This window comes from Bos indicus x Bos taurus, chromosome 21 (genome assembly GCF_003369695.1).
Source record: "Bos indicus x Bos taurus breed Angus x Brahman F1 hybrid chromosome 21, Bos_hybrid_MaternalHap_v2.0, whole genome shotgun sequence".
NCBI classification, from domain to species: domain Eukaryota; kingdom Metazoa; phylum Chordata; class Mammalia; order Artiodactyla; family Bovidae; genus Bos; species Bos indicus x Bos taurus.
The window spans coordinates 66,690,175-66,818,972 of NC_040096.1; the positions used below are offsets into that span (position 1 = coordinate 66,690,175).

Consider the following 128,798-nt stretch of genomic DNA (forward strand, 5'->3'; position numbering starts at 1 on the left):
GTGTTATTTTGAAGGCTCCTCTAAAGGGTCCCACTTTAGTGGAGGTCTGGTGAAGAGAAGGAGCGAGCCCTTTAGGATCCTGGAGGAATATTTTTTTATTTTTTAAAAAAGTTTAATTGAAATATAGTTGATTTACACTGCTGTTAGTTTCAGGTATACAGCAAAGTGATTCAGTTATCAGGGCATCAAGCCAGTCAACCCTACAGGAAATCAATCCCAATATCCATTGGAAGGGCTGATGCTGACGTTGAAGCTCCAATACTTTGGCCACCTGATGCGAAGAACTGACTCACTGGAAAAAAACCCTGATGCTATTAAAGATTGAAGGCAGGAGAAGAAGGGGACGACAGAGGATGAGATGGTTGGATGGCATCCCCAACTCGATGGACATGAGTTTGAACAAGCTCCAGGAGATGGTGATGGACAGGGAAGCTTGGTGCGCTGCAGTCCATGGGCTTGCAAAGAGTCAGACACGGCTGAGGGACTGAACTGAACCGAACTGAAAGGATGGAAAAGACCTCACACTGACGCTGATCCAGAGAAAGACGAGAGAACATGCTGACATCAAAGTACATTTCAGAGCAAATAATTCCACTAGGAATAGGAGAGGCATTTCATAGTGTTCAAGCAATCAGTTCATGAAAAGGTCACAACCATGTGAAATGTCTATGTGTCTAATAACAGAGCTGCAACCTACAGGAATCAAAACCAGACTGAGCTGTGTGGAGAGACCATCGCGCAGTTATACGCCGAAAGTTCAATACATCTCTCAATAGAACGAGCAGCACAGATACAAAGTCTTAACACTTCAGCCAAGCTGGCTGGATAGGCATTTTCTGGAACACTCCATGTGACAACAGAGGGTGTGGCTCCTAGGCTGGGGGGAGTCACCGTGCACAGATGTGCTGAGTGTCACAGGGCTCGGGGGTATTGGCAGGACACACAAGACCCGCTGTGTCCACAGCGCCCAAGGGTCAAGAAAGAGGAGGACCCAGAAGGGGTCAGTGGATTTGCCCATGTGCAGGCCACCTGGTGACCTTCACCACGGCACTTGCCAGGGAGTGGGGTGGGGAGCTGGCTGAGAGGCAGCCCCCAGCTACACTCTGCTGAAAAGCATGAGCCTGCTGGCAGGAGGTGTGGCAGGGGTTTCTCTTCTTTCTTTCCAAAGAAAGGGTGCGTTGGAGAAGGCTGGACATGGTTGAGAAGAGTCCAGGAGGGAAAGAGGGAATGTTTGAGAGGGCGGGGAGAATTTCAGAGGCATGTCCATGAGAAGGGGTGGGCTCCAGTGCCCCCAGGGAGCGGTGGCCCTGGCTGGGAACACAGACGTTCTCAGGTAAGAGAAGGGGCTGGATCCCTCCAGAGAGGGGCGGCCAGGGCGGCAGGAGGCGTCTCAGAGGGCCTGGGGCTCAGCAGAGAGACTGAATTGCCTGCTTTAGAGGCAAATTTCCCCAACTTTACCAAAGGGCGGTGGGATGCAGGCGGGACCACGGGCGGGGATTCCCCCCCGGTCACTGCCGTTGCTTGCTTGGCGGCCCGGGTGACCTTGGGAAGGTGAGCCTGGAGGCATTCCGGGGATGGACCCGGCCAGGAGGCAGGGAGGAGGTCTGGGGCGGGAGACGGCTCCGGAGTGCGGGTCCGCCGCGTCACCGCTAAAGGGCGCCACGACACCGCCCTGCTCCTTCGAGGCGCTCCCCCTGGGCGCCCCAACCTCGCCAGGAGCCCGGGGAGCTTCCAGCCTCGCCCCGAGGCTCGCTAGATAGACAAGGCACCGAGACAGAAAAGGGGGTGGAGGCTGGGACAAGCGTCATCAGAGAGAGACCTGCAGCCCGGGGGAGCGATCGGTGGGTGGAGTCCGGCGGCGGCGCCGGGATGCCGCCGCCTGATCTCATGCAGCTGGGGAGGTTCCACACCTAACGTGCGCCCTGTGGACCGGCCGCCGCTGCCACCCGGCCCCGTTCCCCGGGCGTGAGGCCTTCTTTTCACAGCCGTCAATCAACCACACGCCCATGTAGGCCCAGGCCCTGCCGGTGCTGGGAACGGGCCGTGAAATGAATGAATGAATGAATGTGCGAGCCCAGTGTGGAATTTCCCCGGGGGAGAGGGGGCCCCCAGGCGCAGAGCCTGAAAGTGCTGGGCCAGCCGGGCTTGGGCTGAGAGCTCAGTGTGGTCCAGGGTCGGGAGAAGGAGGGGAAAGGAGAGTGGGGCTGAGAGCAAGTCCCCAACTTAGATCTGAGGAGCCATCCGGTGCAGTCCAAGAAGGCGGGGGAATGGACATGCCAACGGTTCATCACCAATTTCAGATAAAATACAAGTGGCCCAGCAGCCACTCCCATCGCCCATCATCTTAGAAAGGATTCTCTCGCCAGCACCCACTGCCCACTGCCAACAGAAAGCAGATTCTACTATGGACAGGAGAAAGCAGAGATGGCAGACCAAGTGGCCAGGGGAGAAGGGGAGAGGCCACTTCTGGATGGACGGTGCACCTCCACGGAGAGTCAGCTTCCCAGGAAGTCCTGCCCTAGGATGCCAAGGCAGCATCTCACAAAAATATCCCCTCCCCTGTCAGTCTGGGGCAGTCTAGCCAGCCCTCAGAACAAGGAATTTACAGTGCCTGGCACTCAATCAACACTGACAATTCTTCTTACTATGTATTCATTAAACAGCAAAAAAAGTGGAAGTCGCGTCCGACTCTTTGCGACCCCATGGACTATACAGTCAGTCCATGGAATTCTCCAGGCCAGTATACTGGAGTGGGTAGCGGTTCCCTTCTCCAGGGGATCTTCCCAACCCGGATCGAACCCAGGTCTCCCGCATTGCAGGCAGATTCTTTACCAACTGAACTATCAGGGAAACATCCTTGGAAAATAGAAATGCAAGCACATTTGATCAGTGTATGGATCCTGATTACTCAGGTTCCTCTAATTTTCATCTGTTTAGAAGTAACACTTAATTTTGAAGCCATCAGACATATAGGGCTGCACATCTGGAGCCTGCTACTCTGTTGCCCTGGCTCAGAGCCAGGCTGCAGACGTTTGAGTCCTGTGGAGGCCCAAGTGGCTGCGTCTCTTGGGTGGTGCTGACTCACCCTGCAGGCTGCAAGCAGCCTCTCTCCATCTGCCAGGTCACTGCTGGGTTTCTGGGGCTCAAATGGTGTGTAGTCAATTCAGGGTTCACTAACCTGCACCTAATAGATCCTCTTGCATCCCAGTTCCAACCCCAAAGGACACGAGGCAGGGAGCAACCCTCGGCAGAGTGCCTGCTAATGACGCACTGTCGTTGTCAGTGGCATTACTGTTTCTCGTTACCATTATGATCATGGCACAAACTCACTATAGGTGCTTTATCTTTTCCCAGGAACGTTAGTTAGGTCTGTTCAGGCATATGACACAAGAGTGGACTGGTGTGAAATAAGACAGACAGAGGACCAATATTATGTGGTAGTACTTCTGTGGAATCTAAAAAAAATTATACAAATGAACTTATTTACAAAGCAGAAATAGACTCACAGACACAGGAAACAAATTTATGGTTACCAAAGGGAATAGCAGGGTGGGGTGAAAGGTTAGTCGTTCAGTTGTGTCTGACTTTTTGCGACCCCATGGACTGTAGCCCACCAGGCATCTCTGTCCATGGAATTTTCCAGGCAAGAATACTGGAGTGGGTAGCCATTCCCTTCTCCAGAGCACCTTCCAATTCTGGGATTGAACCCGGGTCTCCTACCTTTACCATCTGAGCCCACCAGGGAAGCCCTAGTGGGGTGGGGTGGGGGAGACAAATTAGGAGTTTAGAACTGACATATATACATTACTATATATAAATCAGGCAAACAAGGATCTACTGTATAGCACAGGGAACTACACTCAATATCTTGTAAAAACCTATAATGGAAAAGAATCGGAAACAAAAAATATATATGTATACGTATATATACACACATACACACATACATATGTGTGTATATATACCTTGCTATACACTTGAAGCTATTAATAACCCAACATTGTAAATCAACTATACTTCAATTAAAAAAATTCCACACACAAAAAATAATGGACTGATGGTGGTCAGGAGGAGGATGGGCTATTAATCTGTCCCCTCTTCCATAAGCTGCTTAAGAATCATCTGATAGTCTTCATGTTCCAGCAGCTCCTGGGACTTGGCACCTGGTAATTGAGCAAGAATAGGCATACTGTATGTTTCTCAGTTTTCCAAAGATGATTTGGGGAAATCGAATCAGCCCATCGTCATTCCACCAATCAGGACTTAGCTCTCTGACTGTGCATTTTGATACAAAAATAGGGCTTTTGACTTCCCTTCCTCCACCCAACTTAAAAAGTGAGTTATGAGTTTGAACTTTCAAAAGCCAATTAACACTCCTTATAACAACTGTCACTTCTAAAACAAGAACTGAGCAGCATGGATTCTGGCCCTTAAGTCATCTCGGTGTACCAGAGGAGATCCAGGTAGATGGGAGCCGGGGGCACACTCACTGAGCAGGCTCTGCAGCCCCTATCCTACCTTGTATGGCTCCCGAGGCTAAGACCCTCGGAAGGACAGTGCCGGCTTGGGATGCTAGGGGAGCATCACCGTTCTAAGCGGATGCTCTCATGTAGGTCTCTCTCTTGGTCCTCGGGGCCTCCTAGGGGTAATCATTTTGCCATTAGCAACCGGGACACACAACAGCTTGGCTTCACCCCACAGTTCAAGTGGGCTTTCCTGTAGATCTCTTCTGCAGTCAGGCCTCTGTCTTTGCAGAAGCTGGTACCTGCTCTGGGAATGTCCCCTCCCAACTTCCCTCCTTCCGGCCTAGCAATGTGACACTCCCCTCTTCTCCTCCCCCTGTGAAAAAGATACCCACTCTCCCTATGTGTGTTCTAAAACACAGAAAGCTATGTTTTAGCTCGACACATCGTAGTCATTCATTCGTTCAAAGAAAGAGCACAGGTTAAGGGCTTAGAACAACATCAAGCAAGAGATAAGTGCTCTAAATGCGTTAACTGGTTAACACCATTCATTTATGCACTCATTCATTGATTCATCCATTCAACATTGTTGTAGGGTCTCAGGCTCTACGCTGCTCGCTGAGGCCGCAGCAGTGAACAGGCGGAACGGAGTCCCTGACCACCCCGCCCCACGCCCCACCAAGTTCCCACCTTCAGGGCTTGAGGTGCGGGGACGGCGAGGCCTCCGCCCAGCGCTAGAACTACGAGTCCCAGAAGGCCGCGCGGTGGCGCCGCCCGGGTCTCCTGCGCGCGTGCGCGACGCCATGACGTAGGCGCCGCGCGAGGCGCCAGTGGCCGCGGCGGGCGGGCGCGCGACGTCGTGACGTAGGCGGCGTGCGAGGCGTGGCCGCGGCGGGCGGGGCGGGGACGGCGGGCGGTGGCCTTTAGGGCGGAGCCGGCTCCCGCTCTCCCTCAGTCGGCCGCGGGTAGCGGACGATCGGCCCGCGTCGCCCGTTTCTCTCGCGCGCCGGCTCGCTAGCTCGCTCTCTCTCGCCGAGTCGCGGGCGCCTCCTCAGCCCTGCGCGCGGGTCCCGAGCGCGGCGCCATGTCGGAGCCCGGGGGCGGCGGCGAGGACGGCTCGGCCGGCCTGGAGGTGTCGGCGGTGCAGAACGTGGCCGACGTGTCGGTGCTGCAGAAGCATCTGCGCAAGCTGGTGCCGCTGCTGCTGGAGGACGGCGGCGAGGCCCCGGCAGCGCTCGAGGCGGCGCTGGAGGAGAAGAGCGCCCTGGAGCAGATGCGCAAGTTCCTCTCGGACCCGCAGGTGCACACGGTCCTGGTGGAGCGCTCCACGCTCAAAGGTGCGGGGCCCGGAGCGGCGGAGGGGGTGCCCCGCCACGTCCGCAGCCGCCGGGGACGCCCCCCCGGGGACGGAGACCCGCGGGGACAATGGGCTCGCTTTGTCTGCTCGGCCTCTCAAGATGGCCGAGTTGGGTGGAGACGGCGTCTCCCGGGCTGAGCGCGGGCGGAGGCCGCATCCCGGCCTCCGCTGTCACATGAGCTCTTCGGTTTCGGTTTGTGTCCAGGCCGGGCCGGCCCTCGGGAGGGATCCCTGCCGGCCGGCCTGGATTGTGGGCCCTTCGGTAGCCAGGATGTAGGGGGAGGGCCCGGCGGCCCCCCGCTCCACGTCCGGGGGCCCGGGTAGGGACCGTGGCAGCTCCGCCTGCCCCGCGGGGCTTCCCGTGTGCTGGGTTGGACAGCGCATTCAGCGCGGCCTCTTGGGCCTCAAGCTGTCCCCTGCCGAGGCGAGGTGCCTCTCCCCCAACTTCATACTCGAGAAAACTCGAAGCCCCGCTGAAACGACTGGTCCAAGGTCACACCAGCGAATCCTCCCGAGACTGGACCCAGCATCTCAGTTTCCAGTCCGCTTGTTTTCATTCAGACATACCTTGTATTTGTGGAATGCTCCCTGGTGGCTTAGACAGCGTCTTCCTGCAATGCGGGAGACCCGCGTTCGATCCCTGGGTGGGGACGATCCTCTGGAGAAGGGAATGGCAACCCACTCCAGTATTCTTGCCTGGGAAAACCCATGGACAGAGGAGTCTGGCAGGTTACAGTCCATAGGGTCACAAAGAGTCGGATACGACTGAGTGACTTCACTTTCTTTTAAAATGATCCTAAACGATGACCTAGCGGTCTTTGAATCTATTAGGTTGGTCAGAAACTTCCTTTGGGTTTTTCCCTAACATCTTACGGATGTTGGGCACGTTTTACCATCTTCAAAGGAGAGGATTCGGGTTAGGCACCGTGCTTGCTTTGGCAGCGGGTATACTGAAACAGGTTAGGCACGCAGTGGAGGGAAGGGGCGAAAGGTTTGCATATTCCAGCGGTCTCCTCCAGTAGTGACCTTCCTAAGGCAGGGCTGGACTCCTCTTGAGAGGGAAGCTAGTCTTCCACGAGGGTTTCCCCTGGATGCTTTGAGACCTTTTGTAGCCAGTGGCCCGCGGGTCTTGACAGTTCAGTATGGGTGTGGCCGGGTGCATGCAGGGACCAAGAGGATGAGGACCAGGTAGATTCTAGCTTAGTACCGAGGATGGGGCATTGTCTGGAAGTGTTGGGGGACAAGCTTCTTGTAATCTCAAAAAGCTGTGCTGTCTGCCTCATGGTCCTGTTCCCTGCCCCCTCCCCCCAGACTTAGATTTGTTTCAGATAATTTGTTTCTTTCAAAGACTTTTCTTACTCAGGAGATGCTTCATTGTAGCATTGGTCTCTGCAGGAGGGTCAGCTAGGGGGAAAGAGAATTTTTCTTAGATCCACAGAGAACGTTCAAAGCCAATAAACCATCCAGGCATATTTTATGTTATATGAATATTAATGTTTAGGGTTTTCTTTTATGTTTCGGATTGTTTTCCCACATGGAAACCAACAGTGTTTGAAAAACTGTTTTTGAACTCATTTCCTTTTTTTTTTTCTTTTGAAGTATATGATCTCAATAGAAAATTAAAGTAAATAGATAATTAAAATCACCTGGAATCCTTCGACCTAGATATGATCACAGTCAGCTTTTTGGTGTCTGTCTTTGTGGTGGTTTTTCAGTGAACATACATTGTTTTATTAAAATACATTTTAATCTGTGTTGTTACTGTATTTTGAGTGGCTTGACCTTGGCTAATTCTTGATCATATTTTCATTGCACTGTTTGTGTTTTGAAATCAGTGATTTTTACATTAGATCTCAGTTTCTTTTTACGAAAAATAAACTGTAAGTTCTGTTCTTTGCTTCTAGGGTTCTCTTTAGTGGTTCACTTAACTCAACATCTTAGGATTGAACTTTGCTAAAATTATTGGAGAATAACCCTATTTCTGTCGAACGCTTTCTGGTGCAAATCACCTGTTTTCTTGATGGTACATTTTCTCCTTCAGGATCCAGGCATCCGAATCTTGGCTCCATAATGACTTGCACTTTTGAACGTTGACTAAGGAATGAGACTGTCTAAAATGGAAATCCTACCTCATTCATGTATTTATAAAAGTCCCATAAGTATTTCTAGTAATTCAATCAGTCTGTAACTTATTTTTCACTTACAGAAATCTGAGGGAAATTTACATGGTCCCATAAGTCTAATTAGCATCCTGCTGCACTAGCATAATTTAGACACAAGCGCAGGCCCGGGTCACTCAGTAGGAAGACTGTCTGTCTTCCAGGTGGTTTTTTGAGTTAGTGTTGCCATTTGCTCCTTTAAGCAAATATGAACATCCAGTAGTTACTACAGTGGAAAAGTAGGCTTCCAGTATAATATTGAGAACAAATCTGAGTGGTTTAAACTGAATAAAGACCACCACGTACATTGAAGTCATATCATTTATTCAATGAATTTATTTACTTTATCTTCCCCTCACATGCCCCCCTATTTTTATGGAAAGAATTTTCTAAACACATAATTGAATATAGAAGCATTTTTTATACTGAAGATCGGTCTGTTTTTTTTTTTTTTTTTTTTTTTTTGACTGCTGCCTTTAGCTTTAAACTTTCTTGGTGAAGTACAGCACTCCTTGCAGTGTAGAATAAAGGTTGTGAATTTAGCAGTTTGTTTGGGGGGCTGCCCGTGCAGTTTGCAGCATCTTAGTTTCCCAGTCAGGGTTGAGCCCCATGCCCCCTGCAGTTGGGGCGCTGAGTCCTTACCACTGCACCACCAGGCAAGTTCCTATCAATTTCATTTTGATAGCGAAGAGTTGGTAGGAAAGGGAAGGTTAACTTATGGCTCCTCGATGTAAAAAGAGAAGTCTCCCTCCTATAATTCCTGGCCTGTGGAAAAGTGTTTTCTTCATAGTGTACTTTTGAAAATATGACCAGGTAGGTGATCATTACATGATGGGCATTTTACGACGGCAGTGACATTTCTGTAGTGTTTTTTACCTGATGCATTTTTGTTTGAGTTCCATCTCCAGGAGAGTGGAGGTGGAGGCGGGGGAAGGTGAGGATGCTCTGGGTGCAGCTGCTGGAGCTGGTGATTCCAGGGCTTGTCTGTGGCCAGGCTGGGAGCAGGTGCTTGGGGCTCCGGTTTTGCTGTGTTCCACTCAGGTGTCTTAGCCTTGGATGGGACTGAAAATGGTGGCTGCCTTTTACCTAAACTTGGAATTTTAGTTTTTCCTGGCAGTTGTAGTTGAGGCGGTTTTACCTCCGCTTCGTTAATGCAAAGCTGGCTAGCAACTGGAGTACGAAAGAAAGCTCGTGGTTTTTACAGGACTCGCCCTCCTAGAGGTGTAGTGGTGTAGAAAGATTTACGGGGAATATTTTTGTGGAGTTTTAAACATTATTTTTCCGAAGACTCGGTTTCCCTAAAAGATGAAGAAATAGATTGATGATTATAAGAAGTATTCCTTTCTGGCCTTTGCTTAGACCCCAGAATGGTTAATAAGATGATTAAGAAATGAACAGGAGGCATTTCCTGTGACACCGACCTGTCTTGGAGCGCTGGGCAGGAGTCCCTCAGCCTGGGGCCTCACTGTCCTTTGCGGGCCCTCGGGAGGTCACAGTGGTCTGCCGAGGGGTGAGTTTGGATGGGCAGTGCTTCATAGCGAGTGGAATTCGTGTACAGGAGAGGAAAAACAGTCACTTCTTTTTGAAAAGCTAAAAACAAATGGAAATTTCGTCTGCAGAGTATCTGGCTGGAAGCAGTGGGAGAGAGAGAGGTAGCCCAGCCCACTCCGTCCTGAGTGAGGAAACCGAAACCGTAGGCTTTTAAGACCCAGTTAGGAGCAGGATGCTTTGAGGAGGATTCTGAAACCTAAAAACAAATTTCTCTGTTCAGTCCCTCAGTATCCATTAAAAAGGGGTGTTTGTCTTTATTTCCCTCATGGAGGTTCTTTTCACTTAGTATGAGCCTTAAAAAGTGTTCAGTCTCTTAGGCATGACTGACTTACTCGTTTTTCTAGAAGTGTCAAAATGAGCCCCAGACTTCCCTAAGGTACAAGGGGAACGTGGGGTTTAACCCTCCTTTCATATTCCCAATGGTGGTGAGTGAAGAGGCTCAGGGCTCTCCCCGAGAGCATCACAACCTCTGCAGGAGGACACAGTGTGGACCTGGGGATGACTGGAGACGGTTCCAGGGATGTGAAAGGGGAAGAGCCGGAGTGGCCACGGGAGAAAAAGCGGGGAGGATATGTGTGGTCGCGATTGGCCGAAATCCTATGCGATTAGCAGCATGCTAGGGTTTTGAAAGGAAAAGAAGATGAAACGGAAAGAGAACCTGGAGCGTGCAACAAGTACTCTGGCCGAAGAAGCTGAGCGGCCTTGTTTGCTTGGCTGCGAGGAGGCTTGCCCCGAGGCTGGACAAAGTTGGGAGGGGACGGCGAGCGCGGGAGTGACCACGGGCAGGCCAGCCTGGCCCGGCCTGTTCACCAGACTGCGCACACGCACCCCCCGTCACCTGGGAGAGGCGGCGTGAGCCCTAGAGTAGGTGAACGTGGATCTGCTTGCATTTCATTCAGCGAGGCGTATTGCTCACCTAAGTCACAGTGTAATGATACATCATTTGTGGTTTGAAATACAGTCGTCTTTCAAAAGAAGTATACACAGCGTAGTGCTTAAAGACATTTTGAACATGTTGAGAAGTTTTGATAGACTCTCCGAAGTTAACCAGAGAGATGACCACAGGCCATGGTAATGTGTATCAGGGTGGCTGGCAACAGAGGAATTCGAGAGGCGGGCACACGCTGTGGGCTGGTATTTCGGTTCCATGCGTGTATTAACAGACAGCACAGTATCAATCTGTTGTGTATTCACCAGTAACTGTAGCATCATTAGGAAACTGGCTCAGACTTTACGGAAAGAGGTATATTGCCTGGAAAACACGCAGCCTGTGTGTGTCTATGTCTCTAATACTGCAGGGTGGATAGTCTCTGTTAGGAGTCAACTAGTAAGTATCTTTCTCTCCTCCAAACAATTTTTTTTAATGTTTCTGCAGAAGTAAAATTACTGTTCTTTGGAATACGTAATAATTTATGAAGAGGCAGGAAAGTTTAAATTGTTTGGCTGCTTACAAAACAAGGTCCTAAGTTCTCCATAATGGGACTCGGACCCACTCAGGCTTCATAAGGCCCTTGTGTTTATGGGGAACAGGGTTAAAAAGCCTAATTCAAAATGTAGTCTTCAGCTGATTACTGACGACTTCCAGCAATTACTGTCATCAGAGGCAGTTTTGCAGAGCCGAGGAAGACACCTTGCACACCCTTGTCTGAGGGTGATGTCATGGGGCGTGCCTCCTGCTGCAGTGCAGTGTGATTCCAGGGTGGGCTGGGCGGGCCCTGCACAGCGTCCTGAGAAGGAGACAGAGGCCGAGGCGGCAGTGACTCATCGCCTGGCCGCCTGCCCACCTCCTTTAACCCCGTTCGCAACGTGCGGGCAACGTGGTTAGATGCTGAGTCCAGTCGGCATGCTTGAGTTCATTTATATAGAGGATGATGTTTTGTCCGGGAGGAAGAAATTATTCAAAGTTATTACTGTATTTTTTAATTATGTCAGTAATTTCCTTTGGTAATTATTTTCTGTTTATTGTTGGAGTGTTATTTTAAGGACATCTATTTTATGTAACTCATAGAAGAACATTACTGAAAGTTCCAAAAATTGAGGGAAAAAATACTTCATAGTCCCACCACCCTGACAGCTGCTTTAGTTTGGGAGTATTTCCTTATATTCTTTGTGCTCGCATTTTACAGACTGCAGTTACGTATTTGGTTGATTTCAGGCAGTATGATTTATCTGTTGGTATGTCCACATTTTAGTAGTTAGAAAACTTGATTGGTTTGGGTTTTTTGGTTTTTGTTTTTTTTGGGTAGTTGGTTGGTAATGTTTCAGAAACAGCTAGGAAGTCCCTGGCACACTAGAATGTTCTGCTGCTCACTTCTCTTCTCCTTCCTGAAGATATACCAAAAACAACATTTTGGAAGAGTTACTGTCTTCTTGATACCAATATTTTCTGTGCTTTTAGTGTGAATTTTGTATTTGTCTCATCTTAAAGCCAGAGATGCAAACAGCTTTTGCTCATAGTTGTCAGCATTTGTAGAAACCTTGCAGACCACCTGGTTCGGTGCCCAGCCCCTTTCTGGTGCTGCTTTTACACTTTACACATCCGAAGCTGAGGGGAGAAAAGTGACTTTCCCAAGATCAGTCAGTCAAGCCTGCTGCCTTTGCTATCACACCATGCCTTGGAAGTAACGGCAGATCCCATGTACCTAGTTAGAGTAATCCTTCCGTATTTATTCTTCCTAATGTAGTTATCCCGCGTAGTATGTCATCGCAGAGATGATTTAACGAGCGGGTGTCTGCATTTAGTCAGTCAGTGCTGGGTCTAGAGGTTTGGATTACGTCCCCTTTTTATAATTTTTTATATTTTTTTCAACTTTGACTTTTAACTCTCTAGAAATTGTATTCACATTCATCTTGAGTTATCGTAGTTTTACATTCCAGTAAGCTTTTTAAAATCCCTGCTGCATTCATAGGTTGACCGCAGAGCAGGCTCTCAAAGTGCTGTACGGGCCGAGGGGAGGCCAGGCGAACGCCCCCTTGTGACCCTGGGGGCGTTTCTTGGCAGCAGTTTTCTTGATGGAGGGAGGAGGGCAAGCTGTTGACCTGTGAGGACCCCAGGTTTGGAATCGCTTCTGCATCGTCCCTTGTTCCTTTCTAGTCACGTGTCTGAAGGCAGTTTACTTACGTACTTTGCTTGGAACATATGGATAACAGTCGTCATGCCACCCCCGCAGGGTTGTCGTGAGGGTTAAGTGTGTGATACACGACGTAATGCCTGTCACATAGAGGGTGCCGAGTAGACAGCCTAGCAGAATACCCTGGGGTGGGGAGGTGGGGGGTGGCCTGCGTGTCAGGAGCTCCCGGGATGGGGTGGGGGGAACCTGGCCTTGGTGCGCGGACACCGCTGGCACCGCCTGAGGCCAGGCCCGCTCCGGGCATCGGCGCAGTCAGCCCTTCAACTGCCCAGGCATGCCAGCGCACCCCGGTTTACAGACGAGGAGGCAGAGAGGCCGGGAATTTAAGCACCTTGCCCGGGATCACGCTGCAAATAAGCGCCTGGACCCGTCGGCACTCAGGAAAAAATGGTGGAAGGGAAAATCAGGGCGAGCCACGTCACACGGGGTGTAAGTGCCAGGTTGGGGATGGGGTGAGGCTCATCAGGCTCTGAGCAGTTGATAAATTCAATTAAAAATTGAAATATTGACTTGAATTTAATAGAATGTCTATTATGATTTGCAGAGGATGTCGGTGACGAAGGAGAAGAAGAAAAAGAATTTATTTCCTATAACATCAACATAGACATTCACTATGGAGTTAAGTCCAATAGGTGAGTAGTATAAATATACCATTATTTTGGACTATAAAACTTGTGAGAATTAAATGTAAATCCTAATCAAGTCAGAGTTACCAAGAAAACACTCGAAAGATTTCTGCTCTTAAATTCAGTTTCTTGTCTTCGATTTTATCTACTCAAATTAAGAGGATTTCCAAGTCAGTATTAAAGTATTTTAATTGCCATGTCAGGGCATTAGCCCTTGAGCCACAGTGTATTAATACTTAACATGTCTAATAATGCTCTGAGATTATATCTGAGTTTTCATTATTATAAATAAGTAGTGCACATTCCTAGGTACAGGTCTGATTCTTGGTAGGATAAATCCCTAAAGGTAGCACTACTAGTTCAGGTACAGTATTAGCGTCTTTAACACACGTTTCCAGATTTCCCACCTTTTAAAAAGATTGTGCCAATTTTTATTCTAGTAGACTTAATTGAAATTCAATTATGTAAATGTGTATTTTGCATTGGCTTTTTAAAACTTTTTAGTTTGAATAATTTCAAGCTTACTAGAGTTCCCTGGACAGCATACGGCACCTCCCAGATATCGGTTAGCCTTTCCCACGTCTGCATTGTCATTTTTCTCCAGAGCCATCTGAGAGTGAGTTATCGACAGGCTGCCCCTTTGTCCCTAAACATTCTGCAGCCATTTCCCAAGAACAGCCGCATCGTTGCTCACAGCCCCAGTACAGTTTTCAAATTGCCGAAGTTTTAGAACAGTTTACTCTAGGCACAGTGCGTGCTCGTATGTCCTCAAAACTGCCCCTTGCAGTATTTCTCCCATGATCCAGAATCCAGCTCCGTGTCTTTGATGACACTGGTGTCTTTGCTGAGCACAGACCAGTAGTTTGATGGGGTGCCCTTGCCCTGGACCTGTCTGTTGCTTCTCCATGGTTACATTCAAGTTGTACGTTTTTGGCAGGAATACTGTTGTGACTGTGTTCCTTCTCAGCGTGTCACAGCAGGAGCTTCATTGACTTTTTAGAATAATAGGAAGTATTGTGTCTAAAGGCCATATACATAATGTGAGAACTGGAAAACTCAGATATTGCTTCCCTTGAAGCTGTTGGTTTCACCTTTGAGCACCTGTAACACAGGTGCTCACACCTGTGCTTACACCTGTCGCACAAGATAACAGCGGTGGGTGTGCAAAGGAATAAAGCATAACTCCTGTTCCCAAGAGGTTCACGGTCTTTGGGGAGGAAGAGTGGCAGATACACAACTAGCTATATGACTTGGCAGAATCTTAGAGGTGCAGAATACCGTGAAACCTGGGAGACTGCCTCTGCTTAGGAAAGGTCCCATAGAAGAAGTGATGCTGGAGTTGGGTTTTGAAGGTTAACTTGGAACTTCAGCAGTTGAATAGATTGCTTAAGCGACTGCAGAAAAACACATGCTGTTAGAGAACGGGTCATGTGGTTCACAGGGTGCCTCAAGTCGGGTATGGGGTGCATGGCAGGAGAGGAGACCAGAGGAGTTGGTCTAGGCCTGGTGTAAGGGCCTGGAGTGCTCCCTCATCACTTTAACCTGCAGGTGACTTCTGTTGTGGTCAAGCTGACATGTGATTCAATATCATAAATGAATGGGACAGATTATAATGAGATCACATTTAAGGTCTTCACGGCTTGTAGCTTGCAGTTGCTAGGGAGGTTAGTTTTTGTGAGGACAAGATTATGAACTCAACCTCCATATGAGACAAGTTAACTTGGCCTGGTTTCATGGTCATGTGTTATAACCTTAACCTTGATTCCATTGTTGTCACATAGAGAATAAAGAAAACGAAGCAGCGTATTTCACTATTAGAAAAGCAACAATTTATTCTTAATATGATTTTAAAATTAAAACATTCAAATGGATTTTTAATTTGCGTGCCCCACAAAGAAGTCTGTCATCATTAAGACTGATGAGGATGAGACTATTTGTTCTAATGTTTTCTTTTCCTTTCTTTCAGCTTGGCGTTCATTAAACGAACTCCAGTGATTGATGCAGACAAGCCAGTGTCTTCCCAGCTCCGAGTCCTCACGCTCAGTGAAGACTCACCATATGAAACCTTGCACTCTTTCATCAGCAATGCAGTGGCTCCTTTCTTTAAGTCCTATATCAGGGAGTCTGGCAAGGCCGACAGGTAAAAATCAGTTTTCCTTCGTTAGTTTGAATGTCATGTTTTCCTTAATGTTCGTAACACGCCATGGAGAGAATGATGCAGTGTTCAGAAATTGGGAGGGTAAAGCCAGTAAACCTGGAGGATGTGAATCTGTTGCATTAACGTATAGCGTTGATATTTGACAGACCTGAAATAATGGAATCTCTTTGGAGACGATAGCACGCCAAAATTTGAGATGTGTTTTGTCTTTTAAGGGACGGTGATAAAATGGCTCCTTCGGTTGAGAAAAAGATTGCCGAGCTTGAAATGGGACTCCTGCACCTGCAGCAGAATATTGAAATTCCAGAGATCAGCCTGCCCATTCACCCGATTATTACAAACGTTGCAAAACAGTGTTACGAGCGTGGAGAAAAGCCGAAAGTTACAGACTTTGGAGATAAGGTCGAAGACCCGACCTTCCTCAATCAGTTACAATCTGGAGTTAACCGCTGGATCCGAGAAATCCAAAAGGTAAGAGCATGGTATTGAAAGTATCATGTAAAATGCTTTACTCTTTAATGTCTGTGAGAAAACCGGTACGAATTCTTGTCAAGGAGGTGAATTCTGTGATGCCCATTGGCTCTCCCTCCCGTTGGTCCTGGGAGTGCTTGGTGGAGGACTAATGTCGGCCCGCATGGAGCGGTCAGGGTACTGTGTGACATGGTTAAGTACTGCCCGTGAGACAGCCTTAATCTCAGCTGTCTCAGTCCTTTGGTTCCAAACTAAACCACCTTTTATACAAGGAAGGAAATCTACTTGAAATATTGGCCTTAAATTTTAATGCACATATTCAGTTAATGATATTTTTCTACCTTTGCTTAAATGCTGAGTACTCTTGAATGTTACTTTGTATTTAAGGTGACCAAACTTGATCGAGATCCAGCCTCAGGAACTGCCTTACAGGAAATCAGTTTTTGGCTAAACTTGGAACGTGCGTTATACCGCATCCAGGAGAAACGAGAGAGCCCGGAAGTTCTCCTGACTCTGGACATCTTGAAACACGGCAAGCGATTCCATGCCACCGTCAGCTTTGACACTGACACAGGTAAAGACTAGAGCTTGGAGCCGAGAGGCGGATGCCAGTGAGCTCTCAGCCTGGGTTTGTGCTGAAAAGGAACAGATGCACCGTCTCTCCTGACTGCTTATGCCTTTGCATCTTACCTCGTCTTTCCCCAGCTCCAGGTGATGGAAATGATCTTCCCACCTACCTCCCTTTCCCTTTAGGGCTTTCGAGAACAGGAGCCAGGTTCTAGACCTGAGTATAGGGAGCCCTTGGGGCCCCCCTCCTGTTTCTTAGTTGCTTGGTTCCCTGAACAGACTGTGCTTCTTTCAGTGTAAAGTTAAGCGTGCTTTTGACGGTCCAGGCAGGAGCGTGGTTTACGTTAAGCAGAAGTTCTTTGCCCACAGGGCTGCGGAAGGAGGGCTGGTCAGTACTTTCTCTTCTGCTATTTACCTGCCCCTCCTTGCATTCTCCGCCCTCTTCCCTGTTCTGAACCATTGTCAAGATGAAAGTGGTTTCTGAATGGGTAGCAGGGAGGGTGACGTTGGATGAGCAAGTGCCGGGCGCGCAGATGTGGAGTGCCGGCCGTGGCCAGACCGTGCTCTTCACCAGAGACACGTTAGAACCAGTTATCGGGACAGAAGTTGTCGTCATGTTCTTTTCCTTCCCCTCCAGAAAGGTTGTGGTGCCTGCATTTTAAGTGTTAGAGGAAACCTTTTCAGTTCCTGTGACCACATTTCGTATACTCACTAAGATACGGACATTCACTAGTGCCGAAATGTGTACCTTGAATTTTTTTTAATGCCTCTGAAACCTTTCTTTCTTTCCTAATAGATTTCTTTTTTTAAAATCTTATGCCAGAGAAAGTTTAAAATAAAAGATCAAGACCCAGGTTTTTCTGTGATCCATGTCTATAATACACTCGCCCTAACTTGAGCCCTGTGTATAAAATCTAAATTTCAGTGTTCTTAATGCTGATAAAATTCAAGTTTTACAAAACTAACGTAGTATTATTAGAATGCTTAGATAGTCTAGAAAGCAGACAAAGATGACATGTCTGGACTGCCGCTCACAGCCTATGGAGTACGCGTGAATACTGACTGACGCGTACGGTACAGTCAGTGTACAGTCGGTGTACAGTCAGTGTACAGCATACTGGCTGACACTCTTCAGAAGCAAAACTGAGAGCGCACCGGGATCACCTGTTAATAACATTGTTTTTTCAAACAGCACAATTTCTGTGTTTACTAAATCTTTTGCAGCATCAAAATCTTCCATTTTGAGGATGTATCCTAGTTTACCTGACTAGTATTGGGTTCACCAAAAAGTTCATTTGGCTTTTTCCATAAGATCTTATGGAACAAACTTTTTGGCCAATATTTAAACCTAGAAGGAATACTGTTTTACTTTTTTTAAAAAAATTGAGGTGTAATTGACATATAACAGTGTATACTATAGTTGTCTGGCTTCATGTGAAAGCTATGAGACTGTGGACGCTTGATGTGAACACTATGTAACTGTTTCTCTGTTAATCTAGGTCTGAAACAGGCTTTGGAAACGGTGAACGACTATAATCCTCTGATGAAAGACTTTCCTCTGAATGACCTGCTGTCTGCCACTGAGCTGGACAAAATACGGCAGGCACTTGTTGCAATTTTCACCCATTTGAGAAAGATCCGAAACACGAAATATCCCATTCAGAGGGCACTGCGCTTGGTGGAGGCGATTTCGAGAGACTTGAGTTCTCAGTTACTCAAAGTGCTGGGCACTAGAAAGCTGATGCATGTTGCCTACGAAGAATTTGAAAAAGTAAGTTGTAATATCTCAGGAAGCCAACTTTAGGGCATTTCAATGAAAACGTGCTTTAATAATAAGCTTCCCCTCTTAAATTATATCCCAGGTTATGGTCGCGTGCTTTGAAGTTTTTCAGACTTGGGATGATGAATACGAGAAACTCCAGGTATTGCTGAGAGACATTGTCAAAAGGAAAAGGGAAGAAAACCTCAAGATGGTGTGGCGGATCAACCCTGCTCACAGAAAGCTTCAGGCTCGCCTTGACCAGATGAGAAAGTTCAGACGCCAGCACGAGCAGCTGAGAGCAGTCATCGTCAGGGTCCTGAGGCCACAGGTGTGGCTCACGGTCTGAAAATTCATGCCTGCATTGCTTGAATGACTCTCTCTCTTTTTTTTTACAGTCAGCTACCTGTGTCTCTTTCACACTGTGAAGTGCTTCTCTAGCTCCTTTTTCATCTGTCACTGTCATCTTGAAGATCTAGTGATTCTGAATCATAGTGTTTGAGTTCAGATCTTTAACATTCTCCATCCATTCATTCCCATCCCCAAACTGCATGGACCCTAGAGCCAAACCTCATGGGTTTACATCCTAACTCAGCTGTTGAACTAGCCGTGTGACTGGGCTCACTGTTTTACTCTTTTCCTCAGACTCCTTATCTGTAAAATGTGGATAATAATTGCGTTTGGCTCAGATTTATTGGAACAATTAAATGACTCCTTTTCTTTCTTCATGCTTTTTTTTTTCTCTTCTCAGTTCACCACTTTTCTGAGCACTGCTTTTCTCGCTTTAAACAATCCAATCCAGAAGTAGCGGGTGGATTGATACGTGTGTAGGTAGACGAATTGGTAAACGGATAGATACACGCGATAAAGCCAGTAGCCAATGTTAATTGGTTGGTGTTAACCATAGGCTCTCGGTGGGGTCTTCCTTGTGTGTGTTTAGGGTTCTCTGAGAATTCTGCAGTGTTAGTTGGGATGGGCGGTCCGGTCTAGGAGCCTTGCCGTCTCGGTCGTTCTCTGAGGAGGAGCGCCTGCCGCCCAGGGTGGACCAGGGTGGAGCGGGTCCATAGTGAGTGCTTGGTGCCTTCTCAGCTAGTCAGTCCCGATCCACGTGGACACGTGTGCGTGTGTTGGTTTTACGTGTTAACCCTTTACTGTGTCCGTGAGAGCCTTGAAGCTGGGACTCAGCCCTCCGTTCCCTGTCCTTCTCAGCTATCACTGTGTTAAAGCATCATTGTCTGCTTTCCATTTGTAAACCATGTGGTGTCTGCACTGCCTTTTTGTTCATAAAGTGTGTAATGAACTCGTGTGCAGGCGTGCATTCTCAGGATGGTCTTATTGGAGGATTGTTCACATTTAATGTAGTTATTGATAAGTTTGGATTCAGAGCTGCTGTTTGCTAGACTTAACAGCTATATTTCTTTGCATTTTCTTTTTTAGTGTTTCCTCTAGGGATTACTATAGGTCTCTAATTTATCACGATATACACAATACTGACTGAACCTCATAATCAATATAAATCTGTTTCCTCCTGCTTGTCATGTTTACAGAAGAGAAATAACGCTATTCTTACAATGCGTCTGTATCCAATATGTTATTATTATGTGGTATTACTGTTACATATATTATAAACCCAGAACTACAGTGTTACAAGTTAAGCAGTCACATATATCTTAGAAAAATCAGCAGGTGAAAAGAAAAATAATGACATAATCTTTGCCATTTGTCCCCGATTTACATCTTCCAGTTCTCTTCATTTCTTTCTGCGGACTAAGTTACCTCTGCCGTCTTCTCTCTGTAGCCTGAAGAAATTCTTTGCCATTTCTTGTCCCATAGGTTTGCTGGCAGCACTCTCACATTTGAAGGATAGTTTCACTGGTTATAGAATTTTTGGTTGACAGCAAGTTGTAAATCTGTCCAGACTTTTCATTCTTGCAGGGCTCCCAAGGGCTCCTGTGTGTGTGTATAATTTACTACGTTGGCCCTTGTCAGACTGTCTTTTCCAGAACTCCCCCTTTATTTGTTTTCTGAATTGTAGGTGCTAGGTCTTCGTTGCTGCGTGGGCTTTTCTCTAGTTGTGGTGAGTGGGGGCAACTCCCTGTGGCCGCGTGTGGGCGTCTCGTCGCGGTGGCTTTCCTTGTTGCGGAGCACAGGCTCTGGGGTGCCCAGGCTTCAGCAGTTGCCGCTCCCGGGATCTAGAGTGCTGGCTCTGTGGTGCGATGCACAGGCTTGGTGGCTCCGCAGCATGTGGGGTCTTCCTGGAGCAGCGCAGGCAGATTCTTACCCCCTCAGACGCCAGGGAAGTCCCCAGAATCCCTGCTGTAAGCTGCTCTTGTGCTCCCACCTGCAGAGCTGCGAGTCTTCCTGCCTGGGGTGGGAGCGCCCCAGGCCGTCGGCTCCCCGCCCTCACCTGAGGTCAACACACCTCAAAGTGTCAGCTGCATTCCGTTGCTGTCCGTTGTCCTGAAATGGCTGTTTAATAATTCTGTCCAGTTTTTGCTCCTATAATGTCCTTGCCAGGAGTTCTCAGGATGTTTTTAAATATATAAAATAAAAGGCAGAGGTTTACAAGGAAACATTTGTCCACAGTTCTGAAGTTGTGATCTATGGACAGTCATCTGTGTGCTTCTCCGTGAACACGTAAAAGAGCAAGACAGGCCTGCTAGCAGGATTTTGAAGTAGTGAACATAAACAGGCTCTCAGGACTACAGTACAGCTGTCGTGTGACCTGGAAGAATTTATTGATGACAGAGGGCACTGGGGACAGCTGTAACTGTTGCCTACATCATGACTGAAGAAAATGCTAAATTTAATTAGGCTTAGTGAAAATGATTTTCTCCAAACAAATTCACAGACTGTCTGAACTTCATGGGCGGCGTCTGTGGACCCCAGATCACGCCCCCTGCCTGGCGGTGTAATTCTGTGAGAGCGGGCCTGCGCTGTGCCCGGGGTCTGCTGCGTCCCGAGGTGCTGGGCCTGTGTGCTCTGCTGTCTGTCCAGGAGCGTTCAGGGGACTGAGCGGACCCTCTCAGTTACTGTCATGCTTGACCTGTCCCTCTGCTGCAGTGTGGACCCTGGGCTGTAATCTAAAGTTTTAGAAATAAAAATGAGAAGTGTACTGGGTACTGGCTTTGTATGAACCACTCCTGTGAAGTCCTGAGCTTTCCAGTGCAGTTTGAGGGAAGAACCCCAAACCCAGGTCTCAACACATTTTTTTTTTTTAGCTTCTTTGGCCACAAAACTACATTGTCTGAAGGTCTTTACAGCAGAGTTAAAACGTACAGTATCGTGTCTTACACGGTCTTGACTTGTGGTTGTAAAATGTTTGACTAAACGTTAGGCTTACATGGTGGACTGGTCATCTTGTGTGGTGTGTGCTACTCAACGAGATAAAAGTTTTCCCCTTGGCAGACCTGTTTTCTTCCAAACCCTCTCCTCCCAGGTCACAGCAGTTGCACAGCAGAACCAAGGAGAGGTGCCTGAGCCCCAGGACATGAAAGTGGCTGAGGTTCTCTTCGACGCTGCCGACGCGAATGCCATAGAGGAGGTCAACCTGGCTTATGAGAACGTCAAGGAAGTGGACGGGCTGGATGTCTCCAAGGAGGGCACAGAGGCCTGGGAGGCCGCAATGAAGAGATACGATGAGAGGATCGACAGGGTGGAGACCCGGATCACCGCGCGCCTGCGAGACCAGCTTGGCACCGCCAAGAACGCCAACGAGATGTTCCGGATCTTCTCCAGGTTCAACGCGCTGTTCGTCCGGCCTCACATTCGCGGGGCCATCCGCGAGTACCAGACGCAGCTGATCCAGCGTGTGAAGGACGACATCGAGTCTCTTCACGACAAGTTCAAAGTCCAATACCCGCAGAGCCAGGCGTGTAAGATGAGCCACGTGCGCGACCTGCCGCCCGTGTCCGGCTCCATCATCTGGGCCAAGCAGATCGACCGGCAGCTGACGGCCTACATGAAGCGCGTGGAGGACGTGCTGGGCAAGGGCTGGGAGAACCACGTGGAGGGCCAGAAGCTGAAGCAGGACGGGGACAGCTTCCGCATGAAGCTCAACACGCAGGAGATATTCGACGACTGGGCCCGCAAGGTGCAGCAGCGCAACCTGGGCGTGTCGGGCCGCATCTTCACCATCGAGAGCACGCGCGTCCGGGGCCGCGCCGGCAGCGTCCTCAAGCTGAAGGTCAACTTCCTCCCCGAGATCATCACCCTCTCCAAAGAAGTACGAAACCTCAAGTGGCTCGGCTTCCGCGTCCCGCTGGCGATCGTGAACAAGGCTCACCAAGCGAACCAGCTGTACCCCTTTGCCATCTCGCTGATCGAGAGCGTGCGGACCTATGAGCGCACGTGTGAGAAGGTGGAGGAGCGGAGCACCATCTCCCTGCTGGTGGCGGGCCTGAAGAAGGAGGTGCAGGCGCTGATCGCCGAGGGCATCGCCTTGGTGTGGGAGTCCTACAAGCTCGACCCCTACGTGCAGCGGTTGGCGGAGACGGTCTTCAACTTCCAGGAAAAGGTGCATGCCGCTTCCATCTTCCCCATCCCAGAGGGTGGCCAGTCGGTTAGCAGTTAGCTCTCCACAGAGGTCGCCCATGGTCCCAACAGCTCAGGGCCACGTCTGCCGAGCGGGAGAAGGAGGCCTTCCCCTCACCGGGCTGTTGGATGGTGTGGGGCCTTTAGGGAGGCCGTTCAGTGACAGTCCCCGTTGCTAGGGAGCCAGGGAAGAGATGAAGGGCACGAGAGCGTTGTCACTGATAAAGCTGCGTGGACAGCGGGCTGGTGGTCGGCCCGCCCCAGACCTGGCCTTCCTCCCCAAAACCCCCACCTGGCTGTGCCGCGGTCAGCTCCTGGCCCTGCTCCTGCCTCTGCAGGCAGCGCGGAGTCCACTGGTCTGGTGTGTGGCTGGCTCCTGGAGAGGGAAGGTGCAGAGCAGCGTGCCTTGATGTCCTGTTCCCGCATGTGCGGGCAGAGGGCGCCTTCCCTGGAGTGGGAGGGGGGAGGCGCCGGTGTGCATACCTTTCCCCTCCCTCCTCGGAGACAGGTGGGGTGTGGCGTCAGGCTAGCACGCAGGGTTAGTGCTCTGAGGAAGAACTTCTCTGTCTCAGACGTTTATTAATTGAGAAGAATATACATGACATAAAGGCATGGAGTAAGCTGGTGATTTAACGCGAACTGTGCCTTCCTTTAGGTGGACGATCTGCTGATTATCGAGGAGAAGATAGACCTGGAAGTCCGCTCCCTGGAGACGTGCATGTACGACCACAAGACTTTCTCCGAGATCCTGAACAGAGTGCAGAAGGCCGTGGACGACCTCAACCTGCACTCCTACTCCAACCTGCCCATCTGGGTCAGCAAGCTGGACATGGAGGTGAGCTGGTGCCGGCTGCACCTAGCATTGTCTGCCATCTTTGGGGGTGGCTCCGGTCCACAAGTCTGTTAGGTCAGGCCTGAAAAGCTCGTTTCTGTGGCAGTTATCAGTGACCGTGACCACCAGTTCTTTCCAGAAACCCCCTGCAGCTGACAGTAGCTGAACTGCTGTGCTGGCTGCAGCCGCCCTCCTGCGCCGGAAGCAGGGAGCTCCGGGGGAGGGGAGGAGTGCTGTCTGCTTTCTGGGAGTGTGACAAGCTCCTGCAGCCCGTCTCTGCTCTGCTGATTGAGGTGGTTCTCCCTAGCCCTCCTCTCCTGGCAGCCTTCTCTGGCCACCCTGTCTCCCTCCACCACCCCCCCAGCATCCACGTACCTCTTGTTCCTGGTTTAGAGGATCTTGGCTTACCCTTGTGGGGTGGGTGTTGGGAGCATACTTAGCACCCCGTGTGGCTTTCTCGTCAGCGGGTGTCAGAGCAGCCGTGAAGTCTCCAGAAGCAGGGAGGGTGTTTTATGGCAGAGGTCACTCAGTGGACAGGTGGTCGTGGGTCAGTTCTGAAGTTGTGTGTGGGTCACAGGTTTTCCCCTCTGAAGTGGATGAGTAAAATGCAGCAGTTCCTCCAACGGGCCCTGAACAGAGCTAACGTTCAGAAGCCCCAGTCTTCTGAATCGAGTGCGAGTCCCAGGTTTTCTCAGGCCGCCCCCACAGTGTTCCCAGGATGGTTGAGTGGCTCACAACGAGGAGGGGGACTCTAAGCAAGATGCGCAGGCACCCTAGTCCTTGGAAATCTCACAGATCAGAGATTTCTGACTTCCTTCTTCACTTGTTGAAAGAAAATGGTCACCGTTTGGTGACTGATGTTGACTAGGTTTACTGTGATGATCATATTACAAGTAGGTATACATATTGAATCCTTATGTTGTACATCCAAAACTAATGTTATAGTCAGTTACTGAAGGCAGGAGAAGGGGTGGTAGAGAATGAGATGGTTAGGTAGCATCACTGACTCAATGGACACGAGTTTGAGCAAAGTCCAGGAGATAGTGAGGGACAGGGAAGCCTGGTGTGCTGCAGTCCATGGGGTCACAGAGTCAGACATGATTTAGCAACTGAACAGCAACAATAACAAAATCAATTGTGCCTCGATTTAAAAAAGAAAAATGGTTTCATCTCCAAACTCCAGTTTCCTGGTTTTGTACCTGAGGCTGGTGTTTGTGCATTTCCTGTCACACTGAACACATTTCAAGGCCTTCGCCACGCCTGCGCGGCAGTGGGGTCTGCTTGTCACTTGTGAGCGGGAGTCCGCAGGCGGAGAGCACAGCCAGCCTAGTCGTCCGTGAGCGGGGGCTGGAGGGTGAGGACGTGAGGTTGAGGAGCCGCGGGTGGAGGCTTGGGGTCAGGAACGATTCGTCCTGGGCCGGAAACAGCGGTGTTCTGTCAGTACGCTCTGCGAGCTAACTGGGAGAAACATTGTTCTCGGGACATGTTTCTCTGTAGATTGAAAGGATACTGGGCGTCCGGCTGCAAGCTGGCCTGAGAGCTTGGACGCAGGTGCTCCTTGGACAAGCGGAGGATAAAGCAGAGGTTGACATGGATACAGATGCCCCTCAAGTTAGTCACAAGCCTGGAGGAGAACCAAAGATCAAGGTGAGTATCTCCCAGGGCAGCCGGTTCCACAGTAAATAAAGCGCGAGTGAAAAAGCCACTGCGGTGGGCAGACCCGGGCCCGGTCAGCGTCCTGGGGTGACGTGAGATGAGGAAGAGGCTCTTCACCCCGAGCTCCTCCCCCCACCATCCACCACGGCAGCAGCAGGCAGACCCGGGGGGAGGGCCGTTCTGCAGAGAGCACCCCAAGTGCCAAGGCATAAGAGAAAAGTGGGAAAAGCCGAGTGTCGCAGAGTGGAAGGGATTGAGGGGCTGTGGCCGCCAACTGTGAAGTGGTGTCCTGTGAGACCCGGGGAAGTCTGACTGGAGTCCGTGGGGTCACGGAGCCCCCATGACTGAGCCACTGAACAATGGACCGGCACTCACGTCTTTGTTTTGGTAATGACACCATTCGAGAGGAGGCCGGAGAGGGTGCATACCTTTCCTCTTCATGCCTGCCTTAGAATTCTGCTCTATGTCAAAAACAGTTTCAGAAACACTTGGGGGTTAATTTTTTCATTTATTTGGCTGTGTCGGGGCTTGGTTGCGGGGCATGGGGTCTCCCTTTCGGTGCAGGCTCGGCAGTTGTGCTCATGGCTGAGTTATTTGTGGGGTCTTAGTTCCCCCACCACGGAGCGAACCCACATCCTCTGCATTGGAAGGTAGATCCCTAACCACTGGACCACCGGGGAAGTCCCAGCTTTTTTTTTTTTTCTTTAATGGAAAATAACATTTAGAAATCTACACTGGGGTAGATTTCTGTTCTCCTAGGATATACGTAGGAATTAATTTGAAGAACTGGATATAATGGTCTGCTGCAAGCAGAAGTTCAGACTGTGACCCTAAAATGTCAGTTTTAATAAAAATCTGAGTAGAATTCTCACGGAAGGATGCAGCAGTGCACTGCGGAGCACGCTGGACAGCAGCCCTCATCTCCACGCGACTGTTCCCCGCCGTGGGAAGGAGGGCTCTGCTGGGGCTGGCAGGCTCTCCAGAAAGTTCTCTTTAAACTCTGCCCGTAACACAGGTGCTGGTTATAAACGTGTCCACCTTACACTGATGGCATTGAGCCGTGCATTTGTTCTGTATGGTCTACAGTGTTTGTGTTCTCTTCACCAGTGAACGTCTCCAGATCAGAAGCCTGATAGAAGTGGGCGACTAGAAGCTTTGATCTGAGAGAAACAATTGGCTTTTTTTTTTTTTCTTACCAGACTTCACGTTTTCTTTTAATACTTGAAATGTTTTCACTTTTGAATACTACAGATATTCATCCCCAGAGCATACTTTTTAAAAGAAATTACCGAGATGCAGAAAAGCAAGTGAGGTGTCTGAGTTGATCAGACGTGTAGTAAAGACTGAGCTGGAGTTCTGAAAGTAGCCCACAGCACTGGCGGGCGGCGCAGGCTGCTCCCAGCCCGTGAACCTACACCAGCCAAGTCGGCCTGTGTCTCTGCTTTCTCAGGCCACAAGGTCCTCACGTCCCGAGATCATCACAGACATCAGATCCCATGGCGCTTCGCTGAGCGCCTGTTGTGTGTCTGACAGCCAGGCACTGGGTGCCCAGGAGGAGCCCATGCGGAGCTGCCCTCTGACCCCCTCCAGGCCCTTGGGGAGGGCTGCAGACCAAACATGAGCTCACAGAAGGCTGGATCTGTTAGTAACTTAATAGACTTTGTGGTTCACACGGAACTAATGTAATGATTCAGGGAGAGAAAATGGTATATTTCAAAGCCCTTGAACTGAAATAGACTGCTGAGTCAAAACGACACCTTTGCTTTCCAGAACGTCGTTCATGAGCTGAGGATCACCAACCAGGTCATCTATTTGAACCCGCCCATCGAGGAGTGCAGGTACAAGCTGTACCAGGAGATGTTCGCCTGGAAGATGGTGGTGCTGTCTCTCCCCCGGATCCAGAGCCAGCGGTACCAGGTGAGTGCCTGCGAGGAAGCCCCAGACCTCAGCTCAGCACTCTGTCAGCTCAGCGCTCTGGCGGAACGCTGGAGGGGCGCAGTGTGACCCGACACTTGCCCTGTAGTTACTGCTCCATACAGTCTGAGGTGTATCTCTTTTCTTAGCTGTGCACGTAGCTCCGTTCTCCCTCCTCCCTCCTCTGGGGCCTGGTCTTCGCTCCCGGCTCCCCCAGCTCTCCCTGCACCTTGCCGGCCCGTCCACATCACTGGTTCCTGTGTGTTCTGTGCCTGCCCCGCCGCCCGCCCCCCCTGTCCTCCGTGTCCCGTCTGGCCATAAGTACCAGCCGTGTGCTGTTTCCATCTTCAGAATTTACCCTGGTCTGTTTCTTGTGACGTCCAGTGCTGCAGTCGTGCATGGTACATCTCACCCCCCTCGGCCTAGTTAAGCCCCCTCCTCACTGGTCTCTGTCTGCTCTTGCCCCTCTAAAAGCTGCCATCAGCGCAGCAGCCCAGATTACCTCTTAGGTGTGTGTTGACCCTGACGCTGCTGTTTGGGGGGCCTGGTAACGGCTTCCCGTCTCGCCCACCACGGGGCCTGCGGGCCTCCGACACGTGCCGCTCTGCCGCCTGCCTCTCCACCCCGGCTCTGCTGCAGCGCGCTGGGCCTGCCCGTCCTCACACGGGCCGGATGGACACTGGCCCCCAGGGCCTCTGCCCTTGCTCATCCCCTGCCCCCAGCTCTGCCAGGGGTCACCTCCTCAGTGAGGCCTCCTGCGCCTCTCCGTGTGAAATACGTCCTGCCCCTGCATTCCTTCCCACCGCCGTTTCTCCAGAGCCCTGCTCGCCACCTGACGGCCTGTGTCGTTTGCTTTTCCCTTGGTTGTCTTCTCCTCCCCCACAGAACATAAGTCTGTGCCAGCAGAGGTCTTTGTCTGCTCATAATACCTGCAGCAGTGCCTGGCCTGTGACCGGCCCACAGGTTGTGGACCCCGAGTGACTGTGTGCACGCTGGTGTTCACACTTGGTGGTGGTGCCTCGCTCGCTGAGGTGACACCCTCAGTCCCGCCCCCTGGGATGAGAGGCTCGGGTCTCGTGGGGCCCACTCTGGACACCCTGCTCCCCGCTCGAGGCACGCCTGCTCAAACAGGGACGCCACACCTTCTGGCTTGTGGTTGACGCGCCTTTCCTTGGTTTGATGAGTTAGGTTACCTGTGACCGGGATGAGTGAGCGTTATCCCTTAGGTACCATTTCTTTCCATTTACTTCAATGCCGTGAAAGGCAGCTGAGGTTCACATTTCTGTACGCACTCCCTGCTTTCATTTCCGCTTTTGTTCGGTTAGGTGGGCGTCCACTATGAACTGACGGAAGAGGAGAAGTTCTACCGGAATGCTCTGACACGGATGCCGGATGGCCCCGTGGCCCTGGAGGAGTCCTACTCTGCAGTCATGGGCATCGTCACCGAGGTCGAGCAGTACGTCAAGGTGAGGCGCGCCTCTCGCTCTGGTGCGTATGTGATCTGTCCTAGACGCAAGTGTGAGCTTGAATGAATGTGGAGCTAAGTCTTGACTAAACGTAATGCGATTTATGAGGTGATCTTTGCCATTTTAAAGCAAGGAGTGAACAGTGGAATGGACCTTCTGGGATGTTAATCATTTTGGAGAGGAGAAAACTTTATTCTTTTTTGGTTGGGAAACTGAGCATTGGAAATGAGAGTTTATTCCTAACAGGGATGAAGGAACACAAACCTTTTTAGCAGAATATGACCGCACGTATTAACATTTCACAAAACGAGACGTCGAGCTGCCATGGGTGGCTGTGTTCTCGTTTGCAGGTCTGGCTTCAGTATCAGTGCTTGTGGGACATGCAAGCTGAGAACATCTATAACCGACTCGGGGAAGACCTCAGCAAGTGGCAGGCTCTGCTGGTCCAGATAAGGAAGGCCCGGGGGACCTTCGACAATGCAGAGACCAAGAAAGAGTTTGGGCCGGTGGTCATAGATTACGGCAAGGTGAGCCCAGCCGACTGCCTAGAAGGCGCGCTGTGAGGGCAGCGTCTGACCACAGGGAAGCTGCAGTGTGAACACTCCTCCCCCCACAGGTCCAGTCGAAGGTGAACCTGAAGTACGACTCCTGGCACAAGGAGGTGCTCAGCAAATTTGGGCAGATGCTCGGCTCCAACATGACGGAGTTCCACTCCCAGATCTCCAAGGTGAGAAGGCGGGATCCCGGCAGGGCGGCAAGCCCGCTGGCCGCCTCGGCTCCCCGATCGACGCCATGCTCTCTGCCCACAGTCCCGCCAGGAGCTGGAGCAGCACTCGGTGGACACGGCCAGCACCTCTGACGCAGTGACCTTCATCACCTACGTGCAGTCCCTGAAACGGAAGATCAAGCAGTTTGAGAAGCAAGTCGAGGTGAGCTCTGTCCCTCGCTGTGTCTTGGGGGTCCCCGGGGTGTCTCTGTCTTACCCCCTGGCATCCTCGTAAAGGTGGACGCCAGTGTTCCAGACGGCTGCATTTTAAAAAGCTCTGCAGGTGATCTTCAGGCACTTCAAGGTTTGAGAACGACAGGTTCTTATTTTTTGAAATCTTTTACTTTAGTTGTTGATCTTCAAGTCCTCAAAGTTGAATTTCCTTCTCATAGTTTGGACCTAGGGTGTGAAGCCCAGTTCCAGGGCGCTCAGGCCCTGCTCGGGGCCGCCTGAGTGTGGCCAGGGCAGTCCCGGGGCTGGCCCAGCGGGCCCCTCGGCGGCCTGCTGCCCTGGGGCGTAGCGCTGTGGGGAGGGGAGGTTCCTGGAGGAGAGCAGGTGTGTCCTGTACCCACGGGTGTCTTCTTGGAGTCTGACCGTAGCTCTTGTTACTCCTAGAAGAAAAAGCCCGTTTGTTTGTTCCCCCTCCAGCTGTACCGCAATGGCCAGCGGCTGCTGGAGAAGCAGAGGTTCCAGTTCCCGCCGTCCTGGCTCTACATCGACAACATCGAGGGGGAGTGGGGGGCCTTCAACGACATCATGAGGCGGAAGGACTCCGCCATCCAGCAGCAGGTGGCCAACCTACAGATGAAGATCGTGCAGGAGGACCGGGCTGTGGAGAGCCGCACCACCGACCTGCTGACCGACTGGGAGAAGACCAAGCCCGTCACGGTGAGCCCCAGTGCAGCCCCGTGCTCTCGCCGCACCAGCAGCGTCCTCTGTGTCCCCGCTTTCAGAGTGAGGCGCCCTGCCGCGGCTGAGCTTTCCAGGGTGAAGGCACTGCCCTCCTGTAATTAAGGGAGCCGTCCTTGCAGAGAGTGGCTGTGAAACCGTGAAAGCCCGCTTAGATAGACCTCTTTTCAGCCAGACCCCTCGAGACAGTCATTTAAGGCAGGGAATGCTTCTACAGCCTAGCGTTTCTCCGCTCGTAAGTTACCCTCTTAGCTGTACTCAGGAGTTAGACTTGTCCCTCTTGTGGACTCAGGCCAGGCGTCCCCCGGCGCCACTGCCTGGCCTGTGCCCTGGGGCCGTCCTGGGCTGTGCCACTGCCATTGCAGTGGTTAAGGCTCTCTGTGCCCAGAGACTGCTGCAGCCAGGCCGCCGCGTTCACTCGAGTTTGTACTGAGCACCAGCCGTGTTCTGGGTAGCAGGAACACAGCGGTGACCAAAAAGGAGCCTGACCCCAGCGGGACACGTTCCCGCAGGAGACAGGGTGAGAAGGGAACCGGAAGGACACGCACTTCAAGGCAGATGGAGACGCGTGCTGGGGGAGGGTGTTGGGGCCTCACTGCTCTGCGGGGAGTCTGGCGTGTGGAGACCGCTGGGGGCAGGCAGGCGTGCCGAGGGGCATGCAGACAGGCAGGACGGGGCTCAGCCATGTAGGTCCCGGCCCGCCTGGTTTGCGGGGTGGGACTCACTCGGAGGCACACGTGTGCACCCCGCAGGAGAAGGTGTGAGTGTATCCTAGATGCTGGTCTGGTTTTGTGGGCGGGGCTGCGGCTCTCCACGCGAGACCTGGGGACCCCCCCCACGCCCCCGCCCCCAGCCCCGGCACACACTCACGTCTGCTGGGTCGGCCTCCGTCCTGCCCTCAGCTGGTCTGTGCTGCTGCCCTGAGGTCCCGCTTTGTGTCTGGTTGGGCCACGGGGCCCCGGGGTGAAGCAGGCTGTGCCTCACTGATGGCAGAACTGCCAGGTCATGCGGGGGAGTGAGGGCTGATCAGTAAGTAGGCAAGGGTGCAGCTCCTCAGGGTGGGCGTCTCATCATCTCACCTCGCTGGTGACGTTTTAGTTAGAACTCTCTTTGAGGGAGTTCCCTGGGGGGCCAGTGGTTAGGACTCAGTGCTCTCACTTCTGAGGGCCCGGGTTCACCCCCTGGTCAGGGAATTGAGGCCCCACAGGACACAGCGTGGCAAAAAAGAAAACAAAACTCGAATCGGTACTCGGTGTAGTCGTTCTCAAAGATTATTAAGACACCTGTGAATCGTGTTAGTGCAGAAGTCGAGCCGCCTCCGATGAGAGCGGTGCTTTCCTCCTCACCTTCCCTCGTCACTCATACCATGGCCATGCCTCAGAGGGCATGCCTGGCAGGGCTGTCCTGCTCCGGGCCCAGGTCAGCGCCTCCCCGGCACTCCGCAAGGGGATGCCTGACTCGACGGGTGCTCCCCTTGCCCAGGTCAGGTCTGGAAGTAACGGGCACGCATCAGCAGCGTGCACTTGGGAACATTTACACGCAGACACTCAAGGAAGCGTAGAGTCCCCTCCAGCGCCTCAGAGCTGGGCCCCTCCGTCCTGAGACCTGGCTCTGACTCGCTGGCCTTGACCGCTTCAGGGCAACCTGCGTCCAGAGGAGGCACTTCAGGCTCTCACCATATACGAAGGGAAGTTCGGCAGGCTGAAGGACGACCGCGAGAAGTGCGCGAAGGCCAAGGAGGCCCTGGAGCTGACCGACACAGGGCTTCTCAGCGGCAGCGAAGAGCGAGTCCAGGTACGAGCCGCTCCCGCTGGTGGGCGGGTGCGGGCACCTCGTGCCGACCTCGCCCCCACCCCAGCTGTCCCAAAGGCCCTAGCAGAGTCCGAGGTGGCTCCTCTCCTGAAGTGTAACTGCTCTGTCGTCCTTGATCGCAGGTGGCCTTAGAAGAGTTACAGGACCTCAAAGGCGTTTGGTCAGAGCTTTCTAAGGTCTGGGAGCAGATTGACCAGATGAAGGAGCAGCCGTGGGTTTCTGTGCAGCCTCGAAAGGTATGCATCACTAAGACAGATACCGCATTGCCCTTCACATGATGAAAGTTGGAGACTGTACTTAGGAACTTGGCAAGCAGGGAGCTGTACTGTGAGTTCACAAGAAGTCCCTTCCCGGTTGTTTATCTAAAATTTCTTTTAAGGCTAGTTTTTAAATGTTTCATCCTTTAAAGGAACGTTGGCAAACTGAATACCACCTTGGGTTTCTCTTGACAGCTTCGACAGAATTTAGATGGCCTCCTGAACCAGCTGAAAAACTTCCCTGCCCGATTGCGGCAGTACGCGTCCTACGAGTTTGTGCAGAGGCTCCTGAAAGGCTACCTGAAGGTGGGTGACCCGGAGCTGCCGGCTGGGAGTCAGCCGGAAACACGCCACGCAGATGACTCGGCTCCCTCTCTCCACAGATAAACATGCTGGTGATTGAGCTCAAGTCCGAAGCACTTAAGGACCGCCACTGGAAACAGCTGATGAAGCGGCTTCACGTGAACTGGGTTGTATCTGAGCTGACCCTCGGCCAAATCTGGGACGTGGACTTGCAGAAGAATGAAGCTGTTGTCAAGGATGTGCTGCTTGTGGCACAGGGGGAGATGGCTCTGGAGGAGTTTCTGAAGCAGGTGCGTGTCGGGCTGTGACGCACACCTGAGCTGTGTGAAAACGGAGCCCCACCTGTGGTCCCTCTTGTCCCCATAACGTTAACTCACTCGGTCACTCATGTGGTTGGCGCACGCCCATACATTGATGACCTGCCTCTTTGGGTTGCAATTCAGATACGAGAAGTGTGGAACACTTATGAATTGGACTTGGTTAACTATCAGAACAAGTGTCGCCTGATCCGCGGCTGGGACGACCTCTTCAACAAGGTCAAAGAGCACATCAACAGCGTGTCCGCCATGAAGCTCTCTCCGTACTACAAGGTACGTGGGGGCTTCCCCCCCGCACATCCACCGTAATGCCCGCAGCCTCACGGGGACGTCCCTGGCGGTCCAGCGGTTAAAACTCCAGGCTTCAACTGCAGGGAGTACGGGTTCGATCCCTGGTCAGGGAACTAAGAGTTCCAAGTGCTATATGGCCAAAATAACTTAATAAACATTTAAAAATAAAAATGGCCAGGCTCACAGTTACCAGGGACCTGTTTTTAGAAAATGTGAGTCGCATAACTTGATAGGATGTTCGTCTGCATCTTGGGGTAGGTTCTGGCATATCTGAGAGGGGAGAGGGCAGCAGCTGACCTCTGCCCTGCTTCACCCGCTAGGTGTTTGAGGAGGACGCCCTGAGCTGGGAAGACAAGCTGAACCGCATCATGGCCCTCTTCGACGTGTGGATCGACGTGCAGAGGCGCTGGGTCTACCTGGAGGGCATCTTCACGGGCAGCGCGGACATCAAGCACCTGCTGCCGGTGGAGACCCAGCGGTTCCAGAGGTGTGGCCTCCAGCGGGCGGGGGCGGAAGGGCGGGCTTGGCTGGGAACACCGCGTGAAGGCCGGCAGTAACCTCGCTTCTGATTTGACCTGTAGCATCAGCACGGAGTTCTTGGCTCTAATGAAGAAAGTATCCAAGTCTCCCCTGGTGATGGACGTTCTGAACATCCAGGGGGTGCAGAGGTCTTTGGAGAGGTTGGCAGACCTGCTGGGAAAGATCCAGAAGGCCCTGGGAGAGTACCTGGAGAGAGAGCGCTCGTCTTTCCCCAGGTGGGGGGCGTCTCAGGCGCAGACTGAGGGGAGGCCCAGCTCTGTGCTTTCTTCCCTCCTGGCTTGTGAGTTGCTCACTCTGACATCAAGGGTTTTGTTGCCAGTAATCCATTTAATGAATACTGTTTCCCTTTCATCGATTGATTCCTCTTAATTTTCTACCGTGGATTTGTATACTAAGTTCCATTTAAACTATTATTCACCCTCCCAGGCAGCTTGCCTCTCTTAAAAAACTCACTCTGATGATTTTATTTTCTAAGTGGTATTTTTTTTTTTCTTTATGAATAGTTTGAGTGAGTGAAAGTCGCTCAGTCGTGTCTGACTCTTTGCGACCCCATGGACTGTAGCCCGCCAGGCTCCTCTGTCCATGGGGATTCTCCAGGCAAGAATACTGGAGTGGGTTGACAGTGCCCTCCTCCAGGGGATCTTCCCAACCCAGGGATCGAACCCAGGTCTCCCGCATTGCAGGCAGATTCTTTATGGTCTGAGCCACCAGGGAAGCTCTCTGAATAGTTTACTTATAAGTTGAGCAGGTTTTTTAAACATGGATGAAGTGAGGTGAATTATATGAAATGCATTGCATTTCTTTTCAGTGTCTTGTTAGGTGAGTGAGTCTCTCTTGCTGAGGGCTGGAGAAGACCTGGATGTGACCCGCGTTCAGGCTGGAGACGGTCCACACCACCCACGTCCTCTTTCCTTTCTTACTGTTTGATTCACCTTATTTGTGTATGTGTCATGTTTTAGCAACTTAAATGCTGTTTCAATTTTAGATTCTATTTTGTGGGTGATGAAGATTTGCTTGAAATCATTGGAAACAGTAAGAATGTAGCTAAGTTACAGAAACACTTCAAGAAAATGTTTGCTGGAGTCTCGAGCATCATCCTCAATGAAGACAACTCCGTCGTCCTGGGCATCTCGTCCCGTGAAGGAGAGGAGGTAGTGAGGTTTACGATTGTAACTCAGAAAACTTCGCTCCTGTCTTTGCACACCTTAATTCGTAGGTTGTCTTTATTTCAGGTTATGTTTAAAACTCCCGTGTCAATCACCGAACATCCCAAAATCAACGAGTGGCTCACACTGGTGGAGAAGGAGATGCGGGTCACGCTGGCCAAACTCCTCGCTGAGTCTGTTACCGAAGTCGAGATCTTTGGTAAAGCAACATCAATCGACCCAAATACCTACATCACCTGGATTGACAAATACCAGGTACTGTCCAGTAGCAGGGCGACGGGCTGGAGCTGGGGACACTGGCTGACCTTTAAAACCACTCTTTTGGGTCTCCTGTGTGCCGCACCTCCCAGGCCCAGCTGGTGGTCCTGTCAGCGCAGATCGCCTGGTCTGAGAACGTGGAGACGGCGCTGAGCAGCATGGGCGGGAGCGGCGACGCGGCCCCCCTGCACTCCGTGCTGAGCAACGTGGAGGTCACCCTCAACGTGCTGGCCGACTCGGTCCTCATGGAGCAGCCCCCGCTCCGCAGGCGCAAGCTGGAGCACTTGGTGAGTCCTCCTCCTGGTCAGGCTCCCCTGCCTTCCCCTCGAGCAGCTAAAAGAGCTCACGCTCGAGAAATATCGTCATTAGTGTCTGGGAGGAAAGCAAGTCGATGAGCTGTTGACAAGTGCTGGGTGGTCCTTGGCGCTCTCTTCCTGTTGAAGGGCAGCCTTGGGGAACAGGAGCCACACGCACGACCTGGTACAAAGGCTGACCTCCCGGTTCAAAGGCTGACCCTCAGCCCTCGGGGTCTCGCCCCGCCTTCCCAGAGCTCCGCCTCCGGAGGCATGTCTGTGAGCCTTGCCATTTTGCTGCTGGGCTTGTGAGGTTGTGTGCGTCAGGCAGACTGTTAGGTCAGAGGCAGCTCTTCTCCATCATGTTTTATGCGAGTTGCAGGGTTTTTACTTAAAATAAGGTGTTTTTGTCATTCTTTGTTTTTGTTGCAATTCTTTATTCTATGTAATTCCATCGTGTGACTAGCAGTTCTATCATTTTTAAAAGTAAATTTATGTTCTGGAATATTTATTTACATCATAGTTGGGCCTAGGAACTCAATTTCAAAGTCTCCTAAGTAATCCCAGAAGAGGCATTTCTGTACTTCAGTTCAGGGAGTGTACATTACAATAAACTCTTAAAGTGAGTCTGTCTTCAGATCACAGAGCTGGTTCACCAGAGAGACGTCACCAGGTCCCTGATCAAGAGCAGGGTGGACAACGCCAAGTCTTTCGAGTGGCTCAGCCAGATGCGGTTCTACTTTGACCCGAAGCAGACCGACGTGTTGCAGCAGCTGTCGATTCAGATGGCGAATGCCAAGTTTAACTATGGCTTTGAATACCTGGGTGTTCAGGACAAGCTGGTCCAGACACCCCTCACTGACCGCTGCTATTTGACGATGACACAGGCCTTGGAGGCCAGGCTCGGGGGGTCCCCGTTCGGTGAGTGCCTCCACACAACCTGGTCAGGTGAAGTCAGGTGGTAAACCTACTTCTCAGAGATTAAGCAAATGATCTAAATGTATTTCTTAACTATGTGGCTAGTACATTCTTAAACTTTAAATCTTTACATCAGTTACTGCGTTTGTAGTAACCCTTGAACAGCACTGGTTTGCACTGCAAGGGTCCACTTAGACACAGATTTTACTTAGACACAGATTTTTTAATAGATACACAGTCAGCCTTCCGTGTTCACAGGATTCACATCCTCAGACTGAACCAGCTGTGAATTGACGCTTCCTTCTGAGGTTGGTTGAATCCAGGATGTGGCACCTGTGGATATGGAGGGCCGACAGTGGGACCTGGTGGAATTTGCTTAGAGACAGAGGGCGAACTGTACTTTGATTTTTTTAAAAGAATTGCTTTTTACAGTTCTTAAAGCTGAAGACGTGTTCTCACTTGAGTTCTCAATTCCTTTTCTTCAAATTACAGGGCCTGCGGGGACTGGGAAGACTGAGTCTGTCAAGGCCCTTGGCCACCAGCTGGGCCGCTTTGTTCTAGTTTTCAACTGTGACGAGACCTTTGATTTCCAGGTGAGAGGCTCCTGGGGGACTGCCTAGAGCAGGGGGCCGGGTGGGGAGCGCAGCCCACGCCTCTGGGGGCCGTGAGCCGTGCACACAGCGCTCTTTTTGGGAACCGGGTTACTGGAGCTGTTTGAGGGGCCAGCCGGTGCATGACGCCAACTTGAGCCTCACGTCTTCAGGTTAACTCTTAAGTGTAACGAATCTTTCTGGTGGTGTCTGTGTTTAGGAAAAACAAATAGCGAAGGTTTTTTTTTAAACAACAAAAAGTGTTAGCTCTGTCACTGGAATTTTTTGCACAAGAGGGAAAATAATACATTACATCTGTTCATCTGTGAATGGAGTACTTGCTACATGTAGGGCTGGGCTCCTTGCCTCACGGGTGAAGCTGGTTCCACCTTCACAGCCCTCTCCACCCCACTGCACTCCTCTGGGAGGAAGGTGGTATTACTCGTGTTTCAAAGATGAGCAGACAGGTCTCAGGATGTGATTTGCCCGGGTTGGACCAGTCCCCCAAGCCAGGATTGGAACCCTGTACGGCCAGCACCGGGGCCGTCTTTTAGCGCCTTTCTTCTCGTTTCAGGCTATGGGGCGCATCTTCGTGGGGCTCTGCCAGGTGGGGGCCTGGGGCTGCTTTGACGAGTTCAACCGCCTGGAGGAGCGGATGCTGTCGGCCGTGTCACAGCAAGTGCAGTGCATCCAGGAGGCGCTGCGCGAGCACTCCAACCCCAACCTGGAGAAGAGTGAGGCTCGCTTCTTGCTTAGTTGCCCTGCTGTGGGGTAGAAATGAGCGAGGGCTCAGTGCCAGACCCTAGGCTGCAGGCGGGATGGTGCATCCTGACGGAAGACGTGGGCGGGGCCCAGGATGGCACTGCCTGCCTCGCCCCATGGCAGCCAGCGGGGTGGGCCGTGCTTCCTCTGCAGATGGAGGCCCCGGGCTCCTCCCTGTGGCCCCGCAGAGCCAGGCCTCCTGGCCGGAGTGTTGGGACCAGACCCTGGTCATGTGTCTGGGGGTCCTTGGGAGCTGGTTCCACACAGAGCCTAGACGCATGAGCTGGAGGAGTTACATACATCCAGGACAGGTGCTTTACCCGTTGGTTTTCCCTGTTAGTCCATAGTAATAGTAGCTCGTCTTACCAGACCCGAGTAAAACAAGAGGAGTGTCAGAGAAACGAGTGCCTGTGAACTCCATGCTCGCTTATGGAGGGAAGCTGACTCCTGAGTGTCCAGAGTTGGGGGCTGGGGGTTGGTTTTGTGGAATGTTTTTTTGAGTGTGTGGGTTTGGTTTTTTTTTTTTTATGACCTGAGGAAAGGGCCATGTCCATGATCTTAGCCAGTCAGGTTTATCACAACTTGACTGGTTTTTGTTGCTGCAGCTTCTGTCAGGCTGTGTTTCTGTCCTTGCATTGGCCTTGTGACACTCAGTAATCATGCGCAGAGGGGGTAGTGGGCTTCCCACTCCGGTGACTTGATCCGTGCCACATCTGAGTGGCTCTTACGTGGGCAGGGAGTGTGGAAATCGGTCTCCCGGGTAGGTGGTGTCGTGCTGCTGAGACCCCGCAGAAAGGCCAGGCCACAGCTCGCATGGGGTCCTGGGCCGGCGGGGCGCTGGGCTTGTGGTTTCAGATCTTATGGTGGTTTTCTGACCGTCGACAGCCTCACTGCCGTCATCTGAATTTCAGCCTCTGCCCCCATTACCTGCGAGCTGCTGAACAAACAAGTGAAGGTGAGCCCAGACATGGCCATCTTCATCACCATGAACCCTGGCTACGCGGGCCGGTCAAACCTCCCAGACAACCTGAAGAAGCTGTTCCGGAGCTTGGCCATGACCAAGCCCGACCGTCAGCTCATCGCCCAGGTCATGCTGTACTCTCAGGGCTTCCGCACGGCCGAGGTCCTCGCCAACAAGATTGTCCCTTTTTTCAAGTGAGTCACTGAGCATCATTCCTGATCGTGTTTCTGGCACATGTTAACTGCATCGTTTAAACGTGGCCTGTGTAATTACGACATTTCTTTCCACTCTTGTGTCCATTCTTGTTTCTTAACGTTTGACGCTGCTTGGGGCTCAGCGGGTGCTGTTCTTAAGGAAGCCCTTTCTCTTTTAGACTGTGTGACGAGCAGCTCTCTTCCCAAAGCCACTATGACTTTGGTCTCCGAGCCTTGAAGAGCGTGCTGGTGAGCGCGGGGAACGTGAAACGGGAGCGGATCCAGAAGATCAAGAGGGAGAAGGAAGAGCGCGGGGAAGCAGTCGATGAAGGAGAGATCGCGGAAAACCTGCCTGAGCAGGAGGTGAGCGGGTGTCCTCCCTCTCGGCCGGGCCGGTGCAGCCTCCCCCGCACCGATCTGGGGCTCACAGGTCCTGGGACGGACCTGCTAAATCAGCAGTGGTGGGGTGGGGGGTGGGGCGCTGGGTCACCATGCTTGTTCTCAGGGCGGGGGGGTGATGGGTCCCTGTGGGGACAGAGCCATGAACGCGGTGCTGCCACCCCCGGAGCTCAGCCCGTTTCCCCCCTCAGATCCTGATCCAGAGCGTCTGTGAGACGATGGTGCCGAAGCTCGTGGCCGAAGACATCCCACTGCTCTTCAGCCTCTTGTCGGACGTGTTTCCCGGCGTCCAGTACCACCGGGGCGAGATGACGGCGCTGCGGGAGGAGCTCAAGAAAGTGTGTCAGGAGATGTACCTGACCTACGGGGACGGAGAGGAGGTCGGCGGGATGTGGGTCGAGAAGGTGAGTGGGGCCGCGGGGCTGGCTGGAGCCTCACGGAGTCCCCAGGGGCCGAGAGTGACAGTGGCCCTGCCCACCTGTGAGGAGCTGCGTCTGATGGGGCTGTGTCCACCAGGCGTGCCATCTGGTTTGTGAACATTTGTCCCAAGTCCCCCGACAGGATTATTTTCTTAAGTGCAGTGACAGCAAAACTTGCGGGAAATGTTTACGCACGTGGTGTAGTTTGCTCTCTGAAAATGCCAGCTGAAGGGGAGTGACAGACACTGGAAAAGCGTCTGCGATAGTAGGTCTTGCCAGCATCACGGTGAACAACGTACACGTGCCCATCGGCAGAGTTTACAGTCTCTTCTGCCCTGGCTGCTTCCCTTCGTCTCCTCTGTGAGAGTCACTTAGGAAAATGGGTCATGTGCACAGGTTGTGCCTGCCTTGCTCCCGGGTTAGATGGCGGAGGATGGCTCCGTCAGCTGCTCGCCGTCCTCCTGGCAGGGGTCTCTCCTGAGGCAGCTTGCTGAGCAGCTCCCGTTCCACCGGCTGCGGCCTTCCTGACTCCTCAGACAGCTCCTCAGTGCAGTTAAACCCTTCTCTACCCGCCGTGGTTGTGGCCGGCTCAAGGACTCTGGTTAGAAATCGCAGGCATCGCCTGGAGGGCTCCCAGCACACGTCTCTGGCCGGGCGCAGTGAGAAGCGGAAGGAGCCTTGGCGTGCCTTCTCTCGAGCGCTGACGGTGCCGCTGGATTTGCCCCCAGGTTCTCCAGCTCTATCAGATCACCCAGATCAACCACGGCCTGATGATGGTGGGGCCCTCGGGCAGCGGGAAGAGCATGGCCTGGCGCGTCCTTCTGAAGGCTCTGGAGAGGCTCGAGGGCGTGGAGGGCGTGGCCCACATCATCGACCCCAAAGCCATCAGCAAAGACCACCTGTACGGAACCCTGGACCCCAACACCCGGGAGTGGACAGACGGGCTCTTCACACACGTTCTGAGAAAGTGAGTGCATGTGGGGTGGGGTCGGGGCCTCCAGAGAACTAGGGCCTGGCACTCTGTCCTTGGGGAAACTGCGTTATTCTTACACAGTCTGGGAACACTTCAGAAACGGTTGCAAGCTGAACGTTTCCGTCTGAGTCACCGCTGTCGTAACCCCTCCACTCCAGGATCATAGACAACGTGAGAGGCGAGCTGCAGAAGCGCCAGTGGATCGTCTTCGACGGCGACGTGGACCCCGAGTGGGTGGAGAACTTGAACTCGGTGCTGGACGACAACAAGCTGCTGACGCTGCCCAACGGGGAGCGCCTCAGCCTCCCGCCCAACGTACGGCCTGCGTGCTTGTGCCCAGCGTGCTCGGCCAGGCGGGCGGCTCTGGTCGTCCTGGGGTAGCCGGGGTGGCAGTAGCTTCGTGGTCCACGCCTCTCTCTGCTAGGGTTGTTGCATTCCCAGGCCCAGTGAGAGACATTCCAGAGGCTTCATTCGTAACCTGCTGCTCACTGGTTGTTAGGCACGCTCTGTAATCAGCCTTTCCTGCAGCCCGGGGAGGTAGGGTTGTGGTGGGGATTTCTGGGAAGTGGCGCAGGGAGGGATTTAGACGTGGACCTCAGGGTCATCCCTCAGAAGTGAGCCTCTGATAGGTGGGTAACCGTGCACAGGCCTGGCATGGACGTGTGTTCGTGCTTTGACCCCACGTTTATGGAGTGCCACAGTGTGCCGGGCCCCTTCTACGTGCTGCAAATATAGCCGTAACCAACATAGACAAAACCGCTGCTCTCCCGGGGCTCACAGTCAGAGGTGGAGGACACACACAGACGGGAGAAATTGGCACGGGGCTGCGGAGTGAGCAGACGAGTAATGCGGCTGAGGCAGGACGTCGCTCCGTCAGGGCTTCAAGGGGACGCTGGCAGCTTCAGTGGAGACCAGGGCCTGAGGAAGCAGCTCCTGGGTGTTGGGGTGGAGGCCTGGTGGCGGGAGGAGCCCCTAGGCGTGCCCACACACGCCAGGAGGGGGGCAGTTGGCCAGCACGCAGGGACGTAGGGACAGGACCCAAGGGGATACAGGCCTGGGGTCACCGAGGACTGGAGCTTGCCTGCTGGGATAAGCTGAGAGGCTGTGGGGATACTGAGAAGTGACTGAGTTGTGGGTGTGAGTTAAAGTGCCTGCCAGTGGCATCTGCTGGTGGGCTGAGGGAACGGAGGCTCCAGCAGGACCTCTGAGTGGGTGAGTGGGTGCTTTTATCACGACAGAGGGTCAGCGTTAGGGGTTATGTTACTTGAGAAACCAAGATACAGGTCAGGAACACGCACTCAGCAGATGAGTGTCTTGATGTAACTTGTCAGGGTCATCACCCAGTAGATTCTGACTGTTGTCAGAAAGGTGGATATCCTTGCGAGGCACGTTAGCCCTGAGGTGAAAGCTCTGGAATCAGACTCTGTGGTTTGCCTCTCAGCCTCACCGTCTAAAGCGGTGGACCCAGCGAGGCTGCCAACCCCCTGTGCAAACGGAAAGCCTGCTGGCCAGCCTGGTGGGTTCAAGTGCGAGGGCCGGCCACAGCCCCTCACTGCGGGCCCCACCATCCAGGGAGCGGTGGTTCTGTCCCATTGGAGCTCCCGGTTCTCCCAACCACAGGGGTTTTTTCCTGTCCACGTTCTCAAGGAGAGAGGTTGCCGGGTGTCGTAATGATGCAGACTCAGATACTTTTACTTCTGAACTGAGTGCAGACAGATTAGAGTTAAATCGCTCTTTCAGTAGGTAGGTAGGTAAACCAACTTTAACTTCCTGATCTCTACCAAGCCCACATCCCTAAATCTACTTGCTGTTCTCCCTCCAGGTGCGGATAATGTTTGAGGTACAGGACTTGAAGTACGCCACACTGGCCACCGTGTCGCGCTGCGGCATGGTCTGGTTCAGCGAGGATGTGCTGAGCACGGACATGATCTTCAACAACTTCCTGGCCAGGCTGCGCAGCATCCCGCTGGACGAGGGGGAGGACGAAGCCCAGCGCCGGCGCAAGGGCAAGGAAGACGAGGGCGAGGAGGCCGCCTCCCCGATGCTGCAGGTATGGGCAGGGCTGGCGGCATGTGCCCAGGGGGTCCCCCACCCCCTCGAGTCCGGGCATGTCACAGCAGCCCCGCCCCCGCTGCAGCCTGGGACTTGCGGGAGGTTAGCATGATCAGCGTTGTCTCACGCCAGCTTCTGAGGAAGCCAGTGGTCACAGTTACAAAAGTGTAGACGTGCGTGGAAAATCTAAGGAGTTCTTTCAGATTTCTCCACAAATTGATGAAAAACGGCCTATTTTCAGTTTTGACGGTAAAACCAGTGTTCCCAGGAAGCGTGATTTTTGAGAGCTGCCAGGATGAAGGAGTGGGATTGGTCACTGGAGCCTCGACTCCTCATTTTTCAACCCGTAAAACTGTTTTCATCATGACGGGGCCCTCCCCCAGGCCCGGGTTAGAGCAGGTGAAAGTCTCCCGGCCTTGCTAGCTGGCCGCTGAGCACCGTTGACCCACCCTTGCAGATCCAGAGGGACGCGGCGACGATTATGCAGCCGTACTTCACAAGCAGTGGGCTGGTCACCAAGGCGCTGGAGCACGCCCTCACGCTGGAGCACATCATGGACCTGACGCGCCTGCGCTGCCTGGGCGCGCTCTTCTCCATGCTGCACCAGGCCTGCCGCAACGTGGCGCAGTACAACGCCAACCACCCCGACTTCCCCATGCAGAGCGAGCAGCTGGAGCGCTACATCCAGGTCAGGGCCGGGGGCTCTGGGCACCGCGGTTGCAGGGCCGACGTCGCTGTACATGTCTCTCCTTGAATGTTGAGACTCCACTCAAATCAGGATCTGCCTCCTTCCCCTGCAGCGGTACCTGGTCTACGCCATCCTCTGGTCCTTGTCCGGAGACAGCAGGCTGAAGATGAGGGCAGAGCTGGGCGAGTACATCAGGAGGATCACCACGGTGCCGCTGCCCGCCGCACCCAACATCCCCATCATCGACTACGAGGCATGTACCAGAGGGCGGCGTCCTCCCCGCTTCTCGCCCTGCAGCAGCCTCGCCTGCACTGAATCAGCCTTTCCTGTCGTAGAGGAACCTTGTCCCTTTAGTCTCCTGTGGTACAGGGAAGGCGGGTTAATTTGGAGGTCCTGACTTGGGTGAAAGGGAGCGGGTCCTGCAGGCGGGCAGGCCCGGCTGACCCTCACCCGCCCGTCTGCAGGTGTCCATCAGTGGAGAGTGGTCGCCGTGGCAGGCCAAGGTGCCACAGATTGAGGTGGAGACGCACAAGGTGGCCGCCCCGGACGTGGTGGTGCCCACTCTGGACACTGTCCGCCACGAGGCCCTCCTGTATACCTGGCTGGCTGAGCACAAGCCGCTGGTCCTGTGTGGGCCCCCCGGGTCCGGCAAGACCATGACGCTCTTCAGCGCCCTGCGGGCCCTGCCCGACATGGAGGTAAAGGGGCAGGAACGGGCGGCCGACCTCGGGGCCAGGGACGGGATCGGCCTTCCACCGCTCCCCTGGCCTCTGTCCTTCTGCAGGTTGTGGGTCTTAACTTCTCGAGTGCAACCACCCCGGAGCTCCTGCTGAAGACCTTTGACCACTACTGCGAGTACAGACGCACCCCGAACGGGGTCGTTTTGGCCCCCGTGCAGCTCGGAAAGTGGCTGGTATTGTTCTGTGACGAGATCAACCTGCCAGACATGGATAAATACGGGACGCAGAGGGTCATATCCTTCATCAGACAGGTCTGTTCCTGTCCACGAGCCCCTGACTCCCCACCCATGTTACTGCTCACCTCTGCTCCTGACGCATCACTCCCTTTTCCTCAGATGGTGGAGCATGGGGGCTTTTACCGAACCTCCGATCAAACCTGGGTGAAGCTGGAGAGGATCCAGTTTGTGGGGGCTTGTAACCCGCCCACCGACCCTGGGAGAAAGCCCCTCTCTCACAGGTACCACCACTGGTAGACTTCCCGGGCTCACAGACACCAGTTCCAGGATTGCTTTAAACAAAGCATAACAGAAACAGGGTTTTGATGATAAAAAAAGGTAACCCCACTGCTCATCAGTGGGGTTCCCCTGGGTTTCCCTGCACTGTGCTGGAAACCTCGGAAACACACTCAGGATGAAAGCAGTAGTGAGCTGCCCACACCTGCCTGCAGGGCCTGGGCGAGGCTGAAAGAAGCCCGAGTCATCTTCCCGCCTCTGCTGGCTTCATATTCAGGTTTCTGCATCTGCTGCTCGGTGTGAGGCAGCCCTGAGCTGTGACGGGAAGCCTGGGGGCGGGGCGGGGGCGGTCCTCTGGCGCGGGCGCGCGCTCGGCGGCTGAGCCCGGCTCTCCCCGCAGGTTCCTGCGCCACGTTCCCGTGGTGTACGTGGATTACCCGGGCCCCGCCTCGCTGACGCAGATCTACGGGACCTTCAACCGGGCCATGCTGCGGCTCATCCCGTCGCTGCGCACGTACGCGGAGCCGCTCACCGCGGCGATGGTGGAGTTCTACACCATGTCCCAGGTGCGCGGCCTCCCTGCCGCTTCCCGGGGCTGAGGGCTCTGGGAAGAGTCGGAGCTCCTTGTGGAGCTCCTGCTCAGCGCTGAGGCTTCCTTCGGAGCCTTCATCAGGTCACTCCTCCAGCCAGTACCGCGCCCAGGCGCCTCGTCTCCCTTGTTATGCTGTCCCGGTCCGGCCTGTGTGTGCGTCTTCATTCCCTGATGAAGCTGAGACTGGATGGTGCACTTTCTAAGCGGGTGTGCACGCTTCTGTCTCAGCAGACCCAACCCGGGCACGTGGGTCTGCACTCACTCTTCCATGGTGTTTGTGGTGACCAGGTGTGGCCACCACACTCAGGCTCTTCCAGTTACACTCCCACCACGGCGCCTCATCCAGCCTTGGAAAAAGGCTGATTCAGACCGTCTTTGCTCCTTAGATGAGCAGAGGTGCTTCTCATGGTTTTGATTGGCATTCCTCTATTAGCTTCTGACAAGGGCACCTGCAGGAGAGCTGCCAGTGTTCCACTGAGGCATCATCTGGCTTAGAGTCCTGTGTGAGAATGCACTTGTCATGTTATTACAAATGCTTCAGACTTTGTATGATTGCAGCCTTTTACCTACATGTTTTAAATAGCATGAAATGTAAACTTTTTTCTTTTTCTTTTTGAGATAATGCTTAGAAAAGTTTTCTTTCAGCTTAGGGAGTACATTTTTTAAAGCATTTTTATAAGAATTTTTCTGTAGTTTTATTTACTTTGATTTTTCTCAATGTAATAAGATATAATTTCAACATAAAGTGAGCACTTTGGATCTAACTCTGTACTAAATTATAGTTCCAACATTATCATTTCGTTCCTAAATATCGCAGGGTATAGATTCTTTATTTTTAATATAAACGTGTTAGGCAGCATTTGCCTTTGCTACTGCTTTTCTTGTCTTGGGACTTTACACGGAACTTGGTGTTCTTTTTGTTCCCGCAGGAGCGGTTCACTCAGGACACACAGCCCCACTACATCTACTCACCCCGAGAGATGACCCGCTGGGTGCGGGGGATCTTTGAGGCCCTGAGGCCCCTGGAGACGCTGCCTGTGGAAGGGCTCATCCGCATCTGGGCACACGAAGCCCTCCGTCTCTTCCAGGACAGGTGAAGCCGAGGGTCCGGGTAGCTCCCTGCTCCCCTATGTTGACCCCTGAGCTAGAATCTGCACGTGGCCTGCCTGCCCCCTGGTAGAGGGGAGCCTCGCCTCTGGTGATTGATCACGGCCACCCCCTGTCCGGGATCTCAGTGCTGTGACTGCCCTGCTTGGTTACCTTTGGACCTAGGGCAAGGCATTTAAGTTCACCTCTCTCCCTGTTGGGTGGGCCCCACGCAAGGTCAGAGTACAGAGGTCACAGGTGATTTCAGTGCCTTCTCTCTAGGCCTGGGGTGCCGTCCTGTAACCGTGAGCCCTCCCTCGTCCTGTCTTGGCTCTCATCAGGGGATTTGCAGCTGTGTCTCTGGGGCTTTGGTTTTTCTCTTTTACCTGTTAACCACTTGTATCAAGTGTAAGCTTTGATCACATTTATCACTTGTAAGCTTTGACTTTTCCTGGTTAAGTGACCAGCACCAAAGGGAAGACTTGCTGACAGCTGTAGTTGGTATTTAGCATGGATCACAGGAGGGTCTGTGGTTTTAACCAGTGTGTCAGTAAAAGGCTGAGTCTTTTTATCTTTTAAGGAATCTTAAGAATTACTGACTTTTAAAAATCAGAACCTTTTCCTTATATTGTTTATAGCTCTGTACAACCTTTGTTTTATGACAAATTCTTAGTTTCCCTAGGTCCTGCTTTGTCATTCTTATTTATTTTCCTTTTATTTTTAATTTCATGTGTTTGAGCACTCCACTGTAATATCTACATTCTGGATCACTTAAGGCATCTTGAGTTCAGACTCTCTGGTTCTTCCATTTGCAGGAAATGAAGGTTTCTGGTAGAAGACTTAACGCCAGGCCTTGGAGTAGCCCACGGCACCCTCAGAGCCGGGTGTTTTCTCAGCGCGGCCTCTGTCTTTTCCCCTGCAGACTGGTCGAGGACGAGGAGAGGCGCTGGACCGACGAGAACATCGATATGGTTGCCCTGAAGCACTTTCCCAACATCGACAAGGAGAAGGCCATGAGCCGGCCCATCCTGTACAGCAACTGGCTGTCAAAGGTGACGTGCTTGCACCGTGTCTGCAGTCTCCTTTTTTCTGTCCTTTCAGTTAGGATCAACATCTAATCAGAAACGTCTTTGACTTGCATTCACTGTAAAGGAAGGTATGGTTACAGGCGTGATGTTGTTCAGTTGGTCAGTCGTGTCCAACTCTTTGCAGCCCCATGGACTGCAGCACACCAGGCTTCCTTGTCCATCACCGTCTCCCAGAGTTTACCCAAACTCATGCCATCCAACCATCTCATCCTCTGTCGTCCCCTTCTCCTCCTGCCTTCAATCTTTACCAGCATCGGGGTCTTTTCCATTTAGTCAGCTCTTTGCATCAGGTGGCCAAAGTATTGGAGCTTCAGCTTCAGCATCAGTTCTTCCAATTAATATTCAGGGTTGATTTCCTTTAGAATTGACTGGTTTGATCTCCTTGCAGTCCAAGGGACTCTTAAGTGTCTTCTCCAACACCCCAGTTCAAAAGCATCGATTCTTTGGCACTCAACCTTTTTTATGGTCCAACTCTCACATGACAGAGGCATGATGGGCTGCAGGATTGTAGCTGTGGATAATTTAGGGCAAACAATCCCAGGAGCAGGCTGCTCTGAGAGCTGTGGATGCTGACCACCAGAAGGTGTGGTTCAACATGTTTGCATTGAAGGGAGTCTTTGCCTCACCTGCTTTTACTTTCCTCACAGTAAAAACAAGGCATTGTGGGTAATCTGTGTGCAAGTGTTCCGTGTACTGAGATCCTAGGCAGAGTGGACGTTTCCAGAATAGCCGGGAGTTGTCCTTTTCTCAGAAAGAGAGCAGGGCATCTTAGAAGGTTGCAACCTTGGCATGCCTTTCTTCAGCAGGCAGTGCTGACTTGGGCCCGAGGACAGTCTTCCTTTAGGAGCTCAGACTCATAGGGTGAAGCAGCTCTGTCTTGGGAGGGCTGACTCCGGCGTGGGGGCTCAGGTGAGTGTTCACAGGCCTCCATCTGGGTGTCAGGAAGGGCGTGGCAGACCTACGGCCTGTGGGAAGCACAGGCATAGAAGCAGGAAGAACAGCGAGTTTTGTGCAGTGTTGCTGCTGCTGATGCTAAGTCGCGTCAGTCGTGTCCGACTCTGTGCAACCCCACAGACGGCAGCCCACCAGGCTCTCCCGTCCCTGGGATTCTCCAGGCAAGAACACTGGAATGGGTTGCCATTTCCTTCTCCAAACGCAGTGTTGCTAGAATGTCCTGTTTACTTCCAGGCTCTAGATACTAATCCTGTTTCATTCACAGGCAGCATCTTCTACCAGTGGCTTGTGTTTTCGCTTTGTTTATAGCATCATTGGAAGAATGCGCATTCCTAACGGACTGTCATTTAAACCCTCAATCAGTCTGAATTGAGTTAGCGCGTGGGGTTCCCCGAGTGCGTGTCCACGGCCTGGCGCTGGGGCTCTGGGTGGCTCTGTCACTTGGGTTTTTGCGGGGCCTCTTACAGGGCTCTGTCCTGCTGGCTGGTTCGTTCATTGCTCTCTGGGCTAAAAACCACGTGGTCATGATCATGGCTGTGAATCTGCCTGCTGGGACGACAGTACCTCACTCCTGGTTCTTCTCTGGGGGGTCTTTCCATTCTGGGCCTTTCCTCTTCCAAATTAAGTTTGGAGTTGGCTTGTCAAGTTGTGCCACTGTGACTTCCACCATCCACCACTGAGTCTTTGGGATTACACTGAATCCGCTGGTCGCTTGTGAGGGGCTGGCGTGGTTGCAGTCATGTATTTCTCCCTCCGTGACTGTGGTGTGTCTCTTCATTTACTGACACTTTCTGTGATGTCTTTCAGTGATGTTCGGTTTTCTCCATAAAGATTTTCCATGTCTTTAGATCTCACCCTAGTTTACTTCCATTTTTGTTGCTATGTTGTAAATACCTACTTTTGTCTTCTTTATGACAGTTTTCAACATGTAGAGATGTGATCCACTTTTCTGTAAGAACTAAGGTGGTTTCTTATTAGTTAAGTGGATCTTCCCTTCTTTCCTATAGGACTACATCCCAGTAGACCAAGAGGAGTTAAGAGATTATGTCAAAGCCAGGCTGAAAGTCTTCTACGAGGAAGAGCTGGACGTGCCTCTGGTCCTGTTCAACGAGGTCTTGGACCACGTGCTCAGGATTGACCGGTGGGCTTTTGGTTTTTGCAGCCTCACCGCTCACCCACACTGCTCTCAGTTTAATGGTGGGGGGAGGGCTCATGCCTGGCCTTGTGCTGGCCTCCTCACAGGGCCCCGTGCCTCCGCCAGCACTTCCTGCTTCTCCTCTGAGTCCAGCTGTACTGTCCCCAACGTCCCCACTAAGCAGAGCCTCATTCTGCCTCTCCAGGCTCCTCCCACCTGCCTTGGTTACGGCCGCTCACCCTCCTGCTCGAGTTGTCAGGGTGTCTGGGGACAGGGCCATGTCTTTTTTGACCTTTGCTGCCTCACTGGCAAGTCACAGTTGCTCCACGGATGTTTAAAGTACAAATACAAGTTGAAATGCATTCCAGATATTGTAGAATAGATCCTGAAAAGTGTTAGGATTTGAGTGTCCAAGGGGGAGTGGAGCATAAAAGCCTCAACCTGCATCCCTTCTGATGATGTTCCAGAATATTCCGTCAGCCTCAGGGCCACTTGCTTCTGATTGGCGTCAGTGGAGCGGGCAAAACCACCCTGTCGCGCTTCGTGGCCTGGATGAACGGGCTGAGCGTGTACCAGATTAAGGTAGGTCTGGCCGGAGTCCCTTGATCCCCACAGTGGATCCTTGCTCATGCACACAGCTCCTTGGGCGAGAACAGAGCTGACCCGCCCCGCTCCTGCAGGTCCACAGGAAATACACGGGCGAGGACTTCGATGAAGACCTCCGCACGGTGCTGCGGCGTTCTGGCTGTAAAAACGAGAAGATCGCGTTCATAATGGACGAGTCCAACGTTCTGGACTCTGGGTTCCTGGAGCGGATGAACACCCTGCTGGCCAACGGCGAGGTAACCCCTGATGTGCCGTGCGGGTCGCTCTCCGTGGCGCGGGCTCTGAGGACCAGCAGCCAGCCGCGCGGGTCGCGCTCCGCGGCGGGGCTCTGAGGACCAGCAGCCAGCCGCGCGGGTCGCGCTCCGCGGTGGGGCTCTGAGGACCAGCAGCCAGCCGCGCAGGTCGCGCTCCGTGGCGCGGGCTCTGAGGACCAGCAGCCAGCCGCGCGGGTTGCGCTCCGCGGCGGGGCTCTGAGGACCAGCAGCCAGCCGCGCGGGTCGCGGTCCGCGGCGGGGCTCTGAGGACCAGCAGCCAGGGTACTGTCCTGTCTCCCAGGTGCCCGGCCTCTTCGAGGGAGATGAGTACGCCACCCTGATGACCCAGTGTAAGGAGGGGGCCCAGAAGGAGGGCCTGATGCTGGACTCGCACGAGGAGCTGTACAAGTGGTTCACCAGCCAGGTCATCCGCAACCTGCACGTCGTCTTCACCATGAACCCGTCCTCTGAGGGCCTCAAGGACCGCGCGGCAACCTCCCCTGCGCTGTTCAACAGGTACGCCCACTGCGCCCAGCTCTGCTTTCCAGGGGCAGGCCCCGCCCTCGGGAGCTGCTCTGAGACATGGGCGTCTTTGCAGGTGTGTGTTGAACTGGTTTGGGGACTGGTCCACGGAAGCTCTGTATCAGGTTGGCAAAGAATTCACCAGTAAGATGGACCTGGAGAAGCCAAACTACATCGTGCCTGATTACATGCCGGTCGTGTACGACAAGCTGCCGCAGCCGCCCTCGCACCGCGAGGCCATCGTGAACAGCTGTGTGTTTGTTCACCAGACTCTTCACCAGGTGGGTTCTGTCTTGAGGTCATGGGAGAAGCGAAACTGACCACCGTGCTGACTGGAACTGAGCTGATATAGAAGTAGCCCCCAAGGCACCTCGGGTCTGACATTGAACTGTCACCTGGGAAAGAGTGCCTGGTTCTCGCCTGCTTCCTGCCTCTGCCAGCGACGCCTCACCTGCTCGGGGCCCAGCTGCATGTTCTTGGGCCGTCTGGCCCCCTCCCCACGTTGACTCCATCTGACCTGTCTTGTGGCCTCTTTCCAGGCCCACGTCCTCCCCTGGCGCAGGGGGCCATGGTTTCTCTGTGAAGGGCCAGCTGGTTGGTGTTTCAGGCCTCAGGGTCCCTGCTCGGCCTCCCCGCTCTGCAGCAGTGGTGCGAGAGCCTCGTGGCCGTGAGCGAGCGGGAGCCCCACGTGCAGAGGCCACCCTGCAGGGCGTGACCTGCTGGCCGCTGCCAGCTGCCTCTCCGTGAGCTCTCTGTATCAAAGGAGTGCAGTCTGCCCCATCAGAGGGGTCTGTGAAGAGCACTCTGACCTGCAGGCATCCTGTGGGCCCTGCCCTCCCGCTCCCGCAGGCCACCTCCACCGCTCCCTGCCCTCTCCACACCTCCCTCCACCTGCGGGGACTGGAGATCTGCCTCACCCCTCTCGATGCCGTTTCTTATTTTGGTTCTGCTGAAAATCAGCGGAAGGTAGAGGAGGCGCACTGATGCCTGTGTAGTGACGACTAGTGTTGGGGGTCTTTTCCTGGGAAGTACACCCCTGCGGCCACCAGCACCACCCTCCTCCTCTCGGAGAAGCAGGAGGAGAAAGCTCCGAGGTGGGAGGGCTTCTCGGCGTCTCACGGGAGGCAGCCAGACCCGGTCTCGAGTGATGGGACTCCTGAGGTCTAGAGCCATGCCACCACACCACACCAGCAGAACGGTCTCATTTTGAGGTTAAATCGCGATGTGTTGAGGCTAAATCACGGAGAACTAACACGGTCGTCATGTTTCAAAAGGCGAACGCCCGGCTGGCAAAGCGAGGAGGCCGCACCATGGCCATCACGCCGCGCCACTACTTGGACTTCATCAACCACTACGCCAACCTGTTCCATGAGAAGCGGAGCGAGCTGGAGGAGCAGCAGATGCACCTGAACGTGGGGCTCAGGAAGATCAAGGAGACAGTCGACCAGGTGCGCCACAGCGCGAGAGGCCCTCGCTGGGGGCGCCGGCCCGCAGGTGTAGGCAAGCCCTGCGCGTTTCTGTTGCCCTGATGTGGCTTTTGCTCCTCAGGTGGAAGAGCTGCGTCGGGACCTCAGGATAAAGAGCCAGGAGCTGGAGGTGAAGAACGCAGCGGCCAACGACAAGCTGAAGAAGATGGTGAAGGACCAGCAGGAGGCCGAGAAGAAAAAGGTGCCGCTTCCTGTCCCGGGAACCGTAGCCTGTGTGGGCCGCCCGTCTCCGTCTCCCGGGTTTGTGTGCGCGTGTGTGTCCCAGGCGGCGTGAGGAGTGCTGTCTAGGGTTTCATTCAGCAAGTTAACCAGTGCTCACCCCAGAGCTGAGCCATGCTTTGTCTCTAGGTCATGAGCCAAGAAATTCAGGAGCAGCTGCACAAGCAGCAGGAGGTCATTGCAGACAAGCAGATGAGCGTGAAGGAGGACCTGGATAAGGTGGAGCCGGCTGTCATCGAGGCCCAGAATGGTGTGTGCTCGCCGCGGGGGCCTCGCGTTGGGGAGGGCGGGGGGCAGCAGGGCTCCCCGCAGGTCCCGGTGTTGTACATCCCCGAAAGCATCAGTGATAGGTCTCAGAAACCTCCTCTAACTACTTCAGACTGTCCTCATCTCTGAAAACGAAGTCCCCGTGGAGCGAGTCCACTCTTCCCATGCACGCATGCCAAGGTGCTTCAGTCGTGTCCAACTCTTTGTGAGCCCATGGACAGTAGCCCACCAGGCTCCTCTGTCCATGGGATTCTCCAGGCAAGAATACTGGAGTGGGTTGCCATGCCCTCCTCCAGGGGATCTTCCTGACCCAGGGATCAAACCCACGTCTCTTACGTCTCCTGCATTGCAGGCGGGTTCTTTACCGCTAGCGCCACCTGGGCCCTTTTTATGAGAAAAAGTTAACAAGATAAGTTTTTCATCAAAACATTCTCTTAACCTGGTAATGATTTCCTAAGTACACTGTTTGCAAATCCTCGGCTTGAATTCCATGTAGGGATGTCATGAAGCATGCAGTTTTGCTCTAACTGTTAAGAGTGTCGTGGTCGAGGCCGGCAGTGACGAGTCTAACACCGGCAGCCTCCTCCCCGCCTCCTCTTGCACCCCGGCTGCTGGGACACGTGCAGGAGGAGATGGTGACGCGCGCCCCTGTCCTTGTCTGCCCCGCACTGGGAGCGGCTTTCACCCTGGCCTTCCCGCCCACCAGCCTCAGACTTGTTTCGGGTCACCTGACGGCTTGTAGTCTTCACACCACAGAGGACTGGCGGTGACCTTCCAAACTGTGGGTTTTCATTGAGTTGGATTTGGATGAGGATTTAGGTCTCACCTGCCAAATGATCACTTTTAAAAGTGTTTTAATGAAAGTTCAGACTGGGAAAAAATGCACGTTTCTGCTTGTGGAACATGTTGGCCAATTTTTTTGAACTGTTAATTCCACATCTTCAGCCAGCCAGTAAAGACAAGTACTATGAAGATATCTTTGTTTAATGGGTGTAGCATAAATGAGCAATCTCATTCTTTAAAAGAGTATTTACGTCTTTACAGAGGTAAAGGAGTCAGGATTTGTGAGGCGTTTGTACAGATACTCTCCATTTTCCAGAACGTGGCGATCTGGGCTCAGCACCGGAAGGCCTTAGTAGTTGTTTTGGCCGCTGCAGCTACTCCAGAGGGTTTTAAGACAGGCCGTCCCACGTTGGCTCAGCTCTCCTGCGCGCGCACCCCTCTCTGCTGGGAGTTGCGGCGTCGCTGTGGTCTGGCCCCCCTCACCGCCCCTTCCCTCGTGCCCAGCCGTGAAGTCCATCAAGAAGCAGCACCTGGTGGAGGTGCGGTCCATGGCCAACCCTCCTGCCGCCGTGAAGCTGGCGCTTGAGTCCATCTGCCTGCTGCTGGGGGAGAGCACGACGGACTGGAAGCAGATCCGCTCCATCATCATGAGAGAGAACTTCATTCCCACCATCGTCAACTTCTCCGCCGAGGAGATCAGGTGGGCGGGCCCGGGCTTCTCCTTTCTGCTGGGGCCTGGGCGTCTCTGACATGGCCTCCAGGGGAGGCTGTGTCAGCTCACGGGTCACACAGACGCCTCTCCAGGCTGTTTCCACCCCAGAGAGCCAGATTCCCTCCCCTCGTTCCTGACAGCAGTTCTCTGATCCCTTGCCCCTGCTGTCCCCACAAGTGGCGGGGAGTGCAGAGCTGGCCCCGGGGAGCAGGGAAGGGGCGGGAGCAAGAGCCATGGCCTGGAGTGTCCTCCGTGGTCACCAGGGCGGCAGAGGGGAACTGGCTTTTGATTTCCGAAAAGCTCCTCTTCACTTAAGGCCTCCACATGCTTAGAAACACAGGTCTTCTTTTGCAGTGATGCCATAAGGGAGAAGATGAAGAAGAACTACATGTCCAACCCCAGCTACAACTACGAAATCGTCAACCGGGCCTCTCTGGCCTGCGGGCCTATGGTGAAATGGGCCATTGCGCAGGTGAGCAGCCCCACCAGGAGCCCCGGGCAAGGGCCTCCTCACCCGGTCGTGTCTAAAATCCACCCGTCCGCCTCGGCAGCTTAACTACGCTGACATGTTGAAGCGCGTGGAGCCGCTGCGCAACGAGCTGCAGAAGCTGGAGGATGACGCCAAGGACAACCAGCAGAAGGCCAACGAGGTGGAGCAGATGATCCGTGACCTGGAGGCCAGCATCGCCCGCTACAAGGAGGAGTATGCGGTGCTCATCTCCGAGGCCCAGGCCATCAAGGCGGACCTGGCGGCCGTGGAAGCCAAGGTCGGGTTGTGCTTGGGAGGCGGGTTTCCTGCCGCCCTGGCAGCGCTACCTCTGCGCGGGCTTGCCTTGTGGCTCACCTGGTAAAGAATCCGCCTGCAAGGCGGGAGACCTGGGTTTGATCCCTGGGTTGGGAAGATTCCCTGGAGAAGGGAAAGGCTACCCACGCCAGTATTCTGGCCTGGAGAATTTCATGGACGGCACAGTCCATGGGGTCGCGTAGAGTCGGACACGACTGAGCGACTTTGACTTCACTGACTGACTAACCTGTTTGATTTTCCTTTTAGGTGAACCGGAGCACAGCTCTTCTGAAGAGCTTGTCTGCCGAACGGGAACGGTGGGAGAAGACGAGTGAAACGTTCAAGAACCAGATGTCCACCATCGCTGGGGACTGTCTCCTGTCAGCCGCCTTTATCGCTTACGCAGGTTACTTCGATCAGCAGATGCGCCAGAACTTGTTTACCACCTGGTCCCATCACCTCCAGCAAGCCAACATCCAGGTAACTGTCTGCAGAGACTCTCAGGAAGGCAGGGGCCGACGTGAGGGTCCGTGAGCTCTCAGTGGCCTCACCGGAAGCCGCGCCATCCGCTCCCCCTCTCAGTTCCGCACAGATATCGCGAGGACGGAGTACCTGTCCAACGCCGATGAGCGTCTCCGCTGGCAGGCCAGCTCCCTCCCTGCGGACGACCTGTGCACGGAAAACGCCATCATGCTGAAGAGGTTCAACAGGTAGCGTGCTCGTGCGCGGCGAGGGGCGGGGAGGGTGCGTGGGGAGTGCTCCCGCTACCTGTGGAAGAGGTGAGCAGATTGGGCTGGGCCGGCAGGCTCGCCTCTGACGGCGGGCTCTGTACGGTCTCCTTCGTCCCTGTGTTGTGACTGTCCACAGTGACCCTCCCTGAGTGGCCCCCCTGTGACCTTGTGAAATTGATGTGCTTGGCTCTGTGAAAACAGACCGTCTCTTAAAATACTGTGAGAACTGAAAGCATCTGGCTGGAGTTAAGGGAAACTGCTGCCTGGTTTTGGCTTAAGGAGGCTGGAGTCAGAAGAGGAACAGGCCTGCCGCGGAGGGGGCTGACAGTGCCGTCCGGGCATCCCCAGGCCTGAGCCCGCGCAGAGGTTCCCTGGTGGACCCTCCCTCATCCGTGGCAGCTCCCAAACCCAGGCACCCTGGGTTTTCTTTCTGTTTTGAAAACCAAGCCCCGGGTTCCTGTCTCATCGTATCTGTACCTCTCGCTGTGTGTCGCTGTCCCCGGGGTCCAAAGAGGAGCCGACCGTCAGGTCTCAGAGGGCCTCGCTGGGGGCGCTGGTGGGCATGTCCACGCCGTGCGTCCTGGTGGGTCAGGGTGAGGGCTGCACTCACCTGTGCGAGAGTGCACACTGCAGTGCCCGTCCCGCAGAGCCTGCACGCGTGAACGTTCACGAGGACAGCGTGTGTCCTAGCAAAGGCCCGGAAGTGCCTCAGACGCCCCTCGTCCGGGCCAGTGACAAGGTCACTGTGTGTCTCCCCCCACCCCGGCAGGAAGCTGGGAGCCCTTCGTCCAGAGCCCCACACGGGGGCAGCTGCAGCAGATGGCAGTGCCGGCTGGTGTGCTCCGGGGCCGTGTGCATCTACAAATGGCCTGAACCTCCTCTGTGTACACAGAGCAGAAACCAGAGGCTGACGGGGGGAGGGGGGAGGGCTCTCACCACCTGCCCTTTTGTAGCCTCTGAATCCTGTACGATCGCGCGTAGTGTTACGTTATTTTTAAAAAACCTGAGTTGGCTGTGTGACCCTGAACAGAGGACGTTGGCCCCTTTGTGGCTCGTCTCCTCCTCTATAAGTAAGCCTGGTGTGGCGATCACACCTGTCTCACAGGGTTGCCGTGAGCACTGAGTGGGAGGGTCCGGCACACCTGCAGCTCATGAGTCTGCGGGACAGGGGTGCCAGTTCCTGCTCTCCAGGAGTCTGCCCCGCGGGCCAGCGAACCCACCCAGCCAGCCAAGCGCCTGTGCTCGGCCTTCACGGAGCGGCGTCCTTGCCCCAGAGAGACTAGCGCTTTGGCGTTAGCCCTTCTGAGCACTCTGCTTGAGTCACCGCCCCCACAGGAGGTCCTCAGAAGGAGGATTTTAGCACCAAGCCTTGGGTCACGTGGTCTCTCCTGTAAACTGGAGCCCACATCTGAGCCTGGGACACCTCCCCATCGCCCTGCTGGGCCCTGCCGTCATGTCCTCGGGCTCCCCTGGCATCTGACCGGTCCTTGGCCCATCCTCAGGTACCCGCTGATCATCGACCCCTCGGGGCAGGCCACAGAGTTCATCATGAACGAGTACAAGGACCGGAAGATCACGCGGACCAGCTTCCTGGACGACGCCTTCAGGAAGAACCTGGAGAGCGCGCTGAGGTTCGGCAACCCCCTCCTGGTCCAGGTGTGTGCCCCCGCCGCCAGAGGGAAGGCCTTCGGGCCGGGTCAGTGATCTGCAACGCAGCTGACACGCGTCGCAAAGCACGGTGCTGCCTTCTGGGCTTTGTGAGAAAGGGCTCCCTGGCAGTCCAGTGGTTAGGACTCAGCACTTTCACTGCTGGGGTGTGGAGTTGGTCCCTGGTTGGGGACCTAAGATCCCACCAGCCACGCGGCACAGCCCAAAAAGAAAAAAAAGCAGGGATAAAGCTGTGAGACAGCGCCATAGAAACCCAGTAGAAGCAGTGTTTGCCCTCTAACTCCACTTAGTCTGGACTAAGTCCCCTGGGGCTCTGAGACCTGTGCTGAGCTGTGGCCACCCTGCCGAGCACCCTGCTCAGCAGTGTGAGCAAGGAGCAGAGCCCTTCATCTGCTGAAGTAGACGTGGGCGCCTAGCGGCCACGTGTCACTCAGCACAGGTCTAAACCACTGGGAGCTGCTGGGGAGGTGTGTTTATCTGGAGCAGGAATCAGTTACATGTGGGTGGAAATACACTCTGTGAAATGCGCTGCTAACGACACCTCACGCACACACGCAGGATGTGGAGAGCTACGACCCCGTTCTGAACCCAGTTCTGAACCGTGAAGTCCGGCGGACAGGGGGCAGAGTGCTGATCACGCTCGGCGACCAGGACATCGACTTGTCGCCGTCCTTCGTCATCTTCCTGTCCACTCGCGATCCCACCGTAAGGCCCCGGGCAGCTGCCCACCCCACGGAGACGGGGCAGCGACGGGTAGGGCGCGGGACGCGACGACGCTGACCGGCTGCCCCGCCGCCCCTCCTGGCAGGTCGAGTTCCCCCCTGACCTCTGCTCCCGGGTGACCTTCGTCAACTTCACCGTGACTCGTAGCAGCCTGCAGAGCCAGTGCCTCAACGAAGTCCTCAAAGCAGAAAGACCCGATGTGGACGAGAAACGGTCCGACCTTCTGAAACTCCAAGGTACGGCTCCGGGTCCCTGGCTCTCGGTGCGTGTGGGGCTGAGCTTCCCCGGGACGAGGTGCCCCGGCCGCGTCACGGCAGCACCAGGGTGAACTCTGCGACTTCTGGTCGTTTCAGGGGAGTTTCAGCTGCGCCTGCGTCAGCTGGAGAAGTCTCTGCTGCAAGCTCTGAACGAGGTCAAGGGCCGCATCCTGGACGACGACACGATCATCACGACGCTGGAGAACCTCAAGAGGGAGGCCGCTGAGGTGACCAGGAAGGTGGAGGAGACGGACATCGTGATGCAGGAGGTGGAGACCGTGTCCCAGCAGTACCTGCCACTGTCCACCGCCTGCAGCAGCATCTACTTCACCATGGAGTCGCTCAAGCAGGTGGGCGGGCTGCGCCAGGGCTTCCCCCCCCCACCCCCCCCACCCCCCTCACCACCCGCGCACGCACACTCATGGCCCCCTCCACCGCCTCCAGATCCACTTCCTGTACCAGTACTCGCTGCAGTTCTTCCTGGACATCTACCACAACGTCCTGTACGAGAACCCCAACCTGAAGGGCGTCACCGACCACACCCAGCGCCTGTCCATCATCACCAAGGATCTCTTCCAGGTACAGCGCGGGCCGGCTGCCCCGGCGTGGGGTGCACCTCGGGCAGGGGGCGGGGATGCGTGCTCCAGGGACGGCGGTGTTCCAATGGCGCGCTCCGCGGCGTGTCTCCAGGTGGCGTTCAACCGCGTGGCCCGAGGCATGCTGCACCAGGACCACATCACCTTCGCCATGCTGCTGGCCAGGATCAAGCTCAAGGGCACCGTCGGGTGAGTCAGCTGCCCTAGCGCGGTGCCCCCAGAGGACGCGGTTGTCTCGGTGACAGCGGACGGGACCCCTGCCGAGAGGCCCTGGCTGACAGCTGCCCCCTCTCCAGGGAGCCCACCTACGACGCGGAATTCCAGCACTTCCTGAGGGGGAAGGAGATCGTGCTGAGCGCGGGCTCGACACCCAAGATCCAGGGCCTGACCGGGGAGCAGGCCGAGGCCGTGGTGAGGCTGAGCTGCCTGCCCGCCTTCAAGGATCTGATCGCCAAGGTCCAGGCGGACGAGGTGAGGGTCCGGTGAGCGTCCCCGGCGGGAGCTGGCCTCCTCCCAGGGAGTCGCCTGTCCTATAAAGCCCAGAACTTCGTGTTGTGTTCTCTCCCGTCAAACGTCGGACACGTCAGTCCAACCGCTCTGCCCAGAGGTGGGCAGAGCCCACGGTGATGCGTCCTCTGTTGTCCCCATAGCAATTCGGCATCTGGCTGGACAGCAGCTCCCCCGAGCAGACCGTGCCATACCTCTGGAGCGAGGAGAACCCTGCAAGTAAGCCCTTGGGGCCTGCCTCATTGTGGCCGTCCGAACCTGGGCGTGGAATGCACTTCGCTGGCTGAACGCAGGGACGGCCAGGGACAGAAAGTCACTGATTCCTGAGATTCGCATCTCAGTGTTAGAACCTGTGGGGGTGGCTTGGACATGGGAAAGCAAAAAATTTTCAGTTCCTGTTGCAACTCTTTTTGAAAGACTGAGAGGAATAGCCAGAAGGTCCCTGCCCGGGGTTAGGCGTTAGGAGAAGGGGGCTGTTTCTGAGTATGAGGCTCTGGGCCAGCCGGGTCCCGGGAGGGGGTGCGGGGGCCGGGGTTCAGCATGGACACAGGTTGGCGGTGGCTACCGAGTCTCTCGGGCTCTTCGGAGTCCTTCCTGAGCGGGCTCCACGTGGTCATTCAGAGTCAGTAGCCACCCGTCACCCACGGAGGGCCCTGGGCGGAGGTCTTGTCACAGCTGTGCCCAGAGGGTGCTGTGGTGAGGTGGGGTGCTGGCGATTCACAGGCAGAGAGGAAGAGGGGGTGTCCTGATCTCTGCGGTGTTGTTTGAGCAGAGTGTTGCCCCACTGTTTGTGGGGCAGGGGCCCGTGGCAGGGACAGCTGGGGGGCTGTCTCAGGCCTGTGCTGTCGCCGACCCTCCTCCCGGCCTCGTTCCAGCTCCCATCGGGCAGGCCATCCACCGCCTGCTCCTGATCCAGGCCTTCCGCCCCGACCGCATGCTGGCCATGGCGCACATGTTTGTGTCCACCAACCTCGGGGAGTCCTTCATGTCCATCATGGAGCAGCCGCTCGACCTGACCCACATCGTGGACACAGAGGTGCGCGCCGGCCCCGTGGGCGCTGAGCTGCCCGTCTGCATGAGCCCCCGAAGGGCCCTGCCCCTCGACGGGCGCACTGTTGGCGGGCCTCCCCCTCACCAAAGCCCGACTCCCCGGTCTGCAGGTCAAGCCGAACACACCCGTCCTGATGTGTTCTGTGCCTGGGTACGACGCCAGCGGGCATGTGGAGGACCTTGCTGCCGAGCAGAACACGCAGATCACGTCCATCGCCATTGGTAAGGGCAGTCGGTCTGTCCCCTCCCTGGGACTTCACGGTGGGGGGCGCTAGAGTCCAAGTCCGCCTGCTGACCCTTCAGCTGTCTGTCACCAGGCTCTACAGAAGGCTTTAACCAGGCAGACAAGGCAATAAACACAGCTGTGAAGTCGGGCAGGTAGGCTGCTTTGGTTTTGCTTCATGAGGCCCGAGTCCCCAAGGATTCCGGCCAGAGACGTGAGGCTGCGGCCTTCTCCCTGCCCACAGGTGGGTGATGCTAAAGAACGTCCACCTGGCCCCGGGCTGGCTGATGCAGCTGGAGAAGAAGCTGCACTCGCTGCAGCCGCATGCCTGCTTCAGGCTCTTCCTCACCATGGAGATCAACCCCAAGGTGCGGGGACCGAGGGCACTGGCCTGGCACCGGGCGGGGGTGGGGCGGCAGAGCCGAGCGCTCACGGGCGGCGGGCCCCGTGTGCCCCTCAGGTGCCCGTGAACCTGCTCCGAGCCGGCCGCATCTTCGTGTTCGAGCCACCCCCGGGCGTGAAGGCCAACATGCTGAGGACCTTCAGCAGCATCCCCGTGTCTCGGATATGCAAGGTGAGTGCCGCCGAGCTTGTTGTCGGGCTGGGGTGCAGGGCCGCACAGACGTCTGGGCGCCAAGCTGAGGCCAGGGCTTGTGGGCGGGAGGAGGGGGTCATGGCAGGAATTTTGCATCACAGGACTTCCCTGGAGGCCCAGTGGCTAAGCATCTGTACTTCTCCTGCAGGGGACCTGGGCCCAGTCCCTGCTCAGAGAGCTAAAATCCCACATACCACACGACGTGGCATTAAAAAAATAAAATTATCTACCAATTTTGTGTTTCTTAAGTCCTCTTTTATTTTGGGCCATAATCCACCCTTTCTGCCATTTTTAGAAACTTGTCTTCTGTGTACTTTCCTGTTGGCTGTATCATTTAGCTTAGCAGTGTAATCAGGAACACATCTTTATTAATAGAAAACTTGGTGTGGTTTTCTCCTAGCAACACCATTTGCATTAATGACTGAGGTCAGGGTGCCCCCAGTGTGAGTACGTGCAGAGCACTTTTTAAGACCTTGACTGCAGCAAGCCCTGGACTGTCTTTTTAGTTAGAACGGGCCTACATCCCGATGACCCTGTTCTTGCTAACTTCCCACCTAGTCTCCCAATGAGCGTGCTCGCTTGTACTTCCTGCTGGCCTGGTTCCACGCCGTCATCCAGGAGCGCTTACGATACGCACCCCTGGGCTGGTCGAAGAAGTATGAGTTCGGGGAGTCTGACCTGCGCTCGGCCTGCGACACGGTGGACACGTGGCTGGACGACACAGCCAAGGCAAGCGCGGGCTGCGCCGTGGGAGGGGCCCGTGAGGCCGCCGCTTCCGCCCCAGCCGTGACCCGCCTCTCCTCCCACAGGGGAGACAGAACATCTCGCCAGACAAGATCCCCTGGTCCGCGCTCAAGACCCTGATGGCCCAGTCCATCTATGGCGGCCGGGTGGACAACGAGTTCGACCAGCGTCTGCTCAACACCTTCCTGGAGCGCCTGTTCACCACCCGGAGTTTCGACAGTGAGTTCAAGCTGGCCTGCAAGGTCGACGGGCACAAGGACATCCAGATGCCGGACGGCATCAGGTGCGTGCCCTCCCCACCACCACCATGGGGCAGGGGGCCGGGGCACCGGGCACTTCCGGCCACGGTAACGTGTTAACCGGCGTGCTGCTGTTCCAGGCGAGAGGAGTTCGTGCAGTGGGTGGAGCTGCTGCCCGACACGCAGACGCCCTCCTGGCTGGGCCTGCCCAACAACGCCGAGAAGGTTCTCCTCACCACGCAGGGTGGGTACCCCCGCCCACTGGCCAGCCGGGCACTCCTCCTCCGACCAGCCCCCGGGAGGCAGGGAAACCCTCGGCCCAGGCGGTGTGTGTTCTGCAGCCTCCGTTCTGGGACACGGACTCGGGAGCTAGTACATGGGGTCTGGAGATTGCACTTAGATTTCTGTTTTGGGTTCAGAAGTGATGTCGTCTTTCCTCCTGTTCAATTTCTTTTAAGTTCCTGGCATTAAGTGACGTCTTAGAACTGTTAGTCTCTTTCTAGAAGGTATTTTTATTAGAACTTCAAGACTAGTCAAGAGATCATTTAACGCAGTGGTTCTCAAAGTGTGGTCCCTAGACCAACAGCCTCAGACGGACTGCAGCTTTAGAGATGCAGGTCCTCGGGCCCCACCCTTCCCCGGGCATCCGAACTAGGGGTGCCGGGACCCTCACAGGTGTGAGAAGTGCTCTGACCCAGGCTTCTCTTTACTGGAGAAGACTGACGTGCCCGAAGCCACACAGCTGGGGAACAGGACAGGCCCTCGATTCAGCTCTGTAACGAGGACCCCTAGCTGTGGGGCCCGCCTCCAGCCTGAGGACCACCTTGACTCAAGCCTCTCGCTGTGGGGTCGAGGCGCTGGGCCCCATGGTGACCACGAGGGAGGTCGGGCTGTCTGCGGTTGAGTCTCGATTTAGTTGGGACGCAGGGGAGGGTCTGAGGCGGGGGCCTGGGTGGGCGCCCTCCTGTGCAGAAGCGCGTGCTCAGAGCATGCAGAATGCCGACTCTGGTGCCTCCTGCCAGGAGTAGCTTCGGGGTCCCCTCGGCACCGCAGCGAAGGTGTCTGAGCCCCAGTAAAGCCGGAGCTTTGCAGAGAAGCTCGCCCCCAGGCCCGTGCAGGAGGCCCTGGGCTAAGGGTGCCCAAGGTCGTGTGTCCCACCTGGAGGCTGTGAGGTTTGAGCCCCAGGGGCCCGGCCAGGGAACAGCTCAGCGCTGGACTCGGAGGGAGCTCTCTCTGAGGCCAGGACCCTGGGCACAGGCCGAGCCCGGGGCACTCAGGAGGCCACCTGCTCCCCGATGACCGTGGACGCGTGAGCCTTGGCGCCGTCTCTGGTGTCTGCGCGCAGCCTCGGTGCGGCCCCAGCGGTCGTGGCTCCACCCGTGGCGTTGGGCCTTCTCCCCGGCCAGCCTGCCCTCGGTGCCGTAGGGACGGGTGCCCGCAGGGCACCTCACGGGGCGCAGGGCCCCCGGGTAGACGCGCAGGGAGGCCTCCGCGCTCAGCCTGGCCCCCCCGCGCCCCTGCCCCCGCCCAGGTGTGGACATGATCAGCAAGATGCTGAAGATGCAGATGCTGGAGGACGAGGACGACCTGGCCTACGCAGAGACGGAGAAGAAGGCGCGGCCTGACTCCTCGTCCGACGGGCGCCCCGCCTGGATGCGGACGCTGCACACCACCGCCTCCAACTGGCTGCACCTCATCCCGCAGACGCTCAGCCACCTCAAGCGCACGGTGGAGAACATCAAGGTGGTGGCCTCGGGCCTGGGGCTGGGGCGGCCCTCCTGGGTGGGGCTGGGCCGGGCGGGTGAGTGCTGTCTCAGGGCAGGTGTGCGCCTGGGCCAAGCCGGAGGGCCCAGCCTGGAACGCCCGAGAGTGGAGGAGGTCAGTGACCCTCCGGGACGCAGGGGTGCTTCCCCGTCTTCACAGGGTGGTCCGGAGCTGCTGTGGTCAGGCGCCCACAGCTTCACACCGAGTCTAGTTCAAGGTCGAGTTCCGGCAGTGCTGCAAACCCAGGGCTCCCGAGGCCGAGTTACTGCCAGTTTCCTTCCTCTTCTCCGATCCCCCTCCCCGCTCCACCCCAGCCTTCTGTCTCTCCCTACGACCGTAGGATCCTCTGTTCCGATTCTTTGAGAGAGAAGTGAAAATGGGTGCCAAGTTGCTCCAGGACGTGCGCCAGGACCTTGCCGACGTGGTGCAGGTGTGCGAGGGCAGGAAGAAGCAGACCAACTACCTCCGCACGCTCATCAACGAGCTGGTGAAAGGTGGGCAGCTGGGGGCTCCCGGGAGCTCAGGAGGGCAGCTCGGCACTCACCCCGACCCCCCCGCCGGGCCCACACTCCCAGGACCTGGCTCCTGCTGCCTCACTGAGCATCTGCCAGGACCTTGCCTCGCGTCCCGCGGTCCCGAGTTCTAGGACCGAGGGAGGGCAGGGCGAGGCCCCAGGCGTCTCACCTGGCCGCACCGCCCGAGAGGGGGTGTCTGCAGCTGTGGTTCCTCGGGGCGGTCGTGCTCCCCCCTCACTCCCCCGGGGGTCACGCACACTGGGTGTGGAGCAGGTGTGGGGGTGCACCGGCCAAGGGAGGCCGTGGAGCCCACACGGGGGGCCCGCCAGCGCTCGGCAGAGGGGCTGTGGGCACTGACGCGGGCGGGCCCTCCCTGCAGGGATCCTGCCCCGGAGCTGGTCACACTACACGGTGCCCGCCGGCATGACCGTCATCCAGTGGGTCTCTGACTTCAGCGAGCGGGTCAAGCAGCTGCAGAGCATCTCGCAGGCGGCCGCCTCCGGGGGCGCCAAGGAGCTGAAGGTGCGGGCGGCTCTCCAAGGCCGCTGCGGGCCTGGGCGGGGGCCCTCAGGGGGAGGCCGGCCCTCACCCGCAGCTCTCTCCTCCAGAACATCCACGTGTGCCTGGGCGGCCTGTTCGTGCCCGAGGCCTACATCACCGCCACCCGGCAGTACGTGGCCCAGGCCAACAGCTGGTCCCTGGAGGAGCTCTGCCTGGAGGTGAACGTCACCACCTCCCAGGGTGCCACACTGGACGCCTGCAGCTTCGGGGTCACCGGTGAGCGGGCTCCCGCCCAGCTTCCCTCAGGCCCCCCTGCCCCGTCCCCAGCCTGTGGCTCAGCCACCGCCCCTCACGGGCTGCCTGCTAGCGGTGCCCGCGTGGCCGTGCCTGGTTAGTGCCCCCAGGCTGTGCCCGCAACAGAGCCCCCGGGGTCCTGACCGCCCCACCCGCACCCCCACAGGCCTGAAGCTCCAAGGGGCCACGTGCGCCAACAACAAGCTGTCACTCTCCAGCGCCATCTCCACCGCCCTCCCCCTGACGCAGCTGCGCTGGGTCAAGCAGACAAACGCAGAGAAGAAGGCGAGCGTGGTGAGCGCCCCTTCCCTCCTCCGTGATCAAGTGACTCCGTGCGCACCCCCTGGGCACTAGGGCTGTGTCCCCGCCGTGGCCCCCCGGGGGACTCGCACCGCTCCCTGCTCGGGTGGGCCCCGCCCCCGGGGCTGCCTCCCCTCGCACAGCCAGCGCCCTGCCTTCTCCCAGGTGACCCTGCCTGTCTACCTGAACTTCACCCGCGCCGACCTCATCTTCACGGTCGACTTCGAGATCGCCACCAAGGAGGACCCGCGGAGCTTCTACGAGCGCGGCGTGGCTGTGCTCTGCACTGAGTGAGCTGCCTTCCAGTCCCCTTGTGTGACAGTGATTGATACTTAACGTTATTCATTATGAAAGCCTACGGAAGGTTCACTGTTTAAAGTGTACGGACTTGTCAAGGCAACGTCGCTGGTGCGAGGCTGGAAGCTGCAGGACGTGGAAAAAAGCCGGACGGTTGGGAGGTGGAGCTGGGAGGGACCCAGGGCCGCGGTTCTGAGGGCCGAGGTGGGGCTTGTTTTATGAAATAAAACACTAAGCATGACTTGGCTCCGGCCTCTCGTCTCATCTCTGGCTTTGGGGGACACCCGGGAGCCCGCATGACTCCGGCAGCCCGGCTGGCCCGCCCCAGACCCGTGACGCGCACCTCCGGGGCCCAGCCATGGTCCCTCCGCAGGGAGCCCTTGGCCTCCGGGCTCTCCGTCCCCACAGTCCTGGGGTGCCAGGTGCGGCCTCCTGTGGAATGGGTTCCTGGTGCGTCCGGAGCCTCGAGAGCTCCCGGTGGCTGGGTGACTGGCCGGGCATGGCACCAGCCCTGCAATAAAGACCTGCTCGTCCTGGTGGGAAGCGAGCTCGGCTCCAGAGGGACAGCCTGAGGCCCCACAGCACCCCCTATCCAGCCTTGTCCCCCCAACCCCAGACAGCGGACGGACCGCAGAGCCAGAGCTGCCGCCCACCTGGCTCCGGGACGTGCCCTCTGGGGTCCCTTGGGGGGCTGAGCGCTGTCCAGAGCTGTGTTTGACTGAAAATGGGGGCCCATTTTGAATGCTTTCCTCTAAGCCAACAAATACAGCTTTTGGTGGCTCAGACAGTAAAGCGTCTGTTTACAATGTGGGAGACCCAGAAAGATCCTCTGGAGAAGGAAATGGCAATCCACTCCAGTACTATTGCCTGGAAAATCCCATGGACAGAGGAGCCTGGTAGGCTACAGTCCATGGGGTCGCAGAGTCCGACACGACTGAGCGACTTCACTTACTTACTACTCATTCTCGTCACCCAGAGTATTTAGCAGTGCCGCAGTCTCTCGACCGGAAGCTGCTAACACCGAGGAGACCCCCCGGAAAGCCTGACCCTCCCGTGCCCACCCCATTTACAGTAGGTCCCGAGCACAGAGGCCTGTTGGTGCTGGGCAGGGATTCCCGGTGCAGGAGGAGGACCGCCGTCTTCAATGCCCCAAAGGCCTGGCTGGGGAGGAGGGGCCGCTGCAGCCGCCAGACCCTGGTGCCCGAGTGTCCTGGGGGTGGATGTAGGGCACCGCAGGCCCAGGACCCCACCAGGAGTGCCTGGGGCCCCTTACTTGCTGCTTCCCAGCCTCACCCTGACGTGAGCTCAGTTTAGGGGGTCCAAGGAGACCCCACTTAGATCACTCCTCACCTGCCTTTGCGGGGTCAGGCTGGACAGTAGGCAGAGCTGGCAGAAAGGGGGCCCAGAGGGGACCTGGGGGAGGGCAGACAGCACCTCCTGGGCACCCCTGCCCACCCAGTGCCCTGGAGAAGCCTCGGGGGTCCACCCCGGCCAGGAGGGACGAGACCACGCGCCTCGCCTCAGTGGACTTCCCTTTGTTGGAACCGTGTGTCCCTGGGCAGCAAACACAGCGAGGGGGACTCCGATCCTCCCTGCCAGGAAGGTCTTAAAAGGCTGCATGAGAAAAAGGAAAGCACCTCCACACCCAGGTGTCACCCCACTGGGGCCCTGATCGCAAGACACCGCGCTCAGCAGACCCTGTCCCCAAGGGGAGACGCAACCGGAGAAGCGGGTGGGGTGGAGCAGAGGGAGGCATCTGAGGCCAGGGCCGGCCCCAGGGCTGCTGGGAGAATCCCTCCTGCGGCCTTGCCTCCACCCCAACTGAGCGCCCCCCACGTTCCAGCTGTTCTCAGCGACCCCGGGAGCCGATTCCTCGGCTGCGTGTGAGGAGCTCTGGGGGAATGAGTCACAGCCAGGACCGAGGTGGACTAGAGGGCCACAGGCCCCAGCCTCTGAGTCCAGGTTTAAAAATACATACATATTTACTCAAGGGAATTCTCTGCGACTCAGGCCGGGGAGGTGGGGCCTTTCCTGAGCTGGAAACCATCTTAGCGCAGTGGTGGGGCCCAGAGGCGTTATTTACAACATAAACGAGTAACACGCGCATCATCCGCAGACCATCAGCTCCTGAAACTTCATGATACATTTCCATTGTTTGAACAAGAAGACACAAAAGGAGCCACATGCTTCATGGAAGCTCTTTTTGCTATGCTCATCAACGCTGTCCTCGCCTCCGAGGCCCTGGCCCATGTCACCTATCGCCCCGCTCACCTGATCTAGGCCACACACTGCTTCTTTCGCTTACTCTTCTCCGGCTCTGCAAGTAAAAGTTCCAGTTTCCTCTTGGAGAGGGCAAGCTTGGGCCCCCTGTCCCTCTCAGTCCCGAGTCTGGGGGGCGGCCGTGACCCTCTGGCCCTGCCCTGGGGTCTGACAGCCTCGGGGGATCCCCGGTCTTCCTCCATCATCCCCGAGTCCTCCGGGGGTCCCGGCAGCCGGGCCATCCTCCCCCGCGCCTCCAGGCCACCGGCCTCCGCAGGTTGCATGTCCACGTCGCTGGCCTCTGGGGCTGCAGGGGCCCAGCCTGTGGCCGTCAGGACCAGGACTGGAAGGTTCGCCAAGAGGGGGTCTTCTAAGCTCACGTCCCCTGGACCCCTGGACTTGAGCGTGTGCAGAGGCCCATCACAGTTTGCAGCACCCAAGGAGCAGCTGTTGAAATGACAGGAGGTGTGACCACGGGCGTCTTCCCAGTCAGCGTCGTAAGGATCTAAAAGCTGATGACAGAAGGGTTTCTGAGCCGGCGAGCAGGGGAATCAAGGAGAACACACGCCTTACACGCATAAGTAATTTCTTCCGTCATGGACCTTGGCAAATTGTGCACGATCTGCCCTGCAAATAAATCTTCAAAAATGCCTTTGATAAGGGCTTCTCTGGGGGCTCAATTGGTCAAGAATCCAATTGCCAAGGCAAGAGACATGGGTTTGATCCCTGGTCCGGGAAGATCCACACGTTGAGGAGCAACAAAACTAGTGAGAAGGCCCTGAGCCCTGCGGCCCAGGCTCTGCGACAGGAGAAGCCGCCGCAGCGAGAAGCCCACGCACCGCTCTCCACACCTGGAGAGGGCATGTGTGCGGCAGCGAAGACCCAGCGCAGGCCAAAACACGTTTTAAATTATTTTTTAAATGCGTTTGATAAGGACTTCCCAGGTGATCCAGTGGCTAAGACTCCATGTTCCCAATGCAGGGGGCCCAGGTTCAATCCCTGGTCGGGGAACTAGATCCCGTGTGCCACATAAGCATTCACACACCACCATAAAGATCCCGCGTGCTGCAGCTAAGACCCAGGGCAGCCACATAACTAAATATTTTTTAATGCATTTGATAAATATCCCAGGAGCCTCCTAAAAGCCCGAGGGTGCCCCACTATGCGGGTGTCTCAGCCCGAGCCCCATCGTTTAAAGCCCCCTTTCCAGCGCTGGCAGCCCCTGCCCACCACCTCAGTCTGAGCTCATGTTCCTGCTCTGACCCCGGTGAGGGCCTCGCTTGGGCCGCCCCGGGCCCCTGACCGGCCTGCATAAGCAGGCCGTGGAGCCTCAACAGCCTCCACCGCACAGGCCGCCCAAGGCGCCGAAGGAGGTGGAAGTGAGTCTCTAGAACAGTCACTGTTTCCAAGGTGCCCCGGGGGGTTCCTGAAGGCCGACCATGGGCCCATCAGGGCCAGGCGACACCCCAGAGCAGCCAAACGCCTCCCCCGACCTCTACCGCCACAGCCAACGGTGGCTGCAGAGCTTTCTGGACCCTCCTCACACCACCTAGGGACTGAAAGTTCTGTTTCTTACTCTCTTTCACTCCTGCCCCGGGGCTCTGGCTGGAAAGGTCTCTAGAGAAAGCCCAGGTGCCCAAGACCAGGGACGACCCCGTGCTGCACGGAGACCCTTCCAGACAGGCTCCAGCTGTGAGGACCCGCAACCCACACGACTCGACCTGTGAGCACCTCCCTCCCCGCTGACCCGCGGCCTCTGCACAGAGGGACCCCAGGCCGAGTCAGCAGGGGGACCCCCCAGGGGCCCTTTCCCTTGGGTGGTGACAACCCCCGAGAAAGCTCACTTGGTCTTTGGACAGCTGACATTCATTTACTCCAGAAGGAGAAATGAACGTAAACACCGTAATCTACTGGCAACCGTAACCATTGCGGGGCCAGAACCTGGTCAGCATCGCTGGAATTCACAAAGCAGACACTCGCTCTTGTGAGCCCACCCTCAGCAGAGCAGTGAGTGTCCCCGGGTGTGGGGGCGGGGGTGCCGTGAGGGCCTCACGTTGCTATAAGCCCACAGAATCTGTCCTGGCAAACCAAGAAACGCCTGGCCAGGCCCCCCAGTCACTGGTTTTGGGTAGACGGACTTAGCAGCACGCCCTGCTCTCCAGGGGCACCTGGCGTCGTAAACCACCAGGAGGCCAGGGTTACCTACACCTGCGTGATCCCTGAGAGTGAATTTAATTTGCCTGAGATTCATTCTGAGATTGACTAATTGCAAACCCATGGTCTCCTCAATCTATCTTCCAGGCAAACTACATGAAGCCTTTTGTTCTTACTTAAAAACTTGAAAGAGGAGCGAACAATCAAGGTAAATGTCACAGTGAAGCTTTCTCTAAACTGTAGCCACGCCGCTGGGCAGGGCAGAGGTCACGGAGCAGGCCTGCGACGGCCTCCCGAGGAAGGTCTGCAATGCTGCCCTCGGCCTGGCCTCTGGGAACTTGGGCTTGGGGGCCCAACCGTCCCCAGAGACAGAAGCGGCTGCTGGCTGCCTCGTTCAGGGACGTACCTCTCTCCAGATGCCTTCAACAAAGTCCAGATGATTCTTCTTGTGACTGGCCTGGAAAAACAAGGGGTTTGGGTCATCCTCTCTAAGAGGGAGGGCGGACAGATTCGTATTCAAGGGCAAGGATCCAGGGGCTCACTGCCCTGGCCAGTGGTCCTGTCCTGCCCACATTCATGGACGGTAGCCCGCGGTGGGTGGTGACAAGGAGAGCCCGCTCCCAGGAAGCTGAGCACAGGCAGGGACCCTCCTTCAAGAGTGTGTTTGTAGGACTTAAGATGAAAACCTGGGCCACTCAAGAGGGGAAAGCAGAGCCAGGAATGTGGCCAGGACAGAGACTCGGCAGCCCACCATCGCCCGGGAAGCCCCGGGAAGGGCCTCCCGGCTACACAGCACGGGGTACCTGTGCTGCACCCAAAGCCAGAAGATGGTGGAAGGTTCTAGGTCATCCACCCCAAACCCTCCCTTTGCAGACGCAGAAGCCGAGGCTCACACAGGGGCCAGGCCTTGCTCAGGGTCCCTGGGAAGAATCCAGGACTGGCATCCCATATTCCAGAACCTTCCCCTCTAACACCAGGCTACCGGGAAAAGCAACTCTTGTTCTTCATCAAAAGACAGACTCTCAAAGGACAGGAATTTGAACATTGCTAGTTGGCAGGGAAAGAAAAAACCTGAGAAGGTGATGCCAAGAGCCGCAGAGAAGACTAATTCCAAGAAGGGGGTGGGGTCCTGGCAAGGGCTCCTGCTCTCTCCGGGGTGGGTCCGAGTCTGCCCTGGCCTCCAGTCCCCTCCGCCCTCCCCACCTTGTCCCTGCCTCACCAAGAGGGGAGGGGTACCTTGAGGCGATGGAGCCTGTTTCTCTGCCTCTTCTGGAAGCCGGCCCTGGTGCTGGCCGTGAACGCGGCCCGGATGCAGCTGCGATGGCCGTTCCGCAGACCAGCCATGGCTCGGGGGCCGGGGGTGGACCTTTCACTTAACTGCAGAGCATCAGGGACAAGGCACAGCTCAGTGGTTGCGAGGGGTGGGGGCGGGCTGACCACAGGGGCGTGGAGGGAACTTTCTGGGGCCCCGGAGCCGTTGGTCTCCCCTGGGCTGATGCAGATGTCACAAGTCAGAACTCTTTGCCAACGGGGTGACTGTGAGTGAGAGCTCAGCAGAACAAACCCAGGGAGTTTTCAAAAGTTTTTTAACTAAAAGGAAACCCACAGGCAGCTGGTGGCCTGGGAGGGCCGTGCGCAAACAGCACCTTGGTGAGGGGAAAGCCCCTTCGCACCCGGACACCCAGTCGTGTAGAAGCTCACGGGCGAAGTCACACGTCCTTGACACTGAACGTTCCAGGTTGGAGCAGGGAGGGGGTGACGCACTCAGCTCCCGTGCCCTCCCCGCTTTGGTTTGTTGTTAACAGATGAGAAAAATAAGCCCCGATTGTGGACAGACGCGCCCAAGGTGACAAACCCGGAGAGCACTCCCTCCCGCCCCTCCCCCAGAAGCACTAGGTCATCAAAAACATTTGACAGTTTTTTAAAAACCATGCAGCCCAAGAAGAGCAGAGAAAACATCCACTGAAAACAAGACAGATCATGGCGCGACTTACTGAGACGAGAGACTACACACCTCCGTGCTGGTTCATGTCACTTGCTTCCCTCCAGAATCCCGGGGGTCGGCGCCCTGGGCCCTGCAGGAAACACCTCTGTTACAAAGACGCACCGCCCACCACCCGTGTGCCCGCGTGGTCGACTCAGGGGCCCCACACCAGACTCCTGGGAATACCAGTTCTGAGGCAGAAACAGGAAAAGCTACAAATCAGACCCTAAAGCACCATACGCATTAGCATTTTATTTATTTTTTTAAAGATGCTTACTTAAATTTATTTTTATCAGTTTATTTTTTGGCCATGCCACACGGCCTGTGGGATCTTGGTTCCCCAACCACGTATGGAACTGGGCCCCCCGGCAACAGAAGTACAGACAGGGGAGCCCCTCATTTTTTTTTTATTTTTTGGCTGTGCTTGGTCTTTGTTGCTACACGAGGGCTTTCTCTAGTTGTGACAAGCAAGGGTCACGCGCGGGCTGCTCGCGGCGGCTTCTCGTTGCGGAGCTCGGGCTCTGGGGCGCACAGGCTTCAGTAGCTGCAACAAACAGGCTCAGCTGCCCCCTCGGCACGTGGAATCCTCCCAGACCAGGGATGGAACCCGTGTCCCCTGCCCTGGCAGGCAGATTCCTAACCTCTGTGCTACCAGGAAGGAAGTCCCTGCATTTGCATTTTAAAGGCTAGAAAAGCTCCCGGTAAAGTCCAAAACTCCCTTTTTTCTTTTTCATATTAAGTCCATAAATTCCATACATTCGGATATCATTAGTTGTCCCCCAAAGTCATTTTTCTGTCCCAGGATCCCACCCAGGACACCCTATCACATTTAGTTAATGTCTCCTGAGCCTCCTCTTGGCCGTGATTGTCTCGGACGCCCCTGCCGTTGATGACCCTGACCGTCCTGGTGGGCTGTCCCTCAGCTGGGATCTGCCCCTGCTCTCCCATGCACACATGGGGTCCTGGGAGTGGGAGGAACACCTGACGTGAGGCGCCTTCTCCTGTTGAGGGCGTCACGGGAGGCGCCGTCACCCTGGCGTGTCCCATCGCTGGGCTGAGGCCGTGCCCCGCAGGCTTCCCCCGGACAGGGACCTGGTCTCACCGCCCCCTCCGTCCTGCCCTCTTTGGAAAGAGGGCCCTCTGTGGAGCACCTGCTCGCTCGCGGAGGGTTAGGCCAGCGCCCTCGGAGGGCAGCAGCTGCCTAAATTTCTCGGCTGGGGTGGTTTTTCTCCCACCTGTTGATTTGTTCATTGCTTGGCATCACCCACTCAATGGACATGAGTCTGAGCAAAACTGCAGGAGATGGTGAAGGACAGGGAAGTTCTCGTGCTGCCGTCCATGGGGTCGCAAAGAGTCGGACACGACTGAGGGACTGAACAACAACTGATTGCTCAATCACTGATTCATGTCAGCATGCACTCATTTAATTCTATATTTGTTGTTCTTCAGTTGCGTCCAGCTCTTTGCAACCCCACAGACCTCATCAGGCCCAGCTTCTCCGTCCTTCACCATCTCCCAGAGTTTGCTCAAACTCGTGTCCATTGAGTCGGTGATGCCATCCAACCATCTCATCCTCTGTCGTCCCCTTCTCCACCTACCTGCCCTCAATCTTTCCCAGCATCAGGGTCTTTTCCAGTGAGTCAGCTATTCCCATCAGGTGGCTAAAGTATTGGAGCCTCAGCTTCAGCATCAGTCCTTCCAGTGAATATTCACGGTTGATTTCCTTTAGGACTAAGTGGTTTCATCTCCTCGCTATCCAAGGGACTCTCAAGAGGATTGAGACTTTGTACTTCAGTCAGTTCAGTTGCTCATGTATGTCCAACTCTTTGCAATCCCATGGACTGCAGCACGCCAGGCTTCCCTGTCCATCACCAACTCCTGGAGCTTGCTCAGACGCATGTCCATCGAGTCAGTGATGCCGTCCAACCATCTCATCCTCTGTCGTCCCCTTCTCCTCCCACCTTCAATCTTTCCAGCATCTGTACTTGGGTTGTAATAAAGACGACGTCATTTATGTCGTCCTGACTTTGGCTGGAACTTTAGTTGGCTCCTGCGTCCCTCTAACAGGACCAACCCAAATTAATTTTGATTTCCAGGAGAATACACGCTGTGAGTTAGTTAGGACTCTCTATGGGCTTCCCAGGTGGCACTGGGGGTAAAGAACCTGCCTGCCAGTGAAGGAGACATAAGAGATGTGAGTTCAATCCCTGAGTTGGGAAGATCCCCCGGAGAAAGAGAGGGAAACCCACTCCAGTATCCTTGTCTGGAGAATCTCATGGACAGAGGAGCCTGGCGGGCTACAGTCCAGGGGTCAGAAAGAGTTAGACGCGCTCTCTAGGCCAAAGTGAAACAGGAGAGAGGGGGCAGAGCACAACCTTTGGAAGAGTGACATTGTCTGAGGGCTTAACAGAAGCTGATAAGAGTCAGAGTCACAGAGAGTCAAGACAGCAGACGATTCAACAACCCTGATCTTTAGTGCACGCTCAAGCTAGACGACACACCCAGAGATGCCAGGACCGTTCCAACGCAGACCATCAAAGGCCAAAAAGTGGGCGGTGGCCCAATTCCTGGAAATCTCTGCCCCCTCCCCAGAATGGTTGGAATGATCCTCCTCGCATAGCAGCTGCTCCTACTGGCTGGGCTCTGTTCCCCTACACACACACAGACACACACACACAGACACACACACACACACACACACACACTATATGTCACCAGGGGGATATCCTAAGGGGATGTCCAGGACCCCAAGGTCTCAGGGCCAGCGCCCCACTTGCTGGCCCAGCAGCTTCTCCAGCAGAGCAAAGATACAAATTCCCAACGCCCCAGGATTCTCCCCTCCCCCTCCCCGCACACCCTCACAGGTTACACTAAAAAGCCCTTATCATGCAGATCTACTGGAGAATTCTTTGAAACCAAACCTATTATTATTGAAGCCACAGGGTTACACAGACCCTGCAGTCATTCCTGGCCACTCCTTCTAGACCCTTCTTCTGGAGAATTCTTTGAAACCAAACCTATTATTATTGAAGCCACCGGGTTACACAGACCCTGCAGTCCTTCCTGGCCTCTCCTTCTGGACCCTTCTTCCGAGTCAAGGTCAAAGTGGGCCTCAGGCAGGCCCCAGCCCCAATCCCCACCCCGGCCCTCCCTGCTCTGCCCGGCCCTCCCTGCTCTGCCCGGAAGGGGGCTCTGCCCCAGGACCCCAGGCCTATTGCAGCCACCGAGCAGCTCTCCTTGAGCCTCTCTGCAGCCACCCTCCCCTCTTCCTGCCCCAACAGTTCAGAGCCTCTGCCGAGAGACCACAACCTAACCCAACTGACAACTTCGGGTGGCCCCCCTCCGGGAGATGTTCGAGGGCTTTCTCTCCGGACACTTCCTGAGGAAGAGTTAGAAGTGACCCTCTGTGCTGAGAGCCAGCCACACAATTGCCAGTGCAAGTCCTGTGAGTCCCTGCCCACCCAGCATCTGCCCGCTGCACACACCTGTGTCTGCACATGGTTACATGCACACAGACACACACCCATGCACACACACACACACACACACACACCTGTGCTCACACACACAGGCCGCACCCACAGGCCACTCCCCGCGTCCATCGGCCAGCACCACTCCTCTGGGCCCCACTGCCCAGCCTGCTCTAGGGTCCCTAATAGGTTCTTCCAAATTGACTCAGCCAAGATCAAATAGCTGATCTTTCCCCAGAATGGCCCCACTGGGGTCCTCCTAGCTCGGTGAAGCTACAACCTTCCCATCATATGACGACCCCTTTCTCCCAAGCCCCACATTCAGTGACCAACCACACGGATTGTGCTTCCCATGAGCCCAGAATTCAGCCACTGCCCTCCTTCCCTGACCCAGTCATTCTCTGCATCTCCTCACTGGCCTACCCAACCCCCAAGCCCCTCCGGCCCCTCACCACCACCCCCACCCCGCCCCTCACCTAGCCCTGCCCAGTCCTCAGCCCAGAGCAATGCCCTGCCACAGAGGAAGTCCCAGCCCTCCCCCAGCTCTCCCGTAGCGCCCACCGGGTCCCTCCCACCCCCAGGGCTCAGCCTCCCTTGACCTGCACCTGGCGGCCCCTCCCTTCTGTCCTGTCTTAGTCAGTCAGTCAGGCCCCTCTCTGCGACTGCCGTAGACAAGCTTCCCTGTCCTTCACTATCTCCCGTGTCATTCAGGTGCTAAGTCCTGTCCGACCCCTTGGATGGCAGCACACCAGGCTCCTCTGTCCTCTACTATCCCCCAGACTTTTCTCAGACTCATGTCCATTGAGTTGGTGATGCTATCTAACCATCTCATTCTCTGTTGCCCTCTTCCCTTTCTGCCCTCAATCTTTCCCAGCATGAAGGTTTTCCCCAGTGAGTCAACTCTTCTCATCGGGGGGCCAAAGTACTGGAGCTTCAGCTTCAGCATCCATCCTTCCAGTGAATATTCAGAGTTGCTTTCCTTTAGGATGGAGTGGTTGGATCTCCTTGCTTCCCAGGGGCTCGAGAGTCCCCTGCAGTTACAAAGCCTCAGTTCTTGATAGAGACGCCTCACCCCCTGTGTGTTCATCTTCCGCGCCTTCACTGTCGGTTCTCTGGCTCACACACAGGCTGCGCATCTCCTGGTCTTCATCTCTAACCTTCTCTGTACCCTCCTTGCCTGTCTCCAGGCTCTGCAGTCCCTCCAACCAGCTCACACTCGCCCGGGCTTTTTACTGCTGTGTCCCCCAAGCCTGGCCAGTGCTCAGCGAGTGTTCCCGGGGTAAACCACTCCTGTATGCTCCACAGAGGCCTCTCACCTAGGGTGTCCCAAACCAAAGGCTCTCCCCGCAAGACATGCCCCTCCTTTCCTGTCTCCACTGAACCTAAAGGGGCTCCACCATCTTCCTGGACCCCTAAGCCAGGAACCAAAAAGATTCTCCTGGAAGCTGAAGAGTTGCTGGGCCTGGGACCAGACTTCCTGGGCCCCAAACCCAGGTCTGCTACCAACCCCGATGCAGGACTTCAGACGTCTAAAGGAGCTGCTCCTTGGAATCCCTGGCAGTCCAGTGGTTAGGACTTGGCACCAGCACTGCCAGGGCCCAGGTTCGATCCTTGGTTGGGGAACCAAGATCGCACAAACCACATAGCAGGCCAATAAAAAAACAGAGTGGCTTCTCCCGACTCACATACAAAACACAAACAGACCCAGAGACTCAGAAGACACAGAAAGCAAACTGTGGTTACCAAAGGGGAAGAGGGGGGGACACATGAGGAGTTTTGAATGTAACAAATATTGTTGCTGTTCAGTCATGTCCCCTTTGTGATCCCATAGACTGCAGCACACCAGGCCTCCCTGTCCCTCATCCTCTCCCCGGAGCTTGTGCAAACTCATGTCCATCATGTCAGTGATGCCATCCAACCATCTCATCCTCTGTCGTCCCCTTCTCCTCCCGCCTTCAATCTTTCCCAGCATCAGGGTGTTTTCCAAGGAGTCAGTTCTTCGAATCAGGTGGTCAAAGTATTGGAGTTTCAGCTTCAGTATCCGTCCTTCCAATGAATATTCAGGACTGATTTCTTTTAGGACTGGTATGATCTCCTTGCAGATGAAGGGACTCTCAAGAGTCTTCAACACCACAGTTCAAAAGCATCTATTCTTCGGTGCTCAGCTTTCTTCACAGTCCAACTCTCACATCCATACATGACCACTGGAAAAACCATAGCTTTGACTAGACAGACCTTTGTTGGCAAAGTAATATCTCTGCTTTTTAATATGCTGTCTAGGTTGGTCATAGCTTTTCTTCCAAGGAGCAAGCGTCTTTTAATTTCATGGCTGCAGTCACCATCTGCAGTGATTTGGGAGCCCAAGAAACTAAAATTTGTCACTGCTTCCACTTTTTCCCCTTATATTTGCCATGGAGTGATGGGACTGGATGCCATGATCTTAGTTTTCTGAATGTTGAGTTTCAAGTTGGCTTTTTCACTCTCTTCTTTCACCCTCATAAAGAGGCTCTTTAGTTCTTCTTCACTCTCTGTCATTAGAGTGGTATCATCTGCATATCTAAGGTTGTTGATATTTCTCCTGGAAATCTTCTTTCCAGTTTGTGATTCATCCAGCCTGGCATTTCACATGATGTACTCTGCATATAAGTTAAATAAGCAAGGTGACAACATACAGCCTTGACGTACTCCTTTCCCAACTTGGAACCAGTCCGCTGTTCCATGTCCAGTTCTGTTTCTTCTTGATCTACATACGGGTTTCTCAGGAGGCAGGTAAGGTGGTCTGGTATTCCCATCTCTTGAAGAATTTTCCATAGTTTGCTGTGATCCACACAGTCAAAGGCTTTGACATAGTCAATGAAGCAGAAGTAGATGTTTTTCAAGATGGTAGGAGGGGCAAAATCGTGTTTAGAATCAAACTTCATACCCACCAGAGACACTTAGAGGCCGAAAGCAAAACCCTTGTGTGCACCAGACCCAGGGACAGGAGCAGTGACCCACAGTAGACTGAGACAGACCTGCCTGTGAGTGTCTGGGGGCCTCCTGTGGAAGCACAGGCTGGCAGCCGTCTGCCGCGGGGACAGGGGCTCCGGCTGCAGCACCCCCGGGACGCACGGCATGTCGCATGAGTCCTCTCGGAGGAGGAGGTCGCCATTAGCCCCACCATAGAGCCGCAGGGCAGACCACCCACAAATCGGAGATTAATTATGCCGAAGAAGTTCTTGCACTTTTGCAAGTTCTAGGGCCGACAACAGGTTTCCCAACCTGGAGATGCAGCAAAGGGACTGAGAACCCCCAAGAAATATAAGATATGCCTTCATGTTAAGTCACTTCAGTCATGTCCGACTCTTTACAACCTCAGGGACTGTAGCCCGCCAGACTCCTCTGTCCGTGGGGATTCTCCAGGCAAGAATACTGGAGTGGGTTGCCATGCCCTCCTCCAGGGGCTCTTCCCAACCCAGGGAGGGAACCCAGGTTTCCTATGTCTCCTGCATTGGCAGGCGGGTTCTTTAGCACTAGCACCACCTGCAAAGCCCGTAAGTCAACTACACTTCAATTTTAAAGCAAATGCCTGCTGACATGTCCCTTGTGGCCCAGTGGTAAAGAATCTGAATGCCAACGCGGGGGACACGTGTTCAAGGCAGGGGACACGTGGGAAATACGATCCCACACGCCTCGGAGCAACTAAGCCGTCACGCCGTAACGACTAAAGCCCGTGTGCACCAGGGCCCGTGCTCCACAGGTCACCCACTGCAAAGAGTGCCCACGGGCCACAGCTCAAGAGTAGCCCCTGCTCAGCAAAACCAGAGAAAACCCATGCAAAGCAATGAAGCCCCAGCACAGACATAGTTTTTTAAATGCCTGTTAACAAGGCAGAAAGAGGGAAAGGGGGCCTTCCCAATCAGTCCAAAGAGACTGGAGTGGCCTCCTCTCTGCAGCCCAGGTTAGCTGGCTCCCTTCTCCTCCCTGCCTGGACCTGCCCTGGCCCCCTACGCTGGAAGGAGCGCCCTGGGGAACAGGCCAGCCTCCAAACTGGAGCCCCTGTGAAGGTTCCTACCTGGAGCCCAGGAGCAACCAGGAGCAGAGGCTGAAGAGAGAAGGCAGAGGTGAAGTCCAGAGGGCCGGCTTCTGAGAGCAGAGGAGTTGGGAGGGAGCGACGCTGGTCTGAAGAAGAGAACAGATAGGCAAAGTGGTCCTTGGCCAAAGAGGGGCTCAGCAAGTCTACTCTCAAGATCCGCCAAGAAGGGGAGAAGACATTGTGACCCTCCTCGCCCCCAGCAGGGGGTCCCACGGATGAGGCACGCTGGGGATGAAGGGGTCTGGGAGGCAGAACAGGGCATCTCTAACTTGGCCTCCGTGCTTTACTCAATTTTGCGTTTCTGCTTGAAAGGAAAAACACACTCAAAAAGCTCTCCCTTAACGATATTCAAAAACTAACCAGCAGTTCAAAGCAGGCATCTTTTCCTTGCAATAAAATTTGCCCTGAAAGATTTCCCAAGCTCCCCTTCCCCCTAAAGTGGTTTCTAAGGCATCACGGAAACGGTCTGTCGTTCCACAGGGTGCTGGGTCTTTATGTCTCTGCCCACGTGAAACCAAGATCTGGTCAAGCTTCGAATATCTGAGCACCTTTCCTGGACTGGGAACCTGAGAGAGCAAGAAGTCTTTGAAGGTCAAATTTCCAAAGATAAACTCCTGCACACACACACACACACGTACACACACACACACACTGACAAGAAACAATCCTGGATCTGTACATCTTCCAAGGACACCTTCACAAGCTCAACTCCCATCCACTGCACCAGAGCAGGTGCTCAGGAAATACTATTGAAGTGTAATAAGCTAACGGGAGGCCAGAAGGCGGAACATTACCCCCTGCACCTCCTGGAACCCTCTGGGACTTCCTTGGCAGTCCAGTGGTTCAGACTCCTCGCTTCCACTACAGGAGGCATGGGTTTGATCCCTGGCTTAAAAGAAAAGAAAGGAAAAATGCACACTCCAAAGAATTACGTTCTGCCTAGTATATTCGGTCAGGTTCTTGGGAAGAGGCAGGGACAGTAAGACCTGTATTTTCACGCACAAACTACAGGGAAAGTTTCTTCTGTTTTTTTCCCTCTAGTGTTAACTGTTTAAATACATATTTATTTATTTATTTATGGGCGTGCTGGGTCTTCGTTGCTGCTCAGGCTTTTCTCTACTTGCAGCGAGCAGAGGCTGCTCTCTAGCTGCGGTACACGGGCTTCTCATTGAGCTGGCTTCTCTTGTGAGGCAGGTTCTAGGGTGTTCGGGCTTTGGTAGTTGCAGCTTCCGGACTCTAGAGCAAAGGCTCAGTAGTTGTGGCTCAGGGGCTCAGTTGTTTAGCAGCATGTGGAATCTTCCCAGAGCAGGGATTGAACCTGCGTCTCCTGCATTGACAGGCGGGTTCTTTACCACTGGGCCACCAGGGAAGCCCTCCAGCTTTAACTTTTAAGATGAACCCCGCTTCATACCACACTTGGTATTATTTTGACCAGACACTTTTGGGTGTAATTATTCTGAGATAAAGTTTTTAAAAATGACAGTGGATTTTTTTTTTTTCATTTTGCAATCTCCTGTCTGAAAAACAGATCAAAACTTACAACTCCAAGACAATGTTGACCAAGCTGTAAAGGGAGAAGCAGTTTCAGAGGCGGCCACATCTCATGGTAACTTGTGTGTGTAGGTCGGCCTCTCCAGAGCTCCCAGGCTCCTCTCAGAATCCATCAAGGTCACCCAGTTCTGCACCCAAAATAAAAGAATTCCCATTCAGGCTGAAGGAACCCACAGAAAAGCCAGAGACCATCTGAGGTTTTCTTATTATAAATCAGTTTGTCTAGGGAAAACTACAGGTTAGAATAATATTTTATTTATTAAATAAATGCAGTTTTACATGCAGATATTAATTTTGTTGTTGTTTAGTCACTAAGTCGCGTTGTATAGTCAGTCTTGGCAAACCCCATGGATTGTAGCCCGCCAGGCTCCTCTATTCATGGGACTTCCCAGGCAAGAATACTACAGTGGGTTGCCATTTCTTCCTCCATCAGACCTTCCTAACCCCGGGATGGAACCCAGGTCTCCTGCTTCAGGTAAATTCCTGAATTCTTAGAATTCTCCTGTGGGTTTGGGGCAGGGGAATCTCCAGGCTGCTAGAGGTCCCAGGAAGGAGTGGGGTCAGCCCAAGCTCGCCCTCCCACTCGCACCTGCTCAGGGCTGGCCCAGGCCGCCCCACCTTGGCAGGGAGCTGCCGGTGCCCCTTCGCAACCCCTCACTCCACGCCTGAGGAGATGGCAGCGCCTCAGCCTGCACCAGCCCTGGGCAGGGGGGCTTGGGGAGGACAGAACAGCTCAGTTGGAAAAGGATCCGCCTTCAAGGCAGGAGACCGGGGTTCAATTCCTGGGTCCGGAAGATCCACTGAAGAAGGGAAAGGCTACCCACTCCAGTATTCTTGGGCTTCCCTTGTGGCTCGGCTGGTAAAGAATCCCCCCGCAATGCGGGAGACCTGGGTCCGATCCCTGGGTCGGGAAGATCCCCTGGAGAAGGGAAAGGCTACCCACTCCAGTATTCTGGCCTGGAGAATTCCATGGACTAGTCCATGGGATCCCATACTCCATGGGATCACAAAGAGTGGGACACGAGCAACTTTCACATTGCTTCACTTCAACAGATATTTCTCCTTAAGGGGGAAAGAAAGGGGGCTCTCTCGGAGGCAGGGACCCCAGTCCCGGGGAGGAGGAACCATCCTCACTCCTCATACCCAAGATGGCTCCAAAGTGCTGGCTGGGCAGGGTGAGGAGCCGCCCACTCTCACTGTGGGGTTTCTTCAAGCCCCGGAGTCAGGGGCCCCCACCACCAGGGGAAGGTCTCTTCACTCCCACAAGGCAGGGCCCACCTCCTCCCCGGGACTGGCGGTCCTCCCCTCACGGGGCAGGGAGCCCACGCAGGGTCTGAGCTCTGCTGTCTCGGGCCCCTCCTGGCCGCTGGGGCCTCTTGAGGCCCCGCCGCGACCTACCGCGGCTGGCGCGGCTTTAATGGCCCCCCTGCGCGGGCGGCAGGTGCGGGGAAAGGCGCCCCGTGCGGGGCGGGAGCGCCTGGAGGCGCCTGTGGCCGCCCACCTGCACACCTGCGCCCACCTGCACACCTGCGCCCACCTGCCCGAGATCCGCAGCGCCCCGTGCGGCCTCCAGGAGCAGCGAGGAACTGGCTCTCAAGGGTGAGTCCGAGGGGGCGGGTTGTTTACTCAAGTCGGGGCCGGGGGGACCCTTGCTCAAGCGAGGCCGGGGCCGAGGTGCTGTTTATTCAGAGCAGCTGGGGTCGCAGGGCACAGCACTGTCACTGAAGGCCTACCTTCTGAATGGCATGTCCATTTTGTTCCCAGTGTGACCATCCACTGGGTCGACAAGGAAGGTCTTGCGGCCCGACCGGTGTGACGTCACAGACATCTCCATGACAACGCATCCTGCGCCTCTCCACCCGCCCGCGCCCCCAGCGCTCCGGCGGTTCGACCTCGCGGCCCCTTTGCGAAGCTCGTGTGAACCCGCTGAGCTAGGCTCCCGCATCCCGGCTCCACTCGCGGACACAATGTTGCCGCAAAACCTTGAGTGACTCCCCGGTGCTAGGGGATGACCCTCAAACCGTAACCCCACGTTCCCTGCCGGCGGCATCCAGACCTAAAAACCGCGCCTGCCCCCACCTCTCCTTCCAGATGCGGGAAGTTACCGAGATCCCTCCCTCCCAACCGCCCAGGGCTCTGACTTCTGCTGGAAAGGCTTCCCTCTCCTTGCCCCCACCCCTGACTTTTTATCCTCTTCCTCTTAGTTTGGCACCTCCTCCAAGAAACCTTCCTTAACCTGAAAGTCTTGGTTAAGAGCCATTTCTCTGCACTCTCACCCACAGCAAGCCAGACCAGCCTGTATAGAAGCTGCCTGCTGATTTCTACCTGGTTCACTAGACTGGAGCCAAGGAACTTTCAGTCTTAAGCCCCGCCATGTGCTCATTGTTCAGTCGCTAAGTCCTGTCTGACTTTCTGACCGCATGGAGTGCAGCACACACCAGGTTTCCCTGGCCTTCACTATCTGCCATTAGAGTGGTATCATCTGCATATCTGAAGTTGTTGATATTTCTCCTGGAAATTTTGATTCCAGCTTGTGATTCATCCGCCCTGGCATTTCACATGATGTACTCTGCGTATAAGTTAAGTAAGCAGGAGGACAATATACAGCCTTGATGTACTCCTTTCCCAGTTTTGAACCAGCCCATTGTTCCGTGTCCGGTTCTACCTGTTGCTTTTTGACCTGCATACAGGTTTCTCAGGAGACAGGTAAGGTGATCTGGTGTTCACATCTCTTTAAGAATTTTTCAGTTTGTTGTGATCCACACAAAGGCTTTAGTGCAGTCAATGAAGCAGAAATAGAGTTTCTCTGGAATTCCTTTGCTTTTTTGATGATCCAAAGGATCTTGGCAATTTGATCTCTGGTTCCTCTGCCTTTTCTAAATCCAGGTTGTATATCTGGAAGTTCTTGGTTCATGTACTGCTGAAGCCTGACTTGAAGGATTTTGAGCATTACCTTGCTAGCATGTGAAATGAGTGCAATTGTGCAGTAGGTTGAACATTCTTTGGCATTGACCTTCTTTGGGATTGGAGTGAAAACTGACCTTTTCCAGTCCTGTGGCCACTGCTGAGTTTTCCAGAGTTGCTGACATATTGAGTGCAACACCTTAACAGCATCATCTTTTAGGAGTTGAAATAGCTCAGCTGGAATTCCATCACCTCCACTAGCTTTGTTCATAGAAATGCTTGTTAGGCCCCCCTGACTTCACATTCCAGGATGTCTAGCTCTAGGTGAGTGACTACACCATCATGGTTATCTGGATCATTAATATTTTTATTTTCTTTTTTGGTATAATTCTGTGTATAATTGCCACCTCTTAATCTCTTCTGCTTCTGTTAAATCCTTACCATTTCTGTCCTTTATAATGTCCATCCTTGGATGAAATGTTGCCTTGATATCTCCAGTTTTCTTGAAGAGATCTCTAGTCTTCTCCATTCTATTGTTTTTCTCTATTTCTTTGCATTGTTCATTTAAGAAAGCTTTCTTATCTCTCCTTGCTATTCTCTGGAACTCTGCCTTCAGTTGGGTTTACTTTTAATTTCTCCCTTGCCTTTCACTTCTCTCCTTTCCTCAGCTATGTGTAAAGCCTCCTCAGACGACCACTTTGCCTTCTTGCGTTTCTTTTTATTGGGGATGGTGGTTATATGCACAGCACAACTGCTCAAAAGTATTTGTTTTTCAATGAATGATGAAAGGAATTACCAAATTAATATGCCACAAATAATACTAGCTTCACAGTCACTAAGTATTTAAAATTGAAATATAGTCGATTTACAATGTTGTATTTAATTTCCGGTGACAGTGATTCAGTATTTTTACAGATTATGCACCATCGTAGGTTATTTACAAGGTAACGGGTTCAGTTACCTACACTAGACAGTAAATCCTTCTTGCTTATCTGTTTTATAGACAGTAGTTTGTATCTGTTAATCCCATACTGCTAATTCATCCTTCCCCCTGCCCTCTGCCCTTTGGTAACCACTAATTTGGTTTCTATGCCTGGGAATCTGTTTCTGTTTTGTATATACATTCATTAGTATTATTTTTTTAGATTTCACATATAATTGATATTTGTCTCTGTTTTTCTGACCTATTTCATTAAGCATAGTGAATAGTGAAGTCGTGTCTGACTCTTTGCGACCCCGTGGACTGTAGCCTACCAGGCTTCTCCGTCCATGGGATTCTCCGGGCAAGAATACTGGGGTGGGTTACCATTTCCTTCTCCAGGGGATCTTCCCGACCCAGGGATTGAACCCGGGTCTCCCTCATTGGAGGCAGACGCTTTAACTTCTGAGCCACCGGGGATAGTCCACATTACCACAAATGTCAGTATTTCACTCTTTTTTATGGCTGAGTAATAGTCCACTCTGTGTGTGTGTGTGTGTGTGTGTGTGTGTATTCCTTAAAGGTTTCCATGTAGAAGATCATGTCATCCACAGAGATCACTTTTACTCTTCTCTGTCAGTCAGGGTACTTTTTATATTGCCTAACTGCCCTAGCTGAAACCTCCAGGATGGTGTTAAATTCAGGTGGTAAAAATGAACATCCTGTCTTATTTTTTCATTTTTATTTACTATTATTTTACTTTTGGCAGCTCTGGGTCTTCATCAGAAGGCTTTTCTCTGGCCGAGGTGAGCAGGGCGGCCACCCCGCTCGGAGCGCCGGCTCTCGCTGCGCGGCGTCTCTCTGTGCAGGGCACGGGCTCTAGGGCCCAGGCTCAGCAGTAACGGCACACGGGGCTTAGTTGCTCCGTGGCATGTGGAGTCTTCCCCCACCAGGGATCAAGCCCACATCCTCTGCATCAGCAGGTGGATTCTAACCCACCACAACACCAGGGACGTCCCATCCTGCCTGGTTTTTAATTATGTATTTTTCATTGCAGTGCCAAGTACCTTGAGTCTGTTTGAATTACAAAGAAATGTTAAGGAAAAGATGAAATACTTACAGATGATATGATTCAGTGAAATTCAGAAACTGCTTCAGAAAGCCTGGGGGACAGAAGCGGGTTGTACAGAGTGTGGACGGGACTGACTGGCCTCGACCATTTGGCTGGATGGGAACAGTGATGGGCTCATGGGGTTCCATGCACAACAAATGGAGTTCAAAGGTGAAATGTTTTATTGGCTTCATCCATCTAGCCTTTTTTTGGCCACACCTCGCTGCTTGTGGGATGTGGGATCTTTTAGTTCTCCAAACAGGGATTGAACCGGCGCCCTCAGCTGTGAGAGCATGGTGTCCTAACCACTGGACAGCCAGGGAATTCCCTATCCATGCAACTTTTTATTTTTTTATTTTTATTTATTTTTATTTTTTTTCCATGCAACTTTTTAAAAGGTGGAGAGCTGACACCAATTTTTACACTTTCATTTGTTAGCTTTTTTTATTTTTTACCTTGGAATTGAAAAAAACACAACAGTGCATTTTGGGCCACATTTTAAGTTCTAGAACTTTCACTGACCAAGTGTTGAGGCTTTAAGGGACTTTCATAAGGAGGTGATTATGTTCTGAGCAGACATAACACTTGGCAGAAAATATGCTCAGCTCTTCGGAGCTGAAACAGCGTCACAGGATCTTTGTTCGACTTTGATGGTGCTATTAATACACCATGACTCACAAAGAGCCCTGCTTCCTGGAATGCTCCTTCCTATAGAAGAGTAATCTGTTATCACACTTTCAAAGGTTCGAGAAGATCTTGAAGGCTTAGAAAAGGGACGACCATCTTCCCAGATTATACAACTGTTTAAACAATTTGCCATCCCCACAGGAAGGGGGGAGGATCAGTTGCGTGCACCAGTTCTCATTCAGCCCGCAGATGAATACCCGGCCACTGGGTTGGCAGTGGACAAGCCGGACACACACTTAACCTTCACGGCCAACAGGCCCTGGAGAGGCGGGAAGATGGACCGCACACTTTCCGCTGCAGGACGGTTGTGAGAAATGCGTCAAAGAAAGGGGGAGGATGCAGGGTAAACTGAGGCCAGACAGGGGGCGAGGATCAGGCGCCCGCCATCACTCACACACTTTGAATGGGGTCATGGAAAGCTGGTGTGGGAAAAAAACCAAAGGTCTGTGGACAACCCACTAGGAGTGAGAAGTGGCAGACACGGTCCATTCATGGCGCCCCCTCTTACCCGGGACCACTCGGAGCTGCAGTGGCCTCATCTATCAAAGGGATGAATAATGATCCTTAGAAGATTCCAGGGCTTCCCTGGTGGTTCCGTGGTAAAGAATCCACCTGCCAGCACAGGAGGCACGGGTCTGATCCCTGATCTGGGAGGATCCCACAGGCCGAGGAGCAACTAAAAGCACGCACCACAATTGCTGAAGCCCGAGTGCTCTAGAGCCGTGTTCTGAAACGAGAAGCCACTGCCACGCAGCTCAACAGTAGCCCTGGCTCGCCGCAACTCGAGAAAAGCCTAATGAAGCCCCAGAGCAGTCATAAATCAATAAAATTATAGATAAACAAGGAGATTCCAAACTCAAGTGAGATCCATAACGATAACTGTTGAAGCTGGCTGATGGGACTGTAGTGGCTCACAGAACAGTTCCCCCTGCTGTGTGTGTGGAAATAGGCGTGACATAAAAGTTACCATTTTAACCATTTTTAAATGGATGTGAGAGTTGGACCATAAAGAAGGTTGAGCGCTGAAGGACTGATGCTTTTGAACTGTGGTGTTGCAGAAGACTCTTGAGAGTCCCTTGGACTGCAAGGAGATCCAACCAGTCCATCCTAAAGGAGATCAGTCCTAAATATTCATTGGAAGGACTGATGCTGAAGCTGAAACTCCAATAGTTTGGCCACCTGATGCGAAGAACTGACTCATTAGAAAAGACCCTGATGCTGGGAAAGATTGAACTCAGGAGGAGAAGGGGATGACAGAGGGTGGGATGGTTGGATGGTATCACCAACTCAATAGACATGAGTTTGAGCAAGCTCCAAGAGATGGTGAAGGACAAAGAGGCCTGGTGTGCTACAGTGCACGGGGTCACAGAGTCGGACACGACTCAGCAACTGAACAACAACGGTCACGTCTAAGAGCACAGGTCAGTGGAATCAAGTACAGTTACGTCGCTGTGCCCCATCACCACCGTCCATCTCCAGAACTTCTTCATCATCCCCAGCTGAAACTCTGTCCGCATTAAATGCCAACTCCCCCTGCCCCAGCCCCTGGCAACCACCCTGGTACTGTGTGTCGATGAGTTTGACTCCTCTTGATACCTCATATTAAGTGGAATCACACATGGCAATTCCCTGCTTGTCCAGTGATTACAACTCCACTCTTTTGCTGTTGCAGCCTGGGGTTCAATTTGGTCAGGAAACTAATATCCTGCAAACTGTGCAACACAGGCAAAAAGTTTTAAAAAATAAGTGGAGTCATACAGTAATTTGTCCTTCTGTGTCTAGTTTATTTCACATAGCATACTGTCCTCAAGGTTCATTCATGTCTTAACACGTAGTGGATCGTTCCTGTTTAAGGCCAAATAACATTTCATCGTGTGTATACGCCACATTTTGTTTATCCATCAGTTCACTGAGTGATGGGTTGTTTGTACCTTCTGGCTAATATCATGACACTGCCATGAACACTGATTTCTGAGTATATACCCTAAGGTGGAATTGCTGGATCATATAGTTTAATTTTTTGAGGGACCAAACTCCTTCTACATTTTTTCAGTAACAGTTTGAGATAGTCGTATATATACTATACAATTCATTCATTTAAAGGGTACAGTTTGGGGCTTCCCTGGTGGCCCAGGGGTTAAGAATCTGTCTTCCGATGCAGGGGGTGCAGGTTTGACCCCTGGTGGCAGAACTAAGATCCCACGAGCCAAGGAGCAGCTAAGCCAGCACAGCGACTAGAGAAGTCCCCGCACGGCAACGGAAAGCAGGCACAGCCAAAAACTTCCGAACGTGTACAGTTCATCAACTTTTACTATTTTCACAGTACTGAAAAGCCATCACAATCTATGTTCAACACCATGAACACCCCAAAAAGAAACTCTATAGGCGTTAAACGGCGACTCTCCATGTCTCTTCCCCAAGGTCCCTGGCCAGCCGCGCAGCTACGTTCTGTCTCTGTGGATTTGCCTACTGTGGACATTTCATACGAGTGAAATCATGAGATAAAACTGTGGTCTTTGTGACTGATTTACTTCACTTGGCATAGTTTTCAAGGTACACTCGTATTATAGTGTGAATCAGTACTTCATTCTTTCTATGGCAGTAATATCCCACTGCCATGGAATATTTACTTTCCATTCATTGGTTGATGGACATTTGGTTTGTCTCCACCTTTTGGCTTTTATGAATAATTGTTGTTCAGTCACTAAGTTGTGTCCGACTCTTTGCGACTCCGTGGACTGCAGGCTCCTGTCCACCACTATCTCCTGCAGTTTGCTCAGATTCATGTCCATTGAGCCAGTGATGCTGTCTAACCATCTCATCCTCTGCCGCCCCCTTCTCCTTTTGCCTTCAGTCTTTCCTAGCATCAAGGTCTTTTCCCATGAGTCCACTCTTTGCATCAAGTGGCCAAAGTACTGGAGCTTCAGCTTCAGCAGCAGTCCTTCCAATGAATTTCGTGGTTGATTTCCTTTAGGAGCAATAATGCTGCTATGAAAATGTGTGCACACATATCCTAAGGACTCCGAGGGCTGACTTCACCCTTCTCTTCATTCAAGACACTTGGGCATCCTCAGATTTTGGTGTCTTCGGGGGTCCTGGAACAAAGCCCCTGAGGAATAGACACCCTGGGAGGACTGTATGTATTTTTGTGGACATATGTTTTCATTTCTCCTGGGTACATACCTAGGAGTGGGACTGCTGGATCACACGGTAATTCTGTTTAACTTTTCCAGGAACTGCCAGATTGTTTTCCAAAATGGCACGACTTTACTTCCCCATCATCGGTGTGTGAGGGCTCTGATTACTGCGTGTCCTTGTCAACACTTACTTGTCTCTCTCCACTTCTGCATGCACTTTAGAAATCTACAAAAGAAAAGTTAACAAAGAAACTAGAAACTGTAAACTGTTTGTAAACTGTGAAGGTCTGAGACTAATTTGTACAGAGATATCTGAGTACCATGTGCCAAACACTAAGTATTTTGGATACAGATACTTACCAATCTATGTTGGCGAGTCAGGCTGGTCCTATTGGCTCTTCCTCAGACCCATCACTGAAGGTAGGATCGTCAGACCGAGTGTGGGATTACCACTGTGGGCGTGCCCTGGATTTCTCAGTGCTGTTCTTCCCGTGTGTAGGGTACAAAGATGAGGCAACTTCACGGAGATGGTGGAGCTGACTGGTCACATCAAATCCACTCAGTATTCCTGGTATTGAGGGCGTTTCCCAAGGGGTGGGCCCCCCTATTCTGAAAAAGCAGCCCCATGGCAGACCACGGCGACCCTCTTCCCATCATCTAAGTGGCTGGACAGTCTCCAATCCAGGCCCAAAGCTGATTGTTCAAGGCACACTCAGTAGGTTTCACCTTCTAGCTTTCTCTCATCACTCAGATGCTCAGGGGTCCCTTCTCAAGACCTAACACATCCAGGCTCTCAAGACTTGGTTACACTGGGAAGCCCCCCACCTTCTATCAGCAGTCACCCTCTTCCTGGAGCACACCCCGCCCCCACACCACCCCCTTGGAGCCTTCCCACACACCTGCCCACCCTGCCCCACCAGCTGAGCCCCTGTACTTCCAACCACAAAAAATTGGGGCTCCGTGACCTTTGCCATGGCTGCCTTCCCCCATCATGCATGTTTCTTTGTAGTTTTTTATTCTTTAAAATACTTATTTTTGCCGTGCTGGGTCTCCACTGCTGTGCAGGCTTTTCTCTAGTTGCAGTGAGCTGGGGCTGCCCTTCATTGCAGTGCGTGGGCTTTCTCATTGTGGGGGCTTCTTTTGTTGCAGAGCAGGGCCTCTAGGGCACAGGCTCTTCAGTAGTTCTGGCACACGGGCTTAGCTGCTCCGCGGCATCTCCCCAGATCAGGGTTCGAACCCGTGTCCCCTGCACTGGCAGGGGGATTCTTTACCGCTGGACCACCAGGGAAACCCCCGATGATGCGTCTTTCATGTGTTGGGCTGGTCCTTCGCTGCTGTTCAATGAAAGCATGAGGAATCTGTGCTTGATAGCAACCAGTGAGTTCAGAGGACCAGGAGACAGCAAGGCCACGGCAGTCTGGGGAAAATTCTAGAAGGGCGAGGCCTGGGTTGGGGCTTGCAGGAGGTTACACTGCAGAAAGTACGGGGGGAACTGAGTCCAAGCAAGGTGACCGGCTGAGTAGTGAGCCCGTTAGACACCAGGCACCTGGTAAGCCCACTACCTAGGGAACACCGGAACAGGCTCCTGAGTATTTATATTAGCTGATTTACAAGTGAAGGGATGAGGCACAGGACGTGCTCAAACTCACTTCTGAATCCCTATAGACTGCTTTCTATAGCTTTGCTTTTTTTTCATTTGCTGTTTATGTACAAAACCCAGTTCAGATTCACCCATTTTGTGTATTTTAAGCTGGAATTTTAATAAACACACACGGCTGTGCAGCTGTCCCAAGTTTCCGGGCACGAGTTCCCTCCTGGACCCCCTGCAGTCCAGTCCACTAGGAGGCAGTGTTTTTTCTGTCTGGCTTCTTCCACTTTTCTCCGTTTACCTCGGTCTCTAATTTCTGCTTTCCAGTTCTCAGATGCAGGGTCTTGCATAGCTTCTTGTAAAATATATTCCTGTTTAGTATACTATTACAATTTGTTGTTGTTTTCTAGTACAGATTTTAAAATGGTAGTAGGCATTTTAAAACACTGATGACTTTTTTTCCTGCTAACAAAATTTAAATCCCATTTCGTATATTGATCTCTTATCTTGGGACTTTGATGAATCCTTGTGCCGGTTTTGTAGATTTCTCACAACCACAATCCCGGAGGAAATCTTTTCCACTCTGGTGGCTCAGTGGTAAACTATCTGCCTGTCAATGCAGGAGCAGCAGGTTCAATGCCTGGTTAGGAAAGATCCCCTGGAGAAGGAAATGGCACCCCACTCGAGTCCTCTCGCCCACGGACAGAGGAGCCTGGCAGGCTACAGTCCATGGGGGTCACAGTCGGTCACGAGTTAGCAACTGAGCACATTCCTACCTTGCACCATACCAATCTCGCTTTCCAGCGCTCTGTACACTCACCAGCGTGGGACCAGTTTCAGGAGTGTGACGCGCTGGACTTGGCAGCAGTAGGCGGGGACCCCCTGACGACTGAAGGTGCTGGTGTCCTCTACCTCATCTTCTCAGCCCCGGGGTGCGCACGTGTGGTCTCCGTGGTCCGTCTCTGGCATGGGGCTTGCTGGGGGACAGTTCCAATTACATGCCTGCCATAAACACTTTCCATATTCAGAGGGGAAATGCTCTGTGGGCATTTTTTTTCCACTGGAGACCATTTATAGAGGATCTAATACTTTTAATTTGAATGGAATCAGTCTCCTTACTAGAGGTGGGAAGTAAGAAAACTTGCTTTTTGCCCTTCAGTTACCAATTCCTGAACAGCAGGACCACTGGCACCAGACCAGCCGAGCCACAAGGGAAGCCCAAGGATACTGGAGTAGGTGGTACCCCTTCTCCAGCGGATCTTCCCAACCCAGGAATTGAACCAGGGTCTCCTGCGTTGCAGGCAGATTCTTTACTATCAGGGAAGCCCTCCTTAGACTAATGGGAGTTAAAAATTGCTGCTGCATTAAATTTTAAGGATTAAAGGAGATTATTGCTTACCAGGCACTTACTACCCACCAGCGCTTACTATCCGACAGACTTGCCAGTCTATGGACTCTTCAGGCCTCTCTCAGGCTGTAGGTCCAAATCCTGGGTAGAACTCCCACCAAGTACTCCAATGCTCACCCCTGCCCTCTCCAACTGCTGTGTGCTGCTTATGGCTGTCAGTAGCCTCCCAGACTGGAGAAGGCAATGGCACCCTACTCCAGTACTCTTGCCTGGAAAATCCCATGGACGGAGGAGCCTGGTAGGCTGCAGTCCGTGGGGTTGCTGAGTTGGACATGACTGAGCGACTTCACTTTCACTTTTCACTCTCATGCATTGGAGAGGGAAATGGCAACCCACTCCAGTGTTCTTGCCTGGAGAATCCCAGGGACAGTGGAGCCTGGTGGGCTGCTGTCTACAGGGTCGCACAGAGTCGACACGACTGAAGTGACTTAGCAGCAGCAGCAGCCTCCCGGACACACCTTTCCTGAGGCTCAGTAAAGAACCAGAGAACAAGCAGCAGAGATGGCTTCAGGTGGGAAGGCGTTCAGCAGCTGTGGTTCGTGAGGGCCAGGCAGTAAAAGGGGAGTACTGCATATCCCCTGTTTCACCAATACCATCAAAGTGCAGCTTAGACACTGAAATCCTACAGCACAATGTCATTAGAAAATCTAACACGTGGACACAGAAGCAGCAAGTTCCATTCTCCTGTGTCTTTTAAGCAGAGGCTCACCCCACACATGTGGCCTGAGCACCCTAAGGTTGCAGCAGTAAGGCTCTAGGGTGGCCACACCACCCACCTGCTTCCTTGACTCTCCTAGGGAAGAGGTGCACACCTCATGTTTTACATTCTGGGACCACCCCCACAAATAAGACATCACACATCATTTCTTTTAATTCATCTGTATTTGTTACAACTTTTTGAAGCAGAATGTGACTTGAGCACTACATTTCCATTCACAAAACTTGCTCCAAGTTACCTTTCCAGCGGCTTTACAACATGCCTGGGCAGGCTTATAATTTTGCTACTCGAAACAGTATTTTTCTTTGGAAAACAAGCCCGATGTATGGACAATGACTCCAATCAAGTTGGTTCAGCTTAACACACTAACTTCTAGAGGCCTGGCACATGCAGTCATAACTACAGGGGATGGAAGCTTTACAAAGTATATCCCAGAAGATGAAAACTTGCTGGGACAAGTGTTTCTTTTAAACATCAAGGTATATACTTCAGAACATTTCAGTGACAGAAAATTTTGGTCTACTAAAGAATCTGCTTGATAGCTAAACACTTCAGACCACAAAGTTAACAGAGGTTACATACACACCTTACAACAAACGGCAACTACTTCCATGTGTTAAAATAAGCCAACATGAAACTAGGAAACAACAACTAGCTCTGCTTTAGTGCTAAAAGTATCACAGTATCACACTTAGTATAAAGAAATCTTATCCTCCCCTTATGCAGTTATCATGCCATACAGATTTTTAAATGTTAACAAAAATAAAGAAATACTTGAAAACACACTGGAGGGAATGGAGACAGAGCGCTGAACACAGCAGAGCGACCCTCGGCAGCGCTCAGTCCACTTCCTCCATGCGGGACGTGTCGTCGTCTCCTTCCAGGGGTGGCATTTCCTCAGTGACCGCGGCGCTGCTGTCATCAGCAGTGGGGTCATCCTCGTCAATACCTTAAAGGAAACAAAAAACACGCATTAGGCTTCTTAAAGCCACATAATTAGTCCAACACTACAGCTTCATCATACCCACTCTCAAGGCTGAGCGAACTACAAGGTACGTGACGGAAAATGCTTACTTACCCCCTTTTAACTCATGTGACTTCAGCGTTTCACAAATGGAACAAGAGACCCCAACTTGTTGAAATTGCTGAAAGTTCACCCTTTTCAACAGTCATGTGTTTGGGTTTTTTTCTTCAATGGTATTACACATAGCACTCGCGTAAGGCTTACCGAGACCAAGTTTGATCATCCTGTAGATCCTGTTGGCATGTGTCTGGGGATCCTCCAGACTGAAGCCAGAAGACAGGAGAGCTGTTTCGTACAGCAGGATGACCAGATCCTTCACAGACTTGTCATTCTTGTCAGCCTCTGCCTTTTGCCTCAAGGTCTCAATGATGGAATGGTCAGGGTTGATCTCCAGGTGCTTCTTGGCAGCCATGTAACCCATCGTGGAGTTGTCTCTCAGGGCTTGCGCCTTCATGATCCGTTCCATGTTTGCTGTCCAGCCGTATGTGCTTGTGACAATGCAGCATGGGGATGTCACCAACCGGTTTGACACAACCACCTTTCATCAGGAAAAAAAAAGTATATAGTGATAACTGGGCATAGAGATGTTCTAGTCTCAGTACTTGATACCAGGTTTATTTGAATATTTAAGGAACTTGAGTATTAATGAATCAGAAATACTATTTGCAAATACTATTACAAATCCGAAGCTTTAAGCTCCTTTTAAGTTCGCATGTCTTTAAAAATCTTAAGGACTATGTATATGTGACTTGTTCAAAAGACACCTAACACCCCTAAGAAGGGTTAGTAACCAAAAAATAAAAGAAAAGATTATTCACACACCTTTTCAACTTTCTTCTCCAAAATGTCCTTCATGATTTTGCAGAGGTTTTCAAACTTTGTCTTTTTCTCTTCTTGTTTCTTTTTCTCTTCCTCATCTTCTGGAAGTTCCAGGCCCTCTTTGGTGACTGACACTAAGGTCTTCCCCTCAAACTCCTTCAGCTGCTGCACACAGTACTCATCAATGGGCTCGATCATGTAGATCACTTCCAAGCCGTGCTTCCGGAGGCGCTCCACGAAGGCCGAGTTGGCCACCTGGTCCTTGGTCTCACCTAAGAAGCCAAAGTTTTAGATCTTTTAACAGCAATCTCTTTATTTTTGTTAGATTAACACCTACTAAATTACGTGTACCACCACACGGGCAGAAGACACATGCAACTGTTCCCATGGGATCACACAAAGATCGACGGGCGCATTTACTGCCTGTAAGTTACCTGTGATGTAATAGATGTGTTTCTGGTTTTCCTTCATTCTTGTGCAATAGTCCTTGAGAGAAACCATCTCATCACCAGAAGCAGAAGTATAGTACCTCAACAGCTCTGAAAGCTTCTTCCGATTTTGAGAATCTTCATGTATTCCAAGCTGAAAGACATTGTTAGCTTTAAGAAGACTTTCTCTGTGTTCAAATTATTTCAAATGAAAAATCAGTTTGATTACTACTCATAATAGTCAAATGTGTTTCTAACCAACCTTAATATTTTTAGAGAACTGCTCATAAAACTTCTTGTAGTTCTCCTTATCTTCTGCCAGTTCAGTGAAGAGTTCCAAGCACTTTTTGACCAAATTCTTCCTGATAACTTTCAAAATTTTGCTTTGTTGCAACATCTCACGGGAAATGTTCAGAGGAAGATCCTCAGAATCCACCACACCTCTAATGAAATCTGAAAAACAGACCAAATGCAACCAGTCACTCCAAAGACAAAAACTGACTAATTTGTAAACCCAAAAATCCAAAGATGAACGCTTTCCCCCATGTTTAGTTTAAAAACCAGAGTTGACAAGATGAATCACTCAGACCAATAACAGTCATCGTTCTTTGTATCAAGACTATACTTACTCAGGTATTCAGGGATTAGCTCCTCGCAGTTATCCATGATGAATACTCTGCGAACATACAACTTAATGTTGTTCTTCTTCTTTCTGTTTTCGAACAGGTCAAAAGGAGCTCGTCTTGGGACAAAAAGAAGGGCTCTGAATTCCAACTGTCCTTCAACTGAAAAATGCTGTAAAAACAATCAAGATTAACACAGGGCAAACAACTTAAACCAACAAAAAGCCCCATATATTACAGAGTTACCTAACAATGACTCCGGGCAAAGAATGGGGCATCGGGGAACAGGATGCTGCCTCAAACATGTGCAGGGATGGTCGTTTTGAAGCACTTAGTCACTCACCTTGACCGCCAAGTGATCCTCCCAATCGTTGGTCAGGCTCTTGTAGAACTCTCCATACTCCTCGTTAGTGATGTCATCAGGGTTTCTGGTCCAGATAGGCTTTGTCTTGTTCAGCTCTTCTTGATCGATGTACTTCTCCTTGATCTTCTTTTTCTTCTTCTTGTCCCCGTCCTTCTTCTCTTCCTCCTCTTCATCTGAGCCAACATCTTCTATCTCGGGCTTGTCATCAGACTCCTTTTCTTCTTTCTCCTTCTCTTCCTCTTTGTCTTCCTTCTCTTCTGCTTCATCATCACTAACTTCTTTATCACGTTCCTTTTCCACCTTCAAAGGAGGACAAATCTTGTCACCTCTCCATCACAAAACCGGGGGAAAAAAGCTAAAGGAGACTGCAGCACTTACACCAACGCCACCTGAGAAACACTAGTAGCCAGGAAGCCACTCACCAATTTCTGAAGGATCTTAACAGTTCCGGGAACCTTGACAAGAGTCGACCCACCAGCCCAGGAATTAATGCAAGTTTGGATCTCTTATGAAAAGCACTAAGGACTAACAGGATTTCAGTTCAGTTACTTTAGTAACGTACATATACAGGATACATGGAACTCACAAAAAGAGTGATGGGATAGCCAATGAACTGAGAATGCTTCTTCACAATCTCCTTTATTCTCCGCTCCTCCAGGTACTCAGTCTGGTCTTCTTTCAGATGCAGAATAACCTTTGTTCCACGTCCCATTGGTTCTCCTGAAAAGAAAGTCCAGAGATTGAGTCCAATTTCAATCACAATGGCCTGATCAAGGCAAAAAAATAAAAATACTATTTCGCTCTCCCGGGCAGTTATCCGAAAAGTCTACGAAGCAGAAGCTTGCGGTTACAACTGGGACGAGTCTGAGGGCAGTTAACGGCCTTGCCCAAGATAACAGCCACAAGTGCATGCTATCACCCTCCAGAGAAACAGGTTTTAAAAAGGAAAAGAAAAAAAAAAAAAAAAACTACAAACTTCATCCCTCCTTTGGGGTTCCAGTGCCTACAGCACCCCACCCTGTTCTCGGGTGCCTACCTGTGTCAGTCCTCACTGTGAAGGACCCTCCTGCAGAAGACTCCCAGGCATACTGCTCATCATCGTTATGTTTGGTGATGACGGTCACTTTCTCAGCCACCAAATAGGCTGAATAAAACCCGACACCAAACTGGCCAATCATGGAGATATCAGCGCCAGCCTGCAAAGCCTCCATGAACGCTTTGGTCCCGGACTTGGCGATGGTGCCCAGATTATTAATCAAATCGGCCTTGGTCATCCCAATGCCGGTGTCCACGATGGTGAGGGTTCGATCTTGCTTGTTCGGTATGAGATTAATGTGCAGCTCTTTCCCAGAATCTAACTTACTGGGATCGGTCAAGCTCTCGTACCTGATCTTGTCCAGGGCCTATTTAAAAAGATGACACGTGATGACGCACAACATCCCCCCTAAAACAATCCCCTTTCAAACACCCCAATCCACATTGAGAGACTTACGTCGGACGAGTTTGAAATCAGCTCCCTCAGAAAAATCTCCTTATTCGAGTAGAAAGTGTTGATGATCAGTGACATCAACTGGGCAATTTCCGCCTGGAAGGCGAAAGTCTCCACCTCCTCCTCCTCCATCGGCTGGTCCTGGGCCTGGGTCTCCTCGGGCATCTGAGGGAGTACGCGTAGCCCGTGAAGCCACCGGCCGGACCCCTCCCCGCCGCGTCTCGCTCCCGCTCCCGCTCCCGCTCCCGAGCCCGGGGCGCGCGGGAGGAGCCGGCTGACAAAGGATGACCTCATTCCGGGGGCCGGGCGCCGCCGCCACCGCCGCAGCCCACGCCGGCCGCGCGGCCGCCGCTCCGCTCGGGCGCCCCCGCCCGCGGCCCGGGGACCCCACTCCGGGGCCGCAGACCCCGGCCCTTACCATCCCGCACGACCCCCGCAGCCCCGGGCCCACTCGCTCCCGACGGCGGGTGGGGGAGGGGACGGGAGACCGCCGCAGGCCCGAGGCCTGCCGGGTTAATCATGGCCGCCCCGGGCCCGCCGACCTCAGGGGGCCCCGGGGGCTGCCCTCGCCGCCGCCCACCCGTCCCTGGATCCCCACGTCCCCCTACAACCGCCTCCCCTCACCTTGGCTGAAGGACTAGCACGGGATCCGCAGCGACGCAGCACCGGGACGCAGAGGCAACTGGCGCACCGCCCCCGCGCCGCCCTTATATAGAGGCGGGCCCGCCCAGCGCGCGGCGCCTTTTCCAGAAGCCTCCCGAACCTTCCGGAAGAACCCTCCCCAACCGCCGGCGCGGCCGCGCGCCTGCGCCTGCGTACTGGAGGCCGCCCGCCCCCTCCTCGGGGCCGCGCCGCGGGCTCCCACGCCTCACGGCGTCTGCGTGCCAAGCGTGCCCGCGCCCGCCGCAGTGCGCCTGCGCGACCCGGAATGTTCGGGCTGGTCTCGCGCCTTCCGGGGCCGCAGTTCCCGACCCTACCTGCCCCCGCGCGCGGCGTGTTGCGCCTCGCCGGCCTCCCATCCCGGGCCCGCCAACCCCGCTCGGCGCGCGTCGGCCTAACGCTCTCCCGACCCAATCTCTGTCCAGGCCCCGGGGGCTGATCGCCCGTGCCAGCGGCTCTGGGAAGTCCAGAAAAGTAAACTCTCGGTGGTTAAAGCGTGTCCCCAGATAGTGTGCACTCCGGATCCTCCCAGCATCGGGACTCCCAGACTGCGTGCCTGGGGCTAGGTTTTGAGCCTTGAGGCCGCGTTTAGGGGATCAAAGCCGGGGTGAGGGGTCCAGTCCCGTGTCACATGTATATGCTCGGGCCCTTGATCGCAGGCTTAGGTCCATGGTTAGGGGTTTGGGGGGGTCCGGGCAGCGATTAGGGGGTCTAGGGCGCATCTCTTTGCCAGGGACAGCGGTTATAGGTTCAGGGCCCTAGGAATAAAGGCAACAAGTGCCTGCCAGAGCCTCGTTAACGCGGAGGCTCAGAGCCAGAACCTGGTTGTGGGGTGCAGCGGTCTGTGAGCGAGGGGTGACCAGCGTGTGTGCAGGGGGAGCAGAGGGGAGCTCCAGAGCCTCGTGGGTCCGTTCGGCTGGTTCTGAACCAGAGGTGAGCCCTGGAACAAACCGCCATTCCCCCACCCCAAGGCAGGCCTCTACTCCGGTATGGGGATGTCCTGTCCTTAGGCCCCGTTGCGCCCAGGGGGTAAATGTTGAAAGGGACACAGTCCCGAATTCTTCCACTTTTACTTAGTTCTTTGGGCATTTGTTCCTCCTTTGTGCTGTGCTTAGTCGCTCAGTCATGTCCAACTCTTTGCGACAGTAGCCCCCAGGCTCCTCTGTCCATGAGGATTCTCTAGGGAAGAATACTGGAGTAGGTTGCCATGCCCTCCTCCAGGGGATCTTCCTGACCCCAGGGATCGAACCCAGGCTTCCTGCATTGCAATGAGCCGGTGGCTTCCCTGTTACCTACTTTGGGTTTGTTTTAAAACCGCATCTTTCAACGCACTGCAGGCCCTAGTCTGGAATTCTGGGACTTGGTGATGATTCATGCTCACCCAACCCACGCACGCATCATAATTTTGTAAGGCCCATCTCTTTTACTTATTCTGTGTAATTTGAGATATCGTATGGTGGACGGCTCTGCGGTAAAGAATCTGCCTGCAATGCAGGAGACCTGGGTTCCATCCCTGGGTTGGGAAGATCCCCTGGAGGAGGGCATGGCAACCCACTCCAGTGTTCTTGCTTGCAGAATCCCATGGACAGAGGAGCCTGGCGGGCTACATAGCCCAAGGGGTTGCAGAGTCCAACACGACTGAGCGACTGAGTACATACCGGCACACATGAAGTATATAATTCACGGTATGGGTAATTAACTTACTTTAAAGGATAATTTCTAAATGGGAATCCTAAAAGTGTTTAGAAGAGTGTCAGATGGTTGCGGCGAGTGGGGGAGGATCTTGGGTCTTCAGCCCGGTCAATAACGGGGGTGGGGGGGGTGGGCGTTGGCGATCCAGGAAGGCGAGGCTTCCGAGCAGCACCCCTGCCCTGCCCAGGCCTCTCCCGCCTCGCCATCCCCTTCCTTTGGTCTCCTTTGTCTCCAGTGCCTTCTACCACTGCCACCCCCACCCCACCCCCCGCTCTTGGGAACAATCTGGAAGCTCCTTAGGATGTAAACAAACTTGACTGACGACTCCCTCCACTTCCTAGTCTCCAGAGAAACCCAGCTTTTCCAGGAACAGGGTTCTCACACTGGGGCTCGAGCCCCCTTTGGGAGGCTGTGACACGCGGGGCGTCCCGAGTCCCGTTAAAACGGGGAGAACAGACTGGAAACCAGCAACCACGTGGTGAGGGTGGGTGGGGGTGGTTAGCGTCCGAGGGAAGGAGTAAAACGTGTTTCTGACCTCAGATGGGGTGGCAGCTCCCGGCAGGCGGCCCGGGTTTTCCCTGCGGCCTGGGCTGGGGGCGGGGCGGGGCGGGGGAGGACAAGGGGAGCGGCCGGGGCGATGGCGCCGAACTTTCTCGGTCGCCACCGTCGGCGGGCACCCCTCCGGCGGCCCGGCCCGCTTCCTTCTTTCCGCCCCGCTGCCGCGACCGGGGAAGTTTAAGAGTTGGCGTAGACGAGCCGTTCAGAGCCCCGGCGATGAGATCCCCGGTGTCTGGGCCCTCGTCTCCTCTCCTCCAGCGGCCGCTTGTGGACCCGGCGTTCCCCGCAAGCCCCAAGCCTTAACCCCCTTCTTCCAAACTCCTGCCGCCCGCCCGCCTACTGGCCGCGGTCGCCGAGGACAGGACGGTTCGGGCCCCGTTCCTCCCGGCGCCGGCTCCAAACCAATGGCCCGGGCCGGCCGTGGTCCCCTCTCCCCTGCCGCTCCCGCCCCGTACCCTCTTGGGCGCCAGGGCGCTTCCAGCCTCCAGGCCTGGGTGCCGCGCTCACGGCCCCCGCCTGCATCACCCCCCCACCCCCCCCCCGCCTGCATCACCCCCCCACCCCCCCCCCACCCCCCCGCCTGCATCACCCCCGCCCCGGGCACCTGGAGTCTGTCCCCAGCCCGCCCCAACCCCCTCACGCCGCTGTTCACCTGCGAGACCTCCAGAGCCGCGTGGCCGCCTTGCGCGTCTTTCTGCCCTGGCGTGTCCAGCGTGTGTCCCCCACCCCGTAGCTGGGGCGAGCTGTGAGAACCAGATCTGGCCGTGTCTCCCGCTCCCGCACACACGCCCCAGACCCTGTGGGACACCCCATCCTTCCTGGGAGACAGACCAGGCCTGCAGGGCGCCCCCACGACCCACTGGTCCTCCGTTCCCACTGCACACCCTGCCACGCTCTTCTCTAACCCTCAACTCCGCCAGCGGCCTGCCCACGCAGGCTGGGACATGGTCTCCCTTCGACCTGAAACACTGGTGTCTTTGCTCATCAGTGTTCTAGGGGAGCTTCAGCACAGGCATTTCCTTAGGCGCCCTTTCCTGCCTGTGCTTTCCTGCCAGGCCCAGCCTGTCCCCTGATAGAGATGGGTTCTCAGCGTGTGGACACCTTCCCTCCTGGCCTGAGCCCCACGGAGCCCTACCCCGGTGGTCTCCACTCACTTCTTTAACTCCCAGCCTTCTCCTGCTTCCTCCACCATGCTATGTCTAATAAATATATCTTCAAGTCCTGCAGACTTAGCTGCTGAGTATTTGTTGAACTCATCCCAAAGTGATGCTGTCAGGGCAATCTGACCATCTTTCTCCATTTGAAACCTTTCCGTGTCCCTCCATTGGTAAGCTCGGACACCAGGGCCGGACCCTGGGGGCAGGTGTCCTGGATTCAAATCCCAGCTCTGCCACTGCCTCTCTGTTCACTGGGGCAACTCGTTACTCTCTCTGGGCCTCAGGGTTCAGTGTCCGCAGAATGGGTATGTGTCTTCCTCACAGAGCTGTTGTAAGGCCTAATGTGGGCTCATTCTGTTTTGGGAACCGGCCCAAGACAGCACCTGGCAGGCAGTAACTGCTGTACACATGTTTATTACCGTAAATCAGTAGCTTTCTAATTCCCCTTTTGATTTCTTCTTTGACCCATGGGTAATTTATAAATGTGTTACTTTCTAAGTACTTGGAGGTTTTCCAGATATTTATTATTGATTTCTAACATTTAATTCCACAATGGTCACAGGAAGTACGTGGCATGATTTGAATTCTTTTTCAGATTTGTTGTTTTATGGCCCAGGTTGTGGCCTATCTTGGTAAATGTTTTATACATAAAATAATTATGTCAAGGGAAATTATGCCAAGTCATTTATATAACATTTTAGGAAGTGCGAGCTGAAACCCCTCAGGATCTGTGGTTGCCTGGGGGTGGGGCTGACAGGAGTAGGAAGGAGGAAACTTCAGGTGATGAGTCTGCTCACTATCTCATCTCCGTGGTAAGAGTGATTTCACAGGTGCATGCCGATGTCAGAAGGTATCAATTGTACTTTACACATTCATTTTATTCCATATCAGGTATGTCTCATAAAGCTGTTTTTAAAAAACTGATGGGTATGGATGACCTTGGAGAAACGTTCACAATCAAGTTATAACTATGTTGGAAAATGCCCGCTTTGGAAATGGGTATAGTTGACGTGGAGCAGGTTGTCTGTTGTGCCACAGTCAGCTGCTGGCTGTGTGACTCTGAGCAGACTACGCAGCCTCTCTGTGCTTCGTTATTGTCTCTTCTACAACAAGGAAACGGAAGGATGCCCTGAGCTAATCCCTGGAAGCCTTGGCCCCTGGGGTGCAGTGGGTGCGCCATGGATGGGCACCCTGTTGTTCCCATGATGGAGAGCAGGGAGATAGGGTGACCTCGCTGGCAGCCATGGAACACCAGGAATCTATCCTGCACGGTTTGAGCTCTAACTCGAGAGGGGCGGGAGGGCTGGCAGTAGAGCCCCAAAGGTGGGGATGAACGCTGCAAGCGGGAAGGGGGCCAGCCCTCTGTTTCTGGCCATGTGTGTGTGTGTGAGTCCACTCTATGGTACATTTCCACAGAGCAAACCAGTTTTCCATTTGACTGCAAGATTGGGGATACTTTGGTGCCGAATTTGTTCTTCTTCTGGCAAATCTTCTGGGAGATCCCTGGAGGTCTGGGAGGGGTTGGCCACTTCCTCATCAGTTCATCTCAGAGATGCACTCTCTCCCCCTGCTGTGTTACTGCTGTGAGCGCTGAGTGCGGCCGGCCTTTCCTGCTAGAGGAAATGGTGTCTTGTGTAATGGGCACATTTAATGCCTGTTTACTGAGCCGGTGTGCAGGCCTAGGACGCACTGGGCGGCAAATTGGGTCGTTGCCCTCACGGTGGGGGCAGGTGTGGAGCCAGCGCCAGGCCGACCCATGGATTCATAAGATGGCAGGGTGTGGGCACACCAGAGCCTCCTCTGAGAGCTGAGAGGAGAGGCACCCAGGAGGAGGCAAAGAAATAGAGTTAGCGAAAGCAAAATCTAAAAGGAGTCAGTGGGGAAGAAGGAGAGGGCAAGGCAGCAAAGGAAGTGGAGGCGGGAAGAGCCCTTCCGAGTCATGGGGTTTGGGGGACACAGCAGTGTGAGGCAGGGGGTGAGTGCGCTGCACCAGGGGACCCGAAATGTGGCCCGAGGACCATGGGAGGTATCGGAGGCCATCCCGGGGGGCCCATGTCCACTCTGGCCAAGGTGGGGACCAGTGAGATCCATGGAGGGCTGCACCTGCAGAGCCAGTGGGTGGAGAAAGGGCAGGCATGGGCAAGACCTGGAGAATGAGGGACAGCCTGGGTGACGCAAAGGGTCCTGTGTGTGTGGGGGGGCTGTGGTCACCCCGGGGCAGCAGGTGACCGGTTCAGTGTGACCCGTGTTGGGCACAAACGTCTGTGAGGCATTCAGGAGGACAGGCGTCCAGTAGAGGGGCTGCTGAGACGTGGGCAAGAAGGCAGGGAAGGGCTGGCCAGGCAGGAAGGGAGCTGGACAGTGAGGGCAGAAGCAGGACTTCCTGAGAACTGCAGCCTTGGTGTGGCCTTGGGGCCGGGAGGCAGAGGGCCTGGGCTTGGGGCGACGCCTTCTGGGGGAGGCAGGGCCCGGTGCGGGCTGTGGCCGGGGGGCACACCCTCCTGGAAGGTTCCTCGTCCCCCACCCAGCCCTCCCTGGTCTCTGTGCTGCGCCCAAGTCAGGCAGAGGATGGGTGAGCAGCTGTGCGCGGTGCCCGGGGCCAAGGCTCAGCTGGAGACTCCCAGACCTAACCTTCAGAACTTTCGTGGGGGAGGGACGGACAGAGTTCAGGCCCATCCCTGGCTCCTACAGGAAACGGTGGTCCTGGACAGGAACGCAGACGACTTTCGGAAGCTCTGCCATCTTCCCTTGAACTCACCTTCAGGCCTTCCGAGTCCTCTTTGACTCACCCTTCAGCCCCCACGTTCTGAAGCTGCCAAGTCCGCGGGAGCGTCTAAGACGTCCTCTTTCTCCAAGCTCAGGGTCCCACTTGGATCCAGACTCTATGCCATGGTTACCTGGCTCTCCCTGGATTCACCTGCTCTGCATTCCTGTCTTCACCTGCCTACTTCCTTTGGCAGAAATGCCCGGGGCTCGTGGGACCCCCAGCCAGCAGCCCTGTCTGGGTGTTCACACCCCAGGCCCCGATCATGCCGCTGGCCCTTCACTCCTCCGACCACTGGCTCTGACCTCAGCCTGACCACTCCCCTGTCCCCACCCCTGACCTAGGTGCTCTCAGACCCAGAAGGCTGGCTGCAGACCCCTGCAGCCCACCCCCGGCCCAGCCCCCAGCCCCACTGATTGTCCGAGGCTGGGGCGCCACCATCAGCAACCCTGCCCAGGTGACCAGTAAGAAGAATATGGCAGAGAAACAGGCCCAAAGGGAGGAAGGACAGACTGAAAGTGTGGTGGTGGTCTCCGATGTTGTTCCAGCCTCCCACCTCCATTGCCCAGCCCCTCCCAGAGCCACCCCCAGGGATCCGGGGAAGGTACAGCAGGAGGGACTCCAGGGCAGGGGATCCCCCTAGACACCCTCTCCTCCTCCAGGTGACACTTGCATGGCGCTCAGCTCAGCCCAGAGATCGCCTGCCCGGTTTCCTCTGGGTGCCTCCTCCACGCTCTAATCCACAGGGAGGAGCTGAAACTAGGTTTTGTCTTGTCTCTTGATCCCCCAAACCCAGCTCAGAGCAGGCCTGGGCAGGTGGCTGTCTACCATCTCCACGCACAAAGGTGTTGGAAGAGACCAGGTGGGACTCCTCCCCTTTGAAGGCAGATTAACCTTTGGCGCCATCTAAGGGCCAGGTAGGTGATTGGTTGTGTTTGGGGCCTCCAACTGGAAGTGGCATTGAAGTTTAGGAATTTCATTTTTCTTTATTCTCACCAGCTGGAGAGTTAGGAAAGAGAGGAGAGAATTATGTGAGATGCAGTCTAAATCACCATCATTTTTTTTTGGCTGTGCCACTCGGATTGCAGATCTTCCCGGACTAGGGATTGAACCTGGGCCCTAGGCAGTGAAAGCTGAGTCCTAACCACTGGACCACCAGAGAATTCCCTAGGTCACTATCATTAATGTCTCACGCTTGAGAGTTCGTGACAAAGCTGTCAGCCTGTCACTGAGTTGGAATGAAACTGAGAGAACTGGAGGCAACTTTTTTAAATTAAAAATATATATATGTACATGTGTTAAGTTATATATAATTTGTATATATGTGTGTTGGGTGGCATCACTGATTCAATGGCCATGAACTTGGGCAAACTCCAGGAGATGGTGAGGGACAGGGAGGCCTGGTGTGTTGCAGTCCATGGGGTCGCAAAGAGTAGGACACGACTTGGAGACTGAACAATAGCAACGTGTGTGTGTGTGTATTTCACCACTAAAACCCCATATACATAAAGACAGACTGGAGGGTTAAAAGATGCCAACCTCAAATCATCTGAGTCTTAAGATGGAGTCAGGTGTGAGTCCAGCCCTCCCCAGGCCACTCCGCCTCCCTGGCATCCCAGGGTCATGGCCCTAAAGCTGGGGGGTCGCAGGTGGGTTGGGGGCGGCTCTGCCCTTCCTGCTCGCTTCTTTGTCTTGGCCAACATGAGGGCAGGGGCCTTTAGGCTGAGACTTCCCCAAGGGCAGCCTTGTGTTCAGCCAGTGGAGGAATAGGCCAGCTGCTGCTGATCTTCAGACGCCCCAAGGTGAGGTGAGGTGGGTCAGAAGCTGAAACGGGAGGGGGACAAGCGGGTGTGACGTTCCTGGGCCTGGGAGGTGACAGTTCCTTTCCATCTGCACTGAGCCAGGGGTCACCAGGCTGTCAAGACTCTGCCCAGGTGGCCCAGGGGGAGGACACCTAGGTCTGGCCAGCTTGCCACGAATAGGGTCATCATTTTGGGCACTGACTACCCATAAAGGGGTCCCGACCAGGCCCTCCGGAAGGCCCTCTGGAGGGCCAGGAGGCTTCTCCTCCTGCTCCCCACCTCAACACCCTGCAATAAGGGCCTCTGCCTGCCTGCCCCAGCCTCCCGCCTGTTCACACCTCTGCTCCTGCCTTCTCTTCCTGTCCAGCCTGGAAAACACCCACTCCTTCAAGAGCAAGATCAACCCCTTCCCTGCCCAGTGAGGTGCTGTCTGATTCTTTGTCCCTCTTGTGTGCCTCCTCTGCTGACTTTGGGGCCAAGTCTCTTGAAGCTTCAGTTTCCTTACCTGGAAAACGGGGGCAGGGACAGGACAATCGGAACAGGTTCCTTCTGTCTTCCTGCATGGGTGCGTGTGTGCTAAGTCGCTTCAGTCTTGTCCAACTCTTTTCGACCCTATGAACTGTGCACCAGGCTCCTCTGTCCATGGGATTCTCCAGACAAGAATACTGGAGTGGGTTGCCATGTCTTCCTCCAGGGGATCTTCCTGACCCGGGGATCAAACCTGAGTCTCTTACATTTCCTGCATTGGCAGGCAGGATCTTTACCACTAGCAGCACTTGGGAAGCCTGCCTCCCCCTGCAACAATCTGTCTTCATATGGTGCTAAATTCTTTCACTCAAGGACAAATCAACCGTGGCACATATGTGTTATTACCCAGAATCAAGCAGTGAATGAGCTAATGGAAACTTCCGCACTTTGCAAACACCCTCTACTTTATCTGAAGTTATGGTAGACAAGCGTGTGTAAGTGTGTTAATTAACAGCCGTGTCCCAATGAATGTGTTGTGACAGATAAAGCTGAGTCTGCAGTTCAAGTTGCTAATGGATATATGAAAGTGCATTAGTTGCTCAGTTGTGTCCGACTCTGTGCAACCCCATGGACCGAAGCCTACCAGGCTCCCCTGTCCATGGAATTCTCCAGGCAAGAATACTGGAGTGGGTAGCCATTCCCTTCTCCACGGGATCTTCCCAACTCAGGGATCGAACCCAGGTCTCCTGCATTGCAAACGAATTCTTACCATCTGGGCCACCAGGAAAGCCTCAAAGGGATGTATAATAAGATTCTTTTCTTTTTCCTTTTTTTTTTGGCCGAGCCACATAGCATGTAGGATCTTATTTCCCTCACCAGGGATTGAACCGTGGCCCCTGCAGTGGGAACGAGGCATCCTAACACTGGACCGCCAGGGAAGCCCCAGAAGCTTCTAATTTCTAAGCTGTTTCCCAATGCAGTGTTCTGAGCAGCACACCAACAGCATGCTGCCCTGTAAATTCGAAGCCCTTTCAACAACTTGGCATTTCATTTAAAACTACTGGATAAGTAAATCCACCCAACACGACATTTCAATCAGCATTGTCTCATTATCCAAAATAAAACAACTAGGGAATTAAACCTGACAAGTGTACGAAGGGTCTGGTGAAGAATGACCTGTCCTAGAAACCCTGGGCTGTTCACAGGGGCGGGAGGCCAGGCGGTCACAGTCACCACTGCGCCCACCACCCTGCCACGGGTTAGCACCTGCCCCCCTGTTCTCAGAGGCCTAGGTGTTCCTGTCATTAACGCTATCTCTTTGCATCTCTTTTTAAAAAAAATCTATAAATGAAGTCATTATTAAACCCGCCCCCCCTTTTAAACAGAAAGGTGGACAAGCCTCCGAGCATATTTCCTTTTATAGGGAGGACGGCAGCAGCGGCGGCTCTGGACCCAGTGAATCCTTTGAGTGTGCTGAGCTATCATGTATATACACCAGCTGGAGAGTGATGGGAAGACTCTCAACAAAGAAATAGAATCATGCAGGGCCACCCTGCTGAAGGTCATTCAACATCATCAATTTATGGTCTTTTAAAAAAGAAGCTTTAATTATTTATTGTCAATAAATACATTTACTATTAATAAAAACATTTATTGTTAATTTGTTAATGACAAATTTATTATTAAATAAATTTCATAACAAATCCATTAGCTTATCAATAAATTAATGTTATAATAAAATTATTTTTATTAATAAATTTATTTATTTAGGCTGAGCCACGCCGCTTGTGGGATCTTAGTTCCCTGACCAGGGATTGAACCTGCGCCCTTGGCTGAGTCCTAACCACTGAACCACCAGGGAATTCCCCACCAATCGTGCTGAAGTGTTCTCTTTTACCATATATGTATGTGTATCCTTAAATGATGGATGTGTTTGAATGTAAATAAAGGGTTATCATATGTAGTCTGTGACTTTTTTTTTTTTTTTTGCTCAGCGTGGTGAAATTCATTCACATTGACTTGAATAACCAGTTTATCCCTTTTTCCAGTTGTGTAATATTCTACCACAGTGCTGCTGTGGATATTCCAATCATGTTTCCATGTTTCACTGGGTACTGAACGCCTTAGTTTTAGCTGACACAGCCAAATTGTTTTCACAGTGATTTATATCAGTCGACACTCCCAGCAGAGTCCCTGTTGCTCTGCATTATCAGTAACTCTTGCTGTGACACAGTAACAAATTTTTCCAGTCTAGTGGGTGTGTGGTGGTTTCTCATTGTGATCTTAATTTGCATCTCCTAGTTTAGTAATTATATCCTTTTAATTTTTTGGCCACACCGCATGGCATTGCAGTTCCCCAACCAGGGATTGAACCTGTGCCCCCTGCATTGGAAGCTTGGAGTCTTAACCACTGGACCACCAGGGAAGTCCCAGTAGTCCAGTCTTTTCATGTCTTTTCTTGGTCATGGATTTGAATCCCTGCTCCAGGGCTCATGTTGACCTTGGGATCAAGTCCAAACTCCTCAGCACATCTACCAGGCCCTGCCTCCCTGCCCCGGCCCCAACTTACCTCCTGCCAGCACCACTCTCCTCCCAAGATCCGGTCACTCCAACCTCTCCCCTGCAGCACCCCGCCCCGCCGGCCACCCCTGCGCTTTCGCTAGTGAGCAGGGGCTCAAGGGGCTGCCCAGAGCTGTCTCTTCTGGGAGCCCAGGGGGTCGCGTGCCTTTCCCCTTTGCCCCAGCACTCTTCTCTAGCCCTGTGTTGTGGCTGACTGCCAGTTGCACTCAGGCAGGGACCTGGCACCTCTTGGGCACCGCTTGGGCCCTAGTGGCCCCCAAGGAGATGCTGGTGCAGTGAAGGAAGAATGGGCAGACAAGGGAAATCAGCTTTGCATTCTGGGATCCTCGCCCCTCACCGAGGGTGGTGTGGAGGGCTGGGGAGCTAACTAGAAATGCTTGGGATAGGAATTGTAAACCTTAGTCCCCTCACCCCTAACCATATAACTGTACATGTAGTGGCCACCTCATTGCGAGGGGGTCTCTCCCGAGGGAGCCCAGAGAACTGGGGAGGAGGGCTATTCTCAGAGACAGACTGAGTGATGGATCCAGACATACATGCCTCACACCTGGGGACACTCGGGCCTTTTTTTTTTTCCTTAATATTTATTTGGTTATATCCATCTCAGTTGCGGTATGTGTGATCTAGTTCCCTGACCAGGGGTTGACATTGGGGGTGTGGAGTCTTAGCCACTGGACCACCAGGCAAGTCCCTGGAACTTTGCTGGGTTCGAGTGACCGAGCACCCCGCTGACAACACAAACACCATCTTCCCGACTTCCGGGCCAAACCTGCATAGTCAGCTCTCGGTAAAGGCAGAGCCCACGGGCGATCCGAGCCAGGGTTTCTCCAGGTGTCAGGAGGGAAGCTGTCTGAGCCAACACAACAGCGGCGGGAGCAACATGAACACCTGGAAGCTGACCCAGAGATCAGCCAGCAAGTCACCCAGACACAGGCTGGGGGGAGAAAGCAGCAGGCGAGGGAGGCTTCGTGGGAGGGGACCCCCTGAACGAGGTAGAAACACATCGAACACACACGTGCCAAGCACCTGCTTCCTGCCAGGACCTGTGGCGGGCACAGGATGAACTTGGACCTGCCAGGTAGGACACGCTGGGCTTCCTTAGAAGCCCTGCCACTGTCTAAGGGATTGAAATAAGTGGCATGTTCTCTTCCTGCTTGGAAAGCCACCGTGGGGATCCGAAAGGCAGACAGAGTCAGAGGACAGGGAGCTGGGTGACCTCAAAGTTGTCAGCTCATCCCCAACTCCCATTTCCCAGGAAGGCGGCATGTCGACTGGTGGTTGTGGACTGGGCTAGAGGGCCCGGGGGAAAACTGGAACCTGGGGCTTCTTTTCCCCAGGCTCTGAGCAGCACTGTGTGGACGGCGCAGGTGAGCTGAACTGGAGTGTCTGAAGGTTGGTTGGGCCGCACGGTTGGTGAGCTGGGGCAATCTCTCTTGAAACGCCCCCCAGGAGGGTATCTGTTCGTAGATGTGTGCCATGGGTTTTGCTCCAGCCTGGAACTGGTGCTGGTTCTTCTCTAAGCACTGGATGGGGTGGTTAATGTGACTTAGGGGCCAAGTTGTATGGAAAACAAGGCACTTCACTCATTGGAATCAGGTGAGGGTACAGGTGTTGGTGACCGGCTGTACAGACACAAGGGCGGGCATAATTCCTGCACTGGTTAGACGCACAGAGACAATCAGGAAGCTCTTCCCAGGGACCAGGCAGAGAAGCGAGAGTCCTGTGAACTCGGCGCCTGGCAGGCCAGGCGTTCACATCACATCCGTGCCCGGGTGTAAGCCGAGTCTGCTTTCTCCCTTACTTGCTCAATTACAGCCCTCGGATCAATTATTCCTGACCTCTGAGAGCATCCACCCAAACAACTGCTCAACTGCTCCTGAAGTTTTCTGCTGTTTTCATTTTGGTCAAAGTATTTCATTAGCTTTTGCCTTTCAGGGAGCAGAAAGGAGCCACCCTTTAATGGAGAACCTTTCCTTCTGTCAGCTAATAGCAAGTAGGGAGCTTCTTTAAAAAGCCATCCTGATTATACAGTCATGAATAATCATATGATGGTCATATGAATAACAATAACGATGAAGATGAGAAGAGGGACGCTGTAGTAGAGATCAGCCTGCCAGCCCGAGCTGCCTGATACGAGAAGATGGACAAAATACAGATGAATGAAATACACAGACGGGGCCTGGGGAATGACACCATGCCTGAAAAACACTGTCGGGAAGTGCTGTGGCTTGCCAGAAACCCTGAGGAAGATGAAAAGGTCGTCAAAGTTATTCTTAGAGCAAGAAGAACAAAGAAGGGATGATGAGGGGGACAGTTCCAAGTGGAGTGATGCTGAGAGAAGGCAGAGATGCTGACCTCCAGGGACAGAAAAGCTGCTGTCTTACGCAGTAATTTCGGCAAAGTATAGGCCATTTCCCCTGATGAAATCGGCTGGCGGTCCAGCGGCTGAGACTCCATGCGCCCCACGCAGGGGGCATGGGTTCAATCCCTGGTTGGGGAACTAAGATCCTGCATGCTGTACCGCAGTCTAAAGACAAAATGAACAAAGAACACTTTGACAAGCCTGGGAATGAGGACTCTGGAAACTCCAACGCTGCTGGTGGGGAACGGTCGGTCACAGCACTCTCATAGTTTCATGGGGAAGAACTTCAGCTTCAATAACTATACGGAGTTCTTAACCTTTGCGGGGTATGTGTGGCTGCTATAACAAATTATCTCGACTGGGGGGCATAAATCAGAAGCTTCCGGAGGCCAGGAGCCTGACATCGAGGTTGGGCAGGACCTCACTCCCTGCCCCTGCCCCGCCCTGCCTCTGATGCTCCGGGTGCTCTTGACCTGTGGCCACGTTGCTCCAGTCTCTGACTCCATCTTCACCTGGCTTCTTCTCTGTGTGTCTCTTTAAGGATACTCGTCATTGGATTTAGGATAATCCAGGATGATCTCATCTTAAAATCCTTAACTTAATTAGTCTCCAGAGACCTTTTTTTCCAAAGGAGGTGACATTCACAGGTTTCAGCGTTCAGGACATGGATATATATTTTTTTGGGGGTCACTATACAACCCACTGGGCTTCCCAGGTGGCACTAGTGGTAAAAAACTCACCTGCCAATGCAGGAGATAAAAGAGATTTGTGTTCCATCCCTGGGTTGGGAAGATCCCCTGGAGGAGGAAATGGCAACCCACTCCAGTGTTCTTGCCTGGACAATCCCGTGGACAGAGGAGCCAGCAGAGCTACAGTCCATGGAGTCGCAAAGAGCTGGACACGGCTGAAGTGACTTAGCACACATGCACGTACGCATACAACACGCTACACGATCTTAAACCACTTTCAGAATCTGATGAGAGCTAATGAGCCTTGAATTGGGTCAAGCTCTTGGAAGGACTGATGGTGGCTCAGAGGTTAAAGCAATCCGGGAGACCTGGGTTCAATCCCAGGGGTTTGGAAGATCCCCTGGAGAAGTAAATGGCAACCCACTCCAGTATTCTTGCCTGAAGAATCCCATGGACGGAGGAGCCTGGTGGGCTACAGTCCATGGGGTCGAAAAGAGCTGGACACGACTGAACGACTTCACTTTCACTTGGAAGCAGAGCCTGAGATAGGGGTTGTTGTATGAGTGATTTTTGGAGGGAGGGCTCCAAGGAGAAGCAGGCTCAGGCAGGGGAGAACTAAGCTGGACGGTGGTCTCAGCGGCAGGTAAGCTCAGCCTGACCTCGGGAGAGGCCCTGGAACATGAGCCTCGCTACACGGTTGTTCCCACCTTGAGGCCAGGGGGCAGCCTTTGATGCAGTCAGTTTCCCCTCCTGGGGGCAGGTATAGCCTCTGTGGCTCGGGGCTCCCTTATGGCCAAAGAAATTCATCAGAGAATGGGGCCGGCATGCCTGCTAAGTCACTTCAGCCAGGTCTGACTCTTTGCAACCCTATGGACTGTAGCCCACCAGGCTCCTCTGTCCATGGGATTCTCCAGGCAAGAATACTGGAGTGGGTGCCATTTCCTCCTCCAGGGGATCTTCCTGACCCAGGGATTGAACCTGTGTCTACTTACATCTATCTGCATTGGCAGGCGGGTTCTTTACCACTAGTGCCACGTGAGAAGCCCAGAGAAGTGGGGCACCTGTGATCCCTTTACCCCAGGGCTGCAGTGTGTGTTGGCTGTTATCATAGAGAAGGGGGAAGCTGTGATTAACAGACGACACTCATCGCAGCCCTGGGGCTAAAGGGATCTGGTCAAGGTGCCCACAATACCTACTATAGGCTATCTGGAAAGATATCACGCACACAGCTCCATTTCAGGGACTTCACAAATACTCAGAAGTCATGGATACAGGTTTAGGCCCTCTCATCCCACCTTGTACCTTTTTCTCCGCTCTCAGAGGAAATAAATGATGGGTGATGTTTGGGAGGAGAACTGAACGCCTTCAAAGCAGTTCTGTTGTGATCACCTACCTGCACGCTGCACGCCTCCTGGTTGGCTCTCTGCCCTGGAGAGAGGTCAGTTATGGTCCCACCAGACTGGGACATGGTGGGTGAAATGAATTCAAAGGGAATTTGAACTCACAGCGAAGTGCCTTGGGCCACAGATGTATAACCCATCTTTCTAATCAGCTTTTCAGTAATAAAGCTAATAGCTTAATCTCCACCCATCCAAGAAGTCCTGTGTCTCTCAAGTAATTCTGAACTCAGGCAGGGAAGCGAGAGGTTATTTACAAACCTCCTGAGACTGTAAATCCTCTCCTCAAAGATGGTGCTGCTCAAAGTATGACCTGTGGACCGGCTGCCCGTTCACACACTCTTACCTGACTGCTTGCCACAGGACAGACTCAATGCCCTGCTTCCTTGATAAACGCTAGTCACTCAGTCGTGTCCAACTCTTTTCGACACCATGGACCGTAGCCCATCAGGCTCCTCTATCCGTGGGATTCTCCAGGCAAGAATACTGGAGTGGGTAACTGTGTCTTCTCCAGGGGATCTTCCTGACCCAGGGATCAAACCCAGGTCTCCTGCACTGCAGGCAGATTCTTTACTGTCTGAACCACCAGGGAAGCCCCTTGATAGAGCTTGCTACAAAAGGAAGTCAGCTAAACCCAACCGAGTGTGCAGGAGTGAAGATGGTTTGCAAGCTCTTCTCATAGACCGGCACCTTGACCAGCACCGATGTAACCACCGGCTGACGAACCCAGACTGACGGATGAGACAGGTGGGAACTATTTGGAGGGCTCTCATCTGAGCCAGGAAGACAGGACAATGAGTCGAAGTTACAGAGAAGCAACATTTGACTCAAAACAATGGAATTATTAAGGCAAAATGTTCAGAGCCTTTGCTGCTGCTGCATGGCCGGTTCGGATCCGGGAGGCCCAATCAGGGCAACGCAGAGGCTCTATCCTGGGGAAGCAGGGGTGCTTGCGGAAGGAGCTGGTGGCGCCTGTGGGAAAGGAGGCGGAGCAGAGTGGAGAGAAGGGAGGCGGTAGGAAGAGGAGTCTCCTGGTCTAGATGTGGGAGTGGGTTCCTGATTGGGAGTCAGTGGGGTCTGGCGCGTTTTCAAGAACAGCTGCCATTCACGGGGCAGAAGTTAAAGCAGAGGTGGGCCCACCACAGAGGTCCCTCGCTTGCAAGGGCTCCCTTGGATGGGCCTAGTGATGTGCTCACGTTTTGGTAGGTTTTGAACATTCAAACCACATCAACACGAATGGTCCCGACCCCTTTCTCCTCCGTTTCCGCTGTCGCCCTCTGCCCCGCGTCTGAGCGTCCCCTTGGTTTGGGTTCCTGGGTGGTGTGGATGCGGTTGGGTCACTTCTCTGTGCAGTCTGGGGTTCAGACCCAGTGAGTCAAGGGTTTAGGACCAGCAGTTCCCACGGGTCCTACTGTGCCTGGCAACGGAAGCACGTGTGACGTGGGGAGAAACACGACGTGTCAGAAATACACAAAACCAGGAGTTTGCTGGTGAAAATTCTTCCAGTTACCAGATGTCAAAGGAGGATTCAGTTCTCATCAATACTTTGTCAGAACAGAAGTCTCCTCTGGTAGGGATATACTCTGGCAAGCAGTGAAAACAATTACAAACACATCACACATTTTTTTTTCCATTTTGATAAGAAATACATGAAATAAACTTGATCAGAATTCCTGTGTCCTCGCCAAGTACTGGCAGCAATATGACAAATAGCCAAGTCCACCCATGTGGACTGGTAACGTGTGTTTTCTACATCCCAGTGTGCTCTGCCCTGCTAAGTTGCTCCAGTCCTGTCTGACTCTTTTCGACCCCATGGACTGTAGCTAACCAAGCTCCTCTGTCCATGGGATTCTCCAGGTAAGAATACTGGAGTGGGTTGCCATTTCCTTCTCCAGGGGATCTTCCCAAACCGGGGATCGAACCTGCATCTCATGTCTCCTGCATTGGCAGGTGGATTCTTTACCACTAGGGCCACCTGGGAAGCCCTCACCCCAGTCTGTTGGAGTGCAAATTTGCATATCTGATGCACCTTATCCTGATGAAGTCCGGTTGGCAAAACTGTCCCCGAGGCAGCAAAACAGCCACAGAAAAAAGTGTTCCTGAGTTAAGGCTCCCGCACATTTCCATCGATGAGCACAGACGTACACACCGATGTATGAAGTGCACAAACAACTTGATTACAATAATGAGATGCAATGCATCACAGCAGCTGAAACACATTTGAGTTGTCATTTGTATGTCTTCATTTCAGGTTAATTTTATAGATTCTTTCTGAATTGTTCATCACATCAAAATTCAGATATGGTAAGGAGACAACCTAGTGGACGCGAAATACCTAAAATGAAAGAAAGTGAAATACCTTTCTTTAGGTACAGAAAGTTTGGAACATTAAAAGGTACCATTTTACCACAACACTAAACACTCTTATGGTCAAAGTCATGAGGATAAAGAGAAGAATCACGACAGCCAAGAAAAACAGGTACTGAACCTTAAGGCAGTAGACACAAGGAAGATTATGAGAATCAGGACATTCCCAGACAGAAAACAAAAAAAGCAGAAAGAAGATAATAAAGAAAACATCTGAGGGGAGGTCAGCAACAGGGCTTCCCCGGTGGCTCTGAAGGTAAACAACCTGCCCGCAATGCAGGAGACCCGGGTTCTATCCCTGCGTGCTAAGTGCTTCAGTCGTGTCCATCTTCGTGACCCCATGGACTGTAACCCACCAGGCTCCTCTGTCCATGGGATTTTCCAGGCAAGAGTACTGGAGTGGGACGCCATGCCCTCCTCTTGGGGATCTTCCCAATCCAAGGATTGAACCATGTCTCTTGCGTCTCCTGCGTGGGCCGGCGGGTTCTTTTCCACTAGCGCCACCTTGGAAGCCCCAAGGTCGGGAAGACCCCCTCGAGGAGGAAATGCAACCCACTCCAGTATTTTGCTTGGAGAATCCCATGGACAGAGAGCCTGGTGGGCTACAGTCCATAGGGTCGCAGAGTCTGACATGACTGAGTGACTAACACTTTCACGTTCAGCAACAGTGTTCTTTTTTTCCCTTTGGTTGAAGCAACTAGGTATGTGGGATCTTAGTTCCTGGCCAGGGATTGAACCAGCACCCGCTGCAGTGGAAGCACGGAGTCTTTACTGCTGGGCCACCAGGGCAGTTCCTGCGTCCTTCCCGTCGTTGATAACTTCGAGTTATTCCACTAATGACTGCCTTGTATTTACATTTGCACTGCCTTTTTTATTCCCCCAATTTTTTTCCTGAAGTCTCCAACAGGTTATTCAAATAACTATCAATATAATATTTTCAAACCATTTAAATGCAGTGGCTCAACTATTAATTTCCTGGAAGCCTCCTTCCCACAGCCTCACATCGTCTTGCTCCAACCTGCCACACATCCTGGGAATTCCTTTCCCCACGTTCCTGGGTTAGAGTCCTTGCTCCCTAGGTCCCGTGTCATCCTTCTCTTGGTTCAGCCCCCACGTTGCAGAAGCACGTTCTCTAGGGACGTGGCACACACTCACGAGGATGCTGGTGGGTGTGTCAGCGGGTGCAGCTGTCCCAGATGGCCATCTGGCTGTGTCAGTCAAATGAAGAACACATGAAGCCTCTGACCCAGGGATCCTGCTCCCGGGCACTCATCCAGGGGAATGGTCATGTGGGCCCCTAAGAGGATACACACAAGAGATGTTCACGGTGAAGCCCTGGTGTATTTGTGTGCAGGAAGTTTTCTGACTTCTGTAGATAATTTATACCCTATCACTTCACCGAACAGCAGCTTTTTAGCTGCTTCTCTTGGGTTTTCTAAGTATCTGATTATATTATCAACAAATAGTAAAAGTGTTACCTCCTCTTTTCTAATCTCTATACATCTAATTTCTTCCTCTTTTCTGATTGCTCTGGTCAATACTTTCGGCACCATGGTAAATGGTAGTACAGTCGATGGCCATTCCTGTCTTATTTTAAACAATTAACTAGTTGATTAAGTTTGGGTTTTGCTGAGGCTTTGTTGCTGTGTGCAGGTTTCTCTAGCTGCGGGGCGACCAGTGGCTCCGCCTCGTGGGGTGTGCAGGCTTCTCGCTGTGCTGGCTTCTCTCGCGGACCATGGGCTTGAGGTGCGCGGGCCTCCACGCTTGTGGCTGTGGAGTCTTTCCGGGTCAGAGTTCGAACCCACGTCCCCTGCACTGGCAAATTCTTATCCACTGTACCACCAGGGGAGTCCCCATCCTTTCTTGTCCTGACTTTAGTAAGGTTATGGACGTTATATTTTATTTTAATTAGACCATTGGATTTTTTTTTAACTTTTTTATTAAAGTAAACGTACGGTGTTCAGATCCTAAGCATAGAGCTTGATAAAGTTTTACAAATGTACAGATCCAGATCAAAACACGGAATTTCCATGGCACTTCCCTGGTGGCCCAAGGGTTAAGATTCCACCTTCCAATGCAGGGGAAGAGAGCTCAATCCCTTGTCAGGGAACTAAGATCTCACATGCCTGGGGGTAAGTAGAGAAGCCCTGCCTCCCCCTGCCCCGGCGTACCACAACTAGAGAAGCCCCCTGCCTACCACAACTAGAGGAAGCCTGGATGCTGCAACCAAGACCCAGTGAAGCTAAAATTTAAAAAAAAAAAAAAAATTCCAGCACTCTGGAAAGGTCCATGTATCTCCTGTTAATCATTATCTCATTCCAAGATAACCACTATTCTGATACCATTCACTAGTTTTATTTGTTTTTGAACTTCATAGCAATGGAATTCGGAGAAGGCAATGGCACCCCACTCCAGTACTCTTGCCTGGAAAATCCCATGGATGGAGGAGCCTGGTGGGCTGCAGTCCATGGGGTCGCCAAGAGTCGGACACGACTGAGCAACTTCACTTTCACTTTTCACTTTCGTGCATTGGAGAAGGACATGGCAACCCACTCCAGTGTTCTTGCCTGGAGAATCCCAGGGATGGGGGAGCCTGGTGGGCTGCCGTCTACGGGGTCGCACAGAGTCGGACACGACTGAAGCGACTCAGCAGCAGCAGCAGCAGCAGCAGCAGCAGTGGAATTATACAATGTGTACTCTACGGCCAGCTCCTTCCACTCAATATTGTGTCTGTGAAATCATCCACGCTGTGTATGTAGCACTGGTCATTTTTCATTGCTATGTGGAATTCCACAGGAATATATGAATATACCACAACCCATTTAACCATTTCATGCTGATAGACGTTGGGTTATTTCCAGTTTTGGCTATTATAAATAAAGTTACTGTAAAAACGTGTGTATGCATCTTAATTAGGTCTGTATACAGGAGTGGAATTGCTAGGTCACAGGGCATGTGTTTCAGCTCATGTGTGGGTTAGTCACTCAGTCATGTCCAACCCTTTGCAACCCATAGACTGTAGCCCAAGGGCTTCCTCTGTCCATGGAATTTTCCAGGCAAGAAGACTGGAGTGGGTTGCCATTTCCTTCTCCAGGGTTTTAGCTCATTCATGTGCTCAATTTAGCACACACTGCAGAACCATCTTCCAAAGTGGTTGTAACCAATACACACTTTCAGTTGTTCCATTTCCTTCCATTTCCTCCCCGACACTTGGTTTTTCAGTCAGTGCTTTTAATTTTAGCCACTCTGTTGCGAGTGCAAGAGTATTACTGTGGCTTCACTTTGTATTTCCCTGATGAGTGATGACATTTAGCACCTTTTCATATAGGTTATTGGCCATTGGAATGTTACCTTTTGTAAAGTGTCTGTTCAAGTCTTTTGCTCATTTAAAATACTGGGTTGTCTTCTTGTTGATTTTCTCTATATATTTAAAATTTTCATCATTATGTAACATTATATTAAAAAAAGTTTAGGTCAATTTACCTTTCTATTGAAATTTAGGAAGATGCTAGTTTTGCCATACACACTCCAATGCTGAATAGTATCAGACTATTTGAGTTCAGTTCAGTCAGTCGCTCAGTCATGTTTGACTCTTTGCAACCCCAAGGACTGCAGCACGCCAGGCTTCCCTGTCCATTACCAACTCTGGGAGCTTACTGAAATTCATGTCCATCGAGTTGGTGATGCCATCCAACCAACTCATCCTCTGTCATCCCCTTCTCCCACCTTCAATCTTTCCCAGCATCAGGGTCTTTTCCAGTGAGTCAGTTCTTCGAATCAGGTGGCCAAAGTATTGGAGTTTCAGCTTCAGCATCAGTCCTTCCAATGAATATCAGGACTGATTTCCTTTAGGATTGATTGGTTTGATCTTCCCGAAATCCAAGGGACTCTCAAGAGTCTTCTCTAACACCACAGTTCAAAAGCATCAATTCTTCGGCGCTCAGCTTTCTCTGTGGTCCAACTCGCACATCCATACACTACTGGAAAAACCATAGCTTTGACTAGATGGAGCTGTCGGCAAAGTAATGTCTCTGCTTTTTAATATGTTGTCTAGTCCAGTCATAGCTTTCTTCCAAGGAGCAAGTGTCTTTTAATTTCACGTCTGCAGTCACCATCTGCAGAGATCTGGGAGCCCAAGGAAATAAAGTCTGTCACTTTCCACTGTTTCCCCATCTATTCACATGAAGTGATGGGACCGGATGCCATGATCTTAGTTTTCTGAATGTTGAGTTTTAAGCCAGCTTTTTCACTTTCCTCTTTCATCTTCATCAAGAGGCTCTTTAGTTTCTCTTCGTTTTCTGCCATTAGGGTGGTGTCATCTGCGTATCTGAGGTTATTGATATTTCTCTTGGCAACCTCAGTTCCAGCTTGTGCTTCATCTGGCCAGCATTTCGCATGATGTACTCTGCATATAAGTTAAATAAGCAGGGTGACAATATACAGCCTTGACTTAATCCTTTCCCAATTTGGAACCAGTCTGTTGTTCTGTGTCCGGTTTTAACTGTTGCTTCTTGACCTGCATGCAGATTTCTCAGAAGGCAGGTAAGGTGGTCTGGTATTCCCATCTCTTTAAGAACTTTCCACAGTTTGTTGTGGTCCACACAGTCAGAGGCTTTGGCGTAGTCAATAAAGCAGAAGCAGATGTTTTTCTGGAACTCTCTTGCTTTTTTGATGATCCAACAGATGTTGGCAATTTGATCTCTGGTTCCTCTACCTTTTCTAAATCCAGCTTGAGCATCTGGAAATTCTCGGTTCATGTACTCTTGAAGCCTCACTTGGAGAATTTTGAGCACTACTTTGCTAGCGTGTGAGATGAGTGCAATTGTGCGGTAGTTTGAGCATTCTTTGGCATTGCCTTCTTTGGGATTGGAATGAAAACTGACCTTTTCCAGTTCTGTGGCCACTGCCAAGTTTTCCAAATTTGCTGGCATATTGAATGCAGCACTTTCACAGCATCATCTTTCAGGATTTGAAATAGCTCAACTGAAATTCCATCACCTCCACTAGCTTTGTTCATAGTGATGCTTCCTAAGGTCCACTTGACTTCACATTCCAGGATGTCTGGCTCTAGGTGAGTGATCAGACTTTTTAATGTTTGCCAATATGGCAAGTGTCAAAAGGTATTTAATTATTACTCTATTTTTAACTTTTTAGAACTTTAGGTTGATTCATACAAACACGTATACATACAAGAGTGTGTATTTAAAAGAATAAGAATAAAACCAGGGACTTCCCTGGTGGTTCAGTGGTGAGGACCCCACTGCAGCCCAGTGCAGGGGGCTTGGGTTTGATCCCTGCTTGGGGAACTAGACCCCACACACTGCAACTAAGACCCGGTGCAGCCAGATGAGTAAACAAAAAATAACAATTTTTAAAGGAATAAAGTCAATCAATGGCAGTATACCCATCACTCAGGTTAAGAAACAGTATTATTGGATCTTAGAAGCTCTCTATGTGCCTCTCCTTGAGGTAGCTACCACATTGTCTTCCGTGTTATCATTTTGTAGTAGTTGGGGTATGGAAAGAATAAAGTACTGAAATAAAGATATTCAACACTGCATTAAGAAATGTCATTCCCATGCCAGTCCGAGGTGAACAGTTCAGGTTGGTGGGACAGCTCTTGTCTACATGGTCATTCGAGAGACTTGATTCCTTACATTTTCGTTTTCTGCCAGTACCAGGGCACTTCACCATCTCTTTGGTTGAAGCTGTGTCATTGACGCGTCTAGGTGACAGCCGGCAGGGATGGGGAAAAAAATGATGGAGGAGGCACCCAAAAGTGATGGAGGAGGCACCCAAAAGTGATGGAGGAGGCACCCAAAAGTCTTAGATCCAGACCCAGAAGCAGCACATCACTTCTACTAGGCTTCATAAGCAAGACCATGGTCAATACTTAACACCCCAGAAATGCAGGCCATCTGGGCAGCCGTGTCCCCGGTGTCTTCTGTTATCACTGGAGAAGGGTCTGGGTTTTGTGGTTTTAAAATCATGGCTTCCAGTCCCATCACTTCCTGGCAAATAGATAGGGAAACAATGATTTTTGGGGGCTCCAAAATCACTGCAGATGGTGACTGCAGCCATGAAATTAAGACACTTGCTCTTTAGAAGAAAAGCTATGACCAACCCAGACAGCACATTAAAAAGCAGACATTACTTTGCTGACAAAGGTCAAAACTATTATTTTTCCAGTAGTCATGTGTGGATGTGAGAGTTGGACCACAAAGAAAGCTGAGTGCTGAAGAACTGATGCTTTTTGAACTGTGGTGTTGGAGAAGACTTTTGAGAGTTCCTTGGACTGCGGGAAGATCAAACCAATCAATCCTATCCTAAAAGAAATCAGTCCTGAATATTCATTGGAAGGACTGATGCTGAAGCTGAAACTCCAATACTTTGGCCACCTGATGTGAAGAACTGAGTGAGTCATTGGAAAAGACCCTGATGCTGGGAAAGATTGAAGGCAGGAGGAGAGGGGGACGACAGATGACAAGGTGGTTGGATGCCATTACTGACTCGACGGACATGAGTTTGGGTAAGCTCTGGGAGTTGGCGATGGACAGGGAAGCCTGGAGTGCTGCAGTCCATGGGGTTGCAGAGTCGGACACAACTGAGCAACTGAATTGAACTGAACCTTGGTGTGTACCTTGCAACAAGTTGTTGATTTTTAGTTGCTCAGTCGTGTCCGACTCTTTTGCAGTCCTGTAGGCTGTAGCCCGCCAAGCTCCTCTGCCCATGGAATTTCCCAGGCAATAATACTGGAGTGGGTTGCCATTTCCTTCTCCAGGGGATCTTCCCGAACCAGGGATCAACTCTGGGTCTAATGCCTTTTCTGAACTTCAGGCAGATTCTTTACCATCTGAGCCACTGGGGAAGCCCTAGTTTCCTGAGCAGGGATCAAACCTGGGCCTCCTGCATTGGAAGCATGGAGTCTTAGCCACTGGACCACCAGGGAAGTCCCTTTTCATTTATTTTCTTGCATTTTCCAAACAAATATCATGTGTAAATAACGATAACTTAACCTTTTTTCCCCAATTAGAATGTTTCTCAGGTCTAAAATTCACTTGTTTTTAGATATTCTGATTACCTACAGCATCTGTATTCATTTCTTAGGGCTAATGCGACAAAGTACCACAAACCGGGTGACTTAAAACATTTGCTGTCTCACAGATGTGGAAGTTCAGTGTCTGAAACTGAGGTACAGACAGGGTCTGCTCTTTCTGAAACTAGTAGGGAAGGATTCTTCCTGCCTCTTCCTACTTTGGGGGGTTCGCTGGCAATCCCGGGGTTCCTCCAATTGCAGCCGCAGCGCTTTGCTCACTGCCTCTGTGTGTCTGTGCCTCTCTTCTTCTCACGAGGACACCAGTCATTTTGGATCAGGGCCCATCCTAATGGTGTCATCATAATTTATTAATAAGTACATTTGCAAAGGTTGTATTTCCAGAAAGATCGCATTCACAAGCACCGAGGGCCAGAACTGTAACATCTCTTCAGTGGGGACACGAGTCAACCCCTAACAGCGTTGAAATGATTTCCTCTTTTTAAAAAGTTTACTTGGCTGTACCAGGTCTCAGGTGCAGCACGGGGTATCTAGTTCCCTGACCAGGGATGGAACCCCGGGCCCCTGCATCGGGAGCGAGGTGTCTTAGCCACTGGACCACCAGGGAAGTCCGTTTTCCTCTTCTTGAGGCACCTTGAAGAGTAGGGTTAACAGCAGAAATCAACGGAATTCGTTTTTCATTTTGAAGAAGTGTCTATGAAACCCTTAAAGTTGTACATGAAATCGGGTACAGGTATGCATTTGGGTTGGGGGAGGGGGTTTAAGACGTCCACAGGATTTCCACAGGGGTCTTTCACCCCCTAAAAACTTAAGACTTACTCATGCAGACCAAAAAGGCAATATACCTACACTTTGTACATTTGTGCAGGAATTGGAGATTTGTTGAGTCAAATTGCATCACTCCATCAGGTATTTTGACAGTGATCATCAAATTTCCCTCCAAATAATAGCACTTCACACTCATCAATGGAGACTAAAAGTGCCAATTTCATACTTTTGCCAATGAAAAATCTGCAGTAACATTATTATCAAGTTGTTGGGGTTTTTTTGTTGTTGTTGTTGTTTTAATTTTTGGCTGTGCTGGGTCTTCACGGCTGCGTAGGCTTTTCTCTAGCTGCATCCAGTGGGGGCTCCTGTCTAGTCGTGGTACGTGGGCTTCTCGTTGTGGTGGCTTCTCTCTTCTCTAGACACACAGGCTTCCACAGTTGCAGCACATGAGCTCAGCAGTTGTGGTTCCTGGGCTCCAGAGCACGGGCTCGCTTAGTTGCTCTGAGGCATGTGGGACCTTCCCGGATCAGGGATCGAACCCTGATTGCATTGGCACCCAATTCTTAACCACCAGGGAAACCCTTTTATCAAGTTTTTATTGATAACTTATATTTTCCAATGTGACATTAAAAAAAAACACCTCACTTTAATTTGCATTTATTATTAGAAAAGCTGAGCATCTTAGAGTGGAGAAGTTTTTTCTAGGTATGACAAGAAACTCAGAAGTCATAAAAAGTCTAATAAATGCAATTTTGTGAATTGCTTATTTATGTCTTTTGCCTACATATTCAAAAAATGATTATTTTTCCCTTCTTATTGATTTAAAGAAGCATTTTTATTTTTAGGGATAATATCCCCTTGCCATATATGTTACAAATATTTTTTCCAAGTTTGTTATCTTTTTAAATGGTGTTTTGTGCCATGCAAAATATAGAATAAAAATAGCCTAAGGCTTCTGAGTTTGGGGCTATATTTAGAAAAGCCTTCCCTATTTCAAGATTACCAATATAAATATTTACTGAAGTAGTTTCTTTTTGGACTCTTAGGTTAATTTTTATATTTAAGTCTTTGATCCATCTGGAGCTTATTTTGGATTGAGAAAGGAATTAGGAATCCATGTTTACTTTAATTGGCTAGTTGATTTTTCCAATCCCTTTTATTAACCCTGTCTTTATTATATGTCTATTTTTATTGGGGGTCTAATTCTATGCTCTACTGTACTCCACTGATTTTTAAAATAATTTATTTCTGGCTATGCTGGGTCGTTTTGCTGTGCAAAACAAGCTGCAGCGAATGGGGGCTACTCTGCAATTGCGGCTCAAGAGCTTCTTATGGAGGTGGCTTCTTGCATTGCAGAGCACTGGCTCTAGAGCACGTGGGCTTCAGCAGTTGCAGCTCCCAGGCTCTACAGCACGGGTTTAATAGCTGTGGCACACGGGCGTAGCTGCTCACAGCATGGGGGCTCTTCCCACATTAGGGATCGAACCCGTGTCTCCTTCATTGGCAGGCGGATTCTTTACCACTGAGCCATCAGGGAAGCTCTACTGATGTTTTAATTAAAGAGGTTTCAAAATCTGTACTAATATGCACATTAGTGCAACGCAAGTCATTCCCCAACGTTACTCTTCTTTTTCAGAATTTTCCATAGTGATTCTTATTTATTCTTCTAAGTGAAATTTAGAACAATTTTGACAAGTCCCTTAAAAAAAAATTTATTTATTCGGCTGTGTCAGGTGTTAGTTGCGGCACATGGGATCTTCGCTGCACCTCTGGGGATCTTTTCTCGACACCGACTCTCTAGTCGTGGCCCGAGGGCTCTGGAGTGTGCCCACTTAGTTACCCCTCAGCGTGCGGGATCTTAGCTCCCCAAGCAGGGAACAAACCTGCATCCCCTGCACTACTGCAAGGCAGCTTCTCAACCAACGGACCACCAGGGCAGGGAGTGAGTGAACGCCACTCAGTCGTGTCCGACTCTTTTCGACGTCATGGACTACGAAGTCCATGGAATTCTCCAGGCCAGAATACTGGAGTCCGTAGCCTTTCCCTTCTCCAGGGGATCTTCTCAACCCAGGGATCATACCCAGGTTTACCGCACTGCAGGCAGATTCTTTACCAGCTAAGCCACTAGGGAAGCCCAAGAATACTGGAGTGGGTAGCCTATCCCTTCTCCAGGGGATCTTCCCGACCCAGGAATCGAACCAGATGTACCACCACGGAAGTCCCTAATTCTGACAAGTTCTAAAGAAAATTCTGTTGATTTAGGTTGTATTCAGTACATATACTGATTCAGAAAGAACTGGCATTTTTACATTGGTGAGTCTTCTTACCGAGGAACAAGGTGTTTTCACTGAATTATTTTATTCGGTTTCTTCATAGAGTTTTATAGTATTCTTCAAGTACTGAAAACTTTCTGAATATATTCAGAGACTTTGCACAGTTCAACCCCAGGGGGCGCTATTCACATTAACGTCAATGATTGAGGTCCCTGTTCAATGCGTCATGAGTTCCTTTCTATACCTTACTTTCTTACTATGTGATATTCTCTTCTGCTATATTTAAATTAGACACTATTTTGACACGAGAAAGTTACTGATGTTTGAATATTCACTTTATAACCTGCTACACTTGTTGTTTCTTCACACTTTCAGTTGATCCTCAGGTTTTCAACATGTAATCATGATAACTAATGATAATTTCACCTTTGACTTTTATGTTCTGTACTGGCTAACACTTCCAATACAATATTAAGTGATGGGATTAAGTGCAGAACTCACATCAGGTCTTTTGACCTTAATTCCCGATGCTCTTTTTCAGGTACATATTCAATTCATTAAATGATTGCTGAGCCCCAGTTACATAAAAAGCATCATTCTGTACAAGAAAGATACGGTAAAAGGAAAAATAAACTGTTCAGTGCTCTAGTTCATAATCTTTTCTTATCCCAATAAAGAGATCTAAGTAAATATCCAGTTGATAATTCTTATGCTGTTAAAAACCTGACAAGTTCAGTATTCTATCCTACTAAATAGAAATGTGACCCTAAAGAAATATTCTCCAAAAAGAGGACACAGTTTTGCTTGTTTTTTGAGGAGAGGGAAGCGGCCCAAAGGGCATGATCGATATTTACCTGAAAGCCATACACAGAAAGGAAACAAAGGACCGAATGCCCCCTTGAGATGCTGGAAGCAGAGGTAACGGATAGCACACGCGATGAGGCCCGTAAGCAGAGTCTAACCTTGGGGTAAGGTTTAACCTTGCGGTAAGTTCTAACCTTGGGGTAAGGTTTAACCTTGCGGTAAGGTCTAACCTTGGGGTAAGGTTTAATCTTGGGGTAAGGTCTAACCTTGGGGGACGGTCTAACCTTGGGGGACGGTCTAACCTTGGGGGAAGGTCTAACCTTGGGGGAAGGGTTAACCTTGGGGGAAGGTCTAACCTTGGGGAACGGTCTAACCTTGGGGGAAGGTCTAACCTTGGGGAACGGTCTAACCTTGGGGGAAGGGTTAACCTTGGGGGACGGTCTAACCTTGGGGGAAGGTCTACCCTTGGGGTAAGGAAAGCATGACTGAGCGTGT

General features: G+C 52.9%; 3 protein-coding genes and 1 non-coding gene across 7 annotated transcripts; 2 read left to right on the forward strand and 2 right to left on the reverse strand.

Annotated features, from left to right (window-relative positions):
* Positions 1-4,994: 4,994 nt before the first annotated feature.
* On the forward strand, positions 4,995-66,435 carry DYNC1H1 (dynein cytoplasmic 1 heavy chain 1). Its single transcript, XM_027521004.1, has 78 exons — positions 4,995-5,800; positions 13,206-13,293; positions 15,254-15,427; positions 15,661-15,916; positions 16,304-16,490; positions 17,983-18,254; positions 18,346-18,573; positions 21,682-22,758; positions 23,431-23,610; positions 25,105-25,254; positions 27,034-27,180; positions 28,503-28,643; positions 28,994-29,170; positions 29,260-29,370; positions 29,453-29,572; positions 30,058-30,297; positions 31,957-32,112; positions 32,253-32,366; positions 32,583-32,693; positions 32,771-32,980; positions 33,134-33,280; positions 33,619-33,785; positions 33,880-34,053; positions 34,824-34,989; positions 35,071-35,259; positions 35,355-35,549; positions 36,194-36,476; positions 36,966-37,066; positions 37,638-37,797; positions 38,737-38,980; positions 39,160-39,343; positions 39,571-39,783; positions 40,527-40,765; positions 40,930-41,086; positions 42,594-42,821; positions 43,281-43,511; positions 43,624-43,764; positions 43,976-44,209; positions 44,296-44,502; positions 44,587-44,708; positions 45,104-45,269; positions 46,225-46,388; positions 47,304-47,433; positions 49,431-49,564; positions 50,026-50,140; positions 50,239-50,400; positions 50,720-50,934; positions 51,017-51,221; positions 52,215-52,388; positions 52,489-52,608; positions 52,776-52,896; positions 54,201-54,396; positions 54,763-54,880; positions 54,960-55,175; positions 55,460-55,672; positions 55,775-55,902; positions 57,426-57,579; positions 58,150-58,296; positions 58,400-58,550; positions 58,668-58,921; positions 59,016-59,150; positions 59,262-59,356; positions 59,464-59,638; positions 59,818-59,893; positions 60,550-60,710; positions 60,835-60,946; positions 61,042-61,102; positions 61,192-61,315; positions 61,408-61,521; positions 62,101-62,271; positions 62,352-62,569; positions 62,666-62,769; positions 64,057-64,268; positions 64,630-64,783; positions 65,184-65,326; positions 65,413-65,581; positions 65,766-65,893; positions 66,065-66,435. Exons 1-78 carry the CDS (start codon positions 5,548-5,550, stop codon positions 66,191-66,193), a joined length of 13,938 nt encoding a protein of 4,645 aa, XP_027376805.1. The 5' UTR covers positions 4,995-5,547; the 3' UTR covers positions 66,194-66,435.
* Positions 66,436-68,159: 1,724 nt separating this feature from the next.
* LOC113879780 lies at positions 68,160-84,079 on the reverse strand. Of its 4 annotated transcripts, none has more exons than XM_027521568.1 (7): positions 83,423-84,079; positions 81,679-81,817; positions 80,118-80,224; positions 72,624-72,684; positions 71,846-71,986; positions 71,016-71,066; positions 68,322-68,967 (listed from the first exon to the last, which is right to left on the reverse strand). In XM_027521568.1, exons 5-7 carry the CDS (start codon positions 71,951-71,953, stop codon positions 68,473-68,475), a joined length of 654 nt encoding a protein of 217 aa, XP_027377369.1. In that variant the 5' UTR covers positions 71,954-71,986; positions 72,624-72,684; positions 80,118-80,224; positions 81,679-81,817; positions 83,423-84,079; the 3' UTR covers positions 68,322-68,472. The 4 variants fall into 4 exon arrangements, with proteins under 4 accessions (XP_027377371.1, XP_027377369.1, XP_027377370.1 ...); XM_027521569.1 differs by having other exon boundaries at positions 72,604-72,684; XM_027521570.1 differs by lacking the exon at positions 80,118-80,224 and having other exon boundaries at positions 68,160-68,967.
* Positions 77,615-77,686, forward strand: TRNAA-AGC. Its single transcript has one exon. It is a non-coding gene; the product is annotated as a tRNA-Ala (tRNA).
* Positions 84,080-94,306: 10,227 nt separating the features above from the next.
* Positions 94,307-99,690, reverse strand: HSP90AA1 (heat shock protein 90 alpha family class A member 1). The gene is made up of 11 exons (XM_027520746.1): positions 99,533-99,690; positions 98,912-99,073; positions 98,456-98,822; positions 98,006-98,139; positions 97,399-97,719; positions 97,062-97,227; positions 96,695-96,885; positions 96,439-96,586; positions 96,008-96,276; positions 95,390-95,723; positions 94,307-95,110 (listed from the first exon to the last, which is right to left on the reverse strand). The coding sequence occupies exons 2-11, from the start codon at positions 99,071-99,073 to the stop codon at positions 95,001-95,003; spliced, it is 2,202 nt and encodes a 733-aa protein (XP_027376547.1). The 5' UTR covers positions 99,533-99,690; the 3' UTR covers positions 94,307-95,000.
* Positions 99,691-128,798: the final 29,108 nt, after the last annotated feature.

Excerpts from the sequence above, each read along its gene's own strand:
- HSP90AA1 (XM_027520746.1), bottom strand. The coding sequence starts at position 99,073 with ATGCCCGAGGAGACCCAGGCCCAGGACCAGCCGATGGAGGAGGAGGAG. Across the intron at positions 98,823-98,911 it reads TGATTTCAAACTCGTCCGAC|GCCCTGGACAAGATCAGGTA; the intron begins GTAAGTCTCTCA and ends CTTTTTAAATAG. Across the intron at positions 96,277-96,438 it reads ACACATCTATTACATCACAG|GTGAGACCAAGGACCAGGTG; the intron begins GTAACTTACAGG and ends TTGGCTTCTTAG.
- LOC113879780 (XM_027521570.1), bottom strand. The coding sequence starts at position 71,953 with ATGGCTGGTCTGCGGAACGGCCATCGCAGCTGCATCCGGGCCGCGTTC. Across the intron at positions 71,067-71,845 it reads ACAGGCTCCATCGCCTCAAG|GCCAGTCACAAGAAGAATCA; the intron begins GTACCCCTCCCC and ends TTGTTTTTCCAG. Across the intron at positions 68,968-71,015 it reads TTGAAGGCATCTGGAGAGAG|CTTTTAGATCCTTACGACGC; the intron begins GTACGTCCCTGA and ends TTCTGTCATCAG.
- DYNC1H1 (XM_027521004.1), top strand. The coding sequence starts at position 5,548 with ATGTCGGAGCCCGGGGGCGGCGGCGAGGACGGCTCGGCCGGCCTGGAG. Across the intron at positions 30,298-31,956 it reads AGAAGACCAAGCCCGTCACG|GGCAACCTGCGTCCAGAGGA; the intron begins GTGAGCCCCAGT and ends TGACCGCTTCAG. Across the intron at positions 55,673-55,774 it reads TCCAGCAAGCCAACATCCAG|TTCCGCACAGATATCGCGAG; the intron begins GTAACTGTCTGC and ends TCCCCCTCTCAG.